Raw genomic sequence first — 144179 nt, 5'->3', positions numbered from 1 at the left:
TTTAAAACGGAGGAAAATCCTGTTTATTGCCACATAGACATCATTTTGTATTATAATATTGTCATCACTAGGTGATATTCAATGTTAGTCTATAGTGGAGTATTACACGCTTACGACTCGAATAGTACGAATATAACAAGATAAAGTACATTACATTAAATCTAACTAATCCTAGTTTAATATTTCATTTCGCTTTGAAAATTATAATACTTTGACTGTCCGATAGACATGACTCGACAAATCAAGATACTTAATATATAACATTGATTTTTAATGTGAAGCATATAGTAAAATGCGGATTTATCTTTAGCGGACGGGCGAATGGGCCACCTGACGGTCAGCGGTCACCGCCGCTCATAAACATTTTCGCTGTAAGAAATATTAACCTTTCCTTACATCACCAATGTGTCGATAACCTTTGAAGCTAAGGTGTTATGTTCTTTATGTCTGTGTTACACTGGCTAATTCAATCACTAAATAGTTTCCGATTTTATATCAATTTTTTTATGGCTATCATAAATAAAATCATGCAGGTATTTTAAAAATTTTGCTGCCATTTTTTAATGTTTGTAGAGCGATTCTGTAATATCAGAAAGCGATAAGAAAAACCGGTTATGATTATTAAAATATTTAGAGCGTCGAGTTTTATTATAGTAAAATAACTTTGCCGGCCAAAATTTGAGGTGGCAATTTCTTTATTTTATTATTTAATTACAGCTGTTACTGTCGTAACTTTAAAATAACATAACGTTACTTGAATTATAAGTCACACAGTTTAACTTTCATTCCTATATGCTCCTGTGATTTTTCTTATTACTTGACATGAAATATTCTAAATCGGTTCACAGCCGCGATCGTAACATATTTTTGTCCGACATTACAATTTCCTCGATTAATAAATAAGTATACATTTTGCTGTCATACATTTGTAAAATTAGTAGGTGATTCATGTTATAGGATTACAGCGACCAATCTATGGTTATAACTCGTATCTGTTGTACGATTAAATTTGATTTAAACTAATTAATGAACTGTTTACTTAACATATAAAATGCTTGGATACATTTAAAGTTTTAGCTCAACCTACATTTAGGTTTTTTTGTATAGTTTCATTGATTGTATAAACGCAGAGCGGATGTCCATCAGACGGTAGGCACCAGCCGTTGATATTATCCCGAGGGTGTCACGTTTTTACCCGAAGTATTGTGTCATGAATGCCATGACGAGAATGCCGGCGATGAGAGCTCCCAGGTGTTTAAGCGACTCCATCTTGTCGTTCTCCCGGAGCAGGTCCGGCAACACCGTCACGAGTGCTATGTGCAGGAACCCTCCCGCAGTGAACGGCACTATCCACGACGTTTTCGCCTCTGGAATTTAACAATAAATATGATGATAAGATATGTGTAAAAGTTTTAAGTTTATATTTTTTTTTAATTAACGCCCACAAATATGAATCCAGTTTTCTTAGTTGGTCTTTAGGATTCTTAAGAGACTTATATATTCAGCACTTAGTGGTGATAAGAACAAAAAACACTGAATGTGAAATATTTTGTTATAAAAATTATCCATATATAAAAAAGGAAATTATAATAATAGTTACCTATAGCGTTCCTGGCTCCGCTGAATATAACAGCAGTCATTGCACCGATCAGACCCGCTGATGCTGTGGCCTGAAAACAATTAAAATAACATAATATATATATATATATATATATATATATACTAATATTATAAATGCGGAAGTAACTCTGTCTGTCTGTTGCTCTTCACGGCCACTGAACCGAATCAGATGGCAGACAGTTTTTTTTATGCCTTTAAAACACAAGCTAAGCCGCGGATGACACAACTAGTATTTATCATTATTTTTATTACTTAGTACATCATACAAGCAAGCAAAGATTCAGTGTGTGTATCGTTTTGTATGGTATTGTTATATACATACATATATTTAACTTTTTATTTCAGAAAGAATATAATTGAAGTCTCCGCGTCGGTCAATGACTTGAATGTCTGGTGACGCTCGACTTTTGTGCACAAAAACAAATATTTTTTTACAGAACAGTTTATTTAATTTATTATTATATATTCATAACATTAACGGCTTGTAAATTTCCCACTGCTGGGCTAGGGCTCCATTTAAGGAGAAGCATTTTGGAGCATATTCCACCACGCTGCTCCATTGCGGGTTGGTGGTAAACACATGTGGCACAATTTCATTGAAATTAGACACATGCAGGTTTCCTCACCGCCGAGCACGAGATGAATTATAAACACAAATTAAGCACATGAAAATTCGGTGGTGCTCGTCTGGGTTTGAACTCGCAATCCTCGGTTAAGATCCACGCATTCTAGCCACTGGGCGATCTCGGCTATATTCATAAAACAATAACATAATGAAACGCATATCTGACGAACGACTTTTTTATTTGACACACCTGATTTCATTTCAAATAACAAATTTCACACTCGCTAAAGCAAAACAAATCAGACCAATATTTATTGCTCAGTTCAATAAAAATAAACAAAGTAAACAAAATAATTGTATTCATATTATGAGGATTGAGTTATAAGTTTTGTGTTTATGATTCAAGTCGTGAAGGCGAATATTTTGAGGAAACATACACGTGTCTGTTTTCAATAAAATTCTGATACACGTGTATTGACCAAACCGCGTCGGAGCAGCGGTGGAAGTATTAGCTCAGCAGAGGAATATTTACAAGCTCTTACTTTTTATTATAATTTTTGTTTAATGAAATTTTTTATTCTATTCAAGCGAATAAGACTTGGGTTAAAATATAATGTGTCTTACCAGTTGAGCTTTAGCCGCTTCCCATCGCGAGAAGCCGCTTTTAAGTAGAATAGCGAAGTCGCCGACTTCGTGTGGTATTTCGTGAACTGGAAAATAAGTGACATCTAGTGTAAATAACAGACAATAGATCGGGAGGGTACACATAAGCATAAAAAAACAACGGAAGCGATAGAAATGACAAAAAAAAATAGTTTAAAATATGACGATTTTTCACAATAGGAACTGAAACATTTAAAAAAAAATGGTATTTTACATATTTGACATAGCGGTGATGATTCCCTAGCACAATGGTGTAAAAGCATCTGCATCATAGAACAGTATTGGCATCTCTCTCTTACGTGTGGAGTTAAAAATAAAACTAATTATACAAAAAAACTCGAGCTTGAGATATCAACACTTGCCGATATTATAAATTTTATAGACTAATTACCAAGTATAGCAAAAGTTGTGAGCAGCCCGACTCTGAAGCCGACCAGGAACGACCCGCCGACGGCCAGCCCGTGTGTGAAGTTGTCTATGGAGTTAGCCATCAGGTTTAGGTATCCTGCCACCTGGAAAAAAAAAAATATTTTTAAGGAATGCAGATCAGCTGATCTTGTTATGATGACCACTTGCGCGGGACATGTTATAGTATAAAAATGACTGCGCATACGCAGGTTCAATCACGATAGAGACCGGAAAAAAATCAACAGCTGATGAGTCGTAACCAAACCCAAACATTGTTACTTCCTTTCCTACACTAACTAAAGACATTTCTAACACCATAAAGCTCATCACAACCATGTTAAACATTTTCGTAACACAAGTACTATTAAGTACTAGCAACTTACTAGGTTTTGGTTCCTAACCTTTTATACATTTAGTATTGTTTATCACACAATAAACGTTTTTTATTATTTAAAGTTACTTTAATAATGAGATATTATGTTTCCCGTGACTATTATTTCACTGGCGTTTACACGAGAGCGATCATACTACTTCAACTACAGAAAAGTATCAATGTATGTAATGAAATAGAAACGAAACTGGTGGGTATACTCGTGTGTGTGTGTGTGTGTAACTTACGTCTTTCTTCTCGCTTTTTTCCTTGCTAGCCTTCAACGCCTTCTCTCGAGCTTCGCGCAGCAGACACCTGCCCATCCAGCGGTTACCCTTACACCGGACTGCTCCGTTCGTTGTCGTCACTATTGTACTGCAACATCCGCCTTCTCCTTCGATAAAAAAGAACAAAGCATTCGTAGAGTAAATAGCAATAAAGCCGCTTGTTTGACCTCTGGCCCAAATAAATTTTACATTTAATTAGCAGCCTGTAAATTTCCCACTGCGGGGCTAAGGCCTCCTCTCCCTTTGAGGAGAAGGTTTTGAGCATATTCCACGCTGCGGGTTGGTGGAATACACATGTGGCAGAATTTCGTTCAATTAGACACATGCAGGTTTCCTCACGATGTTTTCCTTCACCGCCGAGCACGAGATGAATTATAAACACAAATTAAGCACATGGAAATTCAGTGGTGCTTGCCTAGGAACTTTGAACCCGAAATCATCGGTTAAGATGTACGCGTTCTAACCACTGGGCATCTCGGCTCAGCTCAAATAAAGTTTAATCAGATTGAAATCTTAGGCAATACGAATATTAATATTTTTATTTTTTTTTATTTTATTTTATGTCATTGGTTGGCGGACGAGCATATGGGCCACCTGATGGTAAGTGGTCACCACCGCCCATAGACAGAGGCGCTGTAAGAAATATTAACCATTCCTTACATCACCTATGCGCCACCAACCTTGGGAACTAAGATGTTATGTCCCTTGTGCCTGTGATTACACTGGCTTACTCACCCTTCTAACCGGAACACAACAATACAGTGTACTGTTATTTGGCGGTAGAATATCTGATGAGTGGGTGGTACCTACCCAGACGGGCTTGCACAAAGCCCTACCACCAAGTATAATAATTATTCGTAATCAGACATTGGCAGTTTTTTTTTTTCGTATTATTATTTATATATACGGATTTATCGGCATACCCTATTTCAAACAAGGGCGTAAAAAAATATCGAAGATTTACGTATTTCATACGTTTTGCTAATACCTCTCCTGTATATGCACTACAAACATTTAATAACGAATATACATATATTATTATATACTATTCTCCTTAACAACTTGTACCCAATTGAATTTAACTTTGATAAATAGATTCCAAAGTTCCGATAAAAACTTCGACATTCGAAACGCTACTTTTATCGAATTCATTGTGAATACCGAATATAAATTATTCAAGGTCTTCGACTGATATCCTACCAATTCAGTGACAAATTTGTGTATTTGTCTTAACTCCTACATAGGTTGGAATATGCTGAAGATATGATTGTGTTAAAAAGTATATTCATAGTTTATGTAAATAAAGGTGTACTGCAAGACTACTGCTGGTTTTACTTTTGGTTTTTTATAGTGGGTATTCCGGTGTACTAGGCCGCACTGGGCGTCTTGGATACCAGCGAGTCCTACATAACCCCCTCTCCCCTAGAGAGGCGTAATGCATTTTTCCAGCAAAAAAAAGGGCTCAATTTAGATTTATATTGTTATATACGTTATAAGAAACTCTAAAATAAAAAGATATTTGTATTTATGATTAATTTTACAATGCTTATGACAAATTTTGCATGAATACCCACAGTAAAAAGTTAACTAGTAGAAAACTATTTATTTTAAAAACGTCACCGTACAATTACTGACAATATTTAACTACAAGCGATGCCATGGTTGAAGCTATAATTAAATACTAACCCTTCGTATTGTTGTTGAAGACACAGGTGTCATACAGCTCTTTAGCCGACACAGTACCGTTGCCGCCGCCGCCACCACAAAGTCCCCCTTTCACTTTCCCTTTATTCATTCTCTCAACTTCTAGAAGCTTCTCAATCTCCTCTATCTCAATGTGGTTTACAGAGCCATTTGCCTGAGGAACATCTTCGTCTTCTTCACCGCCCGCAAAGAGTTTCTCCACCACGATAAATACTAACATCCCAAAAAGACACCAGAGACCGCATTTCATCGAGACATGTTCTCCTTCTGAAATGAGGAATAAAAAAATAATTTTAAAAATTTAAACTCAACTACGGAAATATGCGCTCTGAAAAGTACGAACTAAGGATATATTGTGAGACATTCTTATTTATTTAAACACAGACGACGTTATAAGGGTATATACACAACTATTAGATTGAAGAGCGAATATAAAAAGAAAAAAATCTCGATTTTTCTGGCTAACAAAGTTATTACACATATAAACCTTTCTCTGGAATCACTCTCTTTATTAATAAACCGCATTCAAATTCATTGCGTAATTTAAAAGATTTAAGCATACATACGGCGGGGTGGGACTTTGTGTTTTACTATGGAGCGATAAATATATGAGACAGTGATGTTCAGAGCATAGCCGTGATAGCTGAAATCACGTACCCTCCGTAGTCGGGTATATTTGTCACAGATTATACAAATAATACAATAAACAGAGTTTATAAACAATCGTTTATTGTTTCGAATGAAACGACTGGGAATAATAAAAACTTTATTAACTTAATTCGTATTTTTTTTTGTGCCTGGATATTTGAAATTTAACGGAGTGTTTTTTGTCTACTTGGGACTCTGGATTCCTTGGCCGGTTTGGATGGTATTCAGACAGTCTGTTTATTATCGTATCGTCGTTTACTTGGCAGTAATTCTTTGCGCAAGCCTGTCTGGGTAGATACCACTCACTCATCAAATATTCTACCGCCAAACAGGAGTACTCAGTATTGTTGTGTTCCGGTTTGAAGGGTAAGTGAGCCAGGGTAACTACAGGCACAAGGGACATAACATTTTCATTCCCAAGGTTGGTGGCACATTGGCGATGGTGACCACTTACCATCAGTTGGCCCATTTGCTCGTCCGCCAAATTATATAATTAAAAAAGGTCTCTACTATGATCGCCATTTTGATGTTGTAGTGCAGAATCTCCTTGGTAGACGCCGTTTGTGCACTTTTCATCATTGTTCCCAACGCGGTTTATAATATAATTATATAAAATAATTCGCTACATTTAATGTCTAGTCCAAGTCCTTTCTTGTATTATGACGTCATGTAATATTATGAGTCCATAATGATTGAGAGGTAGAGTATGAACAGCTATCATAGTTCTATATGAAATTTTAAAGATAGCTTCCAAACATTAACACATATGCTCCATACCTTCTCCTCGAAGGGAGAGGAGGCCTTAGCCCAGCAGTGGGAAATTTACAGGCTGTTCATGTTCATTAAAAATCTCCGTTGATCGCTCGAGTTAATCACAGGCACAAGGTACAAAATAAGATCTCGTGATTATTAGTAAAGTATTATTTACAATTATTTTTCTCTTTCTTATTATGGTTCTCAATCGACAGTTCTTATTATTATCGTAGGTAATCACATGACTAATATTAATGATCCCTTTAATGATGTATAGAATAAATAAAACAGGTCGCTGTGTGCAATGATACGAGCAAACTTTAATGTTTGCTTTTGATAAGACTTGACGGAACTGTTTAATCATTTATTAATAATACATTTATCCTCACTGAATTATGAATACCTTTTATAATATTTATGCGTTATATTTTCATTTATAATAAAACATTTGACGACCTCCGTGGTCGAGAAGTGTGTACACCGGTTTTCATGGGTATGCCACTCCGAGGTCCCGGGTTCGATGTAGAAAAAGTTCATTAGTTTTCTATGTTGTCTTGGGTCTGGGTGTTTGTGGTACCGTCGTTACTTCGGATTATCCATATCACAAGTGCTTTAGCTACTTATATTGGGATCAGAGTTATGTATGTGATGTTGTCCAATATTTATTTATTTATTTGAAAGCTTATATTCAAATTGTGAACTTGGATTGTGAGCGAAGACATACATTTATTTTCTGTACAAGATCTAACTACAATAAACTAATATTTTTTGTTCCAGTTATAAGCGTGAGTGAGCCAGTTAAAATACCACGAGGGATATAATATCTAAGTCCCCAATTAAGATATGGTTAGTATATCTTACGGCCCCAGTGTCTATGGGTATTGGTGGACTCAGGGTCCATTGACGATGATATCTTAGCAGTTTGCCTACCTAATTTAGATAAAAAGGGGAGGAAAACCTATAAGTGTTGAAAAATATGTTGTTATATGTTTAGTCAATGTCAAAACCTTTATTGAAATATGTAGGTGTAATCTTCATTTGTGTATTGATCCACTTGGTTGGTTAAAAATTTACGTCCGAATCACAAAGGAATACCTACCCGAAAGCCTGATAGAGAAAGACGATAAAATATCAGTAGGATTATAGTTTTTTTTTTTTTTATAATAAAGGCAACTGTTTCGTTTTAAAGGTTTGTTATCTAGTTATAAAGTGATAAAATTTGTTAAGAGTGTAAGTGTAAGACTTGACTAATGATCCAATTCTAAAAATTGTTTCATCCGTAGAAAGCTACATTATTCCTGAGTGCTAGGGTATAAATTAATTTATGTCATATAATCTTTTTAATTAATGAATATCATCCGTGCAAAGCCGGGGCGGGTCGCTAGTCAACTATAAAGTTCCATAGTAACCTGCACACACAAATGCTTTTAAACAGTTGTTTAAAACTTAAGTGTGTGTTTGTCGTTGAGTAGGGGTAACAAGTTTTATATTGTAGTAGTTTGTTTACAGTTAACTGGCGTCCGGCTTTATCGGAGATGTTTAGCTTTTTTACGGTCGTGTCCGGCTAAATATTTACGTGTCCAGTCTGTCCGGTTTTTGTTAGTGTAAGCTTTGCAAAGTGTTCGCACGCAGCGCATGCAGAACGAACAAAACAAAGCAGTACGATGTTATTACTTGTACAATTTTATATTACGTTGTCCTTTAAAAAATATACCTCGAAATATTAAAAAAAATAGGGATTTGCATACTTTATTATTTATTTGTTCTTCTTTTATATCTATTTTAAACAGTGTGAAATAAAAACTAAAAACAAATGAGACGAGATGACCAAATCAAATCAAAGTATTCTTTGTTCAAGTGTTTGAGTTGAATGTAAAGCTACCATCGGTTCGGAAAATAGATTTTAGCGAGAAGTACCGGCAAGAAACTCAGTCAATCTCCACCACGATTTTAATTATAGAATATGTCAATAAAGAAATCAATAAATACTGAGTTAGAGAACTTGAAACTTAACCGAAAATGGTGTGTTCAAAATCTGACAAGTGAACTACTGTCTTTTTTTTATTTATTTCGAGATTAGCGGCAAAGAAAAAAATTCAGAGAGAGAGAGAAAACCTATAATTGGATGATAATCCAACATTGATCAACAAGATGAAAAAGCTCTAAGTCTTCTTTTTAAAAGGAAAGGAATTCTAAATTCAGTAGTGGGTCTAAGGGTCTGTCTCTAGTAGTGTTGCTGGCAAAGCTGTAATATAATGTGATAGACTCCAGGCGAATTTCGGTTGGTTAGATTAATGGCTAGATCTTGACACTACTGACACTAGAATACACACTACAGGCCTAGAATTCGAGCTCTAGGTCGTAAAATTTTTTTTTACCAATTTGTTTGGTCAATGCGGTACTTTTTAGATTCCCGTGTCTCGAAATGCACGGAAAGTCTTTGGACCCGCGCCTTAACTCTTTCTAATCATAACACATTTGTCGGCGGACCGGATGGAAGGAAAAACTAAAGGACTAGTCGGTTAAAAAAACAGCACAAGACTGGTGATCATAAGAAAATCAATTAATTCGGTTTTAATACAAATAAATGAATCAATCGTCATTACGTTTAAATAATATAAGTTATTAGTTATAATATTCTCTGGCAGAACATCGAGGGAACAAAACTAGCGACGTGTACGTTTAACCTATCAGCTGCACTGCGGTTTAAAAATAAAATGTGTCAAGTTGCGTAATGTTAGTTACGTTGTCCTTCACCATCAATTTTAAAATAGACAAATAAGGTATGTTTTAAGCTATATACTATATGATTGTAGTCCTTATAATTATTTTAATTGATAATTGGTTTTTGCAAGCTCTTTTGATAGTACCTGTGGTACCAGATACTTTTCATATAATCTACCACCAAACAGTAATACTTGGTATTAATGTTTCGGTTTGAATAGTGAGTGAGACAGTGTAACTGCAGGCAAGGGTCATATCAACTCAGCTCCCATGGTTGGTGCAGCATCAGACACAATTTCATACGGCCAATGTCTATGGTCAGTGGTAACCAACAAAGTGGGCCATTTCATTATCCGCCTACATAGGCCATAGAAAAATACAATTCTAGTATTAGACTATTTGAATAAATATCTTTATTAACACAAATATAAATTTGTTTATAAGTTTTAAGTTATTTATTATATAATAAAGTATATATGCTTATAGTTATCTAATACGTCTCGAGACGCTCCACTTATTGTATACATATTATACTTTATGCAATCATTCGACTATCAAATGAATGAATCGGGAACGAACGAATGTATGAATGAATTACACAACAATTAAAATAGAACAATTATAAATATATAATTTAAATATGCGGGAAATATAAAAGGGCAGACAGACAGATCCTATTTTGTCTTAGATTTTCGCGATTATTACACATTGAAATAAAACTAGTTTTTAACGGATTTAATCCCGTATATTAATTATTTTAATTATTTTAACATCCCGACGTTTCGAGCACTTTGCAGTGTTCGTGGTCTGCCTGTCTGCCCGTGACCACGAATTCGTGGACACTGGAACACTGCAAAGTGCTCGAAACGTTGGGATGTTAAAATAATTAATATACGCGATTAAATCCGTTAAAAACTAGTTTTATTTCAAGATCCTATTTTGTTACTCTTATCCACCGTTTCTGACATTTGATTGTACCGTGAACCGAAAGGAAACTCAGTACTCTCTTTCATTTTTATTTTAATTCAGTTTATGACGATAAAGTACAATTAAATTTATGCCTGCCTTAAAACCAACAAATGCTTAGTCCACGCATTTTTACCATTAATATAATCTTATATTGAGTAATATGCCTTATTTGTCACTATTTTTTTGACATTATATTTAAATTTATTAATAGGTCAAGTTGAAAATAACAGTGGAATGTGATTACAGAATCGAATACCGTGCCTCGGGGAGGATGTATTGACTTAGGTGTTATTAGTTTACCTATCCTCCTCTTGTCTATACAATGATTGTCACTGGCCCTTTCAAAAAGATCTATATTATTGTTGTAAGCAGTGTGAAGCAACTGTAAGCTGTAAGTATATCTATTTTATTAAAAACACCGCGAAGGGTGTGTCGAGCTCCAAGATTATAAATAGACCGCTCTTTTTGCAGAATGAAAACAGTTTCATTATCTGTATCGTTGTCCCAAAGCAACGAGGCAGTAACTGCAGTATATCATTTATTTTAAGCCCCTTATATAAAAGTGACCCCGTTATACGTACTTATATATAAACAATTATAATAAGCATTTAATAAATGATTGCATTTCGTGGTGTCATTTCTTTGACCCCGCTCGTCCTTATCAATTATATTCCTCATACAAACATTTTAATGATTACTTCTACGATAAATGTGTTACAATTGTAACATCCCGGACGATCACCTTTCCTTAAACTCCACCACATAGACAAACTATAATAGTTTGTTTACAAATTTTTCTTGCGAATCATCGCACTTGGAACATTAAACCTCAGCTGTCTGACTCATTAAAATAATAAACAATTCGACTCTATTTCAATAGCATAACGTTTAATTTCATTTGTCTTATATTGTTATCGATTCGCAACACAAAACCTCACGAGCAATTAATATATTAATAACATATGCAAGGAAAACGTACATAATATCGGCACGTCGACTAATTTATCATTCGATTTTAATGAATGAATATATTAATACTAAAAAGGTCTTGTTCTCTTCACAGCTGCTGTTCGAAATACAATTATTATTGTGGACTAAAAATATAAGAGCGAATTTAGCTGTTTGTTGTTAAACGTAATGCACGCTTCGAAGTCAATGGTCGCTCTATCATAAGTACGGCTTTCCGAACGCCTTTGTATGTATTTTATCTGACTTTAAAAATAAATATTGGTAGGTTTTTTTCAATGTATCGCTCTTTCTATTCATTCAAAATATAGATAAAAATGTTACATGTGACAACAGTCTGTAAATGTTTCATTGTCTTATCATCGACTCTCAGTTTATGGCGAAGGGTATCCTTACTACGATTTCCTTAACCAAAAAAATTATTGGATTATTGGGACCAGCCGGGATTTGAACCCACAATGTCCAATTAATTCAGGTGTTCTCACTACTCGACTATAAATAATTAAGTATGTATACATATTTATAAATACTCAAATCAGTAAATTAATTAATTACGTAATACTACTAATTGTGATGTAAATAATTTCTAAACTAAATTAGTATTTATCTACACTAAAATTAGACTAAACTAGTTTCTGAAACACTAATTAAAGTCAGATTAACTAAAGCGTTTTAAATATTAAAAGCCATTGGCGGGTGGTGACTGATGACGCAATAGGCGACCAATGAGCGTTCAGTATTTAGATTAGATAATCTCACCTTCATCAAAATCAAATCAATTTTATTCAAGTAAACTTCAAAACGAAGCGTTTTTGAATCGTCGATATTAAAAAACTACCACCGTTCCGGAAAGCAGCCTCCACCGAGAAGAAACGGCAAGAAACTCGTATAGTTGCTCTTATCAAATAGGCTTACAATGCTGTTTTTTTACAATAATTAGTGTCCTGTGTTAGAACCCGAGCCTAAATCCGTTTTTTTCTAAAAAGTACTCATTTAATGAATAATAAGACTTATTTATTAATTTAGTCTTAATAAAATTTTTAAATTTCATAAATGGTAAATTGGTTACATTTCCCGGTATCTTATTATATATGCGTATACAATTGCCCAATATGCAAACGGAAAGTAGGGGTTACAAGTTTATTCTTATTTCTTGTATTAATAGTATGATCATACTAGAAATAGTCAGAAAGGCTTGCAATTGAATCCCATATGCGACAATGCGATAGCAATAATAACAAAACTATAAAATGTAAGCAATACAATGGAACATTATTCATATCCAACTTTTTGCGTGAATCGAGTTTTATCAAGGATATTACAAAATAATCGCGTATACTTGTACTGTATAGAATTACTATCGAATAATATATATATATATATATTTATCTGTATGCTCGAGAAGCTATGTGGAAACCGGCTGTCACGGTATGGACATGTTATGCGGAGGAATGAGGACCATGTTGTGAGGAAGGTCTTGAGCATGGATGTGGATGGATATAAAGGTAGGGGACGACCAAAGAAACGATGGATGGCTTGTGTGAAAGACGATATGGTTAGAAGGAATGTTCGGGTTTAAGAACTTTATTTAAAAGAATTTACATTCACTTAAAAAAACAATAATACAATTATAAAAATTTTGTTGGGTAGTTCGACAATTCGTACGGTACACTCGATGCATAGAAACAAAGAACTGTTACAACTGGAAGTGTTAACATACCGAAATTTAGGAGTTTGATATAATGTTAAAAAATATTTGATATGTATTGTATTGTACAGTAATTTATTAATATAGGTTCTAATGTTACTTGTGAGATGACGACCGACAGAGTAATATGGAAAAAGACATGCTTCGCCGACCCCAAGTAAAATTATAATTATTGATAAGAGCAGGAGGATGATGATGACCTATATTAATATGCTGCTTCAGTCGAATTGTCAGACCTCAAAATTACGTCATTCGAATTTGGTTTACTTAATGGAAAAAGGTGTACAGAAAATCAATATTATATGTGTTGGTTGAATACTAAATTCGACAACAGTTATATATCATAGTAAATTACATTTAGGAGCGTATGTTTATCGATCAGGAATAAGTTATAAATTTTAATTGGCACGTCCATCTCCAATTATCGTTTCCACTGTTTACGTGAATGTTTTGAGGGCTGTTACTTCAGACATTCTACAGCCAATTAGAGTATAATTGTGATCCCTATCACTATTTGTGCAAGCTCATCCGATTAGGTACCACCCACTCATCAGATATTCAACCGCCAAACGGTAATGAAGAATGAGCGAATATAACTACAGTAAAAAGGGCCATAACATCTTAGTTCCCAAAGGTAGTAAGATGTAAGGAATAATTATTTCTTATAAAGCCAATGTAGATGGTGGTGGTCACTTCCCATCAGGTGATCTATTTGGCAGTTCAAAAAACTAAGCAAATAAGATTATATGTTAACATATTTGTTGTTATAACTATTCGTACCTTTAGTAGCGGCCAGGTCGTGTTGCCAAGCCTCGGGCAGAAGATGCAGGAAGACATCTCCCAATAAACCTCCCACTGCAAAGCTTAGTAGTATCCGCAGTGTCGCTGCACCAGCTGGAAATAAATAGTCAATTTAATTATGGTAATGATGCATGGTTGAAAACATTGAAATAATCCACATGGAAATCACACAGTATTAATTCTTGACAATATAAAACTCTTTTAACTTCTACTAATACTATTCTAAGAATTTTAAGCTTTGTGAGTATGAGTAAAAATAGACTGCCTACCTACTGGTGCACTTGCACTTTTTAATACTTATTAATTTTAGTTATCTTTTCTTTATTTATATTAATTAAAAGTTTATTTATTCTTTAGTTGTTTATAACATACGATGTTATGGAAGAGTGGGTCCCTCTGGCACGAGCATGTATTATAGAGAGACTTACTAGAGGCACCCAACCTTAAATATTCTATGTGTACTGTGGTAAAGATTTTTTTTTTCCTATTGGTGCGACTTTTTTGTAAGCCTCTCTGTAACTCTACGCTTTTACGCAAATTACTCTACAATAAAATTCTAGTATAAAAACAGCCAGTTATTCTTTTTAGAACATTTACAAAAGAAAATAACTATAAGAACATTAAAGTAAATATTAGAAATTTGACTCTTTTATTGGTATCAATAAAAATTCCGACTCGTCTTATCAACACTACTGTAAAATAACAGTTATAAACGCCTCAGATTAATCGAATAATGTACACTGATTTTGATAACATCTATTGCTTTTATCGCGTAATTGAAGCTTCAATTAACAATCTTATCACTGAATTGATAAATTACTTTTCGATAACTAAATATTATAATTGAAATTATCCTGCACTATATCTTTGACAAGTTGCAATATAACTTTGATATTTATAAAATAGTTTTAAAAAAAGTTTAATCTAATTACTTAACAATCTTGAACTTAATTTTTTAGGTCCATTCAATCTTCGGTTTCGGCGTAATGTTTCGGCTACAGCCGATTAATCGGCTTCACCGAAAAATAGGCCTTTCGTCAGACAACTCGGACACTAAATATTTGTCTAGTGTCTAGTAGACGGGTCCCCGTATGATGGGCATTGCTAGACATTCGTTAAACATTCAAAATAATAGATGCAGATTTCCGACATACAGATTACAATTTTTTTGAAATTGAAATTGTGTGCACAGCCTGTAATCCAATCCAAGCGGATTTTAGGAATTACTTTAAAATTTCTCTTACAATGTTATCGAAATGATCTGTATTTAATAAACGTATTATTTGGTGTCGTGACTTTAGTTGGAAAACTTGATCTCAAGTATAGCAGTCAGATCTATAAGTTCAGAGATTAATTAACAATTACATAATATGATAGTATATCTATACGATAATGTATATAATATGTAAAGGCATCCAATTAGAATAATTAGTTAAAATAAATAAACTTCATTCATAAGGCATAGATGATATATTTTTCATTTTGATCTTAACAAACAGCATTATGGATGCGATTTTGTCAAACAGTTACCTATACCACCTTTTAAATAATGTGCCGTACCGTATAAGGCCATTTTTCACTTGTGAGTGTTATATATTGGCCTCGATAGTTTCCGCTAAGCACGATGTGAATCGTAAGTGCCCATACTCGGATTTAAATCCGGAAACGATGTAAGAAGCACGTGGTTTGTCAGAAGGCGGTCTCAACAATACATTCATTGAGACGAGACCGCTGACATTGTTTAGGATAGACGTAGTTTTTAGAGCACTCGTACAATCCAAAATTGTTTGTTTACAAAGAAAATACAATAAATGTAATAAGAAAAACTGGTTCGTCGTCAATGTTTTTTGTGAGTTAAAAGGTAGTTGCTTCACAAGTTTTACTTAATTATTTCCTAATGCTTGCCCTTGTGCTTGTACGTAAATGTTTTTTGGCAAAGCATTACTCGTTTTGTAGTTTATTCGTTCCTGCTTACGTATAACATGCATTAAAACACACAAAGTAAAACACACACATATGTAAATGATGACTATTCCTAATTTTAATATTAAAATGTAAACTTACTCTTGAATCACACGAGATCGAGCCGATTCATTTAATAAATTATATGGTAATTTTTATTATATGTTTCGTTTTTGATAGTCTTTCTTTCTTACATTCACGACATAGTTAATATGGCTTCTCCTTTTTTCAACTGACAATCAAAGCAACCTTAAATCACTACATCAACAAAGATACGCAGGTCTTCATGTTTTCTCGACTTAAATCGTGCTTTGGGTAGTGTAAATTATAATTAAGATCTCATAATTTCGGTAAATCTCTTGAAATATTCATTATTGGTATGGAAACCAAACCAACAGTGTATGTTGCTGCGACGCTGTATCTAGCGAAAGCTTTAATGAGTATATCACTGACACACACACAAAATATGGCCTAAAGTACTATATTAAGGATCCTTTCAATCAAATGACTGGATTTAATTACAGTGCCATTTTTGACGCAGACATATATAACAGTGAGTGTTAATGGGTTACAAACTCTCATATATATACTAACTGAGGGTCTAGTTAACGATAAAGATATAGAAAGGTAACTTCGTGCTCTAATTGTTAGACGTAACGCTCGCACGTTGATTTCCAAAACACTGTAACCAATAAAGGTTGTAATTGTTTTGAGTATATTGTTTATTAGAGTAAATTGTTTATGCTTGTTTAAATGTAAGTTTTGTTCAAGTTAACCAGGCGTGATGTAATAGCATCAGAGTGCGATACAATGATCTCGATTATTGTGATGAAATTTTAACGGTACTACACCGCGTCGATCATGTTTTAGCAGTTAATTCCAGTATTCCAGTGCCTTCGACAACAACAATATATGTATATAAATAAATATTAGACAACATCACATACATTACTCTGATCCCAATGTAAGTAACTATAGCACTTTTGTAATTTCCTTGATTTTTGTGATCTTTATTATTCGTATGTATCCTTTAATATATATACCTAATCATCGAAATTTAAAAGTACTTTATTTATCAATGATAAAATAAACATTATCTTAAAGTTTGTGCAATAAACAATAAAAGGTCGGAGGGAAACGACATCAGTAGGGCTGTCAGTCTTGCGGTGATGCTAGAGATCATTTTTATCAGGGTTTTTGAGAGCGGGCTCGCTCACGTAGTGATAAGCTGACACTCGACTGATAAGGCGAATGGTTTTGTTGTAAATTGTTAATGGAATAAAATTATTATTCAGATATAATGAGAATTTGAGGTGCCTTGTTGAATTAATTACGTGTTATTACTAACTCGTCTAATTGTCACGATGGCTTAGTGGTTAGCTTAGACGGCTGCAAATAATTAAGTCCGGGTTCGAATACCGAAACGGGCTAAATAATGTAATAGGGTTTTTTGAGTAGAAATTCTTAATAGCAGCTAGGAGTTTCTTGTGCTTGGAAAGCGAGTCAAGCGCTTCTCTATACTCTCGGACCCAAGCTGTTGTTGCTGTTCTATTTCACAATGACAGAAAGGGTACAGAGAACACGTCTGTATTCCACAATTGCGTTATGTTTAATGCGCCGTACTTAATTAGAGAGCATGTGAAATTAGCAGTCATGGTAGAAAACGATTAGAAGCTCAAAATCATTATTGTTATTACGAAGGTATGTTCGATATGTTACAGTGATGTGTGTTAACACAGAGTGTTAATGTTACATTGAAGGCTACAATTCACCATCATAAAAACAGTGCAATGCTTCTTCTATCATACGATAACCCCGCATTGAAATTTATAAACCGTCAAAAATCTTTCATATTTTTTTAGTATTAAAGAATATATTTAGAAACTACGAGTATACCATAAACGATTTAAATAAATTATGTTTATTTCTTTAGAAAGGAGTAAGAGATATGATCATGCCATGTTCCATGACAGACACCGGGTCTATCAAATTAATTTAATATTTACTATAAATGTTAAACATTCGAGCAATCATTGAAAATTCAAAAGGTATTTATTATATCGGAACTTGACATCATATGCAAATTATCAAGGTCTGATTATATATTCGTGCGTACATAAATACATAAACATTATTGTTTGCGGTAGATAATATGTCATTTATTTGGGGACAACGCTGTGTGTTTCTTCTACTTCGTTAGTTCAGTAGCTTGCTCATAAGGTCGCTGATGCGTTGCCGGCCTTCAAGGAAGGAGTACGCTCTTTTCTTGAAGGTTCCCAAGTCGTCGGTCGGTAGTCGGTTCGGAAAAACCGCCTGCGAAAGCTGGTCCACAGAGTGGTTGTGCAAGGCAGAAAATGAAAGTCTTGTAATATGACGTTCATCCCTTTACATTTCATGCCCGTAGCGTAATTATATTACAGTTCACTTTTTCACTCGCGAGGACTGCTTCTGAACTTACGACTTACGAACTCATCTCATATTTATACATTCTCGTCCCGTCAAAGAAAATCCCGTCAATAAAATCGGCAGAATGTTATTTTCACTTTTTACTCATCACCTTACTATCTATATTCAAAACAAAAGAAGAAACCATACCGTTAAAGAAATTTGATAAAAAATATTTCTTAACCACAAAGAAAATAATTAACAGCTTTATAAACGTGAACGTTATAAATGCTTAAATAAAAAACAAAGACAATCCTTGACAATTTGAACATATTTTTAGTATGAATCTCTTCGTTAACATACAGCCACTGGCATTGCTCCTATTATTACAACATTAAGTAATAACTCCTTAAAGTTATTCTAAATATAAAACGAAACAAATGTTTATATAATCGCGCTTCCGTACTAATTGTTCTAGTTGAGCTGTTATATACTAATGTTGTATATTCGACTGATTTATATAGAAATAATCATATATAGTAGAAATGCAGGGCACAGCTAGTAAATAGCGTTTGATGAGTACCTTTCAAGATTAATATATTTATTTTGGTTTATGTCAAATAGTTACGAGGATGGGCCTCCTCATGGCTAGGGGTCAACCCTGCCCATAGACTGGTACTGTAAGAAATATAAAGCATTGTTCATATCAACAATGCGCCCTCAGCCTTGGGAACTAACACGTCCCGTGTGTCTGTATTCACAGTGGCTCTAGAGTTAGAGAGTATTTAATACAATAATGTCGTGTAAATCGTGTTAGTAACGTAAAGGTAACTTAAATTCTACCTTGATAAGGTATCGTGACTATAAAAAACCTTGCCAACCACGACGTTGAAGTTGATACCCAGTTGTCTGATAATGAAATATAGTAATAACTTTGATGCTATTATGGAAAACGAAAGATATTATAAATGTAGTATTGTTTGTAATCTATTTCGTGTTTGGTAGGGAAGAAAACCTGCCTGTTTAGGATGATTTCTGCCAACATTATTTACACTAAAGCACATTGGAACAGCGCATCAGAAAAAGTCAAAATTTAAAAACAGGTTTACATCTCGTTAACCGTAACTGCAACCATAAAAAAAAATGGTTTCAACAGAGTAGCTAATTTTTCTTTAATCTGTCATTATATGTAATACCAAATCTTTATTCAATATGTAAGTGATTACAGTTGATTACTGATAGTCAAAAATCTACCACCGGTTCGGAAATTAACACCTCGGATCTGAGAACAACCGGCGAAAGACATCAGCCGGATGTATATTTTTTATGGGTAGGTATATAAACATGTTATTGACATAAAAATAATTTATTGCAACTATTTTTTCATCACACACTTAACACTAAAGACAACGTAATTGCAACTATTATATTTAATATTGTAATTCGTCGACTTGCATACTTTTTATACGTCACTTAAACATTTTTTTGTTTCTTTTAGTGTATATTCTTAAAAAGATATTTTTAAAAGTGTATTCAGACGAGGCACAGGTTTTAAAGCATGCAAATATATTACAAAACCTTACGGATTTCCGAGTATAACAGACATAAATAAACAATAACAATAAGGTCGTCGGGTCAGTGAAATACTTGATATAGAGATCGCTAACTCGATGTAGGTTATCTGCTATAAGTAGTATTTATAGCTCGTCTTTTAAACTGTATAGTGGCCATTTAAAAAAATCTTTTGTTTTATCCTATACTAGCTGTGCCCGCGACTTCGTGGGCGTTTGAATTTAAGTAATTTGGACATTGCAGCATGACTTTTCTTTAAGCTAAAGCTTAAAGTTACCTTTGTAAAAAATGTTATTTTGGTATATGTACCGTGTATACATTCATATGCATTTAGTAAATGGTTATTCCAATATAACAGACACTCCAATTTTATTTTATTATATGTATAGAAGATGTTTAGATATACATATATTCCTACGTCACAAATTGTATGATCTTATACAAATACGGTGTAGTTTTAGAACGAACATTTATAGAATAGATCTCGCGCACAATCTTTACTAATATTATAAATGTGAAAGTAGCTGTCTGTCTGTTGCTCTTTCACGGACAAACTACTGAACCGAATGTGGTGTTGGTATGAAGTCAACTTGAACATCAAGGCCTACTTGAAGACCAACCTCTAAAACGCGAGCCGAGCCGACAACTAGTCATACATTATATAAGTTGTTTGAACATAACATTAAGTATCTATCGAGATATTCTGTAAGAAGAAACTCAAAACTCACCGAAGATCACGAGCGTGAAATGTCAGAATGTGATATGCGACATCGACTATAATAATTATACAATTTATAGCTCACACGTATCAAAATGGCATATCACCGTAACTCGATTGTCAACATTTCACGAATGAGATTTGAAGCGAATTATTACTGAACCGCACGGAAGGTTCATTATTATTTATGTAGCGATTAGTTTTTATGAGTACATCATCATCCTCCTGCCCTTATCCCAATTTTACTCGGGGTCGGCGCAGCAAGTCTTTTTTTTCCATACTTCTCTGTCGGACGTCATCTCACAAGTAACATTCTCTCTACCCATTTCGTCTTTCACACAGTCCATCCAACATGATTTTTATGAGTACCTTATACTTGAATAATTCACATAGAGTTGTGTCAGAAATCTTGACGCACGTTTCTATAATCATTTCAGCATAATCGCATGAACGATGCATGAACGCATGCCATTGAGCAATATACTGTATATATAAGACATCAGATATCTGCCCGTCCCGACTTCGTATGAGACAAATAGAGGGATCCGATTGTAGCGCCACCTACTAGGTACAATTTAAATCATCCACTCAAATATAAAAATAAAAAAAATCATTCATCTAGGAATTCAATAAGACTACCCACATACAGAAGCATTATATGTATAAAGATATAAATAACGGTGATTGTATATTGTTCTTAGTACATTTTATCGTATATTCAAAAACAGAGGTGAGCAAAATCTAAATTTATCGAAAGTCACGGAGGTCAAATCGTTCTCAACTTTCCATATTAAGATAAAAAATATAATCTACACTAAGACAATCTGGTCCTAACGGTATCTACACTTCGACCGATAACAGATACGTGAAGCCTTTAGTAATAACAATGTTTATTTTATCTTCTCCTAATTCAAATCATACAAGGTTGAGACCGCCTTGTATGAGACAAGACTTTTGGTCACGCTTTTCTATCAATACTAATATTATAAAGAGGTCAAATTTGTTATGTATATTCTATTCCAACCAAAGATGAGAAAAGATAAGTAAATAATATTCGAGAGCTTGATTAACGACAAAAATACAGAAATCTTAAGATTAAACAAAATAGAAATAATGCTCAAAACAAAAATATAACCAATTGTATGTGTGTACAATGGGCGGACTTATGGCTAATTAGCCACCTCTTCCAGACAACCCAATCTGAGAGAGATGTTTTAAAACCATCGGAGTAGGGTAAGCAGTCATAAACTTACATACAAATATTTACACACTAATACTTATAGCTAGCAAACCCTTGCATGAAAACAAAACGTGCACTTAAAAACAATTTTAATGACCTAACCTAACATTTATGAAATGATTTAAGGTGATAAATTATTAACATGCTTGAGTGTACACATAGGTCAATGCATGCTAAGCCTGATTCAAGCGCGCGTGTAGAAAGCACTACACGCAAAAAGTTTTTGTTTTTTTAAATAAGAGAATCAAATATAATGACTACCATTCACGAATTTATGTTAATTAATTAGTGTAATTTTGTCTTCTGTATGGAATTATCTTTTGTTAATTCCAAAATCACTTCGACCATTCGTGTCACCTCATACAAATATAATATGTAGGAAAACTTAACTTTACAAGCAATTTAAATTTAGTGGGTCTGCTAAAATCGCTAGAAACACAAAGTGTTTACAATAAATACTTCTGATGAAAGCGTCACAATAAGTGATTTGTGAAAAACCTTTGCAATCGATTTTAAAAGAGAAATCGTCAAAATGTATTATTTCGGTTTTATCGCAACCGGTCGGTACGATCGTTGTCATTTATTCATGACTGTAATTGCTTGTTTCTGTTGACAATTAGCCCAAGCCGATGACGTTTGATCGTCTTTGTGTACCTTCTAGTAATGTCAGTAAATTTTTATTTTAACGAGATGTTTTTTTGATAACAATAATGTATGCTTGTATTAGGATTGCATTTAATTAACAAAATAAAGTCTATAGTATTTTTATCGCTTAAATTATTAAAAAAAATATATGTTTCGTAAATGTGCCAACAGCTCAAACAATAAAGCACTACCATGCCGTTTCAAGTTCAGGGTGTGCAATAACTTGTTGACTAAGAAAGATAGAAAAACTGCACAAGTGGTATTTTTTTTGTTAAATACAGTTTATTGGCAGGCAGACTATCAAATTACCATACTCTTTGGCACTGTAAGAAATATTAACCTATTCTTACCGCTTTGGGAACAAAGCCGATATGTCGCCTGTATTCACAGTGGCAAACTCGTGCTTCAAGTTGTATCCTCAACAAAATTTAGTATTGCTGCTTGGCAGTAGAATAAAAGACGAGTTGGTAACCAACCCAGACGGGTTTGCACCTCTTATACATTGAATCATAAAAACCTGTTACATACAGACATACGTTTGCAAAATCATTCAATAAATATATTGCTCGTTTGATACAATCTAGACTCGAGTCGGTGTAATGATTACCGTGACAACTACATGCCTCTTCGTTACATGGCTTGTATTTCATCAAATTAATTTTCTTATTCGTCACGAGCACTTCAGATAACACTCAAGTATATATCGTACGATAATATATTAAACGTGCATTAAATATGTCTGTTTCTAAAGTAACGCATGTGATACGTAATCTTTACATACAGATATAATAACATATCAGACCTTTTTCACAAGTATCTAGAAAAAAAAAACCCGACAAAGGAAAGTCATTGCTCGATGACATAATTCGAGTATAAAAAAAAAATGATATTATGTACTATAATGTGGAATGAGGATTGGTGTAAATTTTTTTTTTTTTATAAGTTGTATTTTCCTTGTTGTTTGGAAAGCTCAAGATAGAAGTAAACGACATTTTTTTTAAGAAAGTTTTTTTTTATGTTTAATGCACGTACATATGATTATGTGCCGACTGCTGCGAAATGAAAGCACATTAAAGTTTACTACCTATTAAATATTTCTCCTTCAATATAAATGTTTTATATAGATTCTTATCCTACCGAGATCTTGAGAGAGATATGTGCTAATCCGAGAAGCTACATAAATATAAAATAGATCAATAATTTGAATAGCGCCCTTTAGCTAATAATGACGTCAATTGTCCATACACTTTTTCACACGACTACCTTTCCATAGCTAAGAAACGTAGCCGTTCACGTTGGCTAGCGTACAGTTTCTCATGATGATCTCGTTTTTTTTTTCGTTTTCACCGCATAGTAAGATATTTTCTTAGCCAGCTCATGTCGCAAGAATCAATATCTATTTTTTTATCATTGTTTAAGTAAAGCACTCCAGGCGGTTACCTAACAGTTTCACAACTCGACATCGCAATCGTTCTCAAAATGCTTCACTTACTTTATCTAACTATTCTAATATTATAAAAAAATGATTGCTTGTTTGTTAGAATGCACAAAAATCAGGTTCTCTAAGACCGAATTGAAAAAAAAATTACATTAGATGCTTAATTTATTCAGCAAGGTACGGAACGGAGCACGCGAATCCGCGCGACCGGCTAGTATATAAAAACGTGACTATGAAAATTGTAGTCCTTTTATAATATTTATTATGGTTAATCTAACTAGTGTCGCCCGCGGCTTTGTTCGAATTTTTCGTTAAGTATAAAAAGTAGCCTTGGAGTTCAAGCTTGCTTCAATACACATTTTTTTCTTTACAATTTTTAACAAATTTTGTTTAGTGGCTTAGCAACAGACAGCTAGGGTTACATTTATATTATTATTATATAGAAGAAATTGAAACTTTATAACCTAATATTAATCGGAAAATATGTGTGCACATGAAAAACTAAACGTACATATGCCAATAACCTTGCGGCTTTTGAGCACGACTTTATTTAACGATTTTAATTTTTTTTTTTTGATATTGAAGATCATCTTGATCATCTAATAATCAAAACTCACACTTTTGTAGTGTATACTTAACTATAAAATAATGATTATGATTACGGTCTGATGATGTTTCGAGAATTTTCGAAACTAAAAACATGTGACATTAATATTTGACAGTTACATTCGTTTTGTTCTTTTACCTATTCAAAAAACCGTAAATTCTCAATCGCTTTGTATTCAAAATTATCTAGTAATTCAGAATTCATTTGTATTTACTCTTACGCAGACTGAAAACACGACTTTCATTAGCCCAACCCGGGTCGAACCACGGACCTTTAAATCTGTAGCTTCATGGACCAGTCATAAAAAGCAAAAAGTTTATATTGAATCGATGCAAAAATCATGACCGCTTCGCATCGTGATAATAATACTGTTACAATTTCCATGAAATATGAGTCTTACTGTTAGCGAAGGGAATAAAGCTGGGTATTGAAACTTTAAACAGTAAGGCGGTGTTTGAAACATGAGATAAATATCACAACGACAATTATTTAAATTATTTTATACTAGTTTTTGCCTACGGTTTCGCCCACTTATTTACGGGCAGTAGGTAGGTTTTATGTATTAACTGTAGCCTTAGTTCCTTTCGGTTCAAACTTTCTTTGTACAAATTTCATCAAAGTCCGGTGAAGAGGCTTAGCCGTGAATTAATGTAGATGATGACGATTTTTTTTTAACTGACAGCAGGATGTCATAACGGAAGAAAAGCTAAAATAAAGCATGTCACGATGGAAGATGCTTTTCTGAAACGTGCTTGAATTTTAACGTGTCATTATTTTATCTATCATCACATAAATACGAAAGGAACTCTGTTTGCCTTTTTGTTAGTCTTTCACGGTAAAACAACTTAACCGAATTTGATCAAATTTGGTATGAAGAACCTTTTCATACACCCTTCGATCAACAATACCACGTGCTATTAACCGAAGCTAGCACCTAAAACCGACCTATAACTAAAACTTGAGCTAAGCCGCGGGCAACAGCTTATATAAAGTTTAATTTTTCAATTTTTATAAGATAGGCTGACAAAGAAATGAGTCATGGCTTAAATAATATTATAAACTAGCGACCCGCCCCGTCTTCGCACGGGTGCAATTATTTCTCATAAAAAGTAAAGGATAAAAAATGGTTGTTGTTTTTAAAGACCTTTTTAAGGTGTACAATACTGTAGTATTTTATTTAGATCTATCTCGTAGGGTTCAGCTAGCGTTTGCAATGTAAGCTCAAAACCTCTAAAATATTCAGTTTTTCTCTACTATATTGCTCATATAGTATACATATAAACCATCCTCTTGAATTAATGATTGTTTAATTTTAAAGATCTAAGTATACATAGGGACAGACAGCGGTAAGCGACTTTGTTTTATACTATGTAATGATGCGAAAGTGACTGTTCATTAATTCGTTTGTTATGATTTCACGTCTTAGATACTTAATCGATCTTTATGATTTTGAATACACTATGTTAGGGGTACAGGAAAGGAGAAATGATACCTAACACACGTACGAACCTGCGTGCAGAGAGAAGGAAATATAGACCATACGTCAATGACTCGCTAATTATCAGCTAAGATATTATATGTCAGTACCTTTATATATAATGATTATACCGGCTCATTCACCGATCAAACAGACACCTAGCAACGAAATTTGTGCTGTTTGGAGAACGATCGATTAGGAAAATCCCTACACAGTACAGCCACGTTCCCTCAAAGTGTTGCCAACAGCAAAAATGTAATCCATCTTTCGTTAAATGGTTATCACTTGTTTTTAAAATGCATCTAGAGATTTGATCTCCGTTTATCTTGTTTTTATGAATAAAATTCGATGACATTTCGAAAAAACCCATAATCTGAAAGGATTTTAAGAAAACAGATAGCAATTGTATTAAATTTAGAAATAGATTTTAAATTTTCTTGAACGTTTGATTAGAATTTATCTCAATTTCATTTGATAGAATATTGTCTATATAAACCCTTAAAATTTTAGCTTTCTCATCATTTTTGTCGTGTGATATGTGACACAGACTTTTGCTTATGTAGTATCTTTTATATTTTAAACGTTATACAGTGTTTGCTAATCAAGAAGTTTTTTTTTTGTATATTCATTCATTGTGGGTTCTACAAGTTTTAATATAATATATTTCTTTGGTTAAATTTATTTGTAATGTGTCTGTATGGATTAATTTATTATTAATAACTTGTATCAGGTAATATTCAATTGTTTATTTTTACCAAATTTGGTGTAAATTTAACAGTGAATAAAATGTTAAATGTTTACAATTGTCAATACCGTGTTAGATACATATTGTGAGTTTTGAAGAGAAATCTAAATATACTTATCTGCTTGTGGGGTCGTTTTCATTGCACTCAAAAAACCACTATGAATACAATGTGAATGTATTGTTGCACATTGGTTTGAAGGGTGAGAGAGCCAGTGTAACTACAGTTACAAGGGACATAACTACTTAGTTTCAGTTTCAAGGTTGGTGGTGCATCGAAGATGTAAGGAATGACTTCAATGTCCGTTGTCAATGTCTATGGGCAGTGATGACCACTTCAGGCCTATTTTTCGATCCACCTACATATTTCATTAAAAATAATTATATTAAAGATCTACGAATGATTGTTACGGCCGAGTTTAAGTCTTCAATAAACAGCATAAGTGTAAATATTAAAAAAAATATTTAATATGACACAGTCATAATTTTATTTAATTTATTTTAGGGAGGTTGACTATCAAATGTTCCACGTCATGGTACGTAGTCTCAATAGTTCATTGTCTTTGATTCTCTAAGAAATATTAACCATTCTTACAATGCCAATATTCCATCATCTTTGGGAAATACAAAGTTATGTTTCCTATTTCTGAAACTACACTATCTCGCTCACCCTTCAAATTGGAAACATAATAACACAATAATCCACATATAGGAATAACAACTAAACCTAATTTCCGATACAGAGGAGTACAAATACAACCTATAGGGATTTTTTGCAAAATACCCTTACATGTTATGAGCTCAACCTGGAGTTCAAACCACTGCACTGGATCTGCAGCCATACAAGCTAGCCATATTTAAACATCATTATTTTTTATGTTTTACACTTTCTTTAGCTATTGTTAGCTATATAAATAATTGTGTGTGTGTCATACATAATATTCTTTATGTATGTTTATCAATGAAATAAATCAATTTATTTGTAACGGTTTGTTAGCTTATTTTTTATCAATGCTAATGTTCAATTGACTAATCCTCGACCTTCAATACAGTACCACATTAAAGGGACTGATAAAATAAATTACCATAACAAAGGAATACCAAATTGTTATCATTTTGTTTGAAATGTAATCACTATATCTACTAAAAACTAACTGCAGCTAAAAAGCTGCTGGTTTATAATTAGAGTTGAAGAAAATATTACGAATTATTAAATGACTTCATTAATAATTATTGTTACCAAAATATTGTTATTTTTTATTATTTTTATATTTTTATTAAGAAATAAAATCAAATCACTGAATATAAGTCCTAGAAACGTATTTGTTTTGTTATTTACTTCGATTAATACAAGGTTATCCAAGAAATTTATAAAAAGAATTTAAAATATTATTAACGTTAAATTTTGTTCTGAACATTAAATGGTAAATAAACATTATATTTTAATGAGGTTCAATGATATCAATTTCTAACAGTTTAACGCTCGATCGTTCTTTGTTCTGTTAAAAATGACGAGATGACACAAGAAAATTATAAATAGTTCGTTTAATGTTTAAAATAAATTCACTTACCTCCGTCTTTAAACGATGCTGTTTCGTCGATAGGAATTATTAACAAAGGCAGGATTCCACTCAAGCCGACCAGCATAGATGCAAGAGCAGAAAATAACCAAGGATGTTCATCCAGTTCTTCCACAAAATTATAAAAATACTCGGGTAAAAGTCCTCCTATATAGGTCTCCATTTTATTTTTATTTAATTCAAAAATCGAACACAATCCAAACTTTACACCGCGCGAAAACAACCACACAGTATTGTTTTCTAAAGTTTCTGCATAATCGTTTTTCGAAGATTCTTCTACCCAGACGGACTAATCTACACTGAGATTGAGTACGTCCGTTTATATCTCCACAGATTGACGATTGCAATATTTATTATCTATTTATCAACTTGAGATAAATTTGTGAGAAACGATCAATCGTGCTTTTTCATTTTGCCACCAAATTTACTGCGCAACCGACGACAGCACGAAATATAATACACCTGCGACGAAATAATACATTAAATTACAATTTCCTCGATTCAGTGTTTGTTTTGTTTGTATTGCTAGTGAATAAGACTAAAGAACTTACCAGTGCTGCCAGCGACGAATTTTCATCTGCCAATATTCGATTACTGAAAAAATAATTATGTAATAAATTTAATTATTAATATCGAATTATGTTTAAAAATATATTGTAACTCTTCTTAATCAGCCAAAATTTTATCACGTTATGCTTTCATGTCTTTTAGTAACTAGCAGATGCAATGTATAATCTTAAACATCTTTAATAATATTATAATAAAAAATACGTCAGTTATTTTAAAATGAAAATCGAAATATTTTTACTCTAAAATTTATATGAAATATTAATAAAATTTAATTAATGTAGATCAACTTCAACGTGTGAATTGATACCACGAGCGACGCCTCATACTTGTTTTGTTTATTTCCGTATAAGGCCGCAATGATGATGAGCAAGGGCAACATTGTAATTAATTAGAACTATGAAGTTAGATACGAATCATTGTCAAATTGTCAGGATTTTGACATATTTACTTTTGATTTGTTTGATACTGACGTTTAGTTCCTTTTTCTTATATTTGAAAGCAAATAAATAAGACAGTTTATATATTAATATTTTTATAAGCATTTTATTATAGTATTCTAAATTATAATATAAATTTAGAACACCTGTACCTGTATTTTATACAGTTTTCCAATCTTATCGTTCAAGTTTAAAATTAAATGGCAACACTTTCAAACAAAAAATATTAGGTATATTGAAAGTATACTAATAAGGCAACATTTTCTTCTGATAGGTATCCCAGAAGTAAAATCAAGCAGTTAGCAGATTCTATACCGTTGTTGACACCTATATATTTTTATAATTATTTATTGATTTGTTTTCATTAATCTAGGTTTACTTAAACATATTTCTGTTATATTTATACAAGCATACATGTTTTTTTTTTTTCTTAAAATGACACTATTAGGTAGTTAACTAGTTACAGTTTTCTAATTAAATTTAAACACAGCTACATTTCAAAAGAACTTTTAGAAGAATTTATAATGAAAAATTCAATTTTATAAATCAGATTTTTTTTATATTTGTATAATGAGCGCAGGAAATGCAAATAAATTTGACTGAATGTTACCGTGACACCAAATGCAATACGATTCTTCTTGGCAGCTGCGTCTGAGCGCCCAGTTGAAGCGAAATGCCGTACTTATTTTGGCTTGCCAATTTAGATATCTGACTACATATAAATACATTATACATAACGAACGGACGGCGTATCGCAGTAGCAACATATTAAACCAGCTCGTACAAGGTACGCGTCGTAAGTTCTGCGTGTTTAACTTTGCAAAGTTTCGCGCCAAAGTGACGTTCCTGTATGAGGTATTGAGAACGCGTTAAAAATTTGTGCATCGAGCCAAACAATTTTTGTGGTGTTAATTGTTACCCCCTTTTGGGTTGTTGGCAAATAAAAACAAATATGGATTCGTGGGGCATTTTAAATGTGGATACTGCAGCGGCTGCTATATCCCGAGATGATATGCATAGCAGTTTTAGAAGGAAAGAAATTATGGTAAGTTTTTTTTTAAATTCTTTGATAGCGACAACATAGTGTCAGAAATGTTTTATAAATATAACGTAACAATAGCATCCGATTATAAATATAGAAATGACTAATTAATTAAAATATTTTTATTTTTAATATCTAATTTAAAAACTATGTTATAAAGGAAATATTGTCTCTTTAAGAAATTTCTTTCAGTGACATTAGTGTGATAATATGTATCTAGTTATATCGATATCGATACAGTCAAAGTAGTTTAATGATACTAAAATATTTTTTTAAATATTTTGTGTGTCGAGAGTTTCATATTGTCTATGACTAACTGTCTCCATTTTGTTATTGTTATGTATTACTAGGTATCTTAATAATATCGTGCTAAATCAAAAAAAGAGTGAATAAATAAAAATAGAAGTAAACTAAACAAATCTGTTGCTATAAAACCTTCGTAAAGACAAAAAATATTTATTAAACGTACATAAATATGTACGAAAGTGTAAATATTTTGACAATATCTTAAATGGATCAGGCAAACAGTTTACTGAATAACAGAAATTCGTATATCTCTGACGCAAATTGTTAAATACTGGTTGAATTATCCAAATACTAGTTCATCGCAAAATATTACGGTTACGCCCAAAATAATAAAAATATTCCCAAAATCGGACATAGTACCTACTTCACGTATGATTTTATGATAAAAAATTATAATCGAGTAACTACCAAAATATTGTTATCCTTGTACAAACCTTTTCCGCCTGCTGGTTAACCTTTGATTCGACCGTAACGTCTGCTCACATTTTTCATGTGTTCCGAATTATATACCCTTAATATTTTTTTGTTTTTACTTTAGAACAAGTCATGCACTATCCTAATACGTTAGAAATTGGAATATTTTCTGTTAGGAATGTGATGTTTATTTAGGTGTCAACATTATACAGATTATTAGAAGAAATATGACATCAGGATGTAAAACAGATGTGCGTGACCACGACATCTAAATTAAAAACGGCCCACGGTTATGATGAAATTATATTTTCATAATTTTTTTGATGTAATTGTGAAGTGACATACTCAAGATTTCGTATAAAAAAACAAGATTTTTTACTTTTAAATCGCGTCATGAACGAAGTTTTATTTATTTACAACTTATTTATTAAAACATTTGCTTACTTACAGTATGACAATTATAGCCTCTAGACTTATGAGAGTATTAGTATGTTTTATTGAGAATCCAATACCGGCTATTACAGGGATATCATGTTTTACTAAAATGTATGTGGTGTGATTATCTGTTATTTTTTTATTTATTTAAGAAAGGTAGGCAGATTGGCAAGTTATATATGTAAGTGGTTACCACCGCTTATCGACATTGGATCTTTAAGAAACTATTAATCGTCCTTTACAAAGTCAGGCACAAACCTTGAAAATTAAAATTAATGCCCCTTGTGCCTGTACTCTGCAGTAACCCTGGCTCATTTTCCCTCATGGCTTGGACAACCAATGTCAAGTAAAAAGATGATTTTTGACAAATCCAAGTCAATTGTGAAATATAAGATTAACCTGTTTAAATTTTGTTAAACGGCAAACTTGAGAAATGCTCATCCAGTGTTTATAAACTGTTTCAAAGTCACTAATGGAGGATTCAGGATACAAAGAGGTATCTGTGGCGCTACCGACGTATATACTGTGCATAAACGGGACAGAGATCAAACAAAGATCACCACTAACAGAGTCCTCCAGCGTTTCAAAAAGATCCAAATATTGATGAACACTATCAAAAGGCGAATGGTTGAAAATCTTGAATATGTGTTCTGACAAGACAGAAATCGCTTGCTTGAACTTGAAATAATGTGCGGGATCGAAGGCAAAAGACATTGTGGATGGTGAAAATTGTCATCGCTGCGAACCTATTAGGGAGTGAACTGGCATTAATCAGCAGAAATGTTGTTCCATACAAAAAGGCTCGGAACAAGACATGCTTGTGATTTTTTTTTGAAATATTTACTACTATTTTAATTAATTTAATTTTACCAATAAAGTATTAAAACTTAATTGGTAAAATTAAACCACTCATTATAATTTACTCGAGCAGAGTAAGCAGTTGTTCTACACCTGTTAAGATAGTTGACAGTAATAAATGAATTATGTCCAACATCTCGATCCGTATCTAATTAAACGATTTTAAGTTGACAAAAGTTCATTATTGGCTATGCAGCGCCGTAACTATCAATCAACATGTGCTGTGATGAGCTGCTCAACGTCGGAAGCTATTAATACGATATTTATAATTACTCTAAGAAAATTTGTGTCATGATTTATATACAACTAGTCGTCGCCCGCGGCATCGCTCGCGTTTTAGGGGTTTGTCGTCAGGTGTTCTTCAAAGAGTAGCTTCTGTTTTTCCTTTTAGTTCAATCTTGCTTCATACCAATTTTCATCAATTTCGATGCAGCGCAGCGTTTTGATCGAGAAACTACAGAGTTAATTTCTTATTTAATTAATTATATTAATATATATAGAATAGTATAGATAATAGGAAATAATGTTAATTGATTATAAAAAAAATATATTAAAGCACTTGCTTATTATATGTCCGGTGTTTATAGTTTTACGTTTTTTGAATTTTTAATACTTAGTCTGGGTGTTTTAAAATTCTATACTGAAATTTCACTTTTAAAAAATACCATTCAGTCTGCCGATGACTCATATATCCAGGAAATACCTTTTTGCGTGCCAATTAATGCCGGTTCAAGATCGCAGACGGGACAAATTTCTGGCAAACATGAATACCAACAATACGCTTACACCACTTTCGCTCTTAACAACGTGTCGTTGCTCGCAAATTAGTTTTTAATCGCTAAACAACTTATTTCAAATGGTCTTACAATTCGATTGGTTCTTAAATATCACTGAATTGGAGCATGCGTTACAGATAATTCTTAAGTGTTATTTATTGTGCATGTACTGAGACGCCTTTGATTCTTTGATGTACACAATCAGTTTGATGAATTGGTTTCGATTAAATTGATTATTAGTTATTGGAAGCGTTGCAACTACTGATAAAATTTATAATTGTATTCAAGAACATATGTTAACTTTAAAAAATGTATTTAGGGCGATTACATTATTTTTAGATATTTAAAAGTTTTATCTATAAGCCTTATTTTTTCATTTGTACTGTTTTTTTTTTTTCACTAAACCAAACCAGTTTTATTTAGTCTCAAAAATCACAAACTTTATAAAATAGTAAAAAGTAGTAAAACTGTCTTTATTTCAATGGCTAAGTATCTAGTTCTATAATATTTGACAAGGCTATATTAGAGTAGGTTTTATACGTGAGGACTCGGCAATAACAATAACTATATAGTGTATTACTACTACTGGTTAAATAAGACATTAACTTTATGTTTATAATAATTCAGAGAAAGTACTTTATGAGCCTGATTGTCTACAAATGTAAGATCGATAAGAAAAGGATACATTTAACTGTTTGTTTTTATAATTTAAATTATAATATCATGTTTATGATCAAAGATTGCCTTATTATTCATAGAAACTCTTTTTTATTTCGAAAATTAGTTCAATAAACAGTATTCACATTAACATCAAGCATTCAAATTTCCCGCTAACTATAAATGTCGGATAAGACATTTAGAACTATAAATCTCAATTAATAAATTACATTCCATGGTAGTACGATGTACATATTTAAAATCGTTAATTTATGTGTTATTTAACCGTAAAATGAATGAATTAAAAAATAAAAAAGTATAAAATCGACAGAACTCTGGATATGCTGTCCGTACCATTCTAACGCCATCGCCACCCAGATGATTCCAAAATTAACCACAGCGTTTCATATTCTTAGCTCGCGTGAACTTTTCGCGCATGAAGTAAAACTATTATCACTGTGAAAATTGTAAATTTTAGCATTTTATAGACAGTTTTAGTGTTTTTATCCGTGATCGTTTTCGTTTTTTTACAATGGATATACCTACCGATGTTTGGGGGCAACTGGCTTTAGAAGCTAGTCAAGTTTATTTAACAGAAGGAGGTCAAATCAGAAGCCCTTTCGCTAATACGGTAATGTAGAATTGTTTTTACCAAGCAATCAGCTGAGGTTTATAAATATTGATAAAAAATATTTCTAACGATTTTAACAAAAAAAGACATGCTAGCAACAAAACGTAATTAAATGATACTTATTACTGTACTGTCAAACATTCTTTTTAATAAACTCGATATCTATAGCTCCAGTATAGATAATGGTAGTTATGACGTTTTTCATTATAGGATGAAATAGTTTCACATATCTATGTTTTTGATTCTTGCTGGTTCTTTTCGGTAGAATCTACATTCCGACTGGTGATAGCTTTAAATTTAATTTAATCTCGTAAATTTCTCGTTATTTGTTTAGTTCTGTAGTATGTTACAATAAATAATGTTTCTTTATTTTCTTTTAAAAATGACGATACTAAAGCGTTTTTTGATGATGCTCGTGACCCAATTACCATATATATTTATTTCAGACTATAGAAAAACTACCGGATAAGGTATTGCTCAATATATTTTCATATTTATCTCATCGAGAAATATGTCGTATGGCAACAGTATGCAAGCGATGGCGTATGGTAGCATACGATACAAAATTGTGGACTCACGTCAGCCTGAGACCTGAAATATCAGGATTACATGTGGGTTGGTACATTTATCTTCAATATTATATATTAATAAAGAATTACCTATAGAAACTACACTTGACTTGACTTGACCTATAGATTCTTTTATTTTCTTTCTTGGAATAGGGCAATAACGCCATCTATTAATAAACACGATGCATTTAACTAAAAGTCCTTAACAGATGGCGGTACATGACCAATCTCAGTTACCTTTTAATAAATAAAAATGAATGTTTGTACTCTATGCGTTCTGTAATAATTCATCTGATTGTGATGGAACTTTGGTTAGTTGTCCATCAATTTAAAAGTTTTGTGTAGACTCTTATTCTACCTAAATCACATTAATATATATTGTATATTTTTCCAGGTTCGCTGGAATCCCTATTAGCTTTGATATCTATAAGGTTCGGTCCATCACTTCGGTATATTGAGCTACCTATAGAACTTATTACACACACAGTTCTACACGAGCTTGCAGCAAAATGCCCGAATTTGACGCACATGCTGCTCGATTTTAGTACAGGTAAAAAGTAAAATGAGTAAGTATGATTAACATTCTTCATATATTTAAAAGGTTTTAAATAAAGCAACGATGTTTATTTTTGAAATATTATAATGATAAGATTAAATGCGAAGTCTTGGCACGGTAATTACTATACCAGTAATAACTACTATTAATTCTCCTGTTATTTATTTATTGAATTTAATTTAGTTTTGCAACAGTTATCATTATTATTTACAGCGATGCAACTTCACGACTTCTCCGAAATGCAAGCTTTTCCAACAAAACTGCGTTATCTTTGCATCTGCTTGTCGGAAGTCATCTTTATGGAAGGCTTTATGAGGAAAATTTACAACTTTATTAATGGATTAGAAATCTTACATCTTATTGGTTAGTAACTTATTTCATTACCTAATTTTGTAACGATTTTCTACCCGAAACCCGACGATAGTATTGCATATAAGAAGTTTAAAAGTTATGTCTTTGTGTGTACATTCAGGGTCGGATTATCCATTAGACTATTTGTGTCTCATTATTAGCATGATCTGGTTCTATTTCCAGGCAAGCGCATCAGAGTTTTCATGTGCTTAATTTATGTTTATAAATTATCTTGTTTCCGGCGGTAAATAAAAACAACTTAAGGAAAACTGCATTAATGTAGAATGAATATTTGACACATGTATCTAAACCATATTGAAGTCCTGGGGTGAAATTAGTTCTAAGCTTTGTCCATTAAAAAAACATAGAATTTACTCGCTCTTATTTTTTTATTAAATAAATAATTACAGGTACATATGAGAAGGTAGAAGAAGAGGAGGAAGAAATATATGAAGTAATCAATGTACATAAACTGAAATCCGCCACGCCTAATCTGCGTGTGATTAATTTGTACGGTATCAACTTTGTGGATGACTCGCATATCGACGCTTTCAGTTCTAATTGTATTCAAGTAAGCTTATTACATATATTCCTTTTTTATATATTAATAATAGTATACCCCTTTTTCAGACATAATATTTATGTTCATAAATGTAACATTTTAAAAATATTATATTAAAAATCATTCTTTAATTTTGTTCTATTTTTAATATAAGAATGAATTGATCGCAGTCAGTCGTAATTTTAATGTGTTATTGAGTGTATTAAGAATAATATTTAATAGTAACAATAAAATGTTCATGTTTTAGCTGGAATGTCTCGCTGTAAATTACTGCAACAAAGTAACAGGCTCAACTATGAAGACACTATTCCAACGGTCTAGAAGACTCACATGCTTGCTCATGAACGGATGTAGTAAGTATACTAAGAAAACAAAATATTTGTTGAAAATTTTGTCAGTTACCCAATTGTTCTTTAAACGCATCACATGTTTATTTTGTCGGTGACATTCCGTGTTACTAATGCTGTGTAATATTAATTATAATTATTTTCAAATACTTTCATAACTTAGTTTAACGATTGTTATATATAAAATATACTTAAATTTTAAGAATAACATTATTGTTACCGTTTTAATATGTAAGTTCTCTGAAATAAAAATCTTTCAAATAATAGCTTAATAAATTGTAATCGTTGTGTGAAACAAATGAATAAATAAATTAAAACGCAACTCACAATTTTCCAGGTCTACATTCAGAGCACGTTATGCAGGTTGAATGGGAGAAGTCATCTATCCAGGAATTAGACGTGACAGCGACGGACTTGTCAACGGAGTGCCTCATCGATATGCTCACGAGGATCCCCAATTTGAGGTTTTTGAGCGCTGGTCAGATTAACGGTTTCAACGACACCGTATTGAAAGCTTGGCAAGAAGCCGGTACCGCGAGGTTAGTGACCTCGTTATTAGAATTCGACTTTACTTTTATTGTGTATGTATGATATGGACTGGGACTCACTTGGATGAATTTAATTTATATTTTGGCTGTATTTCTTGATTTTGCCCTTGGATTATATATATACTGACCAACACAGAATAAATGTGAAAGTAACTAGGTGTGTCTGTTACGTTTTCACACCTAAACCACTCTACCGAATTTGATGAAATTTTGTATGAAGTATACTTGAGCCCCAACGAAGGACATCGAGTACCGTTTCACGCCCAACAGGAACCTGGTGGCGCTGGACGTGGACGCGTCGGACAACCTGTCGGACGAGGCGCTGCACCGCTTCCTGTCGCGGCACGGCGGCCAGCTGTGGGGGCTCGTCATGAGCGGCATGCCGCACATCACCGACCAGCTGTGGCAGAGCGTGCTGCAGCTGCTCACCAACGCCAAGTACCCGTCTTTTATTAAACGACGCAGAAATGCAGCTTCTCAATATAAAAATGGCCATGCTTAGCGTTTAAAATACTATAAATATTTGGTTACTTTCAGAATACTCATAATGGGAACGCAGGAGCGACTCGGGGTTAACATTCACGTTGATCAGGTCAGTTTGTATAAACTATCATGCATGCAAAAATTGGGTGCAACTTTCTTCATAGTCTAGTACATAGGTACATGATCTGTCTGTCTTGTTTTGGGAATTGTAAAATTGTCACTTTATTGAATCACTTGTGTCAAACCAGTTTATTAATATCGTGAGTACTTTGTGTATGGTAGCGGGAAACTTACAATGGTATTCCCAAGGAGAGTTGCCTCCAGACGTCAAAATTGTCCGAACCAGTTTTTGCTACTGCAATGTCATCCACATTCTCCTGAATTTGTGGTCAAGCGAAGGGTAATAAGTGATCTACATTAAGTCACCCTTTCCCTGTTATTAAGATACATACAAGATGACCACCAATAACATTAACATTTTAAAATTCTAGGTAATGTAGATTACTATTTGACAATAGCTATTTCTGGGCCTGAGGTAGCAAAAGGTTACTATAAAGTGTGGTCACGGAAGCTATATATCTGATATGGGCATATCACCAATCAAAACAAGACAATCCTTCAAAACCCAAAAATGATTTAAAAACAACATATTTTCAGTTAATGGACGGTATTGCAAACAGCTGCCCTAACTTAGAACGTCTCGAGCTGAGATGGGATCCAGAGAACCTCAGATTCAGTGACAAGAGTCAAAAAGCGATTGACATTCTTCGTGTAAAATGTCTGAAGCTAAAATGCCTTGTTCTGAGGTAAGTTTAAATGATCCTATTTCAGAGATATATATAGGTACGTATAGTATTTTTGATCCAAGTATTCTAGCAGATGTACTACGTGGAGCTGAACAAATAATTGCGGGTTTTAATTGGACAAGCGCCACTGCATTGTCAGGTTCAAATTGTTCGTTCTTTAACTCATCTCGTATCATTCATTCAACGACGGTGAAGGATAACGTGATATCGTGACGTGACCTGAAAACACGCATATCGAATCCTCCTTGTTAAAATTGGAGGTTGAGAATATTGACACATTACAGAGCTATTACTGTTACTTAAATTTATGATTCCAAAACAAGCAGTGTGATGTAAGCTGTTTTTTTCCAGTGATGGTCGTTATTATGAAATCGTGAAGGCGAACTTCGAGCGCGCAGACCGGACCACTGTCGTCAGGACGTCGACCAATTGCAGAGTTTCAAACTATTACTTACTGTCCAATTATAAGGAACTTGTGTTTAATTAGCGGATGCAGCCTCGTAAATAGAATGTTTTTAAATTTATACGCGGTATTATTTATTGTAAAAATATTTAGCGCCAAATTTTTTGAGATTGTTGAAAGTTTAATATTTTTGTATATTCCAATGTGTTAAATTTCGAACGTTGTTGCTCGTATGGAAAGTGGACAGATTAACTATTAAGTTGTATTAGCGTTGCCAACCAATCTGGTCCAGTATGATTTTTATGATTTTATTTTTTCTGAATAGCTTTTAATTGTGTCCTTATAATTATCATGAACTTGTTTCTGAACTCCCATCCAACTTCTTAGTCACCAATGTTGCACTATAATTAATAAGCGATCTTTTAAATTTTTATTTATTGTAAGACAGCAAACTGGCGAGATAACGGTCTATGGTATTCTCTACCCATAGACACTATTAAAAGTATAAACCATTCCATAACTTGGTAATGTGCTAATAACCGTCAAAGTAATCATAATCCTTGTGTCTATCGATAAACATGTTTGAAAGTAGGGGAAAGCTCTTTTACTGGTATGGTTGGCAGAAACATTTCATATTTTTGAACGAACAATGTTTTTAATTTTATTTAACATAAACAATTTGTGACGTAGAAAAATAATATTAACTCAGAATTAAAATTACGTCGAATGAATAATAAGTACATTACTTACATTGATTAATTATGTAACAAGATTAATTGGAACTTGATAAAGCATTGCTAAGAAAGGTTATACGAGTAAATAAATAAATTAAATTCAACACAATGTATACTTTCATTAGATATGCAAATTAATATTGATTTACATTATATAGCGTATATTTTTCCACCAGTAAAGCGGGAGAGGATAGCGTGCAAGTGAGACGGCACTACATTGTTGCTATTTATAAATGACGCGCGCTATATACTGTCTCAGTGACCACAAAACAAATGCAACCAGAATTTGTTTAATTATTCTCATTAGGACTATTATTAATCGTGTTCTGTTATTAGATAAACTGTTTCTTTTTTGGTTTCGTCCATACAGTACAGTTTGTACTGAGTTAGTGATTACTCACGAAGTATAATTACATCGTAATTTCATTCCTTTTGTGTTCTGGTAAAGATAATAAATGGTTGAATTGATAATCGGTTTTACACATTTCCCGAAACATTGTACGCGACATTCAAGTATGAGACCGGAAAGGGCTCTCGAATTAGCAGGCATAGACAAACTGCATTCGCTATGGTTTCCATCTTTCCTGCCCTTAGTCATAATTGAATTCGTAGTCAAATAATAAGTTAAATTCGTTTATCAAAGAGCTTCCGTAATCGACTAAAATTTTGGACAGTAAACTACTAAAAACATTTGCGAAGTAAAACTTAGTATTTGCCAAAAAATGGCGACGTTATTTCCCAATCGTCAACCGTTGATCATGTGATTCTGTCACGTCACTTGCCATTAAATTTTTAATTTTTTACTTTGCTATAAACTAATACGTTAAACTCAATGTAATTTCGTCCATGTGATTTAGCAACGAGATTTGTAATTACAAGTATTGAATTAATTGATGTGTAATTATGAATTCAATATTCAATGCCATTATGTATTACGTTGAATAATATCAATACAGGTAATGCAATAAGTCGTATGTAGAAATTGTGTACTTAACAGAAACATTACAATTATTATTACCTGGATAAGATATTCTTGACAACGCTGCTTTTGTCGTAACTCACGACGTGATTGTTTAAGAGTATTGATTACATACAGCAATAATAAAATAAATAGAGATATATAAACATCTAGTTTTAAATTAGAATTTAATTACTTTTACGATCTACAGTGCTATACTGTAAGAACTCACTTCGTATTTGCCTCGTAAAGTTTTGAAAACCGTCTCAAATTCGAGGTCTATACGCTATATTCATCCGAATAGATCTATATTCGCTCACGAAGGCGCGCCAATACACGTTAATAAAATAAACTTAAGTAATATAATAAATTTTTTTGCTGTCTCTACTCATTGTCGTCTCACGCACACATAGATATCTTGTAAGCACGAACGTCACTCAATTAACGCACGCCGGTAGTGATTAAACGTGGAGGGGAGCGACTTCGTGATTAAATAGGTTTTTATCACCGGAATTGTGACGTCAATAGTATCAGAAACTCGTCCAATATCTAGTTAATAATATATTAGTTTTAAAAACTGTTGCTTACAACATTGTGTAGATTTGAAAGAAGTACTAGATATTCCTTTTTTATTACGAGCACGGACATCACGTGGTAGTTACATTTCAGTTAAAATATGAATTACCCAAATAGGTAATAGTTAGAACACGCCTTTTATTATATCTCTTATTGTTAAAGTAATAAAGATCGCGATTGTGTTGAATGAAAAACCCTTAAGAGTTGTTCAAATTGTGAATCTACTGCCATTTTATGTTTTTAATTTAAAATAAATATTTAAATACATGTCATGTATTTTTTTTTAAAGATATACATATATGTCCAAGGAAACAAGTATTACACTAAAATAATAGTTTTATTTACATTTTAATGAGAAAAATTACTATTTTTATGTTTCACGTTAGGTTTAATACATATAAAGCTATTTCTAAATACCTATCTATTTACAAATAGCTTTGCGTCTTTATTTTTCAAAACAATACAGTTTCATGTTAGTAGCACTAGCGATTTTGACTCAAAACATACGGAACATAATATAAAATAGGAAATGGTAACAGCGCATCGACAATCCAAGCGTATAAGAAACCTACTATACTTAATACTAACTTCACACTGAATAATTACGAAAACCCATTCATCACGAGACAGAATTTAAACCATAAATCACAGTATCAAACTGATTCAAAATATTTTATAGAACAATAACTTACTATACAAAATAATAGAAAAAAATTACCGCTGAAAAAATCGAGCTCTAAACTTGATTTTAAACTAAATTTTGTAAGTCTTGATGAATCAGTCACCTGACACCCTCGTTGAGGAGCAGGTCCGGTTCCTCTTCCAGGAGTAGGTTTTGGTTGTTGCTGTTCTCCTCGTTACCAGCCTCTGAGTTATCCTTACTCGGATCATTGTCTATCTTATACAATATGTCGTGACACAGCGGACACCTGTCCTGGACGTACAGCCACTTCCGCAGGCAGACGCCGTGGAAGAAGTGGTTACATCGCGTTATTTTCGCGGAGTGCATCTCTTGGTAGCAGATAGCGCACACGTCGTCCAATCGGTGCAGCTGGTCAGCGGAAGCCTCTCTTAAAGAATTAATTTTATTCACAGCCGTTCGCCGTTTCATAAACACCGACCATCCGGCCCTCGCCTCACACCATATATTGAAGTACGCATGTATACACATCATCGCCGCTCGTATCGCGCCCCCGGACTCGAATAATAATATCCAGGCCCCGTTGAAGAACAAGAATATGCCGAAACAAAATTCTATCGTGTTCCCGAAGGCCCGTATGTAATAAACGTAATCGTCCAACTGTTCCCAAAACGTACTTCTGTAAGCGTCGAACAGGAATAACGAATAGATCATGAGACTGACTATTACTTTGACTATCACTTCTATACTGAACGCGCTCACGGCTAACAGCCACGTTGATATAGAATGTTGAGACCATAAATATACGAGTAATGAGATGGGGAATATAATTAAAAATGCACAGACGCCTAGCGCTCTGACGTGTCTATGTGTGCTCGGATTGTGCGATGCGCTTAAAGACATCAACATAGGATTAACAATATTATGCAAAAAGTGCAAGAGAGCTGTGAAAAGTAAGCAAAAATTTCTGCACAGTCGGATGAATCTTTTCTCAGGGTTTAGAGACGTCAGTCCAGTTTGCAGCGCCAGAATGTAAAACAGTATGGCAGAAACCGTGCCGATACTTTTGTCCTCCTCTTCGTCTGTCAATAGAATCCATTGGAAGAAGTTCCCGATGTAGTGGCAGAAGAACGAAATGACGGACGTCATACCGAGCACTGCCGTTATAGTCTCGCATCCCGTTACTAGCAACGACTTGGCCATCGAAGCGAGCGACTGGACTGCTAGTAGAGTGGAGACCTTCAGACCATCATCGGCATCCTCGTCATAGTTGTCCATGAGTAATAAAATTGCTTGTTCAGCTACCCGCATAACCCAAAAAACCCTCAGGACGCACGGCACATTCAGTCGCATCCATTCGGTTTCGACCAATGCTGACAGACCGTTGTGACTGACGAACAGTCTTCCGTGTTGGTATCCGCCATACATCACTTGTATCACATCATATCCAGACGTCCAGAGTACATATTTCACGAGAAACAATGGCAATAGCGCCGAGAAAACGGGAGAATGATGCAAAAGATTCGGAGGCACCGGCAACATGGCTAGAAACGATGGAGCCATGAAACTCATCGGTATGAGTTTCTCTAACGTAGCATTCCGTGGTCCTAAGTGAACATTACGAAAAAGGACCGCTAATATGAACTGTATTGCAAAATTTTGGATGACCAAAATTCCTGGTCCTTCGAGATCAACTAAACTCTTCACGTTTAAATTGAGGATGTCTTCTAATATGCTGGAGGGGTGTGATGAGGTGATTGTAAGCGTAAGCGCCTGTATCTGTTTGATGGCGGACACGTTGGTCCAATAGGAGACGAAGACTATTCCTATTGACATCAGGTAGAGGTACACGATGATAAGGTGCTTCGTGTATAACACGAATATGCAGAGTGCTGACATGCATCCTGAAAGAAGAAAAAAAATAGATTAGACATATTTTCCTAATAAAATTAAACTTAATATCGTACCGATGCTTTGAATGATAGTATATTTATACGTAACAATATATAATATCTTCTTTAACAATTAGTTTATTATGTGATTTATAAACATATTATATATTAACTAACTATTGGCCATCTCACGGATCAATTAGTCATAAGGGCTAAGATCTACCTCATCGCACTAACATTTTAAAGTTACGATATGAATGGTAGGGCTCTATACATGGTTATCTAAGTGGTACCCCACATATTTATCCGCCTACTTATCAGCTAATATATATCAAGTATTTAACCATGAATTGCTGAATCAATTTTGAAGGTTGATTGATTTAAAACCTAGGCAAGCTATACCGAGTTATCCGTATATGCCGAGCATGACGAGAATGAACCTGTCTCTGTCGACAGAAATTCTGGCACACGTGGATCTGCTAACCCGAAATTGAGCAGCATGGTTGAATAAGCTCCAAATCTTCTCCTCGGGAGAAGGGTCTCCAGAAGAAGAGAGACAGAGCCCAGCAATAAGACACTGTTAGACTGTTACTTTACTGTGTTTTACAACTATTTTTGATTATTGTACAGTATTCCGGTTTCACTGATTCTTATATAAATAACGTACTTATAAAACTAACACGCTATAATAATACGTTGATTTACGGCTCATTTAATAATATAATTACTAATAATAATTAATTAGTGAGATTAATTTTTGATATACCGGTATTGATTAATTGGGTTAAGGGAGTGAATAAAATAAATTATCTATAATGTCATATTTTTCGGAAAATGCCAAACTTCAACCTCTTTTTTTTATTATTAATTGGTAGACTGGCGAATGAGCCACCTGATCTTATGTTGTCATCACCGCCCGGTATAGAGGCTACCACAAATATTAAACATTTCCTGTCATTATACTGACTCACTCACCCTTCAAAATAATATTTTTTTCTCATGACATCTTTAGACTCTATGAGTCCATTGAGTACTGTTGAGATTCACTATGCAAACAATTTTTCATTAAGATTTTATAAATAAGTATAAAGATTTTCTTTATGTAATAGGTAGACTGACGTGCAAATAGGCCAACTGATGGTGAGTGGTCACGCTGTAAGAAATAATAATCATTCCTTACATTACACCAACTCGTCACCAACTTTAGGAGCTAATGTTATGTACAGGCACAACTGTAGTTACACTCGTTCACTCCCCTTCAAACCGGAACACAACAATACTAAGTATTGCTGTTTGGCGGTAGACTATCTGATGAGTACCGAGACGGGCTTATACAAAGCCCTGTCATCAAGTAAAGTATCAATTTAATAAAGTTTAAAATCTATATATATATATATATATATATATATATATATATATATATATATATTTATAATAATAATTTGGCAATCAGTATTAATAAAATTGCCTTTCACAATACGAAGGATAACTACCTAAATTACTATGATGTTGACTACGATGTTGTATGACCTACTTCTTTATACATTTTTTGATTGAGCCAAGATGACCCAGTCTTTAGAACGCATGCGTTTTACCCGTTGATTACGGGTTCGAACTCAGGGACTACTGATTTTTTTTTTGTGTTTGTGTTTATAATTCATCCCGTGATGATTTCAATGAAATCTGCCACAAGAGTAACAACAAACCCGCATTGGAAAAGCGTGTTGGAATAAGCTCTAAACTCTCTCGTCAATGGGAGAGACTTGGTCCAGCAGGAGGACATTTCCAGGCTGTTACTGTACTTACTTTTTTAATTAACTATTCGTGATGATGGTGGTGAAATCTTATTGTTAAGAAAGAGTTACAAAGAGTTGCCAAAACAAAGATGTATTAAGATGACTTCACCGGGTGTGTCTCAATTCGTATTACAACACGTACAAGAATTAATCCAAATACTATCAATTTATATTCAAAATTAGGCGACGTCGCATTGTGCGTAACCTTGATCCAAGGCTGGTTGAATAGAAGTAAGCAAAGTTATATTTTTTGACGCAGCGATTAATTATGAGGTCACATATGTCATGAATGTGTAAGAATAAATAAAACTTTGAATTGCTATATATTATATTATAGAATACTTTATTAAAGTAGGCATTGCTTTGGAAGTATAGGTTCGAAATGAATTTCTACCCCCAATAGACTCGTTACTTTTATTTATTACAAGTTGTCACCTGCGGCTTTGCTCGCGTTTTAAGAGTTGATCGTCAGGTATTAGAAGCAAACTTGAACTCCAAGGCTTTCCTGGAAATTCAAGCTTTTATTTCTTTGTCTTAATAAATGTAACATCAGCTCGGTTTGTATCTTTATGATATTTCTTTATTGGTGCGGCGTTCCTTAATCAGTGACTAAGATAACTCAGTACTGTTTACTGTACAACACTGTTTGTTTTTTAATTATTTTTTATAGTATAGGTAGCAACTTTCTAGTATCGCCCATGGACATCTGCAACAACGGAGAGATTGCAGGTGTGAAGTCGGCCTTTAAAAAAAATGTAGGCTCTTTTCTTGATGGTTCCCAAGTCACTCACAATAGTGTTTGTGCGAGGCAGAAAAGGCCTTAAAAATCGCGCTGTTACGGATTTTTGAATATCAACGTGGTGTGCGTGAAATGTGAAAAATGCGGTAGAAGATGCAGTAACCCAACCTCTCTACACAAACCCAAACCACTGCTCACCATGACAATTTTTATATAGATGCAAGTAGAGCAAACACTTACTTATTTAGAGTACTTTAAACAAATCGTATACATGAAGTTTAATTATAATTAACCTTTCATAAGAGTGCATGGTTACGACCTTATGTTAGAAGTAATTTTGAATTTTGTTTGAATTGTTGGCTTTTTAGTTTCGTTGACCCGGTGACAAAACGAAAACCCTACAGGATAACTTTCGTATCTGCGTGTTCTCTTAGTCTATTTTTCTTAAATACTCTGGACAAAAACGGCTGTTAAAAAGGGTATTGATAATGTCTGATTTCTGCCCAAGATTAACAAAAACCAAATTGTCATTATTTTCCTTTATATGGAAGAAGACTATTTGCCTGATAAGAAAATATATTTATATACGGGGAAAAACCACAATTAATATTACTCGTCGAACGCCAAACTTTGGTCTAACTGTGATTTTAATAGAATTATACATTCTTAGTAAAAATAATAATGATACATTCTTATTTTTTTTTATTTATATATAGAGCGCATACAATAATTTGAATGTGAATTAAAAAAAAAAGTAGCCTATGTCCTTCCCCGAGACGCGAACTATCAGCATACTTGATTTCATTCATATAAATCGGCTCAGCGATTTAAGCGAGAACAGGTAAGAGACAGAGTTACTTCGTAGTGAGGTTGCGCGTCTCATTTTGTTTTTTTTTACATTCCGTCCATTGTTATACTTTTAATATTGGACAACAATTTATATTTTCTATCGTAATACTACGAAACCCTCTGCACTCGTGTACAACTTGTACTTGACGGTTTTTATTAAAATAATGAGGTCAAGTTATAAGGCCATTCGCTGTCGCGGTGTAATTGTGATTTGACAAATTGTAATTTAAAAAAGCGCAAATTCAAATATTAATCCAACCAGTCTTATTTAATTCAAACTTAAAAAAAAAACGATTACGCTATTAATTAAGAACATTAAATCATTACATTAATTGTCGTTATAAATAAACAGTAATAATAAAGGCTATCCGACCAAATTTCGGCGACTGCAGTATTGACCAATCTAGAAGACTAAAGCAAGCGCTGGATACTAAATACCCTGGGGGAATACCCAGGAACACTTCCTATTTACCCTCATTATCTAATTAGACGATAATTTGACTCAACGATAAAGAAACGAGACGTTACCGGATTTTAGAGACTCGGGAGTGTAAATTACCAACTTCCGAATTCCAGTCAGTCTTGCCTTCTTAACGGGTAACTGGGGTCACGTAAGTTAGCTAGCCCCGGATTTTTATACCAGTGTTACAATGTTACTTAAATAAATTAAAAAAAAAAAAACATCAGTTACAAAATCTTTGCGTTGAGAATATCATTTGGAAACCCCAATATTATTTTTCTTATCTTCTATTAGGGTACCGTTCTTCCATATACCAAAACTTGAACTTTATAAATAAATGAATTAATCTATAAAGCATATTGTATTTGGAGAAAGAGAAGCATGACATTTTTTTTTTATTAAAAATTTCCTTAAAATATTATGTAAACAGTAAGTAAATTTACAGCCTTGAAAAAAAAAGCTTCCTCGTCTCTTACTATTTATATTAGGTTTTATATGTAATATTGTGTAAAATAAATATTATGTGAAAGATGATATGGTTAGAAAGAATGTTACTTGTAAGATGACGTCCGACAGAAAAGTATGGAAGAAGGAGACATGCTGCGCCGACCCCAAGTAAAATTGGGATAAGGGCAGGAGGACGATGGTATAATATTATGTAAACATTTTTGTTGTCATTGTTTTAATTCATACGGTATTTTATAATAAGAATTTTGTTTCTTATCATATAATACATCATAATACAAAGCGAAAGCAACTTCGTTCCAACAAATTGCCCCGCGACACCATTTTTTCCGAAACAAAATTTAAGGTCCTGGGTATATAGATTGCACTAACAGGCTTTTCCGCGAAACAAAAACTGTATTACATTGGATTAATTCACCTAAGAGTCAAGGGTTAGACTATTCTGTAGAGCTAAAATTACCAAGCGAGCCTTACCGAACTCACATTTCATTTGTTTATAGTGTTTACATAGCGATGAACGAACAGAGATATAAATTAAACACATATACATACATGTGTATATTTTTGTGATTGGGCTTGATGTTACGGTGATGTTCGACACGCTACTATAATAAATAGAAGCCCTTGAGATTATTTAAAACATTTACCGTCAGTTACCGTGAAATTATGAATAAAGAAGTCAATTTCATGTTTTTTACTATTACCGCAGTAGGGAATTATTGAAAATAATCAAAAAAAGTTATGAATTGAATGAAAAACAGCCACCTGTTGATAAGTCGTCAGGATCACAGACGTCAGCGATGCGTTGCTAACAAAGCGAACTAAGATGTTGTGTATGTTAATTATGCGTGTAGTAACACTAATTACACTTACCTTTATACTAAAACAAGACAATATGCATCGCTTTTTAGTGATGTAATCTGTACACATAAAAGCGAAATACCACTCACAGATTTATCACGAAATCTCAGAAACTATACAACTTACAAACTTGAAATTTGGCAGGTAGGTTCCTTACAGAGTGTAGAAATCGTCTAAGAATTTTACGAAACTCCACCCCTAAGGGAATAAAATGGGGATGGGAAGTTTGTATGAAAGTCCTACGTTTTTGAAGTAAGAGACGTGAAATTTAAAATGTTTGTTCTATAGATGGTGGTGGAGCTTTACTAATAATGTAGCTTTAGAAATCAAACCCCCTTAGTGGTTAAAAAAGGGGATGGTAGTTTGTATAAAAGTCTCATGTTATTAAAGTTAAAGTAATTATGGGTGAAGGATTTTAAATGGTACATTTTATTTTATTTCAGTAACAATAAGACTTATAGTTAAAAACTAAAATAACTGCTGATAAATGTGCAGGTACAGCTATGATATATATTATTATAAGCAAGCATTAACCTACGGTAAAGTAAGAGTAGCACCTGCAACAATATAACACCTCCACCTCCCCCCTCACAGGTGAGCCACAAGAGGACCAAAAGATAAATAAACAACATCCGACATGAAAAGACGCGTATTGGTCGAGAACTTTTATAATCTATGATAAAAATTTTGGATTTGCGAAAAAATGGCTTTTGAATGTCGACTAAGCTGTATCAGCATTTTAGAAGTAGAATTGAAGAGGTAACTACTGATGTAGTTAGGAGTCGTGTAATTTAATTGTATATTAATGAACTGTTTGCAGTGCACAATATAGCTAAGCTATTAGCAACCGCATGGAATACGTAAATCTAAGGTTTGTTTTCTTGGACTGAAATCGGTTATCGATATTAATAATTACCACATTCAAATTATTATTACATACACGCACAGCTACTGCTAGAGTTAGTACATATTCACGCTTATTGAGTATACGATTTGCGAATACTTTGATAAGCATAAATAAATTACAATTTGATAAATAAGTGCTGTGTCATTGTACTATCAATATTATTTTTTTTAATTATTAAATTATAATGGAAATGGTTTAAGTATAAAATTATACAATCCCATCTCAACATTGCACAGATGAAATAAGAAATTTAATTATGTTGTTAAAAAAAAACATGGCTCCGATCACAGCGCCACCTACCAGGTTTAATCTAAACTAACCACCCACTTAAATGTTACAGTCGTTTACGAGTTGCGTGAAATAGACACGTACATTAAACGACCTTTATAAAAATTTCTATTGTAGTGTGAGAATAGAAAGAAAATTATTATTACAACTAGCATCACTAGATCGCCTAAAACGAAAGATTATAGTTAAAACATACCTTTTAAATTAAAATACATTTTAAAACTAACACTTAGCCATAATAAATACACTAGAGAAAATTTCTTTAATTTTTTTTTGCAGCTTTGATCTTAGTCATTTTAAACAAACTATTATTAAAAAAAAAGTATTAATATCTACATTATAAATATGTTATCTTCAAATCTTAATTTTTTTTAAGGATAAATTTGTATTACCAACATATAAAAATGAACTCTATTTATATTCCAGACAAAAAAATTAATTATAAATGAACTTATATGTTTTTGTACTCTTATGTGATTTTATTTTGGTGCTCATTTTAATCTAAATACAGTATGTATATATATACATTTTATAACTGTATCTTTTGGTAATGACTTTGTATTCTTCAAAATCGCCGATGGAACCGTATATAATTAACCTACTGGCCAAATTAAGGCATTAAAGTCTCATATGTTCTTCATTTCGTATAATACTGGCAAAATATCTTATACAAACATAATTTTCCACCGGCATGTTCAGGTGATTGGTGAATGTTTCTGTACCTCTGCTAACAATAATGTAAAATTTCATGACATTCCAAACCAACGGTAGCTTTCAAATTATTGTTTAAAATTGATTTTGTTGAAGTATCAACTAGATTTTAGGTTTTATAAAATCAATTGTTGTGTTTTTAATATAATAGCCAAAAGGTTTTTTTTGCTATTAATAATTAATAATTATTATTAGCCAAAGGCTATTTAAAAATATTATACGAATGAATTCTGACTTTAGTATTTTAATTAACATATAACAAAAGAAAAACAAAAAATCTGAAACAATTAAAAAAATATTAAAAAATTTAAATGCAGAGAGAACTGTTATTTAAAATTCATGAATTTTAATAAGTTCTTTATAACGGTTTATGCGCATTCAACAATTCAGTTCTGAAATAACATACAATATATCATTACGCATACAAGAAAAAAGGAATGATAAAAAAACCTGAATATTTTTATATATGACAAAAAATAATTAAGTTTTTTAATATAATAATGTGATTTTTATTATTTCCTATACTTTCATAATTGAAGTATTTGTAATTACTAATGTGATTATACATTTATCTCCGTTATATTATAAGACCATCAAGTTTTATCATAGAGTTGAATAGATAAAAACTTGCATTAGTTATAAAGTTTAAATATAATGTAGATATTATGAAAATAAAGATTACATAGAGAATATCATAGTAATATTACTAAATACTAAATGTAGTTTAAATTATATAAGCTAATATTTAAATATGCTTGTTGAAAAATTTTTATGAATATGGTCAAATAATTATTGTTTTGCTTTGATTTTATTTACTCTAATATATTAATAACAGCCTGTAAATTTTCATTTTGATAAGTTTTGGAGATTATCCCACCACACTAACGCAAGTTACTTTAATACTCTGATGATACTTTCATAAGTTAAATGCATTTGTTATAAATAGTGCATTTTTTTTAGATTTTAGATTTTACTAGTTTTTTGTTAAATTGGTATAGTTTATAGTCTAGAATATATATGCTATTGTGATATTTAGATGTAGACTTTAATTATAAAATTTATTTATGTTTTGAGTGTGAGTACATGAATCAAGTTTTTTTTTATATTATAATATTTTAAATCAAATTTTATTAGGGCCATAATATGCGGTGATTTAAAAATTAAATTAATATATATCAATATGCTACTATAAAAATAAAAATTGTCAAAACACAAACATTCATTCAAAATAAACATTCTACTAAATAATCGTTTTGAAAACAATATAGAATCGTATATTATGAAGCGTTTTAAAACCACTTTGAAGTCTTTTGTACATTGTGACATTTACACTCAACAAACCAAGGGTTTCGAAACCAGTTGGGAAACTGAAAGTTTTTACTATGTTGCAAAATAATTTATACTATAGCTGAAAAAATTACGTACCTAGACAACAAACGAAGAATTTGAGGAGTGTTAAGGCGAAAGCGTTGTAGAAGTTGGCGTCGTAATAATTTGTGTCCGAGTCACTTATATCGACGTGGTCACCCGTCACAGTCGATAACAAGGACACCTCCTCGCTGGTCGACACTGGCAACCCCAAGCTGATCTTCAAGAACTCATCCACCACAAATAACGGTGGAACCCTCAGTAACACCTCCACCAGCACTAGGGCCTTCGACCTCAACGACATCATTCATTTATGCAAACCTTTTGATACCGACAGTTTGGTAACCACAGCCGGTTCGAACGGCGACCACGGCGGGTATTATCGATTAATTTAGTAAAATCATCTACTGTTTTGAAATCACGTAATATTTTTCGAAAATATGACTGAAATTTTTGCGACAATAAAATTTGACGTTTTAAATTTAGTGTTGTCAAATTAAAAAAAAAAGTAATATATTGCCATCTTAAAATATTATACTACAACTTTAAATACATTTTTATATATATTTAATTAAATACCTGTTAAATTGATTAATTCTAGAATAATATTATTATATTTTACGTATAATGTAGAAGTAAACGTAAACATTTTTTCCTTTTATTATATCGATAGGTAGCGCCACTGTATTTACAGATCGTAGTTCAATTTATTTCTGATGTTATTATTTATTATACAATTGTTTTATTTAAAAATTACAATACCATATACAATATATTCCTTTACATTCTAATTTCAATACTCAAAGGATTCTTGATAATCACATTATATTCATTGATTTAATATTTTGCAGTAATATTTTTTTATATAGACTCTTAACTACATCATTAATGTAATCAAGTACTTTTACGTAAAATATTTATAATAATTATTTTTATTTTTGCATGTCGGTAGAGTAACTGCTAGCATGAAACACTAAAATACGTAAAAAAAAAGGTTTTTCGTAATTGGTTCGTATTAATAATAAATTAGAGCCAAATTGGTTCTGTTGGTAGAGTGAGCAATTTCTATGATTCAAATACAGGACACCACCATTTTTAATAAGCTTAGATGTCATTTAAGTATATAATTCTTACAATATTCTACGGTGTGAGGAAATCAAGAAAAATATGCTTGAAGTAACTGACATACGTGTTTTTGGTCACAGACTGTGACTAACTTACAAAAACAGACATTCACTTTGTTATTTAATTCATTAATGATAAAAATAATAAAATTAACGTCTCATTCAGGGAATAGCAGTCATGACTGTAAAGTAAAAGCCCATGATGTAATACTGTGCGAAGTGAATATTTGGAAATAATAAATTTGTCAAAATAAAGACCCGCTGAATTTCTTCTGCCGGTTCTTCTCAGGTTTCTTTTCCGAACCGGTGGTAGTGTTTAATTTGACAATCTATAAGTAAAAGTATAATGCTTCTGTATTGAATAAACGAATTTGATTTGATTTGATCTATTTAATGTATTTTTGAGAAGGTCTAAAGCTTATTCATTATTAGGATACATAGGTTAGTAGCAAGATTCTCATCCAACACATGTGTGTATGTTTTCCTTAACCGCTGCGCACGCCATTAGTTATAGTCACTTTATTCGGTTATAATGAACGCGTTGTAGTCTCTTGGCTTTCTTGGCTCCATCTAATCTTAATGCATAATAAGTATTTAAGGTATTTGTTAGGTTCTATAGCCCCTTGTCATAGACAATCAATGATATTTATTAGCACACTTTTCATACCGATTATTTTTAAATCTGCGTTTATTGAGAAAAACACAAGTTGCAGGCAATTTTTTTACATTTATGCTTAAAAAAATAAAGCTTTCATCGTTTTAAAAAAAGTTTATAAATAAATACATAGTATAATAAACAAGAGCCTAACACAAACAAGTCCAAAATGTGAAGTCCATTTCGAATCGATTCGTCTTTATACGGCTTCCGGTATGGCTTCTTTTGTACAGAGGAAAATTAAAACTCGACTTATTGTGAGCTTTGTCGGAGGTACACTTTGTAAGCTCGCGTTGTTTTACTTCTGCAGCATAATAATAAAGTTGCTATGGCTTGCATGAAATTCAGTTTATTCATAAAATAGGCATAAACGCTCACTGAAAATTTATATTTAGATTTTTTTAACCTATTTTTCGTTTATATAAATCTTTTTTTTTTCGGTATCTACATATAAAAAGGCAAAGACATACCAGTTTGGTTCCTTTCACTCTAGTTGTTAACCGTTTTTTTTCGTTTTATATTGTATATTTTACATTTAGTGTTATCAATAAAAAAAAAATAACAGTAGAAAACAAACGATCGACAAATGTAAATTTATATATTATGGTTTGCTCTTTTCAATAATGTTTATTATGGTTAGATTTCAACCACTGATTGAACTCTATCTTTTATATTTATAAAATAACATTGCCGGACTGACTAATTCATCATCGCCGAGCGTAAACTATTAAAGTTAGGACTATGAAATTTGGTAATTAGGATCGTTTTATTGAGTAGACTCACACTAAGGAAATAATTTTGGAAATTCTACCTCTAAAGGAGGACTTCCTTACAAACTTTAAGCCTGTATAGTTTGTATGGAAGTCCGTCATTTTTTAAGTTAGAAACTAAAATCTTTATTTTTGGAAGAATGATAAATACGTATTTAGGCGTTTCTGGATATTCTACCCTAAGGGGTGGAACGCACACCAATGTGATAAATAATGAGGTCTTAAATTAACGGAATATTTTAAATTAATCTGTAAATATATTCAACTTCCATGAGAGCAAAACCGCGGGAAACAGCTAGTAGTATATAAATATTCCGCATATGTGTCATGTATATAAGTCATTATAATTACTTATAAGGATAGCCTTAAAAAAGTATAGTTGAGTTAAAAGAGTAATAACTGAAGCTAACCAATGAAATTTACCGTCATAAACCAAACGGTTTAATGACAGTGACCGTTGAGTTAATACTAACTCAACGGTCATTGGCCTAGCTACCGTCTAGGTCAACAGTCCAATACCGAATAGTCTTAACGAACATTTTATTGGTACATGTATGTAGATTATTATCGATACTACAAAAAATATGATCGGTTTTTGGTTCCCTTTGGAACCACCACTTCACATGATGATGGATTCCATCCTTTATTTAATTTTAAAGAAATATCGCATTGATTTATCAAAGCGAACACTTTAGATCTGCGTCTAATACAAGCTAAATTAAAATATGTATAGTAAACAAAATAATTAAGCTTCCATAACTAAGCTGATTTGTCTTGCCTTACTAAGGCTAACAAGGTATCCACAATTTTGATTTAGTCTTGTAAATATTTCACTATTATTTTTGTTTTTAGTCATAAGTGTTCAGACTCAGTGATAATGATGTTATAATTTTTATGTTAAAAATATGCACTAATCATTAAAATCGTTTTGTAATAGTCAACACTTACTACTTAGGAATATACTAACAAAAAAATGAGGCCAAATTACTCACAAAGAAATAAGGTATGTCTCCAGAAATAAGGTAAATATAAAAGTATTTTTTGGAAACAAATACATATAAATACTCATTAATCGTCAAACCTTACCATCACTTGCAAATGTTCTATTGAGAAGAACCGACAAGAATATCGTACGGTAAAATAAAACATTAAATTATTTTTAGAGAAAAAGTTTCATAAAATTTTCTCATGAAAATATAAGGTGAAAACAATTAATTTTGAAGCCACATGAAATTGTTTCGAATAAATTTGCGATTTTGTTTCTCTGAAATTATAATCACGTGATTAAGTTTTACGTGCATGGAAACTGTGACTTTAAATGGTTTCTTAAAGTTAACATGGAGTTTTATTGATAACAAGCTGCTTTATGAGAGTAAACTTACATGGCTTCTTAATATACTATGTTTATCTTCTTATTATAATACTAGCTGTGCCCGCGACTTTATGCGCTATTGAATTTAACAAAAAAGTTATTGTTATAGCCTAAGTTACTCCTTATTACATCAGCTATCTGCCAGTGAAAGTTCCGTCAAATTTGGTCCAGCCGTTCCAGAGATTAGCTGGAACAAACAGACAGACCGACAAACAAAAATGTGTAAAAAATTTTTTTGATATTTATGTAACGTGTATACTTAGATATGCATTTAGTAAAAAGCGGTTATTTTAATATTACAAACAGACACTCCAATTTTTTTATATGTATAGAAGATAATAGCTGACGGGCACGGCTTCGCAAATCATATCAAAACAGATATTGTTTATTCAAGTAGGCTCATAAAAGCTTTGAAACATCGTTAAGTTAGAGTACTTATGGGTTTACGTTAAAATAACGTAAAATATAATCTTGGTTTACGCGACACGCGCCAGTAAAGTTTCCAGACGACAAGATTTGTTTCGACATCTTCAATAATCATCGCTATATTTCAGCCAATTTACACAAAACCTATATTGAATTATACACTTAGATCCTCCTCATGAATCACTCCGTCCGTTCGTGAAAACTATATGAAAATCCGTTCGTTAGTTTTTAAGTTTATCGCATTCAGACGAACGGACAAACAGACGCGGGGGGTATTTTGTTTTGAAATCTTTATAATCTTTTATATTAACAGCGTCGATTTTTGGTCCCAGTGATTATGGGACGATAGCTACACATAAAAATCCGTTAAGGTCTCATTTTAAAGAACTCCAGCTGTAGATGTGCAGAAAAATAAAGAGGGTTCTTGATTGCAATTGACTAAATTATTACGATTTAACAAATGTTTAATTTAAGACAGCGAGAAATAGTTATGGCTGTTGAGAGAGCGGTGCTACGGCTGTAAAAAAAATGAAAAACGTCAATAAATTAAAGTAAATTGTTATCAAAAAACTCCAATTCCAACTGAACTAATGTAACTATCTGACCCACTAGTGGTTTGTTTACTTATAATATTAAACTAGTAAGCTTTGTGTGTCGCTACAATTTTTGAAGCGGGCAACATTAAAAAAAAAGAAAAAGCATTGGCGGGAAAGTTATGCCCTCTCCTGGATACGCTGGAACCGGGAACATTGTTATAACATTATCTTACATAACTGTATTGTTTTACATGAATTGCTTAACTTAACCAATAAAGAAAAACGTTATTAATTAATTTCGAGAGTGATACACACAACTCATATAAATACACCGTACAAATAACTATCAGCAATTAATTAACAAATAACTTTCTTTTACATTTGTATATAATCATATGATAGAGTAATCTCAAAATTATACAATATATTTGTTTAAAAAAATTTTGTGGTTTATTTCGATCATTATCAAAAGTTGCTTTTTGATTAATATTATAAAAAAAATATAATAATAATTATTAAGTATAAGGCATTTTTTGTTTTAAAGTATTAATAAACATTAAAGATTTAAACACCTATATTCAAATCTAGATTCAAAAAAACTACTGTGTAAATCATGACAGCATTTCTCTGCTCAAACATTATTATTATATCGAACTTACAAACAATTAAAATATAATTAAGAATGTAAGTATTCTTAATAATAACAACTAAAACATGAACAAAGCAAAAATTACTATGAATGCCATTTTCTATTCATCAATCGCAATTGATCATGTGATATACTGAATGCACATTTTTTTAGTATTAGTAGTCATACATTTCAGTCTACAATCATTTAGATACATCTATGACGTCATATCATAGTAGACGATCGAGAAATATTCAGGCGCAGGGCCAGCGGTTGCACGTGCTTTCTCTTTAAATACTGCCAACCGAGAATATCTTATCAGATAAACGTATTTCTTTTTAATGCCTCGAACGGATTTGAATCTCCCTATGAGATTGTCGCAAAATCAACGAGGCAGTTAATATGTGACGCTATGTAAAATAATAAATATAAATTATATTTAAACTGAAGTACAGCATATAAACTTACTAAACCATTTAAAACATACAGTTTTCATAATCTTGAGTTACAACATATGTATAGTTATTTTTGTTTGAAAATACCTTACGTTTATCTTACCCTTTAATGAAGATCCCTCCTGGTCCATTTCAGCCATTCTCAAGCGAGACTAGTCGGCTACACGAGTATGTAAAAAGACACATATGCACTCCCTATTTACTCGGCTGTACTTGCTTTCAGAAGCTGGGGTTTAACACTGATAATTTTTCGATGGAAGAAGGAAACCCATAACTTTGTAACCTGCAATGGTACAAACTAGCACCTAGCATTAACGAGGTAACCAATCAAACATCATAATAAGTGTACTTCAGACATCTTGTTGTTTTTGTGATTTTATACATAATTATGTGAGAAAGTGTACATATGTTTTTTTTATTATAACATTATTGTGATCAATATCATTTTTTTTTGTCATTTAAAGACGTATCTAATATCTATTCTCGTAAGTCGAGCAAAGGACGTAGTTGCAAGTCCATCAATTAATGTGATTTAACATTCTTTAAATAAACAAACAGTAAAACATTTGTATTAAACGTTGCCTAATTATATTTCTAACAGCAATTTTTTTTTTTATATACACGTATGATTGATTGGTGGTCGAGTCCTTGGCACGCTCGTTTGTGTTGGTGTCACCAGTATTTTTTTCATCACCAACAATATATCTATATTTCGTAATATAATACTGTGATAAAAGGTAGTCGATTTATATAACGATTTACATGCAATAATTATAATACGGAAAAGGGTGACAATTTACTTTTCTATTTTTTTTATTTTAGGTGAAAAGTAAGTAGATATTATTTTTTATCTATATATCTTTTTACGAAAATGTTATGATAATATAACGTCAGAGCTGCGCAATTACAGACTTTACGTAGAATTAACCACTCTAAATAAATATGAACGAATAAATCCGTTACGGCTCAAACATATAATTTCAAGACTTTTAAATATATCAAATAACTTAATCGTCCACTTTACCGGATAATACAACGTCAAAATTATAATTATTAAAAGATAATATGCATGCAGACCGCACGTTCCGGATTATAAAAAAAAAAGTGAAAATGGCGGCTTGGTGGCAATCTGTCAAGACACGCGCCAGGCACGCGCCCTCCTTTTACCGATTAAATGTACATCAATCGTAAGAATCGAAGAGATAAGTGGAGAATCCGCAATAAAATATTGAATTACACACATTATCTTTTATTTACATTTCCGATTGAGTCGTATCGCTTTACGGTTGATTTAAATGTTATTGTTTTCGATGGGAATGAGTCGTTTTGAAAATGTTTTTGCAAGCGGTAGCAGCGTGCTATTAAGTTTCAACAAATACCCTGATTAATTTGAATAATTATTATGGTTGCTGGGTACAACTCTAAAGTTCGTTGGATTCTGATGTTTTTATAAGCGATAAAAATAGTGTATTATTGACATATTGGAACTATTTGGAACAAAGTGTCTGAGATACAATTAAGTAATAACTTTTTAAAGAAAAGTTTATTTTAGGCCTCAGGCTTCTTCTGTATAGCAATTTGACGGATATGTATGTGTGTACGTCTTCTTATTCTTGTTAGTACAATTTAAACGTATTATAAAATAAATAATGACTCAGGTTTCGAAGTAAAAAATCGATTAATGAACTAGGTAGTTTTTATTTATTTCTTATCTGTATCCTGGATCAAACTTTGAAAGTAATTTTAAATATGTTAAACCACCTCAATTTATTTTAGCACATTACTGACCATCGAGAGCCTCTTTAAATATTTTTAATATCTAACCTAACATTTGGAAAAAGTGGAACAAATATTATTAATAACAAGAAATAATAAGTAAATGATTCTAACAAAAATGGATTATTAGCAATTTGTTTTTAAAAGCATGCGAATCAAAAACTATAGTCATTATAATTTCGAATGCACCCTAAAATAACACACACCAGTGATCACATTGAGCTGTGATCATCCCAAAGCCAAACAGTATAAACACTACCTGCTAGAACGCCATTCAATTACCCTACTTGATTTCAGCCCATAGGCAAACACAGGTGTAAAGTGTATTTTATTGAGGTACATATATCATAACAATACTTACCAAACTCCAATGTTGAATGATCTTTGCGTTGAGATTAGTTTTTTTTATCCAAGAGTTGTGTTTATTATTTGATATTCAAAATCGTTATTTTGTTCCACTAGGCTATAAGCTCTTTTTACCGGTGTTAAAGCTACCTCCGGTTCGTAGTGTAGATTCTATGGAGAAGAACGTATAAGAAACTGAGTAGTAACCTACTTTTAATCATCAATTAAAAAAGTAAACTCATAATCAATTAATCATGTATAGCCTCTTCCAACCACAAGAGGACAAGAGGTTAGCATTAACAGCCCGTAAATGTCCCACTGCTGGGATAAAGGCCTCCTCTCCCTTTGAGGAGAAGGTTTTGGAGCATATTCCACCACGCTGCTCCAATGCGGGTTGGCGGACAAGAGGTAAATAAACAGTATTTGAAAGAAAGAAGAAAGAAAAAACATTTATTGACATACACACATATAAAGAAAAAAATAATAATATATATACAAAAATAGATATAAAAACAACATAAACAAAGAAAGATATAATAATGAAGAAAAAAAATATAATGAATATAAAACTTGTGTGCAGTCAAAAGGAGACAGCTCAGGCTATGAGGGATTTTTATCCCTCTGCTGATTTTCAGCTGTCTCCCTTGTAGCTGTATTTGTCATCGAATTGTCGTGATATCATAAAAAAAAGTAGGTATATTGAACGTAGACCAAACTGTAAATTTCTTTAAGTAAGGAACTTTTAATGTTAAATTAAAGCGGATTTAAGTATATAAGTGAAGTAGTAAAAACATTATAAATAAATAATTATAAATAAATATAATATATTTATTAAGAAATACTACGTTTACAATATAGCCGAGCTAGTAGCAAATTGCATGGAATACGCAAATATAAGGTTTGTTTACCTTTATTCTGCTTTAATTGAAGTAGGTTAAACGATAATTAATTAAAATGTTGTGTCCATTTTGAAAATCGATCCATATCGATTTTCAAATTTGTTTACTAATTTATTTATTTAACGTGTACGGTCTTATATTTGTTGAATGTCATGACTAAAATACTTTACAATAGCAAATGAAAAAGTGAGAAACTTAGTTGCAGTTTCTGGTTGTCATTAATTATGAATTAGATGTGATATAAATTATTGTCCACAGTTGCATCCCGACTAGATGTAGAAGGTGGAAACCAAAAGCTTTGGAGCTATGATAAGAGGACTGCGATTGGCTGGAAGATGATGACGTGATCGAATAATACAATGTTCCGTATTATTTCCTCTGGTAACATTTAGCATTTATATTTTTTTTATTAAGATTAGGATAGTTAATCATTTATAAATGCTATTTAGCTTTATTGGACAATAAGGAACTACGAAGTTTCAATTATCCATTCATATTTTGTATCATGTTATAAATATCTAACAATATTTTCTGTTTTTTAGGAATATTAAGGAAATTGATTATATTTCTGCTAAATATACAATACAGTACATCAAAACAAAACGTCAAACTAAAAATTATAATATATAAATAAAAACATAAGATAATTCTTATTATTACATAAGATAACCTACATTATACATAGAGTAGATATTATTATAAAACTATTCTAGTCTCGATTATGTATTTATTTCTATTCAATCGATACAAGAACATGAAATTCACACTTGTCCTGTCAATTGTAAAAAAACGCGCGTCTAATTGCGTAGCGTGTTTATATATATACATACATAATAATAATGTATACTAACATCTTCAAAGTGCGCGGCATCTTCTGGTATAATTTATGTACATATGTAAGTAGTCTTTTTGGTTATATATTACAAAACGTCACGTATTGACTACTGTATTTATATTATTACGGCATATATGTACATAAAGCACATTGGCGCATTTTCAAACATGTGTATCTATCTTATCATAAATACTTAGTAAATCCCAGAGCCAATTATAACGTTTACTAATTAATTGGACGTATTCCTGACATAGAATTAAACTTTTATGTATAAATTATTTCTAAGCCTTAGGCACTCTACACCTACCTTCCGAACAGCAATCGATCGGTCACCTGTCGGAAAGTCGATCGTTCGGAAACGGAAGTGTCGGGTGACCGTAACCGGATAGAGGATGAGACGTCACAACCGATCAGACGAGCTTAATGAGGGAATTTGTTTTATTATAATATTAAACATTTAGAATATACCACTTGAAGTAGAAATATATCCTCCGAGTTTTTACCTGTCACTTGACGTGCATCCGTCATTTTTTTTTTTGGACAAAATTTATGTACTCCGATGTAATGCCTAATAATGCCTATCAAAATATTATTTATTCAAGTAGGCTCATGACCAAACGTAGATAGAATAGCCACGTTACATTGTTGAATTAAATGTTCTACTACTACCGATTCGGAAAGTAGATTCTACCGAGAGGAACCAGCAAGAAATTTTTATTACATAGTGTGTCACTAAAGTACAAACATTTTTATATAACCAATCTAGAAATCAATATATACTAAGTCCACGCTTTTTTATCTTTAATATAATCTTGTATTGAGTAATATGCCTTATTTAATATATATTTTTTTTTTTAATAAATAGTATGTAATTATAATAAATCTCCTAAGCTGCCATTTAGCGAAAATCAGTTTTATGTGTTGCTGTGTACAAGAATGGAAATAATCATATAAATGTTTCGCATTTATACTCAGTTTAATAATTTACATAAATACCATTTATTTTAATTGTGTTATAGCAGAAAAATACGGTTATAAGGAATAAATGTACTGAACCCAATGCTTAAAACTGCAAATTGAAGTGAAAAGTAGATGAAATAATAATAGGAATTGTTTATTATAAAATAATACTTTTATTCATTATACTCGTTTATCGCAAACTAATAATTTTAATTAAATACCTACACTGATTAAGTTGTATTTTTCTGAAGCTTCTCTATGTATCTTCTGAATAGTGTTATTAGATTTAGTGAGAGGAATTTTCAATACTTTGATATGAGTGCAACTTAAACATTGAAGTTTATAATAAAATAATAATAGTTTAATTTAAACACTTAAATGTCATTTTTATAAGTCTGTCTGCTTTATATTTGTATCTATATAATTTTTTATATATATATATATATATATATATATATATGTATGCATGCATGCATGTAAGCATAATGCCAATATTTAATATTATATTTAGTGGCGGGACCATTACAAATAGTGTAATTTTTACTTTCTTTGCGCGAATTAATTAAAAAATGGGATATCGATATAAGACCAATAAAACTAACTTTCAGTCTATGTAACATTAGAAATTTTTTCACAGGTCCCAGTAACTTCGTGTGAGGTTCAGACCACCAGGGCTCAGGCATCGCTGTTCAATGAGCCGAATGGTCGCAAGGAACGCCGGGCGCGCACTCATACTAAAAATTCACACGCTTTCTTGGCATATTTTTAGCAATCTACTCAAGCAAAAACCGACCTTAATTCTAAGGCATTAAAACAATATTTAAAAAAAATTTACAGGTGTATAATATTGTGCAAAAATATGTTTGGATTGAAAAAGTTTCTCGAATAGTTTTTGCGTATCAGCAGCGTCCGACGTTTGTAGGCTTCTTAACATACTTTTTTAATAAATTAAGCAGTTTTGTAGTTAATCTTTAATTATGTTATTATATTATTATGTGTTGGAATTACCCTAACAACAGGGACTTTATGGTTAAAATGTTGAATAATGTAGTTAGGGAGAGCGAGAGTGAGTGATAGATTATCATAATATCACGTTTTCGACAATCATAGAGATCTGACCATAGACTATCTTCATTTACTTATTCGTACAAAAACTTCGTGTGATTCTGCATCAATTCTTACACAGTGTGATACAATACCCGTGAAATTTTGACAACCAAACTATGATAATACGCCATTATAAATAAATAAATAAATATTGGACAACATCACATACCTTACTCTGATCTCAATGTAAGTAGCTAAAGCACTCGTGTTATGGAAAATCAGGAGTAACGACGGTACCTCATACACCCAGACCCAAGATTTTTCTACCCCATAAATTTTATAATTATTGTTGATAATATTAAGATAAGATCGTAAGAAAAAGAAGAGATATGAATATATAAAAAAAAAATTAATCAATTTTAATAAATGCATTTTGATTCAAATTTGCCTCTAAGAATTAAAATCTTCGACTTCATTTTGACGTTTATTCTCGGTTTCTAAATTATTATTTTTTGTTAAATTTTAGCTTTGAATAGAAATAATGCATGCTTTGAAAGGAAAATAAATAAATATTAAATAATTAAATATCATGCTTAATTAATTAGTATAACACATATATAAAAATTAATATTAAGGTTAAATACATGCGATTTTTATAAATTAAAATAATAAATTGAAAATAAAATATACCGGTTTGGATGAAGATTCTATCTAGAAGCTAAACAAGCTAGGCCTAAGTTACATAGGTGAAACAATTAAATACAATTAATCGATTATGCGTTGCTGCTGTTGGTATTCAAACTTTTCTGAAATAACATCCCAAAGGGGGTGTCTTGCTTTAAGGTTAGAAAAATAACACACATCTATTTATTGAAATATTAAAAAAGTTTCAATATCTTTAGCCACAAGGAAAATTCCACAAGACATTGCTATAAAAATACCTAAAAATATTCGTAATCAAACAGCATCGGTATCAGCTACTTGACTAGATCTCCTAACCGGATATGATCAGCCACTAACCGTCAACAACCAGCGACCGGATGTAAGCAGTAAGGTTCTCAAGCTACTCCAAAATGATTTTTACTAGGCCTTCTGTAACCTAGATTAACAGGTGTTCATATGCTGCAAAGTGGAGTCTAATACTTCGATATTGTTACCCATATATCGTTCCTAACTGTAGATGATATTGCCACTATTTAAACTGGGGTTTCAAAATTGAATTGTATTAGACGTCTACATTAAACAAGGAATACGTTACCCATGACATATGATAGATATACAAATAATGATAATAATGAAACTACCGATCTCTATACTATATCTTCTGTTAAAAATCTGTTAAGTGATTAAACAGAAAAAAAATAACAAACCAAATTATTTATTTAATATGTGTTATATTTATTAATTTATTCCCATTTATAATAATAGTTTTATCATAGTCCTGCTCTTCTTTTTGAGAAGAAGTTTTAGAGCTTATTGCACAACGCTATTCCAAAATCTACTAGGGCTACTTGCCAGAGTTGAAGTCACAATATTGTACAAAGCCACAATAGTAATAATTATTTTTAAAAAGTATGTTTGATATTCGCTTATTATTTATCTGTCCAAATAGACGAGATAAGAACATAATGTTGTGAATAAAATTGCGCGGCGAGCATATTTGGAAAACAAAAAGAGAATAATTTCAAGTAAGGGAAGGGTAAAGCAATTAAAGTTCAATATTTTCTTTAAGTTTGCCATATGTCACTACATCAAAGAATTTGATCCTTATTAGCGAATCTATCGGGTGGCGTAAAAATACAGGGCGCCAACTCTATTAAAAAATTGTCGCTTTGTCACAATCGAATCGAAGCGTATTCTTTGCCGTTCGACTGTTATCCCATTCTACTAACAAAACCATACAGTTGCAGGCCGGTCGAACTTCAATCGGAATATAATATTATATCATAACCGATAAAAATCAGTAAAATTGACTCTCAGATATGTTCATGCTGAGGTTTATTTTTATTAGTAGTTCAATAGTTGAAGTTGAATCGGAATAGAAACCGTTATAAATTAGTAGTATTGACCCCGGAGTATATCTTTTTTCAATCAACGGGTTCGATTCCTGGCTAAGAATTATGATTTTTGAAAATAATATATCGGGTTCAATTTTCTTTAAAATCCTGAGAGTCCTATGAGAATATTTTGCTATTCCTCATAGTTTCAAAATTAGCCATCCACTAAGTTGATAAATTCACCTGTATATATAATCATTTTATTTTTTTTCATAAAATGTACATAAATCAGATTTAGTCAGCTATAGTTTCCGCAACCTGTGGCGACATGAACTGATCCCATGGGAACGGATTTTTCGTCATATGGTGTGACGGAGGCTGTCCGCATGGCCTGAGCTACCTGGGTGGCCTATCATAACGAAATCGATATTCGTACAATACCCGTTCACCGAGGTTCTGTCAAAACGATATGTCAGAAAAATTAAATTTTAACATTTATTTATACGACCTTAAAACAAAACAAGCTTGTATTGTAATCACGTGTGAATTAAAAAAAATATATAATTGAATAAGAGATAAAAAAATTTATTGAATAAATTATTTTATTTTAATATATATAATTGAAATAATTTTAAGTTATGAAATAAAACGAATATCGACTTATATTTAAGTTATGTAAGTACACGACGTAATACATGAGGTATAATTAAGTTTATCAACCGATACTTTTCTTATTAGCCTTCTTAAGGTTTAAGTACATTACCTAAGGAATTGGTTATTAATATGATCAACTTTAATTCGGAATATAAATAGATGTAAAAATCATATCGTCGAAAGAAATGATACTAACTATCATTTAGTCAAAAGAGTTTTATTAGCTATCTCTTTTTTTTTATAAACAGCCAGCTGTTGTACATCATAAATTATAATAACAACATATACCATTTACATTAATTCACACACGCATATAACCACTTAAATAAACGATAATTAAATATGTGAAACCACTACGAAATAGTTCAATCAATTAGTTATCTAAATAAGATCACACTAAACGCTCCTCACCACAAAAACAATAGCTTCCGCAACTCGCCATGTTAACCCGATACGCGTTGACAGTGACTTTCCCGCGCACAATATGTTATGTTTTTTTCAGAGGGGTTGGATACTTTGATACAAACAGCCAATTAACGTAGGGGCGGGTGGCGACTGCACTTAACAGGAGATAGTCATTTAGTCACCAACATTAGCCTGCAAGGGTTCGTCCTATCGAAAAATGTTAACTTTTTTAAATAGAGCGCTCGAATGTTGCCATGGCGCATGCTTTGACCGATACGTTTAATTTAATTAGTGCGAAGAGTTATTTTGTGTTACTGTGATTTTGTGATGTGTTTTAACATATATACTATTGAAAATTGTTGGATTATTTTGGATTGTTTTTCGAAAAAGGTAAGATATTTTCTTTTAACGTCTTGAAGCTAAAAGTAAGTGTGATCTGAAGAGAATAGCTATGTTCTTACGCGAAAAAAAAATCAATAAGTGACGGTAAATATTTTCAGCGTACATGCTAATTATAATTAAACCTTTGAATATTATTAAAGTAACGAGCCTCTTAAAAAATAATGTTATATTTTTAAAATACAATTGCCGTGCAGGACGAAGGTGCGCAAATATTTTTGGGAACGTGTAACCTCTCATGCGTGATAAATAAGCCAATTGCGCTTTTCTTTTGTAAGTTTAATTACTAATTGTAATTAAACTTGCAAATGCAAGAAAATAAATATATAATAAAATTAATAATCAAAATATATTTATTATAATGTTAGATATATTTCATGTGTACAATTCAAGACAGTTTTGTTGCCGCAGCAAACATTCTTTAGATTATTAGTTTTTTTATGAATGTAGTTTAAATGTAGTTTGCAAAGCGATTTGCACTCATGTGACGAACATTTTAATTATTATAGATAAAAATTATAAGTGCGACAAAAGTAACCTCAAATAAATAGAGAAACCTAGCAAATAACGAAACGAAATAATATATTAAAATTTTAATTAACATCGATCAGTTAAATAAATTACAAGTAAGTTTAAATTGATTGTAAAACATATCACAAAGAGGAAATCGCCAAAATTGTTTTCACGCCTTTGACCTTTAACCTCTACTCCAGGTTTAAGAAAATAAGAACTATTTTAAATTTTTATATTTAAATATTAAAATTCATAGGGCTTCTACCACTTATATTATAAATATATCTATAATATAATGTGAGGACAGACACATCAATATTCATCGTAAGATTTTACACGAAGAATAAATTTAAGAATATTAGTTTGGAACAATAATTTGTAAGATGATGTAAATGTTTTTTTCATTCATTATGAAGTCATATCAGTCATTATGAAGAAATAACACAGGAAGAGAAATTTGTATAAAGATTCATGGTTGTCGATATATATATTTTTAGAACCAGAAGTAGGAATTACTAAAAGAAAAAAAAACAAATAAGCTAACCTCTACAACAATGACCTTTAATTTACAATAACAATCAATTTACCACAAAAGATAAAAAAAACATTTAATTTACAAGACAAATAACCATCAACGCTACACAGTCAATCTGATAATCGCGATCCAATCTGTCTGCCGCCAAAAACTCCCGCCCTTTTTTTTTTTTTAAAAGTGTATTTGTTTGACTTGACGCAGATGTCGCTCGGCTAAGATGTTTATTCCAACACGGCCTCTCCTGACGGTGCGCCGTCCTCGGGCACCCACACTGTCTCTTGATTGCTGATTAGATTCGCAGAAGGCCCGGCTATAGCGACATCCACGATCTCATCGTCATCACAGGCATCTGTCGAAAAGAATTTATTAAAAATAAACGAAATAGAAAAATATTTACCTAATCTTTCATTCATCACACTTATGCGGCCCTCTTTCACTCAGCCATTATCTATTTCGTCAATCACACTAATTAAGCACGTGATAAACACACAAACATAAAACTTATTGGACAGAAACGCAAGTCCTTGGCAGAGGCAGTATTACGCGATGCCCATTTAACTTTACCTTTGGGCAGAGGCAGTATTACGCGATGCCTATTTTACTTTATCTTTGGGCAGAGGCAGTATTACGCGATGCCCATTTTATTTTACCTTTGGGCAGAGGCAGTATTACGCGATACCCAGTTTACTTTACCATTGGGCAGAGGCAGTATTACGCGATGCCCAGTTTACTTTACCTTTGGGCAGAGGCAGTATTACGCGATGCCCATGATATAGATCCATCAAGCAGAGGCAGTTTACGCAGTGCTCATATTTTGACATGATGAGATAACGCTTGGCACACTTTCAATCCTTGAGAACTTCGCTTTACATTACTGTTTTAACTGTCAGACTTTCATGGTTCGCCATCGTTTGCATTACACATAAACTCATAGCTGTAAAAAAAAAACGATTGAACTCACCCTCAAAGAACGATGCGCAACTTTCAGGGCACCATTCACCCTTCCAAGGTACCATGTATTGGGCCGCCGCTTGAGTGGTCTTGCCACGAGCACCACTTAGCAGTTTTAATTCATAGCGGCCACCTGGTAAAACTTTGATAACATGGTACGGGCCTCGCATCCCAGCGTCGAGTTTTCCGGTTGACTGCGAATATTTTATGACGAATGCACAGTCACCGACGTTAAACGTCTTCGGAGGTCGCCGGTCTTTGTTAACGTAAGAATCTTGGTTGTTGCGATTCTTCTCTAGCAGTTCGCCAGCTCGGCTTCTGCGCATCTCTCGCCAAGCTTCCCGAGAAGTGGATATGTTTTCAATTGCGACGTCTCGAATCAAGCTTCTAATCACGGGCGTGGTAGCTTCGATGCCAACTAACAGATTTAGGGCTGACAATTGTGTAGATTTCTGCCTGGTTATATTTAGCACAAGTTGAATTTTAGATAGAGACTCTGACCAAGACTTTTCACTAGTACTACTACCGACGCGTATCAAGTTCAGGACTGTACGGACGTATCTCTCAGCTTGACCATTCGAATGATGCATCCCGGGCGTCACATAATGTATGTCACACCCGAGTGCAGATATCCAACCGGTGAAGTCAGCGGCTTCGAACATACGTCCGCGGTCACACACAACCAGTTTCGGAACTCCGAACAGAGATATCGCATTGTCGAGGACGCGTTTAAGTTCACTGGTGTCCTGGCGATAAATGGGATAAAGCAAGCAGAATTTTGTAAAAGAGTCCACCAGAACGAACACAAATTTATACCCGTTAGATTCGGGCAAGGGGCCCAGGACGTCAACGTGGATAGTATCAAAAGGAACATCGGGCTTACGCCACGATATGATAGGTTGTCTGGGGGCTCTAGGAACCCGTTTCTTGGTAATGCAGATGAGACAATGCGAGGTATATTTCGCGACAAACTGCTTAAGGCCAGGGAACCAAAAGTGCTTCCTGATAAGGTCTAGTGTCTTATCAGTGCCAATATGCCCATGTTCGTCATGGAACACTCGTAAAAGACTTAGTCGGTGACCTTTGGGAATGTAGCACAAAAGTCGAGATTCCTCGCCGACTGGTGAGTACCGATAGTAAAGAAGGCCGTTACGGCTTTCATAGCGTCGTGAATCTAATTCACCTTCGCTTAACTTCCTAAGAAGGTCACGGGTTTCGTCATCAGCCGCCTGGGCCATCTGAGCCCAGTTGGCTGGTTTATCGATGTGATTAATGTGCACTGCTGGTGGATTCCTGCTTAAATAATCAGCGTGCGTCATCATTGCACCTTTTCTATACTGGATCGTAAAGTTAAAATCTTGCATAAAAATCCACCAACGAGCAACGCGCGGAAGCAGGTCCTTCTTTCGCTCGGTGGCCTTCAGAGCGTTGCAGTCGGTGACAATTTTAAACGGGATTCCAATTAAATGGTGCCTAAAATTTTGCAACGCCCTGACGACCGCCAGCGTCTCTAACTCATACGAATGATACCTGCTTTCAGCACCCTGTGTCACCTTGCTAAAATAAGCTACGACTCTCTTACTGCCATCATCCTGGACCTGCATCAGCACGGCCCCGTAGCCTGCGCTACTAGCATCCGTGTGAAGTTCAGTCTCTAAACGAGGATCAAATATTGCGAGTATCGGTTCACTAGTTAATGCTTTGATAACATATTGTCGAGCCGCTTCCTGCTCGGGGCCCCAATTAAATTTAGTGTCTTTTTTTTGTTAAGTGTGAGATACTAGCCGTCTTAGTCGCATACCCTTCAATGTACCGCCGAAAATATCCCGCTAGACCGAGGAACTGGCGAACCTGTTTAACATTACTTGGAACCGAAGTGTTTACCAATGCCTCAATCTTTCGGGGGCTCGGCCTAACCTGACCGTGTGCTATAATTCGCCCCAGGTACTCAACCTCAGATGTTAAAAAAGAACACTTTTTGAGGTTTATCGAAAATCCCGCTTCAGTGAGAGTTTGCAAAACTTCTTTTAGTAAGTTAATACCGTCCTGAACCGTTAAACTCATTAAAAGTACGTCATCAATGTAAATAAGGGTATCACTTCGATAAACTTTTTGAGGGTCTTTGTGATGATTCTCTGGTACACGGTGGGAGCATTACACAACCCAAAGGGCATTTTACGATATTCGTAGTGCCCTTCGGGTGTAACAAACCCTGTTAGGTGCCTTGACTCCTTGCTAATCAAAATCTGGTGGAACCCGGATGCCATATCGAGGCTCGAAAAGAATTTAGAGCTCCCAAGACGGTCTATGTGATCTTCAATCAACGGTAGGGGGTATCTGTCTTTAATGGTAATTCTATTAAGGGCCCGAAAGTCCACACACATTCTGTCCGTACCGTCTTTCTTTTTTACTAGAATAATGGGGCTCGCGTATTCAGATGTTGACTCCCTTATTATTCCCTTATGCAATAAGTCCGCAATCATTTCTCTAACTTTTAGTTTTTCTGGATAAGAAAGCCGATAAGGATGGTAAGTGACTGGTATTTCACTGGTAAGGCGTATTTTCATTTCACCCGTTTTTACAGTAGTAGTAGCAGTACCCGAAATTAAAAACGGCAAGAAATCTTTTAGTACGCTTATAAGGGAGTCAAAATCCTCACCGGACAGTGGTGTGTTTATATCATCAAGGGAATTTCGCGTTACCTTATTGACCCCTAGTACTGCCTGATCTAAAGACCGAGTCAGGAACTGCTTATCTTTGGTGCGGACAAACGTGACGCCATCCCTATTTAATACATCGGTTCCGATAATAACCGGCGTATTCATATATGATGACGGAACGATGATTAAATCTACCTCAAGCGAAATGTGACTAAACTCTAAGGTAAGCGTAACGAATTCGCGTGCGATAATTTGATCGCTACTGATACCCTTCAAGATACAGTAAGTCGGCTTACGTCTGCACGCGAAATGCTTAACGGCGTCTGATGATATAAGCGACACGTTTAAGGCGCCGCTGTCTATCAGTACATCAACCGGTATGCCCTGTATAACCGCGGCACTAATGTCGCTACAACGAGAAGCGACCGACAGTTCCTTACATAAATTAACTTTCCTCTGGTTATTATTCTCGGTCCTAGATTTCGCGAAACACTTATTTTCTTCATGACCTACTTTCTTGCAAAAAGTACATGTTACTTTAGAGTAACCGTCAGACGGTTTTCGCTTTTTAGGGCAGGTATACCGCGTGTGACCCGTGTTGTTACAGATGTAACACCTAATGTTAGAATTCTTCGAGTCACGCTTCCTAACCTCACTAGGCCTAACTCCACGGTTATCTATTTTAACATTGTGATTCGGTTTTACGTAAATAGCAAGGAATGAAACTAAAGTATCTACCGTCAGATTAGCGTTCATGGCGGCCGCCCTAATTTGTGCGTCAGTAATGCCACGAATTACGATTTCAACCCTTAGGTCCTCACTCAACCCATTAACTATTCGCAGTCGCAACAAGGAGCGGCGTGCGTATTCGGCGTACGTGGGAAACTGATCAGAAGTAGAGGTCATAACCTCAAAGAGAATATTTGCCCTGTTGATCCTTTTTGGGCAAAGAGACTTAAACTCCCTCTTGAAGTTCGACCACGACCGATCATTTGTTGTCCACTCGTCAAGCCAAACCCTCGCGTCCCCCTTCAAACAACCCGCAACTCGAGATAAACATTCTGACTCACCCCAGTAATTCGCAGATTTAGCACGTTCCACTTCATCACACCACACCTCAAAATTATGGATAGTCGGATCAAAATTAGACACATAATAATCACGTTGCTTATTGCGGGTAATCGAGAACAAAGCGTCAGCGAAAGTATGCGCTGATGAAAGTATTTCGTTATCATTCTGAGATGTGTTGGGCACGTTACGCGGAGGAGGCGTTTGCGAGATATTCGTTGTGTTTTCCTCAACCGCATTTAGCCTAGCTATGATTGTACTTAACGCCTGTTTCACCGAACTATCACGTTCAATACGGCGAGAGCGATGATGACGAGACCGAGAACGATGCCGACGCGACCCTCGTTTCGACCTACCGCGAGGTACTTCAACCGAATTTCTACGCGAACGCGACGTATTAGACATAGCAAAATAGATTGATGGTTATTTGCTAATATTGGTACCAAGTGGGCACAGGTGAATCCCACTTCTGATTTTAGAACCAGAAGTAGGAATTACTAAAAGAAAAAAAAACAAATAAGCTAACCTCTACAACAATGACCTTTAATTTACAATAACAATCAATTTACCACAAAAGATAAAAAAAACATTTAATTTACAAGACAAATAACCATCAACGCTACACAGTCAATCTGATAATCGCGATCCAATCTGTCTGCCGCCAAAAACTCCCGCCCTTTTTTTTTTTTTAAAAGTGTATTTGTTTGACTTGACGCAGATGTCGCTCGGCTAAGATGTTTATTCCAACAATATATATATCGACTTCATAATGACTAGTATTAAAGAAAAAAACATTTACATCATCTTACAAATTATTGGTCCAAACTAATATTCTTGTATAATAATTTTTATATATATATATATATATATATATATATATATATATATATATATATATATATATATATATATATATATATTTAAACTTATCTTGTACCTACCGCGAATTTTTATAGATATCTTTTTTCTTTAATGACAATTATTTTACTTATTTATTAGGGATATTAATTTTATAATTTCGAACCTTATTTCTACATTTAATGGAGAGTTTCGGTAGTAAGTTATTTTAGGTATTTTAGTAAATACATACATGAATTTGGTAAATTGATTTTAAAAACCTTATAATTTATAAAAATTATTAGTTAAAACACATTTTTTTTAGGATTTCTCCATGACTGGACTTCACACCCAAACCGCTAAACGGATTTTGATGCGGTTTCCTGTTCAACATATCGTTGAAACGAATTATTTTAATAGGTATTACAAAAGATTATAATTCGATTAATTTAAGACAAAATGATATATCATCTTTGATTTGGCGATCGGGTGTAAACCACATACTTCCACGCCTTCGTTTCCGATATACGTAAATGCCAAAATATTTTGAAAATCGATAATAATATATGTAGAGTTAATAGACTAGATAATATTAGAGCATTTTTAGCGTTTACCTAAAATAATACAAACTTGTTTTTCTTGATTTGCTAGGAAGAATGAAACTTTAAATCAGTCGACCTAATTTAGTTGGCGATAAAGTTGGTATCAATCAAAATCAAAATTTCGCGATTCTTTTCCGCCTTCACGAATCAGAGCTGGCAAATTTTAAGTCTCTATGTCTTAAGGAGTGTGATGATATAATCATACATATACATGCTAAGGATACAAATTAGATAATAAAAGTATACATTTACATAGTGAAATACAGAGTAAGACAATATTTTATAAGCCTTTTAATTAAAAATGAATACTTCATTAATTCTAATCTCTCTTGTCCAAAAATATTCGTTACTTGCTCCACGTCCAAGACATGTGTGTATGTACCATTTAAATATTATTTATAAGAAATTATTGTTAATAAATTATTAAAACTGTTGTATTTTATTATATTAGATCAGATAAATCGAAAGTAAAAATATACTTTATTCAAGTAGGCTTCTATAAGCACGTTTGAATCGTATTTTTACAAAATTCTATTAAAAGTAAACTAACTCTGGTTTAGAATGCAGAGAAGAACCGGCAAGAAATTCAGTATGTAATGATCTCAGTTTCAATTCACTACTTAACTTAAATATTATATAATAATTAGAATAATATCCATTCTATTTGCTGTTTACGTTAACAAAAAATGCCTGGTTTATAATTAAATACAGATTATTTTTATTTTGCGTCGTTTTAGCTGTTCTTAAAGTTTTCATTTCATATGATCTATGAATGAATTATTTATGAGAGCAAAATAGCCATTTTATGATTTTTTTTTAAAATGCCATTTTACTTAAAAACCATAACATATTAATTAGGAAACATTTGAACACACGTGTTTTATGAACAAGCTAATTTATAACATCAAACGACCATTGGATCCTTTATTATATTGCAATTTCAGTCCGAAGAAAAAATCTGAAATTTTTGAGGTGTTAACTGTAGATAGGTAAAGCTCTACATAGTTCTCTCAAGCTTAATAATCTTTTCAATACCTTCACAATAAAAATCAAGGATACTCTAAGTATTATAAAACTTTGAACTATATTTGTTATGGTACTTACATTAAAATTATGTCGAATTTGGTCTATTTTTGTAGTAACTAGTTCAATTAACAAACGCTTCCATAAATATACATTGAAAACAAATACTTCAACCGACCTAAAATCAACACAACATAACTACAGAAACGCAAATATATCAACATAGTTCACTAGTGAAACAATACATCGTCGTTAGACAAACTAGTTATAAATATGTATATCTAAAAGGTGTGGCCACATCTTACAGGGATGGCTAAACGTCGGAAGCTGTGATCCGCCCCTGCGCGGCGGCGTGCGCGATGGATTGCTACGTACCCAACAATCCGCAGTTCCTGGGCTGCTGCCACGGGCTCTGTTGCGACCCTCTGCAGCCTTGCTCGTGCGACCAGCTTAGAGAGCTACCGGAGGACTGCTGCCAGGTAAATAGATCTACACCCCGATTTAGATAAAGTCATACCATTTTTTTTTGCTAAATATTATTATTATATAACACCAATTTTTATTAAAATATTTGCCGAGTTGTGCTTAAGACGTTTCGTGAAGGATGATGCGTTAGTCGGCGTTGTAATTTCGCGTTTGCTCCATAAATTATTATGTAGAGCATTCCTTAATATATAACGATTTTTTGTTGTAGAATGTATAATCACGATGTTTAAAGTAAACTAAACTATTTTTAATCTGAAATATTTAGTTATGTGTTTATCTATACATATGAAGATATGTATTCATTTTCCTTGGTCACAACATAAAATCAGAACGAATGTAACGATTTAATTCATCGGATTTTTAATTTTCTAATACATTGTACTGCGCAGAAAATTGGAAATTTTTAGAAATTATTTAAGGGAAATGCTACTTAATAACGAGATCTCCGAAACTATTGATCTGATTGTCTTGTCATTTAACATGAAATCCTTTCGCAAAATCGAAGTTCACAAAGAATTATAATAAAGATTTTTAAAAAATTCAACTTTAATGGGAGAGATAACTTTGTATTAATTTCACCCCTACGATATCAGGGCGGAAGGCTTGTTGTAAATAAATGTTACATTAATAAATTATTCATTTAAATTAAGAGTAATCATTACCTGAGTACCTTACAGGATCTTTTGACTTCAGAGTTTAGAAATGAATACTCTTAAAAATATCGACCTTGACAGTAACTTGCTGAGCCGAATCAAAAGCTCGGAAACTTGGGAACGAAGTGATAGCTCTAAATAATCGATGACGAAAAACTAGTCTAAAAAAATACAAATTTTAAGTTATTTAGTAACAATAAAAAATGAGAAATTGAACGTTTTCTTCTCTTTAAGAAGACAGATGTTTTCTTTTGAGAAAATATGCAAATATTTTGCCAATATAACATAATTGTAAAAAATCAAAGCATGTTATAATAAAATTGATATTTAGTCTCTGTGACATACAAGAATAATATTAAATAATTCTTAATAGTTTTGATTATATTATCAACCTAAATATAACACGGGCCGACGGATGGACATATTCAACCTTCAGGGACTCTTACATCCAGCGATGCATTAAAGACCATGAAATCTTTTTCACCGCAAATGTGGGAAAAAACCACACCTGCACTTATATGTAAATCACACACAGACATCCCTTTAAATACACTCTTAAATCATATTTGTTTTAAAAACGAAACGAGAGACAAATGGTCTAAATAAAATGTATATGTCGCAGGCAACTAGCTTGATTAGCCATCCAATGAAACGCCTAGCCACTTTACTAAACGGCGCTGTCAACCAGCGGTCTGAATGACTATAAACCAATTCATCTTCCGTTCATATAGGGACTATCATGTAAATAAAAAGTGCCGCAGGCCATATGTTAGAAATTGTTGATAGGGAACCTAATTTTAAGGTTAGAATTACAAGATTTATTTTTGTCAATATCTCAGAAACGGAGCACAGAACTTTTAGCTTAGGGGTCAGACCTAACCTATCAATATAAATATTTTTATTTATATGAGAGTCCCCATTCTATGAATTGAAGATGTTTTGGCTGGTGTCATTCAGGCCGCTGGTAGAACAGCGCCCTTTAGTAAATCGTCTAGGCTGTCAAATATCAGTCTAATTTAACCAGTTGGCTGCGACATATATATCGTTATGCCATATAATTAAAATCATGTTGGCCGTACCGAGGAAAAATGCGAGAGCCCAAAATAAGCATAAACAAACATTTAAATATAGAAATACTAAAACTAATTTAGGCAAATCTGATCATTCATATCAGGGCTATAAAAACCTATAATTCCATTTTTGAACAAGGTGATATTGATATACTTATCAACTCTGAATTGAATTTTAAAAATAAATTAGGAAACATTTTTTACCATAACATTGTTTTCATGCCAATTTTATGTTTACCTTAAGAAGAAACAAATATGAATGAGGTATTCACATTTTAAGTTTATTGTACAATTTTTTTTTATATTATATTTTTGTGGTTTAAATATATAAATATTTACTTCATAATTTGTATAGTCTTTTTATTTATTTATTTATTTTTTTATTTATTTCCTCTTTAATAGGCACAGTAGTTTTTTTGTTGTTTTTACATGATCAGTTAGCCTGTAAGATCGATGTACATGGTAATATTTCTATTCTAAGGCTTGATGTATATATAAAATTAAATAGGTACTTGCATAGTGCCAGTAAAGCTCTCAGTCGATATGATCCCTTCTGAAATTTACAACAATCCTTATCATATTTCAGCCAATTACCCAAAACCTTTCATGAATTATACATCTCAACCTTTGTCATGAATCATTTCATCCATAGTGACAACCTTTGTCATGAATCATTTCATCCACAATGATAAGAAACTCGTTCGGTAGTTGCTGAGTTTATCGCGTTTAGACAGACAGGCAGAGATGCAACTATGTACCTATAATTACATTGTCTGCCTGTCAATTATGTATAATTATTGTACTAATTTCTAATGTTGTAAAATAAAAAAATGTTATCCTTACAGCAAGAAAACGAGAACTGCTGTCCAGATAATGGAGACGATCTAAACGCACTGAGCGATTCTATCGCCCCGTGCGACGTTGGACTCGGCGATGTGAGCGAACCGAACTGGCCCGCTGAGGACATGGGCTCCTTCTCCCTACCTCCCCTTGAACTGGATCCGCTGCCTTCACTCTTCCCCTTTTCACCGTGCTCTGGTTATAAGTGAGTATTCTCTGTGAACATAATTTAATTTATAGTTAAAATGTACTTTGATTCGAATATGAAATTGAATTTTGATTCGACAAAATCATTAAAACTTAAAGCTACCGTTCGAAATCCGTTCGAAAAATCGATTCTACAGAGAAGAACCATATAAATCTTAATAGTTATAGTTTTTTACACGGACTATAAATTAATGAATTAAATTTTATGCATCATGCATGAGAATCAACGGAAAGGTACTTCCAGGTTTTCTATCATGATTCTTTATCAAATTTCTCCTGAGAGACTTCCGCACTCTGAGGGTAGTATATAGCATACAAACACACACACATGTGTACATAAAAACAGGTTGTCTCTATTCATTCACTCTTTATATAATAACCCAATGTGAAATCCAACACGATTGGAAAGAGTTCAGAAGCAAGATCAACTTTGCTTTCACCGGCTGCCATCCTCCTATGGAATGTTTGAAATGGAAAACAAGGGGCCAACTCACGCATCCACGGCTATCTTTTCAATATCGAGATGTGGCAGAGATGAGCCGAGGTCGCCTTCGTCGTCTCCGCCGAACGGGATCGAACTCCCTAACCAAACCTAACTAGTCTCTAGACCAACCAGACAGGATTTAATATGAATCGTGATCTTTTGGTTTTAGTTTGAATGCCTGTAGTTGTGGCAAACGTAATTAACTAATATTTGCACATTAATCAAGCAATCAAAATTATTTTAAATTTGCCTTTTAAAGTAATCGTCTAGGAAACTTGAATTTCTTGAATGTTTTGTTTTGTTTATGATTACGGGCCATTGGTTTATATTACGGAAAAAAGGTTTCACGTCGAGCAAATCGGGCAGCACTAATGTTCTTTACGATTGTTCGTTTCTAAAAAAAAAGCTTCGTTACAGTTTTGATACATTATAGATTAAACCAGTTTAAACGCAGAAAATATCATTGAACAGGAAAGTATTATATTACAAAACTACAAAACGTAGAATTTAAATTTAGTAAATGATCCTCTCAATGACGTTTATTTTTACAACTAAAATGACTAGAAATTGTGTTATCCTGACTGTTTTTAGCTACGGGGAGCATTCTCAGACTAACTGTGCAGGACATATTATATAAGGCACAAGTGTCTGTCTGACACGAGTGACGTCTATTACTTTACTTTCATAATCGGAAACGCAATTCCAGCACTATTGAAAATATTTTGAACTCAAGACCACCGGCTTTTTAAATATTGTCTGAATCACGGAACATGAAATCTGCCAACTCCAGTCTTCAGACTGTTACTAGCATTTTCTCTATAAAAAACCCTATGACTATTAGTAGATAACTGTTAGTTGACTACTAGTAGGCTAGTATTGAAGAGATGCACTTGGTTCGAGAAATACTCACATCGGAATGACCGCGTGCGTGAAGTGCAAAATGTAGCGCGCGTAAATTCGTATGCGAAACCGAACATAAAACGTACTAAGGAACTACTTTATAATTCTAATTTAATAAATATTGCTAAGTTATAACGATTATATTCTAAGTCGAAGGTCTCTTTGAAACATATATTCAGTAGTGCATTTATGAAGTGATTTTAACACTGGCCCTTGATGACTTTGGATGTACGACACGACGTTTTAGCAACGATGACGTTAAAATAGAAGAAAAAAATACAAATACGTATTTTTATGCTGGTTATCTTCTCATGTCTTTTCCATAAAGGATATTAATTGATCTACATCAATGTCGATCAATATTTAACTAAAGACGTCACAAATACATCACAATTTATCTTGCACATATTAGATTTCAACGACGTATCGTCATCGCAATGACATGTTACGATTGGATGTCGCAACGTGTGTCTTTGTTTTGACATTAAATCTAAATAAAAAATGATTATGACTATCGTTGACAATCTTTTTTATTAGCTATTTAATTGTTGTGTATGATAGGTGTAAAAATACTTTATTTTATATATAGTATTTAAATACGTACCTAATTCGTTTGTGTACAAAAGGTAAAGAATACAGTAACATTTCTACTAGTGATTTTAAAGAAGTAACTAACAGCTTTGAAATAAAATTATCGACTCCTGTCTATTCTTTCTAATATTAAAAACTGTATGCTAATTTTTTTTCTCGATCATTTACATTTACTTACCGGTGGTAGTTTTAATTTTGACTCTACTTAATTAATTCATTATAGATTGAATAATACTTTCGGTAGTGAAAAATTAATTACGAAATTTGATAAAAATGAAAATTAATGTATAAATGTACTTAATTAAATATTATATTATTTTGAAGCAAAAAAGTACATTATTGTTTTATTATATTAAAATTAAAAGTTATAATTTTTATGTCACGTGACCTAAACAGGAGCCACCATGGTGTGACGTCATATAGGCAAAAACTGTTAGTTCGGTGTAATCAGCTATACTATATTCCCACCATAACAGGAAAAAAGCTAAATTTTGACGGCAAATTGACGCGATATCAATGGTGGAAAGCTTGAAATTGTTGAGATCTATAATATTCACTATGGATTTGCGAAAAAATGGCGTCTTAAACGTCGGCGAAACTATTATCGGAATTTTGAAAGTAAAATGAAAGTTAATATAAGTAGTTAAATACAATAGTGTTGTAATATAAATAAAGATACATTAATCATAAACTCTTAGTGTACAATATATGTAGCTGAATTATTAGCGAATCGTATGAAATACGTAAATCTAAGATTTTTTTTTCTTTTTTTCTACTTCCATTAGAATAGGCTATAGGTAGATAATTGTAGATAATGTTACCATCAACTTTATTCATACATATACGGGGAAAAGGGCTAAGTATTGTTAGATTTTAATTAAGATGTTTTACTAATATGGAAATAATCCTCACATAAATACAATCGACTTTTAGTTAATAAGGATCTCGATGTGCGAGTTCCAACCAAACATTCCTCATGCCGATATAAATTGGCACTTTGATAAATAACTTTTCTAGAGTTTTAATGTTGGTATTTGCTCAATCAGATTATAATAAGGTACCTTTCCAAAATACACCAAATACTTAAAGCTGTTAACGTTGAATGAGTGCCGGTTGTACTTACACGACTGTTGTTTTTACCAATGTGACGTCATTTGAATGACTGACAGCGTTTTTGTGGTAATAAAGAGAGCGTGTTTATTTTGCCGAAATATATTTTTTTATATCTTTTATTAAGAAAATAAACATTTTGAAGTTCATTTTCAAACATAGTAGAATACCCTATTAAGAAAATAATTTGAATTTCCGGTATAAATTAATATACTTATACACATGAAACTTGTAATAAATATGAGGAAGTAATAAATTAACATGTTGAGTTTGTAACTAAATTAAAATGGCTCCCTCCTGAAAGCTTTAGTGAAATATTCCTTACAGCAGGAACAACGGGGGAGAATGCAGGGAACGGGGAGGTGGGGAAGCGGCGGACGTCCTCCTCTCCTTAAAACACGCCGTCGTCCATGGCGACTGCGCGGCAGACGCCGTTCACCCACAGGTATCTCTTTCACTCTCGTATATATCTTACCCGTGCAAGTGAGATAAATATACATTTGGTCGTTACCTCTGCTTGGGTAGACAAGGGTGAATAGGATAATTCAAAGGGGCGGTTATGGAATTCTCGTAATTAATATAGAGGATTAATGTCATTTCTATAGGAATACTTATATGAGTATTTGCGTTACGGTGAGTTGATTACAATGGTTATATGCGTTTTCAATATTCGTCCTTACTCTCTATACTATTAGCTTCATTTTTCATTGCAGTTACGAATAACTTTTGACTTTTAGAAGGCTTCATATCGTATTTTGAAAGCAGATTTATCTGACGGAAAATTATTAAAGCGGTTGAAACGGCACGTGAAATCGATTTTGTTTTTTGCAGTTGCAAATTGACACTTGTAAACATTTATTAGCACTTTATGTTTTACACACTTAACTATGGCAAGACTAATAAAATAGTTTGTTTTATTTTATTTTCCAAACAATTACCACGATTAAATAATCTGACGGATTAATTAAGTTCGATATTTAAAAAGTTTTACACGAATTTTATTAACTTGTTTAACAGCTTACAGCCGTTACAACTGGCTCATAAGAACACTTCATCAAACTCAAATAATATATTCGTTTTAAAATATATTTTACAAAACTAGAATTTTGAAACACAAGTGCATGCGTTTGCGATACTGCCTATACAATGTATAATTTTAAATTCCCATTCCCATATAACATGTTGTTTGTCATTGCGTTCTAAAATTAAAAAAAAAAAGTTTTATCTTATTAGATTGATTATCTGTGATTAATGCAATTCTTGGGACTATGTATCTATTAAAAACAATGAGCAAAATTAGTTTTGATAGTTTGTCGTAGTTTTTCCTGCTTATATTAAATTCCACGCCTTCAACCCGTCGTTCATCGGTTATTCATAGGTAGATGCTTAGGTATTAGCAACACCAACGGATTCAATTATATGAACAAGTAGAGAGTTCTTTTCTCCTACATTAAGCGGCTATAGGTACATTAATCCTAGCCGGCAATGGCCGCTGTAGAAAATAGGTACAGAAAAAATACAAAGCCGCAGTTTTATTTTAAATCAAAATTATTTTCGATTCTTTCGAAATGGACTGTGTCTTGTTACTACAAGTCTTTATAAATTATATATATTTTTCTAGTTTTATCTGAGATACTATAATTAAAACTGTTTCTAGATGGTGGTAAACAGTGGTGGAGGGTACCCGTACTATGAGCACTACAGTGGTACCCCCCTTTTTCCCACCATGAGTGTCAACGTCTCCATGAATATGACGATGCATGGCTGTCCAGCGGACCAACTGTGTTCTCAAGTAAGATAAAAATTCTTGAATAGCATTTTATGAGTATTTTTACCTTTATCACTCATCAGATATTCTGCGGCCAAAGAGCAATACTAAGTATTTTTGCGTCACGGTTTGAAGGGTGAGTAAACCAGTGTAAGTACAGGTACAAGGGACATAACACCTTAGTTCCAAAAGTTGGTGTCGCACTACGTAAGAAATAGTCAAAAAGTACCAATGTATATTGGCAATAGTGATGACTACCATCAGGTAGCCCATTTGCCAGTCCGTCAGTATTTGACACAAAAAACAAAAAAAAAATAGAATATACGCATATTTATAAACTATATATGTAGAAGGGAAATACCACTCACATATTAATCACGAAATCTCAGAAACATAATACCTACAAACTTGAAATAAGGCAGGTGGATTCCTTATAGGGTGTAGACATCGATTTTATGAAACTCCACCCCTAAGGAAGTAAAACGGGGGTTGGAAGTTTGTAAGTCCTATGTTATTGAAGTAAGTGACTTGAAATTTAAAAAGTATGCTCTATAGATGGTATGGAAGTGTACTGATAATGTATCTTTAGAAACAGGGCCGGATCTACCATATGGCTTTTTGGGCTTCAGCCCAGGGCCCCGTGGATTCAAGGGGATCCCAGCTAAGTCAAGTCAAAGTCAAAAATAGGCTATAATGCGAAAGAATCGATAACTTTATTAAATTAAACAGATCGTATGGTTTGCATCTCTGCGAGTCCTGCAATTAATCAAACCTATTCAATTAATGAGATTATAATGAGAAATGATTTATTATAACAATAAAAAGTATTTTAGCGTGGACCTTGCGGATGGAGTCGTACATAATATGAATAAATATTCATTTGTACATAAGCAGATAAAATCTGGATCAGTTGAACCGATTATCCAAAATTAATGTTTTATTTTATTTCAGTAACAATAAAACTCTTACAGTTACAAACTGAAATAACTGCGGATAAATCCGCTGGCACAGCTAGTCAACTATATAGCCAAATTGTTATGATTTTGTTAGTTATTAAAATTAATTGATTATTTTACAAAGCCTCTATTATAAGACTTAAGTCCATGTTAAAGTTAACCTAAATATACCAGAAATTTTAAAAGTCATCTGAGTGAACTCGTTTTCGAAAGGAGAGAATAATATGATGTTAAAATCAAAACATTCTTTATTAAAATAGACTACTAGAAATAGGTCAAGTTAAAAATTACTCTGACATCTTATAATAGAAACGAATACAGTGCCCCAAAGAAGGATTTATTAACTTTGCGAAGTCGGAAAATAGGTTTTATTAGTTTAACTTTCATCCTCGTGTTTATACAATGATCCTCCACCCACCTTAATAAAAATATCCCGAAGGGAGTTTCGAGCTCCAAGAATGTAACAAATCTAAACTATAATTATAGGTAGGTAATTTATTATATTAAGGCCTAATGCATTAAAAAAAAATACCATCCCAACTCGGTTTTTAAAATTTTACGATCGAGTGTCAAATTTGTTCCTCGTGAAATAGCTACGCCATAAGCAGAAGTAAACGAAATCAAAACACATTATGCTCCATGTCCTGCTTTTAATAACTTATTAACTGATGACTTAATGGAAAATGGTTAAAAAAAAAAAAAAAGAAAATATATCCCGCTGAGTTTCTTTCGCCGGTTCTTCTCAGGTCCGAGGTGCTAAATTCCGAACCGGTGGTAGATTTTTGACAATCAATAAGCAAGTGTAAAAACTTCTATATTGAATAAAGATTTTTGACTTTTGACTTTGACTTTGACTTAAAATGGTAATTCATTCATCATAACCTTCAGTAGAATTTACTTTCCGAACCTGTGGTAGGTAAACATTTTATTCAACACTGTAATACGATGATTCAAAAGTGAGAGTTATGAGTCTACATAAATAAAAAATATTTTCATTTTGATTTATATGTACGTGGGTAATTAAAAGCCAGTGGTGGTTACGTCCTTTTTAAATTACAATAGGTATCAGTCATAATATAGATAGCTTTACCTTTTACTTACCCTTTATACATATAATATATAACAATTACCTTGTTAACAGGTACAATGGAATCAAAATACCGCAGCCCCATCCGTGAACGTCGTATACCCCCAAACACAAAACGTCATCCCCACTTCTTATCCGTCGGCCACGTACTCATTCACGGCAGACTTTAGAACTCCAAACCAATCAGATCCATTAATAACGGCAACATCAACATTCAAACCGTTACAGTTACAAAACGCCCAAAAGCCAAATCCAAATTATCTATTCCAACAAAAGCCAAATTTCTCAAATCAGAAAAATATGGGGCAAGTTTTGAAACGTTCGCCATCGAAGATGTACATGCAGGAGAGTCCGAAGGAGCAAATGAGTAATAATGGTTATATATTGAACCACCAAGGGCCCATGCATCAAGATTATGGATACACAACGTGTGTTAACGCGTCGGGAAAAGTTCAGGTAGGACGAATTAGATTATCCATTATAAACATAAATTTATAAAATTAATGAGTCTCGTCTTTTTGAGCTTTTATCATGAATACTAATAATGTTTTTCATCTAAGTGACTTTAATCAGGAATTGACCTTGTATTGTCATTGTATTTTTGGCATAGGTCGGTGCTCTAAGTGGATGTTCGGAGGATGATGAACAGAAACCGAATTTGTGTAGAATATGTGGCAAAACCTACGCAAGACCGAGCACTCTTAAGACTCATCTCCGTACGCACTCAGGTGAACGACCTTACAGATGCGGAGACTGCAATAAGAGTTTTTCGCAAGCAGCTAATCTGACTGCGCATGTTCGTACACACACAGGACAGAAACCTTTTAGGTGATTGATTGGTTTAAAATATATAGTAATAATATTAAAAAAAAAATGCAAATTCATCAGCTATGTGATCAGTTATAATGTTGAAAACGGACTTATAAAGTTACACCAAGAAACTAATAACAATTTACAAAGAACTATATGTATCGCTTCTGAAAGTGTTGAGATCTGATCTGAGACTATTAATAATAACAAAGTTGAAGGTTAATTATATCGTATTCAAGCAGTATTTTGTATACTAATATTTAGGAAAATGTAATTCATTAATTGGCAGTCGTGATGTATTTTTGATCATATTTACAGGTGCCCGATATGTGATAGGCGGTTTAGTCAAAGTTCTAGTGTTACGACGCATATGAGGACACACTCAGGAGAACGACCATATCAGTAAGTTACTCGATACAAAGACAATTAAATACAGACCATAAAATATGTCCCCATACTAGGCAAACACCTTCTCTCCGGCGAGCGGGAGGTTTTGAGCTAATACCACCACGCTATTCCATATTAGTAGATATATAGACATTTGGTAGATTTACTGCGGACGACAATAATAATTTTAAGTACAAGAAAACTCAATTATGCTCGTGGTTAAAGTGTAAAAGTAATAGTTTCAGTTGGAACTTAGTCTGTTTAACCAAGGCCGGACCCTTAAGGATATTTAACAGGAATATAAGTTTAGGGGGCAATAGGCTAACATTAGGCCGAGATGGCCCAGTGGTTAGAACGCGTGAATCTTAACCGATGATTTCGGGTTCAAACCCAGGCAGGCACCACTGAAATTTCATGTGCTTAATTTGTGTTTATAATTCATCTCGTGCTCGGCGGTGAAGGAAAACATCGTGAGGAAACCTGCATGTGTCTAATTTCAACGAAATTCGGCCACATGTGTATTCCGCCAACCCGCATTGGAGCAGCGTGGTGGAATATGCTCCAAACCTTCTCCTCAAAGGGAGAGGAGGCCTTTATCCCAGCAGTGGGACATTTACGGGCTGCTAATGCTAATATGCTAGGCTAACACTACCTAGGGGCCCACCTAAGACATATCTGAACGTAGACTTGAATTAAAATAATTGAATGGGTTTGATTAATTGCAGGACTCGCAGGCCTGCAAACCATACGATCTGTTTAATTTAATAAAGTTATGGATTATTTCGCATTATTGTCTATTTTTGAATTTGACTTGACTTAGCTAGGGCCCCCTTGAATTCACGGGGCTGAAGCCCAAAAAGCCATATGGTAGATCCGGCCCTGTATTTAACGTGTCTAATATTTTAGTGTTCTGCTTAATAATATTATACAAGAATCTTTATCATTACTAGTAGTACATTACTTGCAAAATATACCTCTACTTACTCGTATATACTTTTTAGCTACCTCCTATCTACCTTTGCTGAACAATTTTGGTTATAACTTGTAATACCTTCTATTTTTTCAGATGTCGCTCTTGCAAAAAGGCGTTTTCAGACAGTTCTACGCTAACTAAGCATTTGAGAATACATTCGGGGGAAAAACCTTATCAGTGTAAATTATGTCTACTTAGGTTTGTATAAATTAATTTTGATGTTTATATTTTTTCTTTATTTATGTAGAAAATAATGCTATATGAATTTGATAAAAAACAAAGTCTTAAAAAATAAATATAGCAGACGATTTAGAAATTTCACTTGACTTTCGAAATCGAACCTAGCTCAATACATTTACGTAATTGTTTGAAATATAAATTGAAATAAGTTTATTCTCCTTTAACCTTTAATAATTACTGTTCTATTAAAAGTTTATTTTCAATTAGAATGAGAAGCCAGACAAACAAATGAGTTATCTGGTAAATGATCAACTCTGTAATAAATATAATAATTAATTAGCATAATAATACTAAGTATTGATGTTTGGTGGAAGAATAAATACGTATAAATGGATAAAAGGTGATATAGCCTATTCCAATGGAAGTAGAAAAAAAATAAACAAACCTTAGATTTACGTATTTCATGCGATTTGCTAATAACACAGCGATATTACGCACTACTAAGAGTTTATGATTTATTTATCTTTATTTTTAATGTATAACTACTTATTTCCACTTTAATTTTACTTCCAAAATTCCGTGGATAATATTGTCGACGTTAAAAATGCAATTTTCCCCAAATCCATAGTAAATATCATATACATTAATCAAGCTCTCGACCAATGATGTCGCGTCAATTTGCTGTCAAATGTTGGCTTTTTCCTGTTATGGTTGGAATAGAGTATACCTACCCAGATTATCTTATAAAACTATCTACTGTAATCTCTTTTTCAGATTCTCACAATCAGGTAACTTGAATAGGCACATGCGTGTACACGGAAACATGTCTGGTGGAATGCTCGGCTGACACATGTAGCATTACACTCTGCCACGGTTTTAAGCAAATACTTGATATTCAATCGTGGAAGAATTATGGAAGATACTAATGTCACGAAAGCATTTATTTGACGTCAAAAAGTGGTTTATCCTAGTTTGAGTAATTAAATACTAAAATTTTCTAGGTCTATCAATTGACTAATCGCATGGCAACACAACGTTTTATAATATATTATTAAAGGTTATTGTAATAGATAAAAAAAAATCTATACCTCTTAGTCTTATTTCATTTTTAAAGTCGTGAAATAAAAAGAGATTCTGTATCTTTTGTTAGTTAACACTGGCGAAATATAAAATAGATTTTCTTTTAATTCAATGTTCTAAACATAGCTCAGTTGCCCTACTAGCTGCAAAAATGTATATAGTTTAAAAGCAATGTAAATACTTAGCTTTAAGTGTATTTATTACAATATTCTAGTCACTTAAAAGTTTGAATTTTAGCGCACCGATTCAGGGATTGTAATTAATTTTCTATATTATATAAATAGTATTTAAGACTAAAATATCTGTGGATAAACTAAAATTATATGCCAAAATAATCAGTATTATAATAGTTTAACAATTATAAATAGATGGATGTAAAATTCAAGAAATAAACTAAGTTTATTTGTAAATAATAAATAAAAGGCATTTCTATAATCGAATTAAGTTTTTTAAATTTCAATAACAACCTGTAAATTTCCTAAGACTACGCAAATGTGAAATTTCTTTTTCTGTTTAAAGAGGTATGGAGCTACTTTCATAATAATAATAAATTCAGTAGTATTTATGTGGCTCTAGACCTGCAATTTAACATTAAGATAATCATCTATCTACATAATCTATTGATACAGCCGTTATGGCACTTCCCTTTAAAAATATTTTACAGGTCAGATTCAAATAAAATATTTAAGTGTTTATATAAGTGTTTCTTTTTTTCAATTTAAACCAATAATTCGTTATCTAACAAATTTCATTATTTTAACTATGTTTTTGAGTATATGTATAATATCAATGATAGAATAATTTCATAAGATTTCTCAAAACACGTATTTCATAATTTCTTAAAAATTACTATAGAAATATACAAAATATGTGTAGGTAACATGAAGAATATTTTGAAATTATCTTTGTATACATTTATTCTAGCATTTACTTAAATGATCAATACATTTTACAAGCTCCACTCTTCCTAGTATTAACTAAAACTTAATTTTTTCCCTGAGCAAATTAATAAATAATTAACAAAAAGCCATATCCAAGGCATACTATGGTCGTAATTTTAAAGTTTTATGGTCACTACATCTGCTTGTGTCTATACACATTAACATATTTACGAATCTGTGATAAGTAATAGACAAAAATAACTTTTTAGTTTGTAGTATGACATGACATTCGTTTGACACATCATATTTGATTTCTTCGTAGTCCGTATTATTTCCAATGCGCGTCATATTTCTTCAATTTACACCTTAATCGGGTCAACACTCAACCGGCATTTAGAAAATTATTATTGTTTACTTAATTCCTGGTTCCTTAATATACGGCGGGACTGATATTTGCCCTTTTCTTGAAATACCAAAGATATTAATTTTTTTTTATATCTTTTGCTTTGTGCAGAAAACTTTACTAAAATGTCTGAAAGCTCTCCAGACGAATTAAATTCTAAGCGCAAAGACTTCATTTGCGGTGTTGTTGAAGGTACGTTAATTATTTGCGGCTAGTACTTGAGAAATTACGTATGCTTTAAGGTAATATCATACATAATTATGTTAGTCAAATCGAATGACCGGAGTTCTATTGCAGGATTTTATGGTCGACCGTGGACCACGGAGCAGAGAAAGGACCTCTTCCAAAAGTGAGTACTGTGCCTATTTTAACTCTAACATTTCAGTGCTTGCATTAATGGTCTACAATTGTTATGAGATTGTTATTAGATTGATTTTGAAAGTAATAATTTAATTTGATTACCAAAGCATTTGGTTCTCCTTTTCATTTATTAAACATTTTATTTAGCAATAAAATAAAATCACAATGAAAAGAAAATGTAATATTTGATGTCATTCATAACAAAAACTTTATTAATCATTTAATATAGTATTTGTACACTTTTTTAGTAATAAATAATATTAAATTTTTAATAATATATAATTACATATTCCCTCTTAATTTAGACTCAAGAAATGGGGTCTAGATATGTATGTGTATGCTCCGAAAGATGACTATAAGCATCGTGCATATTGGCGAGAACTTTACACTGTGGAGGAGGCTGAACACTTAACATCTTTGATCTCTGAAGCCAAGTCCCATGGAATAACATTCTGCTATGCTCTGTCACCGGGACTGGATATAACATATAGCAGTCAGAAAGAGATAACAACTTTGAAGAGGAAATTAGAACAAGTATGTATTAAAATCAACACTTACATAATATTGGAAGTAAGGAGATAATCATGATAGAATCAGATGAGAAAAATAAATTGCACTTCAAATAAATGCAAAATTTAAAAAAGTTTTGTAAACTTATTAGTAATTATCCTGTTTTTATATTCAACTTATGATTTAACAGTATTATGGTGTACATAACAGAATGTTTTCCTTGCAGGTGTCACAGTTTGGTTGCACGTGTTTTTCCCTTCTCTTTGACGACATTGAACCGGAAATGAGTGAAGCTGATAAACAGATATTTCAAAGCTTTGCACATGCTCAGGTAATATACCCAAATTTGTTCAAGATTAGTGAGTTGAAATTTTGAATGGATATTTCTTTAATCACAACAAAATAGCCGAATGTATCTAAATGTAATTTGGCACAGAGATAGATCATAGTCTGGAGCACATTGGTTACTTTTTATCCTAGTAAAATGAACCTAACACCTGCTACTCTCTACCTCACATGCAGGCTGAAACTAGTGTTCAATAAAAACCCTCTTTTGTTTAACAGGTGTCAGTCACCAATGAAATTTATCAGCATCTCGGCTGTCCAAGATTCCTTCTGTGTCCCACACAGTACTGTTCAACTCGAGCTGTTCCCACAGTCAACAGCTCGGAGTATCTCAACACTCTGGGCACTAAACTTTCCCAGGAGATTGATATTATGTGGACTGGTATGTATTTAAACTTAGGACACGCACACACAATCTAGCAGATAGAGTAGTGGCGATGAGTTAGCATGACATTATTCGAAAGTCTCATGACTTTTGGATTCAAGGCATGCAAGTTATTTTAACCCGATTGCGCGTCAATAGGTGTTTTATTTTGAACAGCGCGCTTAAGATCATTTCTTATCATTGGAAAATACACTTATGCAGCCAGGTACTGTAGGCGGAGGCCACTTGGGAAGACTGGCCGAGTGTCAGACTAACATCACATCACATAGCACATAGATCAAGCAATGTAACTATTGGAATGCCTTGACAGCTACAGCTTACGATTGAGATCCTTCTTACTCTCCCTGGAAGCGAGCCTTGCTAAGTCATGTGCAGAACACCGTACAAAAAAAGCAGCATATATATGCGTACATATGCTGCTTTTTTTCGTAAATCGATCCCGATTCTCGTCGAGGGCGGTCTCACTAACGTATATTATTGCTCCCGCCAATATAGTCTCCTTCAACCCTCTGTGTTTTCCGAGAGTTTATACAGCCTTTTGCCTGCGTTGTAACCAATGCTCGCAATTTTTTTTAGATAATCGTTTCTATGGCAAGATATGTTACGTTTAACAGGATCTTACGCCTTTGGTCAACATAAGGGGATTAATATGCTATTTGTATCCGTTTTTATTAAAAAGTTTTAATTATTTCAGGCCCCAAAGTAATATCGAAAACTCTGACAACAGAATGTATTGAAGAAATAACACAGGTGCTCAGGCGACCCCCCGTCATTTGGGACAACCTGCATGCTAATGATTATGATCAGAAAAGAATTTTCTTAGGTGAGGGATATTTTTAAGAATACTTTCAGTTGTCATGACTTCCAAAATATTTAATAAGTAACTTTTACTTTCTATGGGTTCAAAACTTATGAAACTTTTTTAAAACTTTTCAATACACAATTGATTACAATTTTTTTTTATTTGCTTAATTATCTTTTTTTTTTTTCAGGACCTTATTGTGGTCGTTCACCAGAACTGATTCCATTGCTTCGTGGGGTTCTATCCAATCCTAATTGTGAATACAATGCCAATATGATACCAATTTGGACTCTGGCCCATTGGGCTCGATGTAGCCTAGACGCACCTGCACATAGTTAGTGTTGCCTTATAATATTTTTATCTTAAATTACATTATAATTTTATAGCATAATAATCCAAAATAACCAATGTTCAATGATTCAAGACAGATATGAAATTGGTCACCTGTATTTTATATATAAACATCACATTAATAACTACTCAAACCTTAAATCTATCTTTGTTATTTAAAATATATAATTGATTCTATCAAAAACATCATAATTTTATATTGACTTTGAAAATTATGTAACAATATTTAGTCTTATTTAGTACATATATTTTTTTATTAACAGTGGAAGCGGTATCTTGGGATATTAAATTAGAGCGGGAAAGTGAACAAGGCGTGTGTGAAGATGAGGTGCCTCTGACCCTCGGCAAACATGTTTATCATCATAGACAGGCACTCCGGTAAATGAATACTAATTACAAACAGATTTACGAAGATAGAATTGACACAATTAAAGACTATTTTTATTCAACTAGTCTTGATATATTTGGTGTTCTACAAGGAGCACAATTGGTACCTTTACTCTTTCTTGTGTTTAATAATGAAACAGTATGCAAATTCGGTTTTGTTACAAGAGCCGCAAAATTATTAGTTCAGTTAATACCTTTAATATTTTAAATGCAAGTTAAATTGCTTTGTGGTTGCTTTTTCTCAAAGAATATCCAAAAGATTTTTAAAATACTTTCCTATATATTATAAATCCTAGAAATGTCCAAATATATCTTGAATAATAATCAGAGTATTTTCAACAATCAAAAATACCAGTTTTTACATTATTTTTACTGGAGATTATCCATTTTTTTGATTAAAATATAACATCAGTTATAAAGGCTAAAGAAATCTATCCTGACATAAGATTGATGACAGTTAAATGTAAAGCTCACATTTTATTTATTTTTTTTACAGACAAGCAATCAATGAATGGTTGCCAGAATTTTCCATACCTAAAGCGGCACAAGGTCCCATTATCAAACCACAACCACCTGTAATAAGTAAGTGATAAGGGAATAATTTAATCATGAATAAGCTTCCTTAAATTATTTAAACTGCCAGTTAAGTTCTAATTTGCTTAAGTCATGTTGTTTTGTTAAGATTAAAGATTTTTATTGTTTCAGTGCCGCCAGTACCGATAATTCCGATTTTACCATCCGTGAACACGTGCATGTCACTGGTGACGGGTACCACCAGTAGCACCACCACCACCAGCATCTCCGACCTGTCGTCCATCCCCACCGTCAACACAAGCCAGCTGCAGGCGCTGGCCGACGTGTGCTCCGCCACGCCCGACCGCCCCATCCTCTCCACCGGAGTGAGTCTCACCAACTCGTACACTACGCGATACTTGACAATGGCCTTCTGCAAATAAACAATTATTTTAAAAAATATTGGCTCAAAAAAATAATGAAATAGCCTTTTAGTACCCTTGATTGTCAATAATGCCCATTGATATTAATGCTTAAACCATTCCTTACATCGCCAATGCGCTACGAACTTTCGGAACTGAGATGGGCCAAGTTACACTGGCTCACCCATCTTTAGAAATTGGAATATAGGTCTAAATATTTGTATGGCACTAGAGTACGTGACGAATCTAAAGTAGTAATGTTATACAAAAATTTCATAGTCTTTGTTTAATAAATATATATAGTTGACAGTACGCCAGAAGACCATGTTAGAGTATGCCGGGTACTCTGTAGTAATAATCAGTATAGAGAGTAAATAGTCACTCAACGAGACTACAAGCCTACCTAGAAATGCTTACACAAAACCCTATCAAGTACCCTTTGTTTCAGGTGTCGCCTATAGAAACGTTCAATCCCATACCGAATTCGGTGATGAATTCGTTAGTGTCACCGACTAAAGTAATTTTAAACGAGTCGATACCGAACCCAATAATACCGATCGCGAGCTCCAACATTTCGCTACCAACCGAGATACCAGTGTCGACCCTACCGGTCCCCATTATGGGCTTAAAAACAATCGAACACGAGAAAATCGAGACCGATCAAACCATGGCGGATAAACTTGATTTAAACGAATCGGTGTCGAACGATAGCGTGCTGGAGACTACGAGTTTCATCGAGGAGATGAAGAAAGATAAGGACGACGACGACACGATTATCGTCGACGACGTGGAGCCGACGATAGAGCAGCAGCAGAATGGCGATATGAGCATTGGAGGTTTGTTAATTAAATTAATAATTTAATAATTTTATGTTCGCTTGTATGAATAAATACTCTGCTTATAATCGATAAAGTTTTTATCTAGTAAGAAAGAAAAGATTAAATAGTTCTGGTTCAACAGAATAACATAAAAAGTATACCCGCAGACACCCCCCAAACGCTGAGCCCGTCGCGCACGTGCGCCGAGCCGCTGGACGTGGACCCGCCCTCCGCCGCCGACCCCGACGTCGTCATGAACGACCAGCTCAGTGAGGTCGTTGATCATCAACATATTACTTATACTAAGATTGTCTTACAAACATGAAAATATTTGTAAAACGATTACGCCAAATTATGTAAATGTAGTATTACTTGTATATACTACTAGTATGTATGTAGTACTTTAGAAGATAGTTGCTACTTGACTTAACTAAATACATTAAATGTTAATTGTTATTATATAAAATAAAATCTATTTCAGAATGGCTCCATGCAAGTGGAACCTAGTAACAGTCCACTGAGTGCTGATATGATGGTTGAACCTGCTGAACCAGCTGAAGTTGCAGATGAGTGAGTACTGACTAGCCAATTCAATTTTTTACTCAGAATTCCTATTTTTCTAATTACTTATTATATATTAATCAATAATATTTATTATATGTTTTAATTAATTATTATTTAAATTAATATACATATCCACCTCTATATCCAGGTCCATGCCATAGTAGAAATTGTTAGGTTTTAAATTATATTATTTTTAATATTGCAATACTTGGCCTAGAGTTGAGATAGGTCTACTAGGGAATATTAAAAACTGTTTCAGGAATCCGTTGTCTATTGGGAAACCGCAATGTAATTTTTATTTTATTGAAATTATATCCGGCTCAAAGGACCAAAATGATGTATGTAATTTGTCAGGGACCTGATCAACATTGGTCCTATTATGAGTTATACAAAAAAAAAAAAAACATTTACATATGAGTAAGTGAACTCACTCATAAATAAATTAAAACTAAATGAATATTGGTAGAATAGGTAACATGTTACTAACTTATATTTCAGTATCGATAACGTACAAAAAAGCAATGCAATGTCAATATAATAAAAACACAATTTTTATCTGTCAGATTATGCGAGGATGCGGCATTAGAAGAAAACGCGTTAACAGCGGACGACTTAATGCTTCTGTGTGATCTGTTCTACTTGCCTTTCGAGCACGGCTCCAGGGGCTTGAGGCTGATGCACGACTTCCACTGGCTCACGGCGCACGCTGCCAGCATACTGCCAAAGAACAAGACTGAGGTACGATAATTTTTTTGGACACTAGTTCTTATGTTTGAGTAAGAGTTGAAAATTGTCGTACTGTGATAATAAGATCGTATTTATAATGCACCGTATACATATAAACCGGAGGAGAAAGCTGGGAGGCCCGTACTGCGATTTCAAGATTGCGTCGAGAGGTTTTAGCAAATCTGTTAGCGCGTCTTCCCCCACAATAAGTGCGAATGCTCAACGGAAGGGCTGGCGTGCGCAGGCGGGCGGCGCGGCGACGGGCGAGTGGCGGCGGCGGCTGCGGCGCTTCTCGTGGTGGGCGGCGCGCGTGCGGCGCGTGGCGCGGCGCGTGGGCGCGGCCGCCAACCGCGAGCTGCACGCCGAGCTGCGCCCCTACCTGTGGGACCTGTGCGCCGTGCTGGCGCTGCTGCAGGCCTTCCTGCGCTGGCTCGGTATGTCCTGTCGTTTGCCTCAGTTTCTTTATATTTTTTGTCAATGTAATTGAATATATAAAATTAATGGCAACGAGAGCTTTTGGAGCTTATTTCGCACAACATCCCAGAGCAGAATGATGGCGTAAAAGTGACGAGTAAATTTTAATATTTTATGTTTCTTTTCAGAACTGGGAAAATTCCCTCCTAACATAGCGACAAACTCTCAGGGCAGCTATACGTGTAAGCAACATTCTTTTTGATTATAGTAAATTAACGACGACAAATTTAATTCACACAACTTTTTAAGGGTTCTCAAAAGGCTGGCGTGAAGCCTTCGAGAGTGGGGCCCAGGAACCTTGGGTTTTCCGCGGGGGCCTCACTGCGGATCTTAGACGACTGCTACCAGTGGAATGTGCCGGAGATGCTCTGAGACCTCATTGCGCACCTACGGGTCTACCGCTCACTGTGAGACCTTTTATGCTCGCTGATGAAGAGGCGGTAAGTGACGCTTTCGGTAACACTTATTATTTCTAGCGTATTTCTACTTTAAGTAAGAGGACAGGTTAACCTTTACAATATTGAATAAGCCTAGCTAGGATAACCTGTACCTAATCTATATTTTGTTTGCAGACTAGGTTCGTATATATTGTTTACAACAGAGTCCAATATTGTCGTAGATCAACCATATCATGTTCATAAATGTTTTTGCGGAATATACATATATTATTATTAATGAATAATTTCTTGTTCGGCTTATACAGTTACTGTTGTGTTATAAATTATATTTATAAATAAATATTTAATTGCAGGTATGCACAATATGTCATAAAACTTGTCGTGATGGATCTGACTGTAGTGATTTATTCCCAAGTGATCTTCAAACTCTACCAGCTGATAGGTAACATAATATTTTTTATATAATAACAGGAATCACTCAAATAACGTTTTATAGAAGTTCTTTAGAAAATAAAATAAGGTCTTGTGTTTGTTGTTGTTTCTTCTTGTGTTGTGTTTTTAATCACACTGGCTTATTCATCCATTACACTGGCTATTCATTCCACGTCAGCAATATTTACTGTTAAACAAAAAGGCTGAGTGAGTCAATGTAATTAATTACAGTTATGCACAATACAGTAATCACAGGCACAAGGGACATAACATCTTAGTTCCCAAGGTTGGTTGATGTAAGGAATGGTTAATATTTCTTACAGCGCCTTTGTCTATGGGCGGTGGTGACCACTTACCATCAGGTGGCCCATATACTTGTCCGCCAACCATTGCCATAAAAAAAAAAAAAGTTATCAGACAGAATTGCAATGCCATGGTTAATAGTACTGAGATAAGATATAGTACCAATGACTATGGGCGAATTTGAACACACAATTTTTATAAAAACAAAATATCAACTTGCCTTTTATGGTATGAAGTCTAGTTTTTCCTTTCTGTTTCACTTATGGAATGAATAAATGGAATAATATTGCAAGTTAAAGAAACAAACTGACTCTGAAAAATATATTTTTTTAGACTGGTAGCACCATTTTTAACATTGACACCGGAGCTATGCATGGTTATAGAAGATGATGGCTATATGGAAGGGGACAGTTCCGAAGTGGACGGGGATGACCCTGATGCGGAAAAGCTGGATATGAAGATAAATAGTAAGATTTCTATTGATTATATTAAAAAAGAGTTAAATTTTTCAATAACTTTTGCATAAAATTGCATATTTTATTAGAATATATAAAGCCGGATTTTTATTGTCATTTTATTTAATAAACATAAATTGTCAATTTGAAGATAAAATTGTTTTTATTTCAGATGTCAAACCAGAAATCGTCGGCTATGCATGTGCGGCACTAAACAGCAAAGAGTTCTACAAGAAACAGGAAGTAGCGTGGATACCTGAAATGTGCATCAAGTATCCCATGGAACTGCTGGAAAGGGACGACCTGAGTCCCGCTGCTAAGGTACGCCGAAACACAACATGACACTCCTTAATTTCCTCGTTTTACATAATGCCATTAAATATTTTATTTAAATTATCTCGAAAGAAAATAATTATAATATTTTTATTATTCAAAATAAATTGAGACGTTCTCGTGTGACGTAAGATGTCTTGTGCCCCCGACTGATGACACGTGTGCGTGTGCGTGTGCGTGTGCGCAGGAGTGCGTGCGGCACTTCCACGAGTTCAGCGCGCAGGAGCGCGCGCCGGAGAGCGTGTCGGCGGCGCACCCCGCGCTGCTCACGTGCTGCGTGCTGCGCGCGCGCTCCGACCCGCACGCCGCCGCGCGCCTGCTCACGTGCCTGCTGGCCGCGCTGCGCGCGCACGGTGAGGCCCGCTCGTGAATAATGCCGGCTGTCCATACGTGTGATTGATGAACGATCGGTCAAAATCTACAAGTTCAATTTAAATATTTTTTATTATTTTTGTATTCATTGACATGGTAAAACAGAAGTGTTGTGTGAAATCGAATTTTAACGCTATTCAGATTTTGTGATATTTTCCATCTTTTAGTAAAATACAAAATTAAAAATTCCCCACGTACAATACGTGCAATATATAAATATGATCATTTATCTACAGGCGTAAACGGCGTCCACGCGTGTATAAACGCAACCGATCACTACCTGCAGCAGTTCTACGGCAAGCTCGGTTTCGTGGAAATGTCGCGGAGCAACGGTCGCGTGTTCCTGGCGCGCGCCTTCTAGCGCCGCCGCCGGAGCCGGCTGCCGCGCTAGCGGGGCCTCCCCTACCCGCGAGGACACTGGCACTCTCTTAAGTAGATGTAAGAGCACGAGACGTCCTCTGCAGCATTGAACTTGAATGAAAAAGTATTTGTTAAATACGTTTAGTTGCACAATTTCAATTACAATACACAATACACTGCCTTTAATAATCTTTGGAATGCATGACTTTTGTAAAAAAAAATAGTTGATTTCTAAGTATAATCTTCATATGAATGTTATTGAACAGAGAGATTTGGTTTTCTAGAACAACGAAGAGTTCGAATAAACTAAATTGTGCGAATATTATATATAAAAAAGTTAACTCGTAAAATCTAATTGTGCAACTAAATGTCTGTAATTTTGATAAGCTAAGATGTAGATGAAGTTACACTTCCTTCCTTTTTATTGTTTCAACAGGAAATAGCACACAGCTGACATTGGCACACTTTGCATAATATAGTCCTTTCTTCCATAGATATGTATATAATATAGACAATCGAAATTAATAACTAAATTAGACAAAACTCGCTAAATTAAATATCTAAGCACTTCCAAAATTTTCAATGTGTTGCCACTTCTCTGCAATATGGCGCCGGTTCACAGTATACTTGATCAGATAACCTAAAAAATTGATTTCTTTAAAAAAAAAAACCTTAAATATTATCAACACGAGAAACTGATAAGAAAGGACTAATTAGATGTTATAAGGAAACTAATATAATTATAGCAATTAATATAGAAAATGTTTTCTTCTGTTGCTTAGACATTAGACACTATTAGTAAGAGCATAGCCTTCCTTCGCGTGTAGTCTACTCCAATTACAGGAGTAAAGATGAACAAATCTTTATATATAAATTACATTCGATTTGCAGTTATCTATCTATCTTTTATAGAACAAACAACATTTAAGTATTATGTATATCTATTTATCATATCACTAATTCAATTGATTTCATAAATTCACTCTAATTTCACTTGTGAAGTATTAAATTAAGATTATTTTTTAACATTGCAACACTCTAATACGCGACGCACACGGGTCATGTTACTTAACTTACTATGTACGAGAGTAAGGCTGACGTCATTCGTCGTTTATTTATAGTATCATATGCATTTTCTTTTAAATCCTAATAATATGTTTGACTGCCTCTTTGGTCTACTTGCTATATATAAGGCCTGAGGTTCTGGGTTCGAACCCCAGCATGGTCCGCCCCATTAACAAGTCCGAGTTTTCTGCAGCCCGGTCTAAAAGTTAGAAGTGTATACACTACCGTGCCTCGGATAGCAGGTAAGGCTGTTGGTTCTGCGCCTTAACTCATTTAGGTCGTGTCGGATTAACCGCCTCATCGGATTATCATAGTGAGGAAATAGAGAACTCACCTGTGTTTGCGCTCACACTGGTGTACTATAGTATGTTCTGCGTAGTTAGCCCGACTCCCTTAAGTTTCGGTCAGAGCGACATTATTAATACTATGTGTGTGTAAGTGAACGGCAAAATGACCGGACGGATTTGGACTTGACAATGCAGGTACAGCGGGTTGTACCTAGTCTATGTATATATTTTATTGTATATTATAGTCATTATAAACATTTTACCCTCACTGGTTAAATTCTAATGTCATGTCAAATCAAGGTCAAAGTTGTCTATCTCTCTTTTAACCCCTTCGATTGGAATAGACTATATAAATAAAATTATCTTATTTCAACTCAAGAATGAAAACGAATAATTTAATATAAGTATAGTAAGTACTATTACTCCTTAAAAACTTACGCTAAACATATTATAGGTTGCCTTAGCAATATGTAAATATTTTTAGCTTAAATATGAAAAGTTTGGATGAAAACAGATATAAATGCAAGTCAATTGTATTATGTCATCATTTGCCAAAATTTTGAGATTATAAGAAAAAACATCAAAATGGATTTGATTTATACAAGCTATTTATATATTTTCACATAAATGTTAATTTTTAGTCTAAAGTTCTGTTGATGTGAGAATGCGTTTCTGACGTCATAAGTAAGTCATGACTGGTAATACAGTGTAAGAATAAGCACTATTCAATCGTGTAACTGATTTTTTTAGACTGGCGAATAGACATTGGCACAACCAAAAATATGAATCGAATCCCTTATATCGCCAAAGCGCCACCAACCTTGGGAACTAAGATGTTATGTCTGTCACTCATACTTCAAATACGAAGTATTGCTGACAGGCGATACAGTATTATTTTAAGGATTATGTTCTATTGCGTGTCATTAAATAAGAACAACTAGAAGAATAGGGTATTTTCGGTAGTGAAAAATAAATTATGGAGTTTGATAAAAATTAAAAAACGTAATTATTAGTCTGTATATCACGTGACCTATAACACGAGCCGTCATGGTGTGGCGTCAGATAGGCAAAAACAGTCATTTCAATTATCATCTGGCACTTTGATAAACAACTTTTCTGGAGTTTTAATGCTATTGTTTGCACATTGTCCAACGATAGTGATTATTATTATCCCAAAAAATACCAAATATTTATAGCTGTTAACGTTGAATGAATGCCAGTCGTGTATACACGACTGTTGTTTTTATCAATGTGACGTCACCAAAATGACTGACAGCGTTTTGCGGGAATAAAAAAAGGCCTAAAATTTAATTTAATTTTATGGCAACAAAACCTTTTAATTTTGCTCAAGTATATTTTTTTGTGGATTATTATTTCGGAAAATTAATATTTTGAAGTACTTTTTCAAACGTACGCGTAATAGCGCGGTAAGGATTTAAACATATGTATATGGATTTTTTTTTTTAAAACAATAACTAGTGCAAAATTATTTCATTTACTATAATTCAAGATAATTATTTCGCTTTTTAATCATATTATTTGTAAATAGGACAAATACAATATTACAGTATTATTTTAAATTGTCAATCACAAAATTACATCGCTCATTCGATCATAGATCCGTCAGAAACTCATACTCTCAGCAGCTGGATTTTAGATCTAATAAATGTATTCCACAGATATAAATAAATAATTGATAAGTAACAATGTTTTAAGTTCTGAATTTAAATATTTTCTAAAGTATATAAACATTGAATATATAACGTAATCTTGACTGCACTTTAATTAAATTAATTATGTAAGTAAGAATCAATGAGTAGATTAAGTGAATGGATGAATTTGGATATTTGAGCCTAGTCAAGGATAAGCAAAGACTGAGTTAAAATGACGTTTTCAAAGCGGAGTGTGATATTATCTCGAGTGTTAATTAAATAAACGTCTGACTGGAGAGTTTTACGCGTTGAAATCGGAATGATGAATATTTTACTTTATAGTTTGCCCTTTATCGTCTTGTCTGTATTGTTCCCAAAAAATACATAAATCGTTTTTAATTTTTGATCGCATCCGCATCCCATTATGGTGATTAGAATGAAATGAATGATTTTGTCATTCGTATTTCATTCTTTCATTCATTGATGATGAGGATTTTTTTTTTTTTATATAAATAAATAGTTGATATGATATTCCAAATGGTTAACGATACGTCTTAATAAATTCTGATAAAAAATATATTAAATATAGTTAAAATCAATGAATGAAAATAAAACATCAGACACACACAGTTATTAAATGCGAATATTATCTAATTACAATTGACAAAATTTACTCTAAAAAGTATATTTAGGGAAAATTTTAACTAGCGTATCTAGTGATCTTATTGCTAATAATTAAAAATTAATTATAAATAAAATAGTAAATAATTACTTAGGAATTGCTTGAATATTCATAGGTAAATTTTTATCTGTTAAGCTTCGAGTCACTGGTATTTTATCTCTAAATATTACACACACAAAACTTATCTAACGCAGTTAAGAATATAGTTTTACAATATTGATGAGTACGCCTTTATGTATTTTACAATATTAGAACCCTGTTGCCATTTAAAAAATTAAAGTATGTTTTCAAAAATGAACAAATTACTATTAATTCATGAAATAAAAAAAAATCATTTTTTTTTCTCAATCTTGATTAAATCTAGACTAAGACTTTGGTAAGGACACATTTCATAGTGTTTAGAGGTAAAATGTCATTGATACAAATTGTTTTTGTATTTCATAAATTTATTGGCATTTAAATACTTAACACGTATAAAATATTATACGTAAGGTATTATTTGTACTGCTTATAATAACAAAGTAATGTTTTATTGTATTTTATTTTGTAATATTTTCATTGTGTCGACCATTTCTTCCACTAGTTTGTAAAAAGTTAATATTTGTACTGAAATTAAATTTTGTAATGCTTAATTTTCTAAAGCTTTTTAGCATTCCAAGGCACTAACACAAGCTTGACGTAGATGAATGGCATTCTTAAGATAAAACCTTAACATTTTTTTTTAATTTTAGTTAATATATATTCAAATTATAATTTGTAATCACATTTAGTCAACTATGAGTTTTAAGTTTGCTATTAAGGAATTATAATCAAGGTTATAATTATATATATCTTCAGTTATTATACTATTTTATAAATATCCTATTGTTTTGTAAAAATTTAAAAGGCGTTACTTAACTTGGCAAATGTTTGTACCTTCACACATGGACTGAACTTGCAAATAACTAAATTATGCTGTAATGTTTTAACATATGGATATGTGTACGTCATTGAACTTACTCGACTTTTTGATAATATTATCTAAGAAAAGGTTTTAATGCAGTAATATAAAAATAATGCATTAATAAGCCCACTTTACATGTATTCACAGTTTAAGCATATCAAGCGTTGATGGTCTATGATTTGACTACTTTGATACTATTTGTCATATTTGTTTAAATAAGGCAAATATAATCAATTATTGCAAATACTCGAAGACGCTCAGCCAAGTAAAGAGACGCCATAAGTATAAACATATGTATTTTGTTAATCATAGACAAACAAGGTCAGCATTAATAACAGAATATATTTTACTAATTTTGATTAATATTGAAGATTGAAATTACTTAAAAGAATATGGCAAAATATAGTTTGGTCAATTGTAATGGATGGGAGGAGGGGGGGGGGATTAGACGGGAATATTTGTAAAATTTCTGTGGATCAATAACAATGTGAGTTAGTTAGCTGTTTCCTTCTCATGTCGAAGAATAGGAACCAAATAACTAGACATCAACAATACTATTCTATAGTATACAAGGAATGGAAGGAGTTATGGTTAAGGAAGTTGATAGTGTTATACTTCCGTTCCTTGAAAATCACGTAAATCTGATTGTCCTGCGTGTCGCTCTCCTGCCGTGTCATTGCCGTGTTGTCGGATTATGAGTGTCAGTGTGTGCGGGCTCACTATTACAAAATATCTCCTGCGCTGGTAGTTGTTCTTAATTAAAGTATCGTTGCAGGAAGTGGTCAGGACATCTGTACTGTATGCTTTTTCTAAATCTTTGTTTGTCTATGGTTAACTTTTAAATAGCTTCTGTGTCAAATCAGTATTTTTTTTTAAATTTCATTATGTATAAAAGTGCTAACTACAATGTACGTAGGTGCACGTTTAATTTTACCACCACTTGAAGACTATTTGAAAAATATTCAAATTATTATTAACTTGAACATTATATTTTATATAATTTATAAATGCTTTATGGTGCCGGCCATCTTGGTGATGAATCAACATTAAAGTTTATTAAAGGAAAAAAATGTTTTATTTTTAATATAAGTACACAGATTTAAAAAATGTTGACTACAGCAGGAAACCGTCATGCATTATGCTCAGCAACCGATCTTGTGTTTGTTGTTGAGAGTTCCATTAATTTTTGTTTGATTTCTGATATCTGAAACATAAGATACGAAAATTATTCATTTCTTTAGGCATTTTTACATTACATTAGCAACCTGTATTTCCCACTGCTGGGCTAAGGCCTTCTCTCCCTTTGGGAAGGTTTGGAGCATATTCCACCACGCTGCTCCAATGAGGAATGTTAAGGCATGTTTTATATTAAATTTGTATATTAACCACACCCTAAGTAGGTTTGCAGGTCGAACGAGTAAATCTTAAGCGTAATAAGGGCGAGCATTATAGAGTTTAGTACTTAAATCTGTTTTTATAATTCATCTCATACTCGCCATTGAAGTAACTAACAGTTACCGAAATAAATTCTGCTACATGTGTATCGACAAGATGAGCATCGTGGTTAAAAAGCTCCAAGCTTGTTTTTCAACTAACTACTACAACTTAAGTCCCTATTATAAAAAGTTCTATCATTAAATGCTTATGCTTGTCATTGTATTATTATTACTATTAATTCTAGTCTTTTTAACTATATTTTTCAATAAATATTATTACAAAGTCATCAGGTATACATTCTATACTATCAGCCTGTTGGAGTACCGTCATATATATATTCAAAGACAATGGAGATTAAGGCATAGACAAATTTAGTGCATTTTATAATCGTTATTTGTAAAGAATTTATTTTCCCTCTAGACATTATAAAATCTTAAAAAAAAAACTATTTTTTATTAGTTATGTTAGTGTTTGCTTTCGTGTAAATAAGTGCTCATATGTGTGTGTCTGTCACTTAGACACACACGTTGACTTGCAAGTAATAGAATTTTAAGTTTCAACTTTTGCTGGAATAAATGCTTACCTTTTGTATTTCTCCGAGAAGCACTTTCTGCTCCGTTCTCGGAGACATCGTTTCTCTATTCAAATCAATTGCTTCCAAGTTCTCAAACAATTGCTTAATCTTCATAGCCAAATGAACATCGTTGTTGTTCTTCCTAGGAACTGTAGGTTTACACTTTCTGTACAACCTCCTCTTATATTTATCAGGTAAATCTTTTTCAATGTCTTCTCGACTAAGTAGCGTCATGTATTCTGGACTTGTGTCGTATGGATAGCTCTTAGGGATCATTTTAAAGGAATTATTTTCTAATGAGAATGTGATTTGTTTATTTTTATATTCTCTACGCCAATTACGAAGTAGCTCGATGTTCCTGAGTAAATTTATATACATTATTAAATAGATTGCTCTATTTTATCTACGCAATTAATTAAGTATTTCGCTTAATAAAAAGTTATTTGTTTTTCTATCAAGAAATTTTCAGTATTTAAATACTCTGTCGCCTCAGACAAATAAAAAATTAAAAAGCCGTGTTCTCAAGGAAACTGAATTTGTAGTAGGAATCTGATCGCGTTCTAGTGCTTTTAGTTTAATGTCCTCCTGTTTTGTAAATGATTCGATTTGAGTAGAGATACAAAAACATACGACACAATTACGCCAGTGTGACCAACATGTGAGTAGAAAAATGTCTAGAAGTGGACTGAATTTTACAATTCTTTTTAATTTCCAATAGCCTTGATGGACAGATTATATATATTAGATTTTAGTTTGCTTTAATTAATCTATTAAATAAAATACTTATTTTCTTTATTAATTTGATGTATCTATAAAGGAGTTTCTTTTTTTTAAAGCTATATATAGCAATGCCCCATTCTAAGGAATTACTAATATTCCTATTTACCCCATCAATTAAGCCGAAAGCTTGTAATAATGGGGGTGACTATAGCATAAGGGGTCAGGGTCGAACTTGTGACTTTTACTACGATAGGCGGCCCCGTAAGCGATTGCGCTAATGACGCTTCTATTTATATTCCTCTTTCCCTTAAATATAACAATTTAAAACGAAAATACTGGTAAACAATTTTAGTGGCAACATTGATATTTCTAGCAGACACAACGTACATATTAAAGTGTACGTACACGAGACCACACACACACGCTAACGTTATGGCATGTCATTGAACGCAATTTCTTAGTGCCCACCGTCTGCCTCTTTATTGGTCTGAGCTTATTTCATGCTACAACATTCAACTTTCTAATATTGTACCGATTTTCTTTAATCCAAGATATAAAATGATGTCACAGATAATTACTACTTTTACCAGCTAGAAATATTATTGCTAAGGCTAATAAAACCCAACGCATTTAATCATAATTATGATGGTGTAAGATCAAATAGTAATTAAGACACTTTAATTTATTTATAGTCATTAGTCAATTTGTTTTAATTTTCACTCACCTCTTCCCTTGCAATATTTTATCTCTCTTAGCCATAAGATCTTTTTGCTTCTTCAAAGCCATGTCCATCAAGAAAGTTTTTTTAATTTTTTCATCCTGTACTTTTTTAGGGAGAGTACAAACTGGTTTAAGATATTTAGCACTTTGACAGTGTTGCGGTAATATTTTAGTGCGGCTTCTTGGTAGTTTAGGACATTTTCCCTTTACTTTTGAATAATTTCGTATCTCTTCGTAATCACCGTAGATGTCTTTTTCATTAAATTGCACTGTTAAAGTTTTATGTGATTGTAGTTTGTCTCCGTCTAACACGGAATTGTAGCTGCGACCTCCACTTATAAATTTATCTTCACAGTCAACACTAGGACCTACTTTGTCGGATTGCGAAGTTTCAGCTTCAAATTTTTCATCGACATATTTATCGTAAAGATACGTCAAAATTTTAGCAGTTCCCGCGTTTAAAATATCTCTTGGCGGATTTTTAATAGGATTTCCGCTCAATTGAAGTACTTTCAGAGTCAAAACAGTACCTAATTCATTCGGTAAATATGTGATTTTATTGTTTTGTAGAAGCAGATGACTTAGTGACCTATGATTTTTTACTGATTTTGGAATATCAGATAACTCGTTATCTCTCAAATCAAGCCACATTAAGTTTGGCAAAGATGGAAAAAAGTCATTAGATAGGATTTTTAATTTGTTATTTTGTAAATATATTACCTGAAATATATAGTGTTGTAACTTGTATGCTATATTGTTTTTGTTACTTTATATTAATTTTGGCATAAAATATTAGTTATTATAAAAATACATACACTTATAAAATTGTTATTAATTTTCGGAATATTCACCAAGCCTTGCGATGAAACATTAAGCGTGGTTTCTTCATTAGAATCTTCTTCATACATATTTAATTGCATAGAAGTTTCATAAATATCAGTCATTTTTTATAAATTGGTAATAATTAATTACAAACCGATCATGTATTATACAAACACGACGTTTGTTTTATCAATAAAATTTGAATGCAAGCGCGTTTTAGCTGTCTCTGCTTGTCACTTCGGCTAGTGTGCATAGATAATAGTAGATATACAATCAGAGGATTTACTTACAATTATAGGTGACAAAAGGCAAAAACTAAAATTTAATATTTTTTTATAATTAAATATATCTATCGATGTTTTTTTAATTTTCTTCAGTAAATATATATACATATATTTATTCATTTTTGGATATTTATTATGGCAACAATAAAAATATGTCTTTGATATACTTCTATCTATAGACTTTTTTTAGTGATGTACTGGGTCAACATTTATAAATGAACTAATAATTAGTGCCATAAAATTATAAGACGTAAGAAAACTTTCGTTTACGTATTATATAAGTATTTACAAGAACAAAATATTAAAAAAATAAATGTATAAAACATACCTTAAATATTTAAATTACCTTTGACTTATAATATTTTTGTTATATAATTATATTATATGAATAAAATCATAAACTAACATGTTTTTATCAATAAGCATTTAAAATAAAAATATTTCGGTATTTTAATAATCAAAGTTTACTCAAATCAAAATGCTGGTCGAAAAGCACGCTACTTGCTTAGCTGACGGATACGTCACTATCTCAGTTGCAAGATGGCGAACGTTCGGGATAGTGACACATCGTTGTGGCTCCACAATAAACTCGGAACTTCGAACGATTCTTGGACAACCGGCTCAATTTGTACACAATTAAACGCTGAAGTTTTGAAAAATATAAAGGATTGTTTCCCAGATTTGCAAACACAAGTGAAACTAAAATTATTGCTAAGTTTCTTTCATATCCCGCGCAGAAATGTTGAAGAGGTAACTTTTCTCTTATGTTCTATGGTTTTGCGTAACTGTATAATATGCGTCATCTCTTTCGTATTCGAATGATATGTAATGGGTTAAAAAGAGATAAATGAATTCAAATTATATATTAGTATTTGTTGTCATAAAATAATTGTCGAGAATATTGAAATTTTGTCGTATTAAGGTGTTAAACAAACGAAATAATATTTGGTATGTTTGAAAAAATATTTGATTATCACGATTAACAATTGCAAATGGTAAATAATAAATTCGCAGGCTTTTAATCAACAATACAATTATCATGTACGTGTTTTTGTTTTTATAAACAAAACACTTAATAATTTGTTGTAAAAATATTCTAACTTTCCCTCCTTTTTATAAATGACAACAATTACAATCTTTAAAATACTTTTCAATCTTCCAATGAACATATTGTAATAGGTTATGTTATTGCAGATGTTTATATTGTAAAGCCTTTTAAATTCCCGCTTTACTTATTTGCGTATTATTAAATTTCAACAAAATAAATTTACTAAATCACAAACTCTAAATATTCAACTAATTTTAACTGGAATTCATTAAAACCTCAATAAGTTTTCGTAAATATTTTACTAGAAAACTCTTGTTAAGTTAAATATACCAACAATTTTATAATAATGATTGAGTACATACAATTTTGCAAAGAATACATCCTAAATGCTTATAAATATTATTTTTTAGTGGAGGAATGAATTGGAAGAGATTATCGAGGTTGCAGCAGTCGACTCAGATCTCTGGGTGGCGATGCTCGCAGAAGTCCTTAAAACATTCCCTTCAGCCGGGACCCTTAATACAGAGATAGCAGAGTTTGACGAGACGAGGCCTATCTTCAGTGATATGATCGGCGAGCTAAGAAGAGCCTTAGCTAAACATTCAGACCTTGGACTGTTACCACTTGAGTGCCTTTATTTAAATAAAAATGCCTTAGTTTCTGTGGTTAGTAAATGTATATATTAAATTTAAATTATTTTGCAATTTGATAATATATTAAGTGATTATTGATACAAGTGTTAAATTAAATATTAATGAGTGTAAGTTATTATTTAGTAGAATAATCCATTTGTTGCATTGAGGTAAGTTTATGTGTGTTAGACTGCATCGGTTCTAGAGTTTGATCAGACACAATTATACAAATTAATAGTTTGCATTGTGCAAAATTTAAAATTTCGTCATATTATGGTTAGATTTTTCATATATTTGGAGAATGTTTTAGACGGTATTGTAAAGAGGATTTATTATGTATATAAATATAATATATTTAACATCTATTGTTGCAGTCAGATTTAATTACAAATAAAAGCTAGTCTTTTATGTATAATCTATGAATAAGTAAAAGAAAAAATGTTTTACATGATTTGGAAAATCATAATTTCTAACTGAATTTATTTGATTTAGGTAGTATGGCTAGTTATTGGGTAAATTAATTTCAACTAAGTTAGGCCATTTTAAATTGGAAAATGAATTGAAATGAGACATTTGATCAGAATCAGTCGAATCATATAAAAAATAATAATCGATTACTTAAAATATAAAAAGCACAATGCTTTTTAGTAATTATAGTAATTACATGTAGTTAAGTTTTGTTACTTTGTATTTTAACAAGTGAATTTAAAAAAAATCTTATCCAATTAACGTATAACTTTCATGATATTTTAGCGGCTATATTGTATGTTAATATATAGCACTTTTTTTTCTTGTCAGGCCAAGCTCATTAGCAGCAAATACTACCTAAACTATTAAAGATTGATAAAAACTTTATATAAGATAGATTGGAGATCTCCGAAATGTATTCGTAAAAGTCTGTGACACCAATATTTTTTTTTGTCTTATAAGAAAAGGGAAAGATTTGTAGTGAGGATACTTTAATTTTCTTGTAAAAATATATTATTCCTTTTCAAAATATATTAATATTGAACATATTATTATGTTGACTGTACATTTTCAATAAAGTTTTAGAAATTTTACGACGTGATAAATTCGCGCGTACTGTTAACACTTTAATTAAAGATATAAGGCGAGCAAATAATGGTAGGCATTCGTAGATGATTCAAACATTCGATATATTGATTCTTATTTTATCCATGCGATATCTGCAGGAGTATAATATTAAAGGACATTTATAAATATCTTTTAATATTTTGACGTATTATTTGCTAATAAATTCTTCAAATTCTTTAGAGGATATTGTATTATAACTGTATTTTCATGATGGTATTTTACTATTGGAACTACTCTATTGCATTTCAGTGCACTTCTAAGCAGGTGCTGTCTCTTTTTGATTTATTTATTACTTATATTATGAAAATTTAAAGAGAATATACTAAAATGGTGTTATACTATTTGGTGCTATATTGGTAACTTTTAATTCGACGTTCTAAGATACTTGATACCAATGCCGGTTTCGAACCCAGCGCCGCCCTTCAGCACTAAAAAATTACTCATTCGTTTTCGAAAATGTATTATACATTAAATTTGATTGAAGATTTTTTGCTCATCCACCTAATGTACCTGGGCACTAGCACAGCACAGTTTGCAGCCCTGCGAATCCTGCAATTAATCAAACCATTCAATTATTTTAATTCATGTCTACGTTGAGGTGTGTCTTAAGTGGGGTAAGTAGTATTAGCCCAGAGCCCCCTAAACTCACGGTCCGGCCCTGCGAGCGCCCATACTGTAAAGTCAGCCCTTTTAATACAATAAAGGATAAATACTAGTTTAGAAAATTTAGTTCCCAAAATTATTTGTGATTGGAACCTTAAAATATATCAGTAAATATTATGGAATAATGTAAACAACCTTTAATCAACTTTTAATCCCAGGTGGGACAACAACCCAACCCAGTGAAGCACTTCACATTGAAACGTAAACCGAAGTCAGTGGCGCTGCGCACGGAGCTTCTCAGCAAGGCGGCCGAGGTGCAAGCCAACCAGAAGAAAGCGCAGGCGCCCACCGTGCCCGTGCGCAGCCGGGGCATGCCCAGGAAGATGACGGACACAAGTGAGATGAATTCTTAGATATGACCTCTATAGTTAGTCTGTCATATGTTCAATTGTGGAAAGCAAGATTTCGTTTTCGTCTAAATTTTTCAACACATATTTCAATTCTATACATTTTGGACTTTTGTACAAGTGACATTGACAATCACTATGCTCTTTTGCATAAGCCCGTTGGATGTATCTTTATTCAACACCTCGGAGCTAACATTATTTAAAGTTTTTATTAGATCAGTGACGTTGTAAATCACAGAAATTTTCTTAATATTTTTACTTGCCAGTTAGCAATAAGAATTAGTGTAGTTAGAAAGATTATCGTGTGTAAAGTATAACCATGTGCGCGGTCCAGCCCCGCTGAAGGGCCTGCCGTCCCGCTGGGCGGCCCGCAGCGGCGCGCGAGCGCCCCCCACCGTGCGGCCCCCCCCGCGCTCCGGCATCAAGTTGCTCGACATCACGGAGCAGCCCGCCACGCACGCCCAGATCAAGAAGCGCAGGAAGCTCGGTGAGTCGTCCGTCTGCTCACTGAACTCACTATTGAAAACTACTCACACAGATACCAAGAATTATTTTTGGTGTACGCTATGATAAAAAAGAAGTGTTAGTACCGATAATTAACAGTATTTATAAGTTTTGGATAAAATACTTTATTTTCATTTTAGAAATGGAGGAAGGTTCAAAGAAGGCTCCCCCAGCGGCGCCCTCGTCTCCGCCGCCTGACTACGCCAAGGGACTCAACAACTTCCAGATGCCCAAAGCGGATGAGCCACCACGTGAGTTACGATTAATAGATAATAATAATTTGCATCGGTGCAACAAACTCATGTATGAACATTATTGAGAACTACTAAATTAGATTAAACTACTGTTCCTCTATTACTATAAAGTAATAGTAACAGTACTGAAATATTGAATCGATAAAAACTTTAAAATATAGCGGTACTAATTGAAACATCTGTTCGACAGCCAGCAACGAGCCTGCGAGTGAGGCGGACGGTGTGGAGGGCCCGGAGGGTGCGGAGAGTGCGGACAGCGTGGAGGGCGCGGAGAGTGCGGAGAGCGCGGAGGGAGAGAGCACGCCCGCGCCCGCGCCCGCGCCGCTGCTCGTGCAGCAGGTACGCGGCTTTGATAATAATGTGACGATTGCTGCTCGCTACGGAACAAACCTTTGTAGCCAGTGAGGCAATCATTATTTATAGATAGATTTGAGTCGTATAATAAACCTAAGTATGTTTTACAAATTTACTAGAATTGATTCTTTTCTACTAAACACACATTGACTATATTTAAACAAGTTACATTTGCTCCAGTGCCTTTATAATAAAGACTACAAATCTTTGCTAAAAATTCCTTACGAAGGTGTTAATAAAACTTAATGTTCTTTATATTGATATAATTTATTTTAATATATAATAACTATACTTTTGTTGAGCAGTGTTTCTCGCATTGTAGAGGTGACATGTCACAATCGAAAATTAAAATCTCGTTCCGCACAGGGCTCGGGTGCGAAACCCATCGTGTTGGGACAGCAGCCCAAGCTGCTGTTGGCGGGCCAGGCGGGCGGCAAGCCGGTGCTGCTGGCGGCGCAGGGCTTGCTCAACACGTCGGCGGTGCTGCTGCAGCAGGGCGGCAAGGCGGTGCTGTTACAGAACATCAAGCCGGTTTGTATAATTCGAGCTCTAAATAGAAGTTGTTAATGATAATTATTGCAAATTTTAAAATTTGTCACATGTCACATTTAAGTCCTGTGATATTATGTTTATTCTTGGAACAAATAAAAAAATATCTCATTCCTTTATAATATTTTTTTGGGTTTGGTATAATTCGGTCACAAGTCCAACCATATCAAATATAAACATAAAATTTATCAGAATATTTGAATATTATATCCCTTTATGATGAATAATTCATCTCACCATTCATTGCTATATTGTACTAAGAAGTTTTTACTTTATGTCATAGAGTATGTTAATTGTACAGTTTCATGGTTTTTTTTTAGTAATAAATTGACTATGTTAGTCATATATGATATGCCGACATCATTTAGTGCATGCGTCTGCTTAGAATGGTATAAATTTCGAAGTTAAAGCCAGTCAGTACAGTCACTTGTGCAAGGTGACGGTTCACTGCATCGTATTAGATGTTTCATACTATCATATAGCGCGGCGACGCATGACGCCAACAGTCGGTATGATCCGTCGCATTTTCATGTCAATATACGACTAATTAATCCGACATTGTCAATGAATATGGCCATTTGCAATTGAATTGAATTCGAGTATATGTAATTTCCTTTAATCTTAAATAAATATATGATTTCAGATGGCACAACAAGTTGTACAGCAGACACCGCAGAATATACCACATCAAATAACACATCCTGTGAGTTGTTAAAGTAGTTTGACGTTTTAAATTAGAAGATATTTTGTTTTTAAATGATAGCATTAACTACTTAACTTCAAATTTCGTTATAGATGATCTCAATATCTAAAATAAAAATGAACGTGATTTTGAAACAAAAATATGCTTATACTAGGGGCATATGATTTTACTATAGGACCATATCTGTGTAAGCACGATGTCGAGGAAACGAATCCTTAACAAGAGACTCCATGACGTCCCGCGTCACACTGGCGAGTATGCTAACACGTGTCACCCGCAGGCGGCGCCGCCCGCGCCCGCGCCCCCCGCGCCGCCCGCGCCCGCCGCGCCCGCGCAGACGCCGCTGCTGCCGCGCCGCGGCCTGTCGCTCACGGTGAGCGGACGCGCACACTTATACACACGCACGACACGCATAAACATGAACACGTATACACAAGAGACAGATGACGGTAACATATTTGAGCACAAACTCAGTTATTTACTATTTTTTCACTATTTTCAGCGTGAGCAAATGATGGAGGCCCAAGACATGTTCCGGAACGCAAATCGAGTCACGAGACCTGAAAAGGCGCTCATTCTCGGCTTTATGGCTGGTTCCAGAGGTAATATGATTATATATTAATATTAAATTGACGTCGCAGTCGCGTTTCCTGAGACCCGGTATAGACACTTGTACACTTGAATATGCGAGAACATTGCCATTAACTCCCATGATATGAAACTCAAAGCATACATTACAATCGATATTGAATATATGCAGCCGAAGCACCAAATATATTATTTATAACATTGGAAGACAGGCGAGCATATAGAGACATTGACGCCGTAAGACACATAAATAATATCAGAAATATACTTTATACTACAGATATATAGATATAATTAAATTTGGTTTGTTCAATATTAATGATTTTATTCTTTACAGACAACCCATGTCCGAACCTTGGCAACATAGTTACGATAAAGCTCTCAGAGAACATAGAGAATGTTCTACAATCAGACGACACGTACCTCACGATGCTGTCCGAGATGCACTTCCAAATGAACTACAACAACGGCCAGTGGACGAGACTCAAAAAGTACAGACACATAGACGGCATGGTCCCACAGAAGATCCCGCCCGGCTCTACGGTGATAGCGGCCAACAACCAGCAGCCGGTCGTTTCCATCGCCAACCAGAGTGTCAGTTAAGGTTTGTCATGCCCCACGTCGTTGTTCTTGCAATGTGATATAATAAAGTGTTAAAGTTGAATGTGTAATAGGATATTAATACAATTGATTAACGAGGTCTGCATTGTGTTTAGACTCGGTGGCCTTCTGACCGGATCCGGAGATGTTGCAATCACAGCGATAATTGTTATCAATGTGTGAACGTTGAAGTAATTTTAAATGATTTCGAATTCCAGGTGATTTTAAAAATAAAAACTGGACTTGAATTTAGTTTAATTAGGATTCAGATTATTTCGTTTTACGATTTAAAAAAGCGTTATGTATTTTCTTTTTTTTTATATATATATATAAATTTTCGTGAGTCGATATAATCTGTTCCAGAAATACTTGTATATGTTAGTTTAGTTGTTTTTGTATTTTTTAAATTAGAATAATCTGTGAAGTTTTGTTGATCTCAAGGATGACTATTCTTGGCATTATTTCAGTATAGTTTGTGCCAAAATGATTTTCAAAATTATAAACGTATAATTATTATAGTTGCTTAGTTTTGAATAGCTTGAAAAATTTAAGGCGTTTTCAGATGTGTCGCTCATACACATTTTATTATAGACTAGATATCCAACGAGACGCATTTGTTAACGCCTTACGAAATTCATTTTTACTATCTTAACGTTTAATAATAAAACGCTTTAACTTATGCCTAAAGAGCCTTGTAATTAGCGTCATAAAAAAAACCACGATATTTACAAACTAGGGATATACAAAATGAACGAAAGTTTAATTAAAAAGTTAAATTTGAAACGAAATGCAATACATTTTTTTTCCTATAAAAATATGTTTATTTTTATATAGTCAATCTTATGTTGTAAAGCATTTGTTTTATATTCAAATAATAATAAATATTCTCAGCAAATTTAAATCAAAGTAACATCTTCTCCATGTTTTTCTTTTAACGCAAACTTCAGGTTTGCTTAAACGAATCGGACTTTTAAATTTAGGAAAATGTATCTATTCCATATTTTTTTCTTAAACTATATAACAATTAAACAGGCTAAAGTAAATAATATAAATAAAAAATAAATATCTCATCGTATCTGTATCTGTACGGCTTAATATCAAACAGTACTGAACTATTTAACTATTACTGGCAAATATTTCGTAGTCTATGGTCGAGACGTAGGCGGTATACCATACAAGGCCTAAAATATTTTGTTATCTGTATCAGGTAAACTCACTAAAAATCATCTATAGTTTTACATTCGACCAAAACTGCAAATAAGTTTTTAAAGTTGTAAACGAAAAACTTTGATGAGTACAGACCTGACCATGGCGACCACAAAGGGAGTCGAACTGTGCAGGGCACAAGCTTATGCGCAAACTAGTGCATTGTCTATTCTTTCACAATCCGATGGGGCGGACCAAGGGATTTATGCGCTTATTATATTACTATAATGTAACACCAAACATAAATTAAATAAGGTTAAATGAAGTACAGTCAACCACTAAAATCCAGATAAACATCTTATTCAATTTTAATTGTTTAAACTCAGCCGAAGATTGTTTATTTATTATTTGGTCAATTAAAATAATTAAACAAAGAAGTAAAGAAAAATCACTCGACGTTCTTCCGTGTTTACAGTCTATATATGTATTTACAGTGTCCGAAAGCAATGTAGAAATAAAATGAAATAAAAATTACCGAAATAATTGTTAACGTGCCACGTCAAATAATTATACTTTGAAAGATTTTTAAAACGAAGTATTAATCAATCCATGTATTCCCTTCATTACTTATATTTAATATCAACTTTAAATAGCGGTGCATAGTTATATCTCTTTCACTCATCAGAAATTTTACATTCGATAGAAGAAAACAAAGTATAAAACGCTTATCTTGTAGATTTTATTGTCAACAGGAAAAGTTTTTGCAAAGTCTTAACTCACCTGGTTAAAAGTTCAGTTGTTAGATTTGAATCACTGATACTTAAGTTGAATTTAAATAATATTTCATAGAACAGACATATTTTGACCTCATGTACCAAACAAGGGTATAATCGAATAGGAGAAATTAAACGATGAAAATGTTTGATTTTTTTTTTAAACCTTTGTGTATGTTATTGTAGTAATGTAAAATTTTTGAAGAAGACTCGTATAAGAATTACCCACGAGCGCTGTATCTCTTTCTTTCTCTTTAAGATCTTTTATATCTGTGTAGCTGCGTAATGATTTAAAAGTCGATTCAAACCATATATGATGATTTAAAAAGAATACCATTCGAGATAAGAATGAACTCTGTGCTATTAAACAGCTAAGACTTTATCCCCAAAAACATTAATTACTTTCACATGACATACAAATTGGTTTTTTTACCTAGTTTTCTATTTGTAATGTTTCATATTGCCTTCAAAGCGTAAGGATGAATCTCGAAAAAAAAAATGTGTATCAAACCAAATTTTTTTATAGTCCCCCTAATTTGAAGCCAAAAAATGGCCAATAAAAAGTTTTTAAGCCTCTTAAGGCAAAAACCCTTGCAGAATGATTTTAAACTTTTATCTATTGATTTCAAAGAGAGAGATATGACAAAGTTTATTGAAACTCTGTTTATTAATTTGTTCATATAAATAGTGAATTATATAGATGATAGCATCTATAACAACAATTTGTGTTTACTTTGAAAATAATATTTTATCTTTATAATATTCTAGTTCGAGGTAAAATCCAATGATACAATATTGTAATGTAATTATAATACTGTAAGATTTTGAAAACGAAAAAGTCTTTTAATTTTTTTTTTTAATTGTAAGCAATTTCTATGAGATTTTATTAAATACTAGATTCTGTCCGCGGCCTCATGTGCATGTGAGAAGGCAGGTGAAAAGTCATTGTCATTTACTGCGTTAACAAATTTGATGATATTATAAAGTATAATCATGAAGTAAATCATGTTTGATATTTTGATGTGGCGTGTTAACATAAATTTAACTTACGAATGTAATTAAAGAACAACAACAATATATGATTAACAGAATTTCTAGAAGCAATAAGTACTGGCTAGCAACAATAGTTTTATACGTTTTGTATTTGACCGTTAATAGACTAAGCATTGAATAATTTTTAAAGTGTAAAATCCACACTGATTGCCTGGTTCAGTTGATGTTGTCGGATAAACGTTTATGGCGGTTCATTGAGTAAAAGAGTATAGTGGAAATGGCATTAATATTATTTTATATACATTTATGGAGGGAGGAAATACAGAGTAGTATATAAACAGAGACAGAATTATACGAAAGGTAACTTTACATAAAGGGTGTGGTTGTCTCTGTCCAGTTGTATGCGTATGAAATTTTTTTTTTTAAATTGTTATCGAAGCTATTTGATTTTTATGCCTTTTTATGAAGTTAGAAGAAATTCTTGAAGCGAAACTAATCATGATTGGGGTAAAATTTCGAGGTCAAATTGACTATTGATGTTGCTATATATTTTATTCTAAAGAAGTAATGTCAATTAAATTTATGTAACGGTCACTTATCAAGGGTTTATTTTCTTATCTCCTTGTTCAATGCCATTTCCAATAAACTCAATTCAGGGATATTAAAAAGTAGCAAAAATGTAATTGGTATTATGAGAATAGTTAGAATATGAATTGTCACTAAATGTCGTATTGTACTCAATAAATTATACAGCATGTTTAAATAGTGACTGAATACATGGTGTGTGTTATATTAATGTTTTGTTTTGTGGATTATTCATAGGTTGAGTATAATACGACATGAGTTGGTTTGTCTTTGTTATACAAAAATATACTGAAATTAGTCATAATAAAACGCTGAATTTACAATTCTCTCAATAAATGGTAGTAATCCGATACTAAACCATGTTTTGTCCTTTTCTTGTATATATTGTTGTGTAAGCGAGAGCGAGACAAAACATGTATTGGTAAATCATTTGCTACTTGTTTATTTCAGGAGCAAATGCGTAATTGTATATAATATTTAATTTTAATTTTTAATATATTATTAATGGCTTCAATATGTATTGGATGCCTATTTAAGTTTTTTTTTTAAATAATAAGTCCGATGTGGCGAAGATGTTTTCTATTTAGTTCTACGTTAGATTTACGTTTGTTATACGTTTTTCTAGATATTTAATATTCACATGTATATAGTAGATAGTACAAAAATATTAAACGAAAACTGAGTTTGAAAACAACTTGTGATTTTATTTTAAATAATTATGCTATTTATAAAGTATTTAATGGTTTAAAGCTATTTATATAGCTTGAAGTTCTTCAAGGTGTTTCTTGTAGTAGTCCACAAGTGGAAGGCATCGGAATATTACTGTAAATAAAGGAATAAATTAACTATTACTTGGTAGTAGTAGATAAAACATGGGTATTTGACAAAATTAGGTGTGATTTTTTTTTTGTCATGTCTAATTGGTTTTTAATAAATTTTGACAATTGTGATAATCAAAGTGAAATCTACCAATAACTTGAAAGTAAATAACTTCACTTAATTAGAACCGGCGATAGAAACACAAGAGGCTTTTTTTTGTAAATTTTTAAATTGTTTGATCGTAACGCAAATAAACTAAACTTTGTCATTTTATCGATTGCAGTGGCTAAAATAACCTTCAGGTGTAAATTAAATAAACATATTCGCGGATTAGGGTGCGCCCTCGAAACACCGCCCCTTTATCTACTACAAATAAAACTACTCCCCTCACCTCACCTCTTTATATCCCTGTTATAAGATGCCTTATAATTTTATGCGACATAATTAAATTAAAAAATATAGCCCAAAGAGCTTTGTGCAAGCCCGCCTGGGTAGGTAGTAAGTACCACCCACTTATCAGATATTCTACCGCCAAACAGCGGTACTTGTATTATTATGTTCCGGTTTGAAGGATGAGTGAGCCAGTGTAACTACAGGCACAATGGACATAACATCCGAGTTCCCAATGTTGGTGGTGTATTGACGATGTAAGGAAAGGTTAATATTTCTTACAGCGCCAATGTTTATGGGCGATGGTGACCCCTTACCACCAGGTGGCCCATTTTCTCGTCCGCCAACCCATATCATAAAAAAAAGATACTTAAATGGCTAGTTGAAGATAATTCAAACCAATCGAATTGAAATTACGATGTCTCAACTTGATTATACTAATATTTGAGCCACGGAAGACAACCAGTCATTTATAACTTCGAAGTTGTTATCTACAATTCACGATTTTTGTATCGTAAGACGATGTAGTGTATCGAAAGAGATGGTCAAGCCGATTGAATGAATCCACTGAAATCCACTGACATTTTCTCAGACAAACCATACAATAACGATATATTTTTCTTTGAAACAAAAGTTTTGATAATCGGGGTAATTCCTGACATTAACTTCAGTTTTGAACTTAATACTTTATACTTTTTTTTTAGCATTAGCAGCCTGTAAATTTTCCCACTGCTGGGCTAAAGGCCTCCTCTCCCTTTGAGGAGAAGGTTTACTTTATACGTACCAAATAGAAATACGACATCTGGTACAAATGTCACAAAGGTCCAGCGCCCTTCGTTCTCGATACGGAGACACAAATCTATGATAACGACCACAAAGCTGACGATGATATAGCCGAGTAAGTACCATAAATAGATCTGCAGTAATAACGAACTCTCCTGAAATATATTACGAAGTAACATTGTATCAATATTAATGTTGCATACAGGTAAAATTTGTATGTAGAAAGTAATCTATATCACTCCGAAACCAATAATCCAAGTCAAAAAATGTTTACACTGGTAGAAAGTTAAATTATTCCTGAGTAATATAGACTATAAATTATAATGATATCATGTAGTATTCTATATTAATATTATAACATTAGCAGCCTGTAAATTTCCCACTGCTGGGCTAAGGCCTCCTCTCCCTCTGAGGAGAAGGCATGGAGCGTGCGTGTTGGTGGAATACACATGTGGCAGAATTTCGTTGAAATTAGACACATGCTGGTTTCTTCACGATGTTTTCCTTCACCGCCGAGCACGAGATGAATTATAAACACAAATTAAGCACATGAAAATTCAGTGGTGCGTGCCTGGGTTTGAAACCGAAATCATCGGTTAACATGCACGTGTTCTAACCACTGGCCATCTCGGCTCTAATATTATAAATGCGAAAGTAACTCTGTCTTTTACGTTTTCACGGCCAAGCTACTCAACAGAATTTAATGAAATTGTAATGAAAATGTATTAGGCAAGCTTGAACACCAAGGAAGGACATAGGATTTATTTGTATAAGCCGCGGGCAACAACTAGTATTAAAATAAAATACTATCAACTTACAAAAATGGCACCTAATAGAAGCAATATGTTTGCAATTTTAAATAATGTAAGCAAGACATATTTCAGCGAATCCAAGTGATCTTTCATCTCACAGCATGGTTCCAATGTTTTGTCACTAAACACCAAGTCTAGGATGCATGACATCTGAAAAAAATCAATTGTTTTTCTTAGAACTTTATATATTGGTTCCACAATCCAAAATTCTGCTTTCTATTAAGATTGTTGTCATTTTTGTATGTGTGATGAAAAAGGATCTTCTTATATATTGGGTATTTCTGGCAAGTAGTTAACTATTTAGTAGTGTTAACTATGACAATAACTCGGAAGTCACGTAAATTCTAACTGATTTACTATATCGTCAGATAAAGCAGAAATAGAGAGTGCACTTGTGATATAATAAATATATGTCTTATGCTGATGGTTTGCTTGTGAATTGCAGTCGTGGCCAAAATAATAGTTTAAGGAAGCATCTTTCTGTTACATTTTACTTTGGGTTGCTCATTTACATATAAGAAGAGTAGCAAAGCCCCAAAATAATTAAGGAATTACAAATATTCTGATTTTCCACTCCTTTGCAGCACATAAGTGGTGTTAGGAGTGGGGACGACAATAGCCCAAAGGATCGGGATCGCTAGGCGGCCCGTAAACCATTGCCATAGACGCTAGTAACAATTATTTTGTAATAATTGATATAATAAAATTTAATGTGAAATTTATGTAAAATATTTAAAAATTCTTTCATAATAGTTTTATGTTTATTTATTATTATTAAACTGAAGCAAGAACGATTGAATTATTTAATGACAAACATCCTGAAGACGTTCGGTTAATAACTATTCCAGATTATACAGTGAATTTAATAGTATGCTATACGAATAATTAAAAAATACGTTTGCAAAATAGTATATAATGTACTCTGAACTCTTACCAAACAAATGATGGATATAAGCGCTGCAGTGCTTCTCTCAGATAAGCAACAGCACGAATCGTCTTCACATTGTGTCAAAATCTGTATTTTATCCATAACAACTACATTCTTAGTACTGAAATTAATTTAATTGAAGTTATACACATTATAAGTACGTAACATTAGACTTATGATTTGGTAATCATTTCACGGAAGAGGTTTCAACTAAAGAGTATCTATGTAAGTACTAAGGTCAATAGAAGTCTACAATAAATAAATATATATATATATATATATGCCAAAAATAAGTTTTCAATTACTTATGTTTATACATTATACAATAATAGAGTCACTACGTATCCACCAGATCCTCTCTTTACCTGAATAGATTAGATCAACTCATTAACAATATTTTAATCGTATATTTTATTATATTAGTATCTTATATTGTATTTAGTTCAAGATAATTTTAGTTTCATTTTATATATAATGTATATCTAACGAGATATGTATATATATGTATGCTTGTTAGTTACCAGGTACTGTACATTATTTTATTTTAAATATATTATTATTTCACTGTAATTAATTCATATATTATGTTTACCCCTACCTCTTTCCATATCTGTTTCTTTCCTTTACCCTAAGGTTGCCTGGAAGAGATCGCTGTTTAGCGATAAGGCCGCCTCTTGTGAATCTTTGTTAAATGTATTTCAACTTTATGTTTACTGGTGTACAATAAAGGGTATTTTGATTTTGATTTGATTTGATTTATATCGTAGCAAGCAACAAAATTTAATTTTTTTCTTTACAACGTTTACCAAGTCGTACGCATTTTTTAAAAATTACCCATATAACCTCTTCAGAATATGTTATAGATTCAAGTAAGGCTGAAAAAACAAGTTTGTTTGTAAATGTCATTGCTTGAAATGATACTGACTTACCTAAATATCGTACTTTCTAAAGCTGGACGTACATACCTATCTGTATTAAGATTAAGTTAGTAATAAAATAAACCTTAAAAATGCGATGCTACTTATTATTGGTTATTCTGATTGTAGCGTGCTCTGCTGACGAGTCTTTTAAAGGTATTGCTTTTTCCAAACATTTTTTTTAGACTGATAGATCAGGTGTTTTCTTTGTTTAATTTTATAACTCGCTTTCTGGTTGTTTTCAGACAAACAAACAATACGAGCTAAATTAAAGGAAAATAGTATTCTAGCTCAAGATATTGTAAGTTACACTGAAGATAAGAATATCGAATACGTCGTGGAAAAGATTGAATTATTAACAGCCCCAGAGGAAAAATCTCTAAAAGAAAACACAGCTACTAAAAACGCTGAACCTAATTACGATGAAACGGTAAAAAAATTGGAAGATCTGATCGATTTACTAAAAATTCCGAAAAATGTTCACAAATTTTTCAATATAACAGGCGTACGTAGAGTCATTACTCCAATAGTAGGCATCAATAGTGAACGAGTACAGAAGCAAATATTAATTATAATAAAAATGTTGTTTAATGTCGCACCTGCTCGGACCACTGCACTTATTCCAATTAGTATAGTGGACAAACTTCTAGATATATTTGAACACGATAACAATTTAGCTCTAAAAACTCACGCTCTAGATATAATGTACGTTTGGTTACCGAATAATCCAAGGGTTCAAGCGCGTGTTATGAAATTGAAAGGTCTAGAACCTTTTTATGATCAAATATCAAAATTAGATGCAACTGTAATTTACACTTTGCTCGATCTTTTTAATAAAATCTTAGAAGAACATCTAACAGTACGAGATTATAATTCTCAGAAGAATAAAGATGTTCATACTAAAAGGAAACTTTATGAGAAAATTGGGCTTATTGAAAGAATGTCAACGCAAACAGTTTGTAATGGAATTTTAAACATATTTGAATTAATTTTGCCTTTAACTGATAATATGAATGAACGGGTTCCGAAAATAATAATAAACCTGATGAAGAACATTAAACCTTTTTGTTTGAAAAATTATAATAGAAAAACTCGAGCTCATAAAGTGTTTGAAGAGTTGAATGAATATTTTACAAACGCAGACACAATGGCCTTATTACACAAGCTTGGATTCAATTTGACGGAGGTGAGAACAATTTTAGAAGATTATTCTAAGAAGATAAATGATGATGTTAGGGATGAGTTTTGATTTCTATTAAGAGGAAGCAAAAATAAAGTAGAAAATGTTGTTATTCTACCAATAATACGTATTACAATAATGGTTCAAATGTTTTATTTTTATATAAAACCATAAAAAAATACATTTTAGAACATATTTTTTTTATTATTTCTTCAGAAGATTGATATAAAAATATCCTGCAAATGTTCCACTGCTGGTCTAAGGCTTCGTTTCCCTTGGGTTTCTAGATTCTTGCATTAAAGTAAAATGAGTTTTTACAATACTTCTTGTAAAGACTAGAATAGTGTTTCCAAAATAAATAAAAATGTATAGAATCCTTTTTTCAAATAAGTAGCAATGAGTTTTATGTTTGGGTGGTCACCGTTTTGTTTTATCTATTCACTTCTGAGTTTAGTAAATTGTGACTATTCCTTGCCTATCTTAGCTAAAATATAATTTTACGTTTATATTTCTAATATTTAAAAATCGGTATGGCTCGTGATTTCGTCTAGTTAGTTAAGATCCATACCATATGGCTCTTTACAGCATATGTATAATTTAATTGTTATTTTTCGAAGATATTACAGGTTTAAAATGTAGGGACAACGGTGTGTATTGTCTAATGCCAAAAAAGCTGAGAACTTTGTAAGACATTCTGTAGTATATTTAGTATCAGCATTGTACCCGTGCCGTGCCAAGCCAGGGCAAGTCGCTAGTATACTTTATACTAGTAGGTCGATGCATACCGTATTTTTTATGATCTGAATATAAAAAAATATTTCACAGAAACTAATAATTATAATAAACCTTAGGCTATATTACACCTTTATTTTATTCAAATTTAATTATATTCTTTATTAAACACAAAAAAAAAAACAGAAACGATAACAATATGTACGTTATACTAAAAATATAATTTCTTACAATATCTTAAGGCTAATGAAAATTTACAATGTCCAATAGACATGGCCAGTCACCTCGTCCAGGCGTTATAAAATGTAAATTAAAAATATCTATTAGATATTATTACAAACTATAATATCTCCCATGTAGTCCGATCTAACGTAACCGCGGAAACGCTACGTCTATTGTGCAATGAGGGGTCCGAAATATTTGCAACAATGAAGTTGAGCGCATCGTCTATTGTTGTCGCTTGATTTATAGTTCAATGTTGTCTGGTGTGATGTTTAATTTAAAATATACGTAATTGATGTGAACTTCGCAATAGTTATATCATTACGGATTACAAGCTTATGGTCGTTTTATTGTTTCAATTGCTTGATATGTATGTATATATATCACTTCGGTTAAATTTAATAGAAGCTCACAATTAGATGGTTGGAGTATGTTAAATATCTCTGGTAGCAAGTAAAGCTCTTGCTTGCGCTAATCGCTTTCCTAGTGGATTATGAGTGAGCACCAGAGGAGCAGAGCAAGGGCTTGCGTTTGCGTTGGCGCACACTTTTAAGTACCATGTTAATTACTGTCTTTACCATAGGGCACATGGGGCACGTGCCCAGGGTCCCCATCCTGAGAGGGCCCCGAAGAACCATCAATTTACCAAATTGAACCAAATATCTAGCAAAAGGGCCCTAAATTCATGGGTGCCCAAGGGCAGCAGCACAGCTTGAGACGGCTCTGACCATGTTTCCTTTCTAGTACTCTATTCTTTAAAATTATTTGGCTTATATATGGCCCAATCTTAGGACTATATCTCTCTTATAAATATAAATTGGGTAGGGCTTTCAAGCACTTAACAATCGTAATTTTACAAGATGTCTTATAAAATTTCTACTGGTTCAGAATGTTGAATGTTCTAAATCAACCAGAACCGACATTATAATTTAATAAGGTAAGTAAATTACATTGCATATAGTAATAAAAAAAACAGCAACGATTGTCTATTGTTTTTTCAAAAGTTGCAGAATTATTTTTAGCTAATATAGTACCTACCTAGAATTTATAGTATTCCTAATTCAAATCGGAAGTAACAAAAAGTGCAAACCCGTCCCTAAGAATTTAGCCAATGAAATGTTAATAAATCGATTTGTGGCCACAGATTCAATAGTGACAATAATGCATGTGATCATTAGCGTGATGACAAATGGCGCGCGATGGGTGGTCGCCATTTTGTTTTTTCTATTCGCGGGTGTGGGGCTGAGAAGCACCACGGCAATAGCAATAAAATTTAATTAACTATACACATACAACGATGTAAAATAGGTATTATTTAAAACGCGTTTATAATAAAATAATGAGTATTTATGTAATACGAAAATTTAAGGAAATTAATTTGCTTTCTCTCACTCTCCGAATTTAGCCACATTTTGTTTTAAATAGATGCTATCACTACAATATCAGCATGTAAGTCTTACATGCTTATATTGTTGTGATAGCATTTATCTCAAAATAACTATCTCTTAGAGCCGATGGTCATTGGTTAGTTACTAATAAGATACGATAGGAAACAAACTTTAAAAATAACTTAAATAAACTAACCCTATCGACATTATCCAAATGCCTAACTTTCCGTTAAGCGCATACTTATTACGAAATCTCCTGCTATAGGGTTGACAAATGAGAGCTCTCTGAAGTTTCGAGTCTTAAATCGTTATACCACAAAATATGGTTGAATTGAAGAGGGTTAGGTTGCATCATCGGGACAATTGATTTTTAAACAAATAGAACTAAGTGTAATATAACGTATATATTTGAAGACTCCGGAAAATTTATAATGAAAAAATTCATATAAGTCAAAGTTTTTAGAACTATTTTTTTTACGTATATTGAGCTAAAATATATAGGTGTATTCAGGACATGTTTATATACAAACTTAAAACCGCAGGTTCAAATGCCTGTAAGCAATTAGTTTTCATGTGCTTAACAATAAAAACATCGTGAGAAAACCTGCACGTGTTAGATTTCTTATAGAGACTTAATACATTATGTCAGGATATTTTAAGATAATTTCTTTATTATTTTACCATATTTTAGGGTAATAAGACAATGAAAGATTATATATGAAACACAAATATTTATTTATAATAGCTGCAGTAACCGTAATATTGTATCAATTAATAATTACAATAAAACCAATTACCTTAATCAAAATATACTTTATTCAAGTAGGCTTTTACAAGCACTTTTGAATCGTCTTTTAACAAACTATTTAAAGTTAAGCTACCACCGGTTCGGAATGTATATTCTACCGAAAAGAACCGGCAAGAAACTCAGTAGTTACTCTTTTTCAATATCCAAAAATACTTAAATGTTAGTTAAATACAATTATACTAATTTTGTATACATAATACTAACTTTGTATTTTAATAATTGCAAAAACACAATTCATTATATTCATAAATAATTTAACAAGCAATAACAATTATACTATATCACAAAATTATATCGTGCCTTAAATGTTAGCACCTTGCTGCTCCAGGATCAAAGTGAAAACTAAAAGTACCGAGCTTCTATCACTTATATAAGCCTCACTACAAATCACGTGACTCACAATAATGAACAGAAAAGTCAAAGTATAAAAAACCCTTAAACCGTCTTATTTAATATCATTTTTATTAACACAATTCAAAAATAACCGAAATTATTGTTATTACAGAATTGATTAAAACATACAATACATAGTGTAAGCCTTGTTTGTAATTGTCTAATTATTTATTTATTTCTTACTTAATCTGACACATGCTTAAGACGGTATTTAGGCACATGTGTAAAACCCAGACTAAAACAAATTATAATTCACTTTTCTCCTTAAATGGATATATGGCCTCTGTGAGGCTAACCTTATGACATTTTCAAGCTGTTATTTTTATTAGCTGTTAGTAAGTTAAGTTTAAGTTTGGTTAATTTTGGAATTTCATAAAGTATTTTCGCCTCATTTAGACCAACCCGTGTATCGACGACAAGCTAATAAAATTATTTTGATATAGTATAAAATAATATTATTGAAAATATGAAATGGCTTACAGATGAGTAAGAAATAATTTATTAATCATATTAATAAACAATATAATTTTGTTTCTACTTTTCAAAAACATTTAACAATATGGCAAAATATTTCGCGTGAATTTATGTTAGAAAATTGTATAACCTCGACACATTTATTCAACGAGGCCCACGGCGACACTTGTGCAATAGCAGCTGAATGGGGTCGTTAAGCCATTTCGACGTAACGAAGTTTTATAAAATGTATCGTTTCATAAATTTTGTGCTGGTTCGAAGATTGTGGTCTTATTAAATTTATATATAGAGATGATGATGAATGATATCTAAGTTCAAGAAATCTTAATCGAGGGCCGCTGATTTACTTGATTTCTGTGTATATTTTATTTGAATAAAACACGTACGAGTTTATCAAGGCTGAGAACCCGCTTGATGGAATGAGTAAAAAGTAATAAATTGTCTATGTCTATATCTCACTGTCTTTGATTAGAATTAGAAGACTATGAGTAGGGTATATGCTGGAGGAATCTGCATATGGAATGTTATATAAGACTCAATAAGGATAACCTGTGCACCCGCTAAGATGAGCCAAGCGAAACGCAAGGGCTTCGCTAAATTCACATGAGCTTAAGGTGATAAATGTATCCACTGTTTTCAAAATTACTTTTCAGTTATACAATTCTTCTTGTAGCAACGAAACGGCCAAGCCACATATTTTCACTGTGAGGTTTTGAAGTTAGGCCTTGTAGAGTTAAGGTGTCGAGTTAGAAGATTCTACATGAGATCTGATAACTTTTTGACAGTGCAAATTATATGATAGCGTCTTGGCAACAATGCACATGAAAATGTTTTTGGTGGGATTATATATTTCTTGGCTTCATTAAGTGCCAAACAAGCACAGACCAGTCTCATGTCGGATAGAGAAGACACAAAAGCGATGATGTGTTCAAGAGTACAGAATCGATTAAATTTTTTTAATATTTTATCATAACTTGATATTTTATTAGATTTGGTAAATTATCAAATCGTCAAAAGTATACAGAAATACTGTTTAACTTCTCTTTAAAATTAATCAAATAGATTAAGTTGAATAGTGGTCATTTATAGTACAAGCAGCGGATATTTTACAGTTTCTAAGATCTTCTTAGTTACATTAAATTCGCGATATTTTCATAGCTCTCGTTTTCTTTATAATTATTTCACTGCTCGCGCTGTTAAAATCTGGTTCCCTGTAGAAATGAGAGAGGCTTCCTTGAAGCTGGGTTTTGAGCTTCGTCTGTGAAAAATTAAAAAAAAATTTTAGATATTTTTTCTTTTATATATATCTCTCTTACTCTTACAATTTTAATCTTATATATTTTTTTGCAAATGAGCCTCCTGATTGTAAATGGTCACCACCGCCCATAGACAATGGATGTAAGAAATGTTAACCATCTTGTACTTTTGAATATTCTATAGGTTGATTGGTAAAGAATGTCTTGAATTCGGTATGTATGAATGTACTAAACACTATACCTATTACCACTAAGACTCATAATTGTTCCTTTAAAATATTTTAACGTACTACACTTCTCCAATCTATGGAAAAACTCTTACAATAAAAAACATTTCCATTGAATCAAGGTTAGTACAAACGACTCTCAAAAAAAATATACTGTGTGGGATATTTTTAAAAGTTACACTTACAAGTGGCAAATCCAAAAGGTTGACTAAATAAACACAAATATCGAATCAAATCGATCACTTTTTAGGCGTAAACCGTAAAATAAAAAAATCGCCATCTTTTATACAAATGTCAGTGTCATACGCGCGCATTTCATACCTGTATTCCTATAACCTGTGCCGTATCGAATTTGCGCAAAAATCTACTTAAAGCACTCCGTGAGAATAATATTGTAACTTTTTTTACGTTTTCGAGTCATGAATGAGCACTTTGACGTAATGACCGCAGTAAAGAGAGCTATTTGTATTGTAAACGCAATCCTTATATATAATAATCCTTGACTCCATTTAGATTAGGGTGTTCATAATCATTTAATTTCCGGGAAATAATCGTGACTTTTGGATTTCATATTAGTTTTAATGGAATTGAATACGTTTAGTAATGTTTTTTAAAGCTATTAAAATATTAATTTATTTAAAGGCAATTTAACAAAACTTGTTAAAATAATAGAAATAAAAATAAATGGACTATTCAACAGAAAAATACATAACTGTCCATTTCGCTCGACACAAATAGAATTTTAGTAAAAATAAATCATTTTCTCAATCAACTTTTAGAAATCAGCCGTTTGAGCATGATTGAGTTAGAAGATCATCTAAACCCACGAACTTGCACATTACGTCAAATATACATAATACGTATTACATAAAATTTCATTAATAATGGTCACCCTATAACAAGAAAAAGTACAGTGGCCAGGTAATAAAAAAAATAAAAGCGAAGGCGTGATGACCCACCTGATGCTAGTTCCCATGGCTACTGACTATTTGTAAAGGTTAATTTATGGTCATGAGATCATAGAAATTATTTGTGAAGTTCAATTGACTGCAAAATAAAATTGTATTATTTGTGCTAAAGTTAAATAAAATAACGATATTTTTTATTTAAAGTAGGTATATTTAATTAAATCAAGTGTATAGTACGCAAGAAGATCCTTAGAGAAAGGACGGGGCTTATAAACTTAATACATACACGTAATTATTTATATACACTAAGTAAATACATTTTTTTTTCAGCAATATCACAGACAAAAAATAGTATATTGCCGGTCCATAAGTTTTTAACTAAATATTAAAAAAGTAAACTTCTAACTCGAAATAAAGTTGATTAATGATTAATGTTCTTCCTTTTTTCATCACTACTTAGTTAGCCCAAAAATTAGATGTTCCTAATTTAAATCTATAATAATATAAACATTGTAAAATGAGATAAAACATGAAGTTATCTATATCAACGGACTTGACATTTAATTGGCGGTTATGCGATCAACTCCATCATGTATACAGGTCATACTGTGCGCGCATCAGAAAAAAAACAAAAAAATTTTGTAACGCGTCAAACGAAGTAAAATTAAAAAAAAAGCGAATTTGTCTATAGCAAACAATAAATATTTACTCTGTATCATTAATATTGTCAAAAAAAATTCATTCAACCCGCGAGTCACCTGCTTATAAAGGTCCGAAATATGTTTTTATCCGAATAACAAACCAATAAATCCGATATGCGCTATAAATTATCTATTCAGCAAATTTGTAGGATTCGTAGGCGGGTTATGATACAATGCACGGATTTTTAACTTTCCCATGAGTTTTTGGTGACAAAAACATTTGATTTTTTAGTTGGTAACTCAGTCACACCCTTTTCGTAGTTTGTGTATAGTGACCAAGTTTTTACAAAAAAGATTTTGAATTTATACCAACGCTTATGGATATTTTAATACGCAGATAAAATGAGGTCGAGGCTATGAAGTAATGTAGAATCGTATACTTGTCGAAATTTTACTCTTAATATACAAATTATAGTTATTTTGTAACTAGAAATGTAGAAAAGCAAATTGACCATCTGGTGGAAATTGGTCAACTTCACTCTGCAATAAATATAAGATATTCTAATAACACTGCACCACCAACAATAGGATCTAAGATGTGACTGAGATTCCATTGGTCTTTTTTTATTTTTTTATAGGTTGGCGGCCAAACATATGGGTTACCACCGAACATAAACAAGGGCACTGTAAGAAATATTAACCATTTCTTACATCGCCACTACGCCACCAACCTTGGGCACTAAGATGTTATGTCCCCTGTGCCTTGCTCACTTACCCTTTAAACTGGAACACAACAATACTGAGTACTGTTGTTTGGCGATAGAATGTCTGATGAGTGGGTGGTACCTACTTAGACGGGCTCGAGTATATACACGGTAAGCGGTATAAAACCAAAGGCGGTGGTAGACAAAGTGAAACCCCAAGTAAATTATTTCTAATAATAGTTTCAATGCGATGTAAAAGTCCGGTCTTGACTCGTTAACCTACTGTCTTCTACTGTACAAAGTTTTGACTCGAAGAGAAAAAGTGCATTTCGTTAGTTATAATACCTATTTTTTATTTATTTGGGTCCAATTACATTTATTTCGAAAAAATTACAAGTCAGTAACGAGTCTTAATTAAAAAATAAATTAAGTTTAACAAGACTTACTATCCAAAAATAAAGGAAAATGTAACACACAAACACCATTAATTAACACAAACATAATAACTATATTCGATTTACAAATAGAAACGAAAAAACCTATACAGACATATTCTGAAATGTGTATTTGTTGAAATTAAACATCAAGTAACCTCTAATTTATGGTTTTATTATGTCTGGCAATAATTGTTACTGTTTTCTAAATCTTCGCAAGAAGAACGAAGAATTATACTATTCTATTATTGAAACGTTATATAAATTATTTAAATTGATAAGAATATTTTTTTTTCTGTCAGCTATCCAGAAATTATATTATTACATTAGACTATAAAGACGTCAAGCTGATAGTAACGACAACACCTCAGTGTAAAGTTGTAAACTAAGAAATCGCAAATTGACACAAATTGCGGAATCACGCTGGGAAGCATTACAACGGACTTCCGTTTTTTTTTAAATCACATCGTTTAATGGACGTGGGAAACGGTCTAATTTGCCTTTTAATGTTATTTATTATCTGTCAGATGTCATAGATTAAGGGCTGATGTGGGCTTAGAGTGGAAAATTAAGTTCTTAACCTTTAATATGTCTCATATTTTTACATAAAAAAATATATTATTAAAGTTCTGCCGGAAATGCTTTCTACAAGAATCTATAACGGTACGTAGTATACTTGAAAAGGAAAATCTTTTATGTAAAGATATTTCAGCAACATTTAAATTATATTTTGGATTACTTCTATAAATTTGTCACCAATTAAATAAAAATGATTAATTATAAAACCGTTTTATTGTTAACATTACGCCTTATTCAATTCTTAAAATTCTTTTTAAATCGCAAGTGTTCGACACAATGACACAGAGTCAAAATATTTAAGTATATATAATTGTTTATCTGTGCCCATTCAGAACACCGGAAGTCCGTACTTCAATAACATTTTGCTTGCGTAATTTTTTTTTCAATTTTATAAGTTGAATGATGTATCGATGTCTACAAAGGGCCTTTAAAGTAATTTCTTTATAAAAGTATAATGATTTTTTGGACTTTTAATTTTTATACGTCTTCAATTATATAGGTAAGTTCCGTTATCGAATGGATTGTTGAGAACGCCCATAAATGAAACATTTTCTGTACAAAGATATAAATTAAAGTTTATACTTTATAAAAAATATAAATGCTTTGTTAAATGGTGAGCAACAAAATACATACACGACCTTTTTTTAATTTATAATGGAAGTAAGGTTAAGCTATTAGTATTAAATAATTTCATTCATTAATATATTTTGATATGACAAAACAAACTAGTTGTAAAATATTACGACAAAATCAATTATATTTACAAATAAATCAAATCAGTAGGTACAATTATTTTCTTAGCGTTAAACACATTTATCCCAATGCTATTTATAGTTAATTTAAAATATAAATGTTCTGCGAAATTATAATGTACTGAAGCGAAATTATTTAAAATTAAAGACAAGCAAACCTTTTTAGTAAATATATAATTACTTAGATGTAGGAATTTATATTAGCCCGTCTGCAATATTTAATATTGTTATAATTATGTTTCATAAAAAATAATTTCATAATGCTTAAAATAAAATAAATAATTTTGTAATCAGTCCTTAAGTATCTTTTTGGTTTGAAAGTAATCCCATTAGCCAAATCTACCATTCAAGTGTAACTACAGGCACAAGGGAAATACCATGTTAGTTCCCAGGTGAGGCTTTGAAGATATAGGGAATGATTGATATTTCTAAAAGCACCAAGGTCAATGGACGGTGGTGACCGCTCACCATCCGCCTCCATATTTCATAAAAATATTACGAACAAAAATATCAAACGGAAAGAACTTACTTATTAAAAAATTAAGCTCAACTGAAAATGAACTTAGAAATTGTTTTAACGTCATAAGAATAAAGTTTTAAAACTTCTTTAAAATCTTTACCGCCTTTTTTCACGAGTTAGGTTTTTATAGAGCGACCCGGCGAATGAGGCTTCTTGACCCAAGTCAATGACTGGTCAAGTACGAAAGGATTATGTTAAGCTTGTTACTTTCCTAAAGAACCTTTTATAAATAATTACTAGTATTCGCTGAGAAATTCGACCGTAAATGTTATATAAAATTATATATATCGGAGCGTGGTTACTTTAGTTGTTGATTTGGATAATTAATGAATCGAATATTTGGCAATAATGTTTGATGGCTGATTTACTTATAAGAGCGGGTCACCCCGAATGGAGTTGTAAGTGTCATGGCAACGCGAGTCGTTATGTTTTGACAAGCTTCTCGAATGCGATGGTTGCTTGCAAACCCATTTGCTCTTAATCGAGATGAATTATTGTAATCCTTTGATATTATTGTGGTGTACGATTATTGAATCAATGAATACAGTGATTAGACGATATTAAATACCTTTTATTTTATGAATATCTCCATTGCACGCCCACATAGTCTTACAACAAATGTCGGATCAATCCCCGAACCCAATTGTTTGGCATCCTGCTTCTCCGACATATATGAGTTCTTTTTCGAATATTCTTTCTCCAATTATTTCAATTGGTAAAACTGAATTATTAATGATATTAATAATTCAATGGCCGCAATATTATTGAGCAGAAATGGTTCACTGTGGTGACTAAAATACGTAGATCTTTATATAAGTGCATGGGTTCAAATTCAACTTGTGCTCGGCAAAGAGAGGAAATTTATGAGGGAATCTGCAAGTGTCGAATGAAAATCTGCCACCTGTAGCTTACTATTTTCACCCAAAAAAGAAAAGGCCTTAGTCCAGCAGAGAGACTTTTACAGTCTGTAAGAAACATTTACTTTTTACAAAAAATGACTATTTAATATTATATCTATTTAACATGTACCTACCCTAAGTTCCTCTTAGTATTTTCTAAGTTTCGTGTCTCCTTGTTTTAAACTTCCAAGGAAGTCCTAATAAGATCTGTTTTAAAAATATATAATTTTAATACATAACCTTAAAATTATTTAACATATACGAGCAATGATTTCGTAAGACGGGACTAGTAAACAATTTAGGTAATATAAAATCTTTGAGCGGAATCGAATCCACATCGTGACTCTGGCGGCAAAGGAACTTGTTCTTCTAAGTCAAATTGTAAGTAAAATTTATATAAAAAAGGAAACAAACTTATTATTTATAAATATATATTTATTATTTAGTTATTATTTCTATTTACTTATAAAAATACTCTTTGCACACAATCCTTTTTACATACAATTTTCTTAAAACTACATATTTTATCACGATCTTGACTTATATAAGAAATATACACGTCAAAAAAAAATAAACCACAAATTGAAAACAAAAACGTTTATGACCAAAAACATTGATTCAATTAAAAAATACATTTTTTTTTCTGATGTAATAATGTATTAAGTAACTAATATCCGTACAAATAAGGGAAGCCGTTAACATGAGGAATTGCAGATAAAGGGACGAAGACGGGCATCATTCTTTCAGCATGGAGGTAATGTGTTCTCGTATGTTTTTTTAAATGATCTCGCCTGCCAAACTTTTTTCCGCAAGTGGAACACGGATACGGACGAACTCCTGAATGTATCCGTCTATGCCTCGTCAACTCTTCGTTTCTCGTGAACGTCTTACCACAGTTCTTCTCTTCGCATTTAAATGGCCTCTCGCCAGTATGGATTCGTATATGTCCTTTCAACTGGCCGTTGTTGGAAAAACCGACGTTGCAATGTGGACATTTATACTTTTTTGGTCTTTGCTTTCTCGCGTTCAATAGCTTAGCTTCGTTTTCTTGCTGTAATATTCTCGCGTATTCCAATTCCATTGCATAGCCTTGAGCTAAAGATTCTAAGAGGAGAGGATCAGTTGGCGGTATACCTAACGTTTGTGCGATATCTGCAGATAAGTAATCAGGTATAAAACCTTGATTGTAGATGTTTGGCGGCACAATGCTCGGTGCTAATGTGATTTGAGTTTGTACATTTTCTACGGGTGTCTTGACAATATTTTCACGTCCTTCGCTTTTTACTTTCTCTGGCTCTTGTAACAATCTGTCACAACATAAACTTAGACTTGCAACTGGGGAATTGGAAACGTCTAAAGGCCCATGAATAGGGTTCATGTCGACTTTTTTATCGTCATCATTATCTAACGTCGTCGTAGATACAGTCGCATCTTGGTAATTATTATTATCATTCTTTTTGAATGCTCCACGAATTTTTCTTAAGCGACTTTCTCGTTTCTCTTCTTTTAATTTTTTAAGTTCCGCCTCCTTTGTAACATTTTTTTCACTTGTTTCAGGTTTTTCAGTACTTTTATTATCACTCACATCCCACGGCCTGAAAAGCCTTGAATATTTTTTTTGTACAGATAACATTTTCACCTAAAGTATAAAGATGATTTCACACACGACTGTTGTAACCGACTGGGACCCTTTCTCATTTCAACAACTTTTATATACATTCCTTCAACAATAAATTTAATAAAATCGCCCAAAAGTAGAGGGATACTGATGCCATTGAATGGACGAAAGAGACGAAATATTTTTCAATTGTTGCACACTTGAATTTCGCCTCGGATCTTTCGATATATGAACAGTTTTGATTTGAACTATAAAGGACCTTAAACTGTTACTGTTAAGGTTTATTTTTGTAAATAACTATATTGTTAGTTAGTGTACTCAAATCGATATAGGTGTCATAGTCTTTGAGATAGGGGTGTGTAATGTTATTTATGTTGATTTTTGTGCGTCGTCCGGAGGCGGGCTCAGGGGCAGAGCGTTATGCTTGAGTGGTCGCGGCCCTCGCAGCTGCTAGCTTGTTTGTTTTAATGGTTTCGCCGATTGTTGCGGTTCTCGACGATTTATATGTTATATACACGCAAGGAGAACAATTGAGGTACATATGGGTACGCTTTGATAGAATGCGCCTTATGGTAGACTTAACAATTTCATTTCACAGAGCGAAATGTTTAGGAGATATTGTTGATTGATTTATAGTTTTTATTCAAATTTAAAACTAAGTCATTTTATTGGAGAACATTAGATAATTGTAAATATATTAAATGTTGAACATTTTAGTTCCTGTTTTTTTTAGTTTTAGACGAGTATTTGAAATATAACTATTTCATTGTGAGGCAAAAATCAAACATTTCCTGGACATAAAAAGTGGAATCCCGTCGTCTATAAAATTGATCGAAAGGATCAATCTAAACAAGTCGTGTTCCTATTCAAATACAATAGTCTTGATTGCAACGCTTTTGATCTATTTGGGCAGTTTTTGAACGAATTGTGGAATTGGCGCGATCTGTCAAATTCGGTGTCGCGATTGATCGATTGCCGCCATTTTGTTGATTTTGACAAGAAATCTTTCGAAATTTAAATTATTTTGTATAATATTTCCCTAATATTAAATTTAGCCTTAATATTTTTAGTACTTTACAATAATATATTTAATAAATCATTAATTTAATTAATTTAAATGATATAAACTTAAACAAATAATCTGTTACAAAAGCTTAACTGATTTTGATTGTAATGTTATCTCCTAAATAAGCATAACGTTTTTAACAATTTACCGATAAGAAGTTTATAATGTATTTCCTTTATTAAGAAACTTTTTAAGTTTCGTGCAAAAAATATTAATAAAACAATTTCAATGACAAAAAAGTTGATTGAATACTTATACGGGGTTCATTCGCCGAAACGCCGATAGTATTAAAAATTATTCTTTGAAGATGTTGCTTTATTTGGAGGTTTCGCACACGCCTTGATATCACAAGGCTGTTTGATTTGAGTGATCGATATGCCGTTATTCTACAGATCCTTACATGTCTGTATACAATATAAATATAATACTTTTTGTTATCCTTTCAAGAGGTTATGCCTAGAAATTGGTTCAATTTTAGTAAAATTCAATGTCGTGATTGGTTTTTATGCAAGTTACACAGACTGCTACACTATACATTTTCTTAACAATTCGATCCTTGCGTTTTGCTACTGTTCCAGTGTTCCAGCTTTAGGCATTCTTGGGAAGAGATATCAAAATATACTTTATTCAAATTTGCTTCCAAAAGCAATTTTAAATCTTAATTTTACAGAACTCTTGGAACGTAAAACTACCAATGGTTTACCGAGAAGAACCGGCAAGAAACTCAATAGTTACTAACTTCCAAAATTTGAAATACAAAGTTATGTCAGTTACTAAAATTAAATTAAATTTATATAATATCCTGCCTGAAAGTACAACTATTAGCTCCATGCTTTGTTACCATCTACATAATCTTGTTTTGAATAATATGCCTTATTTAAAAATGTTTTTTTTTTAACCTTGAATTTATGAATCGGCTACGTTAAAAATATCTGCCTAATCTTATTAAAGAAACGGAATACCTTCCGAAGGGTTTATTGACTTTGCGGAATCGGAAACTTGTTATAAGCTTATCCTTAAGTCTCGTCTTCCTACAATGATCATCAAGGTTTATATCAAAGTTATCAATGTTATTGTAATATAATATTGTTGTAAATGTATTGTAACGTAATTGTAAGTATTCTTTAAAAACATTTCGAAGGGAGACTCTAGCTCTAAAATTATACATAGACCGGAAAACTTTTGTAAATTGAAAACATATTCAACAATCTCAACCGTACTCTATATAATACTATGGATATGAAAATAACCAAAATATACTAGGCGAGCGATATCAAAAAGTCGATTGTCTAACATTTCTAACCGCGTATGTGGCGGAGCTGACTCTTCCTGTTAGTTTTAAAAATTTATGTTATTTCTATAAACACTGTAGATCATGACGTTTTTTTTTTATTTATTTATTTATTATAAAAAAAGTTTCTACAAAAACATAAGTTCTTGCCAAGCTGGTATGCTTAACGGCGAGACGCGCTCGTTATTACATAAAAAAATAATAATAATACAGTATTCACTTCCCATATACATTTGTTTAAATATCATAATGGCGACATTTTTTCTTCATCGAGAAACAAATCCCTTAACTAAATCTTTAACAGTTTTCTGCTTATTTCATTTAATTGTCTTAGCATAACATTTCTATTGAATAATTTTGGTACCATATATTTAGTTGTTCTTTCCCCATAGTAATTATTTATTTTTGGCTGATATAACTTTTTGTCGGTAACTCTTCTCGTATTATATTTATTATAAATATAAATATTTTATATTTGTCTTTGTAACAATATTCTAATCCTAATAAGTATTCTACCTTTTTGTCTACTGGTAATATTTTGCATATATGAAAAAGCCTATCATAGTCTCTATTACATCTTTTCTTAACATTTTTACTAAATAGGAACGTGATCAGTCTTATTTGGATTTTTCTTATATATTTTAAATAGGTCTTAAACGTTCATCCGTATACTATAAGTCCGTAATTTTTAAGCGAATCAGCGAGTGCGAAATACACTATTCTTAACAGCTAACCCAGTTTGGCTACGACTGTTTAATGATCTTGTATTCTAAAATTGTTTAGGGTAAGAACTAAAGATTTTTGTTTTTTTTTTTGTCATTTTAGTATAGTTATTAATTTAAACTTAGGCTTAACTATTATTCTTTATTTGAATAAAGTAATAAAAAATACTTATATAATACAGTACGAAAAAACTATGTTTTTATGAAACACTAAAGTCTGTATGAAATTCATAAATTAAGATGCAAATAATGTAACTAATCCGCAAATCTTTTACTTTATTTGATACAGTTCGTTGCCAGAATTAATGCTGCTTTTACATGCAAAATCTACATTCTTCCACATAGATAGATACATTTACATAATATAATTACGAATTTTTACTTATCTTAAAGTACTTTTAATATTATGGACAATAATAATATATTTTCTATTATTTCTGCAATTTACATATATGTATATAAAATATTCTGCATGGATTTGTACCGTCTTGTTTGTCTTAAAGCTGGTTAGTACCACTACAGATGCCAAAAAGGTTTTTTTTTGGCAACATATTCTTAGAACATTTCAAAATTATTGAGACCTCCCATACCTCAGAATTCATATCGTATAATAATTGCAGTCCCATTGGGCAAAAGAATGAGAAGATAACAAGTGTACTCATGTTTTCGCACACGCTCATGACGCAGTATCTTCAGCGCAAATGGTCTCCGAGATTGACCGTGGTAGCCAAACTGGGTTAGATGGACATTATGCATTAATTACGTTTCAGTACAAAAACGGCTCAGTCACTTTTATACGGTACAAGGAACACAAAATTGGTTCATTCACAATGCAAGCTTTGATTAACGTTTTTGTATTTATAATAAAACATCTACCTTTTTTCTATTAATAACAAATCACTATATCAAAAGTATGTCCAAGTTCGAACCACGAAATCTTATAGTTCATTCAAGATCCCTTAGCCTTCTTTTAATGGTATTTAATAATAGCAATACACTTCTATATATTTTCTATATAAAAATCATATAAATCTCAACAATAATGCTCGGGGTATAATTCAAAATATCGTTTAGTAGAATTCACTAAAAGCGTGACATCTTCATAAGATGTCGTTTTGGTCATCTTTTTCGATTCTCATTGTAGTTTCAATTACTACGCTTGTCGCAGAATGGCTTGAATTTTATCAATGGAATTCATCGCTGTAGTATTATATAGGATGTAGGAGATTTAAGTGTTTTTAAAAGTGAAATTTATTGGACGCTGTGAGAATAAAAATAAAATTAGTAATTTCAAGTTAGATTGAAACGATTTTGGTGGTAAAATTTAACATTTTTTCGTAAAATAATAGTTAAAATATCATTTCAAGCGAACGAAAAAAGGTTTTCTATAAACTTAGCATTATTTTAGATAATTATTGGCATATATGAATTTATTTCTACAGTACAAGAAACACTAAGAAAATAATCTACATTTCTGAAATGAAATTAAACGCTTATTTCTTTTATACTTGTCTAAATATAAGACAATTTTCAAACAACCTATATAGAATAATTCGCGTTATTCTGTGTGGTCCATATTTGACCACAATCGTGGCAGAGCTAAGAACAAAATGCGCTATAAATTTAAAATGGCTGACAACTTATTGTATGCGCGCCATCGCCGGTCCATTGATGCGAAGTCAGACAAACTGACGCCATGCCGTTTTTATAGTTTTATTTTAAGTAACTTGTTTACGTATTTTATATTATTCAATTCATTGTGGTAATTCTTTTTGTAAAAGTAACTATAATATTATTGAATGAAATAACTTTCGTTTTCATACTTCTACAAAAATAACTACTTACTATGGAATTTGCAACGATAACTTTTTTTTTAGTTCACAACGCTACAGTAGAATATTTTGAGGTCTTAACAAAGCAATAAAATATTTTATACATATAAAATAATATTTATAATTGTGATGTACATAATTATGTATATTAATTTTGATTATACTTATTTATAAAATCATTTATTTAAGACTTCGAATGTATGTTAATTCAGTGTTAAGCTACTCCTACTCAAATTTGAAAAAATATTTATTTTATGATTTAAATATAAAATTTAATTAATATAATTCAAGCAAACACTTTTCCGACGAACCTCATGCAACTAATTGATTTAAAAACTAATGTCACCGCAACACGTCCTCGGTTAGGGGACTAACTTGGGGTCAATGGGGAGGGGCGTTGTCCCCTCATAGGGAGGATGCGAGATTGGGGTTACGAATATTATTATTTTTAACATTTATCGATTTAGAGAAAAGTTAACGTGAAGTTTTCTTATCCTATCATATAAATAAGTCCATATTATTTTCTACTTTATAGTCGACCGAACCAACATGACACCGGTAAAATAAGAATTTGAACCCAAGTATATGAAATATAAAATCATAGTTCCGGATTTTTATTAGTGGTAGGGCTTTGTGCAAAACAGTCTGGGTAGGTATATAATGCGTGAT

General features: G+C 32.7%; 11 protein-coding genes across 14 annotated transcripts in view; 5 read left to right on the top strand and 6 right to left on the bottom strand.

Annotated features, from left to right (window-relative positions):
* The window catches only part of LOC125073071 (zinc transporter ZIP13 homolog), a 29999-nt gene extending 881 nt beyond the window's left edge, over positions 1-29118 (bottom strand). The window contains exons 1-9 of the mRNA XM_047683757.1: positions 29104-29118; positions 28544-29014; positions 14166-14279; positions 5600-5884; positions 3875-4020; positions 3240-3360; positions 2810-2895; positions 1601-1670; positions 1-1367 (exon numbers count right to left, since the gene is read on the bottom strand). The exon at positions 1-1367 is cut by the window's left edge and continues 881 nt beyond it. Of these exons, the coding sequence (XP_047539713.1) occupies positions 1192-1367; positions 1601-1670; positions 2810-2895; positions 3240-3360; positions 3875-4020; positions 5600-5884; positions 14166-14279; positions 28544-28715 (1170 nt within the window). The 5' untranslated portion in view covers positions 28716-29014; positions 29104-29118 and the 3' untranslated portion in view covers positions 1-1191. The remainder of the gene's footprint in view (positions 1368-1600; positions 1671-2809; positions 2896-3239; positions 3361-3874; positions 4021-5599; positions 5885-14165; positions 14280-28543; positions 29015-29103) is intronic.
* Positions 29119-30331: 1213 nt separating this feature from the next.
* Positions 30332-41838, top strand: LOC125073235 (F-box/LRR-repeat protein 2). The gene is made up of 11 exons (XM_047683982.1): positions 30332-30604; positions 35125-35293; positions 35642-35797; positions 36017-36166; positions 36565-36725; positions 36964-37069; positions 37401-37602; positions 37882-38049; positions 38149-38203; positions 38752-38900; positions 39252-41838. Exons 1-11 carry the CDS (start codon positions 30512-30514, stop codon positions 39385-39387), a joined length of 1545 nt encoding a protein of 514 aa, XP_047539938.1. The 5' UTR covers positions 30332-30511; the 3' UTR covers positions 39388-41838.
* An 81-nt stretch (positions 41839-41919) lies between these two features.
* On the bottom strand, positions 41920-53031 carry LOC125073234 (protein TRC8 homolog). The gene is made up of 2 exons (XM_047683981.1): positions 52605-53031; positions 41920-44115 (listed from the first exon to the last, which is right to left on the bottom strand). Exons 1-2 carry the CDS (start codon positions 52852-52854, stop codon positions 42353-42355), a joined length of 2013 nt encoding a protein of 670 aa, XP_047539937.1. The 5' UTR covers positions 52855-53031; the 3' UTR covers positions 41920-42352.
* A 14728-nt stretch (positions 53032-67759) lies between these two features.
* LOC125073185 (protein glass) lies at positions 67760-89897 on the top strand. Of its 2 annotated transcripts, none has more exons than XM_047683910.1 (10): positions 67760-67821; positions 76327-76498; positions 79074-79273; positions 82691-82805; positions 84018-84152; positions 86226-86627; positions 86782-86999; positions 87300-87383; positions 88435-88539; positions 89296-89897. In XM_047683910.1, the coding sequence occupies exons 2-10, from the start codon at positions 76379-76381 to the stop codon at positions 89366-89368; spliced, it is 1452 nt and encodes a 483-aa protein (XP_047539866.1). In that variant the 5' UTR covers positions 67760-67821; positions 76327-76378; the 3' UTR covers positions 89369-89897. The 2 variants fall into 2 exon arrangements, with proteins under 2 accessions (XP_047539866.1, XP_047539865.1); XM_047683909.1 differs by having other exon boundaries at positions 82688-82805; positions 89296-89896.
* LOC125073186 lies at positions 69001-70323 on the bottom strand. Its single transcript, XM_047683911.1, has 2 exons — positions 69840-70323; positions 69001-69227 (listed from the first exon to the last, which is right to left on the bottom strand). Exons 1-2 carry the CDS (start codon positions 70153-70155, stop codon positions 69100-69102), a joined length of 444 nt encoding a protein of 147 aa, XP_047539867.1. The 5' UTR covers positions 70156-70323; the 3' UTR covers positions 69001-69099.
* Positions 89898-90817: 920 nt separating the features above from the next.
* On the top strand, positions 90818-103700 carry LOC125073026 (protein O-GlcNAcase). 3 transcript variants are annotated; one of them, XM_047683701.1, is made up of 22 exons: positions 90818-91077; positions 91183-91234; positions 91551-91779; positions 91982-92086; positions 92320-92482; positions 93180-93308; positions 93478-93621; positions 93902-94016; positions 94522-94607; positions 94740-94924; positions 95409-95796; positions 95946-96052; positions 96260-96348; positions 96906-97080; positions 97313-97502; positions 97671-97724; positions 97792-97982; positions 98294-98382; positions 99009-99142; positions 99303-99451; positions 99651-99816; positions 100072-103700. In XM_047683701.1, exons 1-22 carry the CDS (start codon positions 91011-91013, stop codon positions 100194-100196), a joined length of 3132 nt encoding a protein of 1043 aa, XP_047539657.1. In that variant the 5' UTR covers positions 90818-91010; the 3' UTR covers positions 100197-103700. The 3 variants fall into 3 exon arrangements, with proteins under 3 accessions (XP_047539657.1, XP_047539658.1, XP_047539656.1); XM_047683702.1 differs by having other exon boundaries at positions 94731-94924; positions 97804-97982; XM_047683700.1 differs by having other exon boundaries at positions 94731-94924.
* A 2231-nt stretch (positions 103701-105931) lies between these two features.
* On the bottom strand, positions 105932-109219 carry LOC125073187 (leucine-rich repeat-containing protein 1-like). Its single transcript, XM_047683912.1, has 4 exons — positions 109091-109219; positions 108280-108995; positions 106845-107193; positions 105932-106028 (listed from the first exon to the last, which is right to left on the bottom strand). Exons 1-4 carry the CDS (start codon positions 109217-109219, stop codon positions 105954-105956), a joined length of 1269 nt encoding a protein of 422 aa, XP_047539868.1. The 3' UTR covers positions 105932-105953.
* Positions 109220-109921: 702 nt separating this feature from the next.
* Positions 109922-120012, top strand: LOC125073123 (negative elongation factor A). The gene is made up of 11 exons (XM_047683828.1): positions 109922-110131; positions 110840-111094; positions 112978-113155; positions 113501-113653; positions 113811-113921; positions 114115-114263; positions 114645-114809; positions 115471-115530; positions 115811-115903; positions 116033-116132; positions 116456-120012. Exons 1-11 carry the CDS (start codon positions 109922-109924, stop codon positions 116719-116721), a joined length of 1740 nt encoding a protein of 579 aa, XP_047539784.1. The 3' UTR covers positions 116722-120012.
* A 957-nt stretch (positions 120013-120969) lies between these two features.
* LOC125072958 lies at positions 120970-124103 on the bottom strand. Its single transcript, XM_047683594.1, has 4 exons — positions 123954-124103; positions 123026-123169; positions 122209-122362; positions 120970-121037 (listed from the first exon to the last, which is right to left on the bottom strand). Exons 1-4 carry the CDS (start codon positions 124047-124049, stop codon positions 120970-120972), a joined length of 462 nt encoding a protein of 153 aa, XP_047539550.1. The 5' UTR covers positions 124050-124103.
* Positions 124104-124956: 853 nt separating this feature from the next.
* On the top strand, positions 124957-126113 carry LOC125072957. Its single transcript, XM_047683593.1, has 2 exons — positions 124957-125020; positions 125110-126113. The coding sequence occupies exons 1-2, from the start codon at positions 124957-124959 to the stop codon at positions 126111-126113; spliced, it is 1068 nt and encodes a 355-aa protein (XP_047539549.1).
* An 11535-nt stretch (positions 126114-137648) lies between these two features.
* Positions 137649-138614, bottom strand: LOC125073210 (zinc finger protein 148). The gene has a single exon (XM_047683949.1). It carries the CDS (start codon positions 138612-138614, stop codon positions 137649-137651), a length of 966 nt encoding a protein of 321 aa, XP_047539905.1.
* Between the last annotated feature and the right edge of the window lie 5565 nt (positions 138615-144179).

Source organism: Vanessa atalanta, chromosome 23 (assembly GCF_905147765.1).
Source record: "Vanessa atalanta chromosome 23, ilVanAtal1.2, whole genome shotgun sequence".
Lineage (NCBI taxonomy): Eukaryota > Metazoa > Arthropoda > Insecta > Lepidoptera > Nymphalidae > Vanessa > Vanessa atalanta.
This window is presented reverse-complemented; position numbering and strand designations above follow the sequence as displayed.

What these genes read in the sequence shown, in the direction of transcription:
- LOC125073234 (XM_047683981.1), bottom strand. Translation starts at nt 52,854, where the DNA reads ATGATGTCGTTGAGGTCGAAGGCCCTAGTGCTGGTGGAGGTGTTACTG. An exon ending in ATTCTTCGTTTGTTGTCTAG is followed by an intron (nt 44,116 to 52,604) that starts GTACGTAATTTT and finishes TTCTTCTTTCAG; the next exon opens with GATGCATGTCAGCACTCTGC.
- LOC125073235 (XM_047683982.1), top strand. Translation starts at nt 30,512, where the DNA reads ATGGATTCGTGGGGCATTTTAAATGTGGATACTGCAGCGGCTGCTATA. An exon ending in CAAGAAGCCGGTACCGCGAG is followed by an intron (nt 37,603 to 37,881) that starts GTTAGTGACCTC and finishes CACGCCCAACAG; the next exon opens with GAACCTGGTGGCGCTGGACG. An exon ending in CTAAAATGCCTTGTTCTGAG is followed by an intron (nt 38,901 to 39,251) that starts GTAAGTTTAAAT and finishes GTTTTTTTCCAG; the next exon opens with TGATGGTCGTTATTATGAAA.
- LOC125072958 (XM_047683594.1), bottom strand. Translation starts at nt 124,049, where the DNA reads ATGGATAAAATACAGATTTTGACACAATGTGAAGACGATTCGTGCTGT. An exon ending in TTATATCCATCATTTGTTTG is followed by an intron (nt 123,170 to 123,953) that starts GTAAGAGTTCAG and finishes GATTTTTTTCAG; the next exon opens with ATGTCATGCATCCTAGACTT. An exon ending in AGATGTCGTATTTCTATTTG is followed by an intron (nt 121,038 to 122,208) that starts GTACGTATAAAG and finishes CTTTATTTACAG; the next exon opens with TAATATTCCGATGCCTTCCA.
- LOC125073026 (XM_047683700.1), top strand. Translation starts at nt 91,011, where the DNA reads ATGTCTGAAAGCTCTCCAGACGAATTAAATTCTAAGCGCAAAGACTTC. An exon ending in TGAAGAGGAAATTAGAACAA is followed by an intron (nt 91,780 to 91,981) that starts GTATGTATTAAA and finishes TTTTCCTTGCAG; the next exon opens with GTGTCACAGTTTGGTTGCAC. An exon ending in ACCTGAGTCCCGCTGCTAAG is followed by an intron (nt 99,452 to 99,650) that starts GTACGCCGAAAC and finishes GCGTGTGCGCAG; the next exon opens with GAGTGCGTGCGGCACTTCCA.
- LOC125073185 (XM_047683909.1), top strand. Translation starts at nt 76,379, where the DNA reads ATGGATTGCTACGTACCCAACAATCCGCAGTTCCTGGGCTGCTGCCAC. An exon ending in ACGCGTCGGGAAAAGTTCAG is followed by an intron (nt 86,628 to 86,781) that starts GTAGGACGAATT and finishes TTTTTGGCATAG; the next exon opens with GTCGGTGCTCTAAGTGGATG. An exon ending in TGTAAATTATGTCTACTTAG is followed by an intron (nt 88,540 to 89,295) that starts GTTTGTATAAAT and finishes TCTCTTTTTCAG; the next exon opens with ATTCTCACAATCAGGTAACT.
- LOC125073123 (XM_047683828.1), top strand. Translation starts at nt 109,922, where the DNA reads ATGGCGAACGTTCGGGATAGTGACACATCGTTGTGGCTCCACAATAAA. An exon ending in AAAATGCCTTAGTTTCTGTG is followed by an intron (nt 111,095 to 112,977) that starts GTTAGTAAATGT and finishes TTTTAATCCCAG; the next exon opens with GTGGGACAACAACCCAACCC. An exon ending in CACATCAAATAACACATCCT is followed by an intron (nt 115,531 to 115,810) that starts GTGAGTTGTTAA and finishes TGTCACCCGCAG; the next exon opens with GCGGCGCCGCCCGCGCCCGC.
- LOC125072957 (XM_047683593.1), top strand. Translation starts at nt 124,957, where the DNA reads ATGCGATGCTACTTATTATTGGTTATTCTGATTGTAGCGTGCTCTGCT. An exon ending in TGCTGACGAGTCTTTTAAAG is followed by an intron (nt 125,021 to 125,109) that starts GTATTGCTTTTT and finishes GGTTGTTTTCAG; the next exon opens with ACAAACAAACAATACGAGCT.
- LOC125073186 (XM_047683911.1), bottom strand. Translation starts at nt 70,155, where the DNA reads ATGCGCAGAAGCCGAGCTGGCGAACTGCTAGAGAAGAATCGCAACAAC. An exon ending in TTGCGCATCGTTCTTTGAGG is followed by an intron (nt 69,228 to 69,839) that starts GTGAGTTCAATC and finishes TCTTTTCGACAG; the next exon opens with ATGCCTGTGATGACGATGAG.
- LOC125073187 (XM_047683912.1), bottom strand. Translation starts at nt 109,219, where the DNA reads ATGACTGATATTTATGAAACTTCTATGCAATTAAATATGTATGAAGAA. An exon ending in TTAATAACAATTTTATAAGT is followed by an intron (nt 108,996 to 109,090) that starts GTATGTATTTTT and finishes TATATATTTCAG; the next exon opens with GTAATATATTTACAAAATAA. An exon ending in TTCTCGGAGAAATACAAAAG is followed by an intron (nt 106,029 to 106,844) that starts GTAAGCATTTAT and finishes CTTATGTTTCAG; the next exon opens with ATATCAGAAATCAAACAAAA.
- LOC125073210 (XM_047683949.1), bottom strand. Translation starts at nt 138,614, where the DNA reads ATGTTATCTGTACAAAAAAAATATTCAAGGCTTTTCAGGCCGTGGGAT.